This window comes from Hyla sarda, chromosome 9 (genome assembly GCF_029499605.1).
Source record: "Hyla sarda isolate aHylSar1 chromosome 9, aHylSar1.hap1, whole genome shotgun sequence".
In the NCBI taxonomy this organism is placed as follows: Eukaryota; Metazoa; Chordata; class Amphibia; order Anura; family Hylidae; genus Hyla; species Hyla sarda.
The window spans coordinates 165,806,029-165,950,207 of record NC_079197.1 but is presented as its reverse complement, the minus strand read 5'-3'; the positions used below and the strand labels follow the sequence as shown (position 1 = coordinate 165,950,207).

The window sequence follows — 144,179 nt, the reverse complement described above, 5'->3', positions numbered from 1 at the left end:
GTTCCGCCCCCTCAATGCAAGTCTATGGGTGGGGGTGTGACGGCTATCATGCTCCCTGCCATAGACTTGCATTGAGGGGGCGGGGCTGTGATGTCATGATAAGGGCAGAGTACCCTTTTAAGAACAAAATGGAGCACTAAGCCCAAAGCACATCATTTTTAGAGAATTTTATGTCATAAGAGGTAATAGCTTCATTGGTATTCTTACGTTGTATATTCTTTTTATCACATCCGGGGGACACGGGAACGTCCTTTACGTTTACTCCAGCTGGAAAAACAAAAACAGTAAAGTGGTAAATCTATGAATCTAAATACATTACCTTTTAAATGGGGTACTCCATTGTAAAACATATATTTTTTTAAATCAACTGTTGCCAGAAAGTTAAACAGATTTGTAAATGACTTCTATTAAAAAAAATCTTCACCCTTCCGGTACTTTTTAGCAGCTGTGTGCGCTACAGAGGAAATTTTTTTATTTCTTTTTTGTCTTGTCCACAGTGCTCTCTGCTGACACCTGATGCCCGTTTTCGGAACTGTCCAGAGCAGGAGAAAATCCCCATTGCAAACCTATGCTGCTCTGGACGGTTCCTGACACGGACAGAGGTGTCAGCAGAGAGCACTGTGGACAAGACAAAAAAGAAATTAAAAAAGAAAAGAATTTCCTCTGTAGCATACAGCTGCTAAAATGTACTGGAAGGGTAAAGATTTTTTTAATAGAAATAATTTACAAATCTGTTTAACTTTCTGACACCAGTTGATTTAAAGAAAAAAATGTTTTCCACCGGAGTACCCCTTTAATGTTTTAGAGTCTGGATTAAGGCCTTCATAGTCATGTCAGGAACTGTGCAGAGCAGAATAGGTTTGCTATGGGGATTTGTTACTGCTCTGGACAGTTCCTGACATGGACAGGGGTGTCAGCAGAGAGCACTGTGGTCAGACAAAAAGAACTACACAACTTCCTCTGTAGTATACAGCAGCTGATAAGTACTGGAAGGATTAAGATTTGTAAATAGAAGTCATTTACAAATCTGTTTTAACTTTTTGGCACCAGATAATTAAAGAAAAATAGTTTTCCACCGGAGTACTCCTTTAATACTAATGCTAAAATGTGGCAGAAAAAAAAAGACTGCTATGGTACCCTTGAAGAAAGAGGGCCTAGCCTTGGTTGTTTCTATTCTGTTTGCCACTGCATCTCGATAACCTATCCAGGGCTTCCCTCCCCAGAGGAACTACATTGTTAGCAAACAAGGATGGGGCATTGTCTTAAGGCTAGTGGAAAGAACACAGAGAGAAAAATAATAAATAAAAGTAAATCATAAATTATTTTGTATCTGTATTTACCTGGAAGCTTATATGAAATGGATGATGGTAAACCACCAGATGCAGTGCCAGATCCACCAGAGAATTGGCCTCCACTTCCCCCGGAGAATGAGCCTCCACTTCCACCAGAGAATTGGCCTCCACTTCCACCAGAGAATTGGCCTCCACTTCCACCAGAGAATGAGCCTCCACTTCCACCAGAGAATTGGCCTCCACTTCCACCGGAGAATTGGCCTCCACTTCCACCAGAGAATTGGCCTCCACTTCCACCAGAGAATTGGCCTCCACTTCCACCGGAGAATTGGCCTCCACTTCCACCGGAGAATTGGCCTCCACTTCCACCAGAGAATTGGCCTCCACTTCCTCCACTTCCACCGGAGAATTGGCCTCCACTTCCACCAGCGAATTGGCCTCCACTTCCACCAGAAAATGAACCTCCACTTCCACCAGAGAATTGGCCTCCACTTCCACCAGAGAATTGGCCTCCACTTCCACTAGAAAACTGGCCTCCACTGGATGAAAATGAACCGCCTCCTCCGGAACTCTGGCTAAATGAACCTCCACCAGTTCCTTGGCCCGGGACAATCTTCACTGTTTCGATAATGACTGAAGAACCGCTACCTCGACTTCCACCTGCTGATCCTGAGAATGAACCTCCACTACTGGAGCCAGAAGAAGAGGAGGAGCCACTCTGGAAGAATGAACCTCCACCTCCCCCACTACTGCTTCCTCCACGTGATGGGACAATAACACCTGATCCAACAATGACAGAGCTTTGATGGGAAGAGCTTCCCCCTGCTGCAATGATTTGGGAACTTCCTCCACCTCCTCCAGAACTGCTATGGATAGATGATCCTCCTCCGCCACCACCACCACCAGCTCCTCCTCCGCCACCACCACCACCTCCTCCTCCACCACCAGCTGCCCAGGTGCCGCCACTACTTTGCATGCTGCCTCCAGTATTGGATTGTTGGATGTTGGCTTGTCCAGACTGGGAGCTGCTTCCACCACTCATGGATCCTCCTAAGGATGCAGATAGACCTGCAAGATACAAAGTAATGGCCATGAAGTGATCCTTAATGACGCAACATTTACTCATGTTGGGGGAGATTTATCAAAACCTGTGCAGAGGAAGAGTGGTGCAGTTGCCCATAGCAACCAATCAGATTGCTTCTTTCATTTTCCACAGGCCTCTTTAGAGGCCTGTGGAAAATGAAAGAAGCAATCTGATTGGTTGCTATGGGCAACTGCACCTCTCTTCCTCTGCACAGGTTTTGATAAATCTCCCCCATTATCTCTCAAAACCTGTCAGGAACTTTGAAAATGTCTTACTTCTAACCTTTATACCGTATATACAATTGACATGGAGAGCTGAATTCTAAATTCGGTTTAGTTTGCTGATAGTTCCCAGGCTATAGTATTTGGCTTCATGTACATGAATTTTCTCTACTACTGGCAGCCAGTCAGAGCCGGCTCTGCCTATAGGCAAAATAGGCAGCTGCCTAGAGCGCCCTCTTGATGGGGGGCGCCGCTCTACCTGCCACAAATAAGTTAGACAACCAGCATCCAAGCTACCCGCTCAGCCAGCAGCATGAAGAGGAGGTTTGTTACAGTGTGTTAGTAAACTAATTACATGAGAAGGGGACTTGTTACAGTGTGTCACCCCAGTAGTAAGGTTGGGCGGGTCAAAGGGTGGGACAATGGGCGGAGTCAAGGGAGCGGCAAGATTAGCAATTGCCTAAGGTGACAAAAATCCTTGCACCAGCCCTACAGCCAGTAGGATTTTGGCTTGAACTATTGTGCCTGATATTCAGCAGAATTATGAATGCAGCTCTGGGTGTGACTGTAGTAAGATTTGTCTGGTATAACTAAGGTTCAGATTTACGCAGAATAAGATTCCATTGAACCTTGGGATCTTCATCCTCTCAGACTTTGAGAACCCTTTTTGTTTTAACAAATCTTTTTATTATTTAAAAAAAAAAATATTTATATATATATATATATATATATATATATATATATAACAACTGGCTCCAGAAAGTTAAACAGATTTGTAAATTACTTCTATTAAAAAAAATCTTATTCCTTTCAATACTTAGCTGCGGAAGTTGAGTTGTTCTTTTCTGTCTAAGTGCTCTCTGATGACACGTGTCTCGGGAACTGTCCAGAGTAGAAGCAAATCCCCATAGCAAACCTATTCTACTCTGTGCAGTTCCCGAGACAAGCAGAGATGTCAGCAGAGAGCACTGTTGCCAGACAGAAAAGAACAACTCAACTTCAGCAGCTGATAATTATTGGAAGGATTAAGATTTTTTTTTACAGAAGTAATTTACAAATCTATTTAAATTTCTGGAGCCAGTTGAGGTCAGCAGAGAGCACTGTGGTTGTGACAGAAGAGAAATCCAAAAAGAAAAGAATTTCCTCTGTAGTATACAGCCCCTAAAAAGTACTGGAAGGATTAAGATTTTTTTAATAGAAGTAATTTACAAATCTGTTTAACTTTCTGGCACCAGTTGATTTAAAAAAAATTTTTTTCCACAGGAGTACCCCTTTAAGATCACTTTTCGACTCCCTATACCAGTGTTTCCCAACTAGGGTGCCTCCAGCTGTGTCAAAACTACAACTCCCAGCATGCCCGGACAGCCAGAGGCTGTCCGGGCGTGCTGAGATTTGTAGTTTTGACACAGCTGGAGGCACCCTGGTTGGGAAACACTGCCATATACAATGCATTTGGTAAGTCTTCCGACCCTGTCCCTTTTTTCACATTTTGTTGCGGTCTTGTGCTAAAATAATAATAATAAAAAAATTCTTCTAACATTTAACCCTCAATACTCTTTATTTAAAAAGTGACAACAGAATGTTAGAAAATTTTTTGATATTTTATTGAAAATGAAAAACTATAATCTTGCAGTGACTTAAGTATTCAGACCCTTTACTCAGGACTTCGTTGAAGCCCCTTTGGTAGCCATTTTCAGGTCTCCCCAGAGATGTTCCATTGGATCTGTGACTCCAGGTGGCTTTTATGTGTCTTTTACTTAGGAGAGACGTCCAATCTGCCATAAAGCCCTGATTGGTGGAGACTAAATACCCTCAATGATCAAGAGTAACAGGAGGCCCCCAGAGCTAAATATTAAAGGGGTACTCCTGTGGAAAACAATTATTATTTTTTTTAATCAACTGGTGCCAGGAAGTTAAACAGATTCGTAAATTACTTCTATTTTAAAAATCTTAATACTTCCAGTACTTATCAGCTGCTCCAGAGGAAGTTGTGTAGTTCTTTCCAGTCCAACCACAGTGCTCTCTACTGACACCTCTGTCCATATCAGGCACTGTCCAGAGCAGGATAGGTTTGCTATGGGGCTTTGCTCCTGCTCTGAACAGTTCCTGACATGGACAGAGGTGTCTGAGAGCACTGTGGTCAGACAGAAAAGAAATTCAAGAAGAAAAGAACTTCCTGTGGAACATACAGCAGCTGATAAGTCCTGAAAGGATTCATATGATTAAATAGAAGTCATTTACAAATCTGTTTAACTTTCTGGCACCAGTTTATGTAAAAAAAAAAATTTCCACCGGAGTACCCCTTTAAGCGTCAGAGTTTGACTACGTATATCCATGCGAAATTAAAATGTTTCCTTTTTTTTTTTTTTTTTTTTATAAATTAGCAAAAAATGTCTAAAATTCCGTTTTCACATTCACTTCATGGAGTATTAAGTGCAGAATGAAGAGGGAAAACTTTATACTGTGCATCTACCATGGCTGGCCTAACATTTTGATAATAGAAATTGCCATGTAGTGCACTATAAACAAACAATATCACTAAAGTAACGTGTACAGCTCCACCAGAGATCACTAAAGTACTCACTAGAGGAGGCGCTGGAGACCTGGATGTAGCCTGGTTTCCCATCACACACTGGGAACTTGGCAATGGGATCTGGGGAAAATGAAGAAAAGGAGAAATCATACATCAACTTTTCTGTCATCTATCTATTTATTTATTTAATATCAAAATATCTATCTCATATCTATCTATCTATCTCATATCTATCTATCTATCTATCTATCTCATATCTATCTATCTCATATCTATCTATCTATCTCATATCTATCTATCTCATATCTATCTATCTCATATCTATCTATCTCATATCTATCTATCTCATATCTATCTATCTATCTCATATCTATCTATCTATCTCATATCTATCTATCTATCTAATATCTATCTATCTCATATCTATCTATCTATCTCATGTATATCTATCTATCTCATGTATATCTATCTATCTCATATCTATCTCTCTCTCTCTCATATCTATCTATCTCATATCTATCTCATATCTATCTATCTATATCATATCTATCTATATCATATCTATCTATCTCATATCTATATATCTATCTATATCATATCTATCTATCTCATATCTATCTATCTATCTATCTCATATCTATCTATCTCATATCTATCTATCTCATATCTATCTATCTATCTCATATCTATCTATCATCCTATTTATTTATTTATCTGTCATCAAATAAGAATATAGTCATACATATATAGTAGTATTGCTTCTATCACATAATCTTCCATTTGACAGTATCTCTAGTAACACATGTAACCTACCTGCGGGTCCAGTAGGTGTGTAGCTCGGGCTCCTACAATACAATTGTTGTGAAGCAACATCTGTAAATATAAAAGCGTCATGAAATATACGTCCCCTTACATAACAGAATTTCTGTAACCTCTCATCTCTGTAGAACTTGTTACATGAAATACACAATCTGGAGCGACGCCTCCGCAGGGCCTATAAAAATATAGAAGGTATTTGGGAAGCCTCCAGATTGTATTGCAAAACATAATTGTCGATTTTGGCTTCCTGACATCTTGTACTGAAAATATTGCATCAACTGCGGCAATAATTCTCTTAAATTCAGTCGTGCAGAAGGTTTTTCCCACTCGGGCCATAGTGGTGGGTTAGGATGGCTTGATATGTCTACAATAGAAATTATATTATAAACTACAATAATATTTTTACGTAGCTATAAAAATAAAAAAAAATCATAAAGCTACATAAATCAATCACAATTTTTAATTATTCAAAATAAAAAAATTCTAGGTATAATCAGAGACTGTACATTTTGGGTAATTTACAAAAAATTTTTTACCTAAAATATACTTAAAAAATTTGCCAGATTAAATTTTATTTTTTTTTAAATAATTTTGGGGGCTTGACACTTTTATACTGTTGTATTAATATTTGTATTTTTTATCATTATTTTAAACCTTGTTTTTAACTTTTTAATGCTACAGAAAAAACTTTGGGGAAAAAAACTAAAAGCTTTGAAAATCATGCAAAAATATTTGCCAAAAAAGAAAAAAAACTCAAGCTACATTAGTCACTGACAATGTATAATTTGTTAAATTACTGTTCAGCCATCTTTATTTTTATTTACCATTTTTTTTTCCATACATAGTCTCTAAAAGGAAGAACGAAACTTCCTACAGCTAGAGGCTATGTTCACAAATCTTTTTGAGCTTTAAAGAGCTGGTCAAAAAATGGACAAAAAGCAAAAAAAATTAAAAATGGCTGAAAAAAACTGTAAACATAGCAATTAAGCAGTTATATATGAGCGGCTGTAATCTACTCCCATCATCTTGGTGTTGTAGATATAAATGTACCCTCCCCCCCCCCCCATTTAAATACATGGCATCGATACTACCTCCTAACTCTCATAAGGCACCGCGTATGGAGATAATAATCGGCCTCCGGCTCATATCGCTTAGCTTATTAGGACTGTCCTACAGTGTAATCCATAACTTATCATAGATGCAGCTACACGCCCTATCACGCCCTTATATCAATAATTTGCCACCTAAGCACATATTAGGCAAACGCCCTTTATGGTCCCCGGCAACACAATGGCATGAATTGTTCTGACCATGATCCCTGCCCAAAATCTGTCAAATGCACCAAGGTGGGGACTCATGAGTAGGATGATACTCAACCAAGGGGGGCTTCAAATAATTCCATACCCTACTGGCCTTTTATTGGAGAAGTTGCGCCCATTGGGCCACTGTACCTCCCTGTATTTCTATGGGCCTAGTTGTTGTGCAATGACATGTTGTAGGGCTCGTCATATAACTAAGGCTACAGCCCAAAAACCATCAACTCAGCACCATGGACCACAGAGGACCAGACATTTTTCTTTCACCCATTAAAAATTTTTGAAGTTGGGTTCCTTACTTTCCCATTGCAAAAATGTGTAATTTGGAAACAAAACATAAAAAAAGTATATATGTTTGGACAACATCAAACTCATTGTCAAATGACGGATAAATCAATTTGAACTCTCCGTGTTATAAATATATACATAAACAAATGAAGTCATTCTATTATTGCTAAAATTACACATTATTGGAAAAATTTGAAAAACAATAGGTATACAGTCCAGATTTAAAAAACAAACAAAAAAAAGCCATAATGAAATAAATAACTAGGTTAAAAATAAAAAATAAAAATAAAAAAGATCACAGAGGTCCATTGAACTGACAAGGTTCAAAAAGCAACACAAAATACATTAACATTTTTTTTTATATGTTTAGTGTAATAAGAAAAATGAAAGCAAATATATAAAGTAAAAAAGGTTGTAAAAAATCTAGGCAAATCATTGCTGATTTTCTGTTATTTCTTTTTGTTTTTACAATAAGGGCAAAAAGATAAAATGAAGCTGAAATACTAGTATAGTAATAAAAAGGGTAGGAAATAAAATGTTACCAGATACGAATAGATGAGAAAGGTTGAATGATGTATAAATCAATTCCAACTCTCGGTGTTATAAATATATTCATAAACAAATGAAGTCATTCTATTCTTGCTAAAATTACCCATTATTGTAAAAATGTGAAATACAATAGGTATACAGTACAGATTTAAAAAACAAATAAAAAAAATAAAATAAAAAAAAGGCCATAATGAAATAAATAACTAGGTAAAAAAATAAAAATAAAATAAAAGATCACAGAGGTCCATTCAAAAAGAAATAGAAACACAAAATACATTTTAAACAATTGTTTTATATGTTTAGTGTAATAGGAAAAATCAAAGCAAAATATATAAAGTAAAAAAGGTTGTAAAAAAAAAATCTAGGCAAATCAAATCATTGCTGATTTTCTGTTATTTCCTTTTTCTTTTTACAATAAGGGCAAAATAGATAAAAAGAAACAGAACTAATATAAGTATTAATTAATTAAATAAATAAATATAAATAAATAAATAAAAAAACAAATGAATAAGTAAATAAATAAAATGAAGAACCAAAAAAAAAAAAAAATAATTAAAGAAATAAATTAAAAAGGGTAGGCATTAAAATTTTACCAGATACGAATCGATGAGAAAGGTTGAACTTGATGGATGTGTATATACTTTTTGGCACATGCTATGTATATGTGCCCCCTCACCTTATATACCAATGCCCCCTCTGTTATACTTACTGTGGGCACACAGCAGGGCGGTCCAGCACAGGAGGGCCCGGACTAGAGTAGACCGGCTCATCCTCGGAGGTCTTCTCTTTCTGAGCACAGGAACCCTTCCTCACCGAGCCAATGTCATATATATAGAGCTGGCTCAGTGGGAGGAGATGTTGTATCTGTTGGTTTGGCTTGTCTCCTGGGATGAGCCTGACAAAGCATGCCTCATGAGGGTGTGAGAGGCACACAGGGAGCTGACACCCATGGGTGCGTCTGTTTATGGCTCTGCTTTTATTCCGTCCCAAAACAAGTTACCCGGCAGTTATAGGGTGGAGATTCCTGTGATTCACTCATCGCACTGATGCGACTTTCTCCCTCTCCTTGTCCTCTTTCTACTGTTCTTCCTCCTCCATGTCTGTGTCCACGTCTCGCCTTATTCCCCTATATCAGTGATTCCCAACCAGTGAATCATTATATTACAAGTTCCTGAATCATCAAAACATTATTATTTTTTTATACACTTCTTCACATTTCTCTGCATAGGATTATTTCATTGCCAATGGGATACGGTCAGAGTTTCATTTAAACATTTCTTTAAATATTATTGTTAGTTGTGTAACTTATACTTCTTATATTATATAAAAACAATTCTACATTTATATGTTGTGTTTTATTTAGTTGATTTTTTAAAATAATTGTTTATTTTAAAGAAGTTTTTTTTTTATTTTTATATAACTTATGAGGTACAGAAAACAAAAAGTACTTCATGTAAGGAATTTAAAGAAAACAGAATTTATTTTCTTAAACCAAACCAAGGATGTTTTTCTTCCCAATACATTTCTATTATTCTCTTTTAGTCTTTTTTCATATTATACGTTCATTTTAGCCTCTTTCATCATTTATATATTGCTCAAGCATTGACTTGGCATCACAAATACATTAGCCGACTATTTACTTATGTAACCCTGTGTCCTCTAGTAAACCACATGTCCCATGCAGTATGCACCACACCTTTAAGCCCTCTAAGATAAATAGTTATCCAAATATATTAGATATATATATATATATATATATATATATATATATATATATATAAAAACACAGATCTGCCATAACATAAAAAATGAATAACATTGATTATATCATCACATTATTCATTACTCTGTTGAGGGCTGACATATATATCAGATCGCAAGTGAACAGTCAGTTCTTATAGGATTTGTTTTTCAAGTGGTGTTCTCCTGCCGGATGCTTCGCCACTGCTCTTCCTCCGGTAACAAGTTTCGGGGAACCAGTGCATCCTGGTCCATATCTTAATACATGGAAATGCCTGCCCAACCAATCAGTTGCTCAGACAAGTCACCACTGAGGCCATTGATAGGCTATTTGAGCATTTTTTGTTTGTTGAGATTTGGAAAGGGAAGCACTGGTTAGCAGGGACCCGTCCTCAGTGGGACACCAATGGCGGAGGATCAGGCAGGTAAGTATCTGTTATAGCAGACCAGCCAATCTTGTGGGATCTTTCCAGTAAGCAGTGTTTAGCGCATACCCAAAGTGGTCTAAAGAGGGACAACTGGTGAACCATTGACAAGAAAATAAGCCCAAGGGTGAAAGGGGTACTCTGCCCCTAGACATCCTATCCTTAGATAGGGGATAAGAAGTCTGATCGCGGGGGTCCCATTAGTTTAGAGCATCGGGTACAGAGCTGGAGGCTCGTGACGTCACGGCTACGCCCTTTTCATGACGGGAACGCCCACTCAATGCAAGTCTATGGGAGGCGAAGACTTGTGACGTCACAGCCATACCCCCTCAATGAAAGTCTATGGGAGGGTGTGTGACTACCGTCACGCCCCCTCCCATAGACTTTAATTAAGGGGGCATGGCTGTGACCTCACGGGCCTCCACCCGCATCGCCAGTCATCCGGCAGGGAGCGAATTTCACTCCATGCACTGGATGTTTGTGGTGCCGCAGCTGAGATCGCGGGGGTCCCGCCGCTGGGGACCACCCCTATCTCAGCTGTGGCACCACAGACATCCAGTGCACGGAGTGAAATTCGCTCCCTGCCGGTTGACTGGTGATGCGGGTGGAGGCTCGTGACGTCTCAGCCATGCCCCCTTAATGAAAGTCTATGGGAGGGTGGCGTGACAACAGTCACGAGCCTCCGCCTCCCATAGACTTGCATTGAGTGGGCGTTCCCGTCATGAGCAGGGCACGGCCATAACATCTTATCCTCTATCCTTTTTCTACAATTAAGCACATCTTATCTCATCCCCTTAGTCTACGATTAAGCACCTGTGAGTGCGAAACACGTCAGACGTTTCTTACCTGTACTGTGACTCCTGTCAAGCAAATAAAGCAAGTCTTTAAGCATTTCCAGCTTCGGACATCTTTTCTCTTTTGAATCCCTTTAATGATGGACTGAAAGCTATCCCATTTGGTCCAGTCCCACATAAGTGCTGCCTTAGAGAAAACGTTTCCTGCTAGACACCTACAGTGAGGTCTGTGGAGCCAATGCCTTGATGGTGAGAGATGTTCTGCTGGCAAGAGGGGATCTGATATATATATATATATATATATATATACACCGTATTTATCGGCGTATAACACGCACTTTTTAGGCTAAAGTCTGTGTGCGTGTTATACGCCGATACACCCCAGGAAAGGCAGGGGGAGAGAGGCCATCGCTGCCCGCTTCTCTCCCCCTGCCTTTCCTGGGGTCTAGAGCGCTGCTGTCGGCCCTTTTCACCCCCTGGTTATCGGCGCCGCTGCCCGTTCTGTCCCCCTGACTCCTGCCAGGGAGAGAGAAGCGGCGCCGACAGCCAGGGGGAGAGAAGGGGCAGCGGCACCCATTGCCGGCGCTGCTGCCCCGTTGCCTCCCCCCATCCCCGGTGGCATAATTACCTGAGTCCGGTCCGCGCTGCTCCGCTGCTCCAGGCCTCCGTCGTGCGTCCCCGGCGTCATTGCTATGCGCTGAACGGCGCGGCGCATGACGTCAGTGCACCGCGCCGCGCATAGCAACGACGCTGGGGACGCACGACGGAGGCCTGGAGCAGCGCGGACCGCGGCGCCGGCAATGGGTGTCGCTGCCCCTTCTCTCCCCCTGGCTGTCGGCGCCGCTTCTCTCCCCCTGGCTATCGGCGCCGGCACCGATAGTCAGGGGGACAGAACGGGCAGCGGCGCCGATAACCAGGGGGTGAGAAGGGCCGACAGCAGCGCTCTAGACCCCAGGAAAGGCAGGGGGAGAGAAGCGGGCAGCGACGGCCTCTCTCCCCCTGCCTTTCCTGGGGGTATATCGGGGTATACACGCGCACACACGCACCCTCATTTTTTCATGGATATTTGGGTAAAAAACTTTTTTTACCCAAATATCCGTGGTAAAATGAGGGTGCGTGTTATAGGCCGGTGCGTGGTATACCCCGATAAATACGGTATATATTAGACATCTGTCCAGGGACGTGCACACATAGACATAAAAGGGGGCTTAAATGGGTACTCCGGTGAAAAAAATGTTTTTATTTTTTTTTAAATCAACTGGTGCCGGAAAGTTCAACAGATTTTCAAATTACTTCTATTAAAAAATCTTTACCCTTCCAGTCCTTTTTAGCAGCTGTATGCTACAGAGGAAATTTTTTTCTTTTTGAATTTCTTTTTTGTCTTGTCCACAGTGCTCTCTGCTGACACCTCTGTCCGTGTCGGGAACTGTCCAGAGCAGCATAGGTATGCAATAAGGATTTTCTCCTTCTCTGGACAGTTCCTGATACGGACAGAGGTGTCAGCAGAGAACACTCTGGACAAGACAAAAAAGAAATTCAAAAAGAAATGAATTTCCTCTGTAGCAAACAGCTGCTAAAAAGTACTGGAAGGGTAAAGATTGTTTACTAGAAGTAATTTACAAATCTGTTTAGCATTCTGGCAACAGTTGATTTAAAAAAAAAAAAAAAATGTTTTCCACCGGAGTTCCCCTTTAAACCCCTGCCCCTTTTCTACACCTGCCTTTTAATGCCTTATGGACAGACACATTATTTCATTTTGCAGCGATTTGGACAAAATTGCTGTAAAATCTCGGTAAAAATGCAATCAGTGATTTCACAGTACAGGGATAATACACACAGTTAAAGGGGTTATCCGGGAAAAAACTTTTTTTTTTAAATATAAATCAACTGGCTCCAGAAAAGTTAAACAGATTTGTAAATTATTTCTATAAAAAAAAATCTTAATCCTTTCAGTACTTATGAGCTTCTGAAGTTAAGGTTGTTCTTTTCTGTCTAAGTGCTCTCTGATGACACGTGTCTCGGGAACCGCCCATTGTAGAAGCAAATCCCCATAGCAAACCTCTTCTAAACTGGGCGGTTCCCGAGACACGTGTTATCAGAGAGCACTTAGACAGAAAAGAACAACTCAACTTCAGAAGCTCATAAGTACTGCAAGGATTAAGATTTTTTTAATAGAAATAATTTACAAATCTGTTTAACTTTCTGGAGCCAGTTGATATATTAAAAAAAGTTTTTTCCTGGATTAAAGTGCCCTTTTTTATTTTTATTTTTTTTACTTGAAGCCCCTGCCCTCCAAAATGTCTGTGCTCGTCCCTGCATGTGCTTATCCAGTCATTACAGTCCCTATTATGGGTTCGGATATTATAGGCCTCAGGCTCTTCGGGATTCCTACATGACGAATCACCCTTAATTTTCCAACTAGTGTCTTTTTTTGTGAAATTAGTCAAAATAATGGCTGTAAAGTCCCATGAGTGGCGTCACGTGAATTCTTCTGTCCTGCCGATCCGGGTGATGAAGGCTCGTGGCCGCTATTACTGTGTGTGACACATGAAAGATGCGTCTCCGTACTGTAAATTATAGGCATTTTGCAGGTTATTATAAAACTCCTAAAGGCCGAAGAATGCGCAGCGTGTTCCTGGGGGAGAAGTCACTGGAAGGTTTTATTACTTCTCATCCTAAATCATCACCCGTGAATTATCCCATATACTGTGTGAGGTTATTATAGGAAGCCCAAATATACGGCTAAAGTGTCATATATGTAATTGTCCCCATGACTAAGGCGAGACACGAGTCACTGTTATGGTTCAGTCCTAGGATGGTGTATGGAGCCCAGTCTGTTTATACTAGTGTTTCCCAACCGGGGTGCCCCCAGCTGTTGCAAAGCTACAACTCCCAGCATGCCCGGACAGCCAAGGGCTGTCCGGGCATGCTGGGAGTTGTAGTTTTGCAACAGCTGGGGGCACCCTGGTTGGGAAACACTGCTTTAGGGTACGTTCAGACGTGCGGAAGGACCTCCTATATGCTACCTTTATATGTGCTGGCTTGGAGCAGCAATACGCCGCTATGAGCAGACACACTGCGATGTGCGAGTTGCCGCGCGCATGCTCTTTGAGCAGGGGAAGCAACCACGATGCGTGCAAGTACACCGCGCATGCGCGGCGACTCGCACATTTAAGGGCACCATACAGAGGTCCGGGCTGGATGTCAGCCGGTCTCATCGCCATTGCGAGAGTGAGCGCCACCGTTTGTACTTCCCGGAAGTCTTCTAATCGGTTGCCAGTCCGAGGCTAATAGTGGGACCCTCGCTGGCTTCATGTGACCCATACGGTCTTCTTAAGTATAAGAGCATATATGACAGTGTTGGATTACAGTTGATCTGCCCTTTTAACGTTACTCCTATAACTCTATAAAGCACCCCTGATGACTTCACTGAATAAGTGATAGAAACGCGTCGGGTGAGGGGGACTTGGTCGCCGGAAATAAGTGACCAAGGGAGTATTACCCATAAGAGTAATCCTACATAGGTGCTCTGAGGGGGTCTAGGAGTGCTTTTTGCTAAATATTATAGCACCCTTGACCACATTTATATCTTAAAGGGGTATTCCAGGCCAAAACTTTTTTTTATATATATCAACTGGCTCCGGAAAGGTAAACAGATTTGTAAATTACTTCTATTAAAAAATCTTCATCCTTCCAATAGTTATAAGCTTCTGAAGTTGAGTTGCTGTTTTCTGTCTAACTGCTCTCTGATGACTCACGTCCCGGAAGCTGTGCAGTTCCTATGGGGATATTCTCCCATCATGCACAGCTCCCGGGACGTGACATCATCATTGAGCAGTTAGACAGAAAACTTCAGAAGCTTATAACTATTGGAAGGATTAAGATTTTTTAATAGAAGTAATTTACAAATCTGTTTAACTTTCCGGAGCCAGTTGATATATAAAAAAAAAGGTTTTGCCTGGAATACCCCTTTAACAGCTCTATCATTTTGGAATCAATATAAAATTGCAAGCACATTATACATTTTAATTGCTTTTAAATGGACTAATAAAAGCTATATTTTAGGCACCTCTAACACCCAGTTTAATTTTGGTCAGCTGGTGATTAAGAGAACCATACAGAGGTCCTTCAGCGGCTGTTCTGCTCTGCAGACAACCCCTTTAAAGGGGTACTCCGGTGGAAAACTTTTTTTTTTTTTTCCAAATCAACTGGTGCCAGAAAGTTAAACAGATTTGTAAATCACTTCTATTAAAAAATCTTAACCCTTGCAGTACTTCTTAGCGGCTGTGTACTACAGAGGAAATTCTTTTCTTTTTGGATTTCTCTTCTGTCACGACCACAGTGCTCTCTGCTGACCTCTGCTGTCCATTTTAGGGACTGTCCAGAGCAGCATATGTTTGCTATGGGGATTTTCTCCTGCTCTGGACAGTTCCTAAAATGGACAGAGATGTCAGCAGAGAGCACTGTGGTCGTGACAGAAGAGAAATCCAAAAAGAAAAGCATTTCCTCTGTAGTATACCGCTAAAAAGTACTAGAAGGATTAAGATTTTTTTTAATAGAAGTTATTTACAAATCTGTTTAACTTTCTTACTGTTTACATATCAGCTGCTGTATGCTCCACAGGAAGTTGTGTAGGTCTTTCCAGTCTGACATAGTGCTCTCTGCTGACACCTGGGGACCCCCGCAATCTAGCATGCAGCACTCACCTGTAAGCACTAAAGGAAGCGCTGGAGGCTTTCAGTGTTATGCCTCCCGACCACGGGGACGGAGTATCATGATGTCACGGCTCCGCCCCCATGAGACGTCCCGCCCCGTCCCTCCCCTCAATGCAAGTCTATGGGCGGGGGCATGACGGGGGCAATAAAGACTCCGACACCAAGTTACGGACAATGGTAGCTTTACTGAGGGTAGACAGTTGGTAAAGTCTATACAGTTCAGCCAGGGCCCAAGGAGGTGACCAGTGAAGCAGAGACCTTAAGGGCTTGCTGGGACTTGTAGTAGGACTGGACAATTGAATGCAGACCACGCTGACTTGACAGATGACAGGGACTGACTTGACCCATAAAGCTGTGACTTTATCTTACATGACTTGATGGTGGCTGCAGGACTGGACTTTGAGGTCTCCAACACTCTGGACACACACACTAGGCGACTGCACTGGACCTCAGCAGAAGAGAGAGAAGCTCCACCCAGGGGTTATATGGGGGAGACTAGCAGGGAGCCCATAGGTCACCCCCGGGATCACCTGGTCACTGGTAACTCCTGGGTAACAATCACGTGACATAACTCTTAAAGATACAACACATTTTATAATACAATACACTGCAGAATATATGTACAGGGGGAAACACGTGCAAGGGGCCCTGGAGACACTGAAGGAGGCTGCCTGACAGGACAGCAAGGGTACGGAGCAACATCTCCCATACTGGGCCACCACACAACATTGCAAAATATAAATTAACAAAAGTGCAGGAGAATGGGGTTCCCATGGCTGTTCCCGTGCATTGTTTATACCAGATGTTGTCAAACTGGAAAAAGTTGTTGGATAGAATAAACGTCAGAGCATCTGTGACAAAATGCAATATTATTTCGGACTTTCCTTCTGCTTGTAAAAAGGACATAATAGCTGTTGCACCTAGGTCTTGGGGAATCCTAGTGTATAGTAATTCTACATCTATAGTACATAGGGCACAGGTATCCAGACCATGGTGTCTGGCAGCAACACTAGGAAGGAATCTGTGTCCTTTAAATAGGATGCGATGTCCACAAGAAGAGGTCTCAGTAGCCTGTCTGTGTACTGAGAAAGGTCCTCCGACTTTTTAGCCATTGGAGGGCTCATTTCTCTATTAGGGATGAATTAGAAGGAGGAGTTGGGTGGATGAGAGCTTTCATGTCTCTAATGACAGCATCCACGAATTTATCAGTGCTACCTCCTGTTTGCAGAGGAGGAGGAATGTAAATTTCCCCCCCCCCTTTGAAATTTTGGAAGGTCAGATCTTTATTGGCAAGAGTCAGTATATCTGGATCTTGTAGCTCTAATAAAAGTTCTAGGTCCCCTGTATCCTGCGGATCTTCTGCAAAGTGGACGCTGAATCCCAGTGGTCCTAGTACTGCAGGGATTCCTCCTTCACGTTGCATTGGTATATCTGTATTTTTGTCATGTAGTATTTTATGTAAATGTATTTTCCTGATGCTCCTATGTAGATCCACTTCAAATTCTGTCCAGTCAAAAGGTTCTGTGACACAATAGTTTAAGCCTTTCTCTAGTAAGGAAAGGCAGTCGTTATTAAGTGGTACATCTTATGGGCCCGATCCCGGACCCAGCCTAGGATCTTGTATTGCAGATCCCCGGCTCCAGCATGTGTGCGGCTCGTCATAACCATTACATCACCTTCCCCACCACATGTCCGGCTTCAATAACATACCTGTCCAGATAGCGGCGCACCCTTACCTGGTCATCAGGCACCACATTTATAAGTCAGTGCCTGGCCCACACAAGCAGTCCATACTGCGGAACGGACCATGGCTGCTCTTCCAGCTCTATCTTATCTGTGTTCCTCCCCTCCTCCATTTAAGATGTAACTGTGTTTTCTGCATTTAACGACACCAAGTGTTTTCACAGTTACCTGTGAGTGCGTTCTCATTTTTTCTATTCATGCATAATATAGTGTCTGTACCTGTGTTTCAAGGTGGTATCACAATTCTTTTGTGATTTTTGCCCCAAGGTTTATTTTTAACAGCATACAAAATGAGTGTGGTCTCAGGCCCGAGACATTACATCACTAGTCAGGTGATCAGAGGGAGCCTGTCTTTGCTTCAATGGGTGGAGCAACTGCTGGTTTGGAAGGAGATCATTCTGCAAGAATTGTAGTTTGGCACCCTGGTTAGAAAACACGGGTCTGTTGCATTGAAGGGAGCACAGGTGCGTTTCAATGGATGGGGTGGCTGATGTGTGGAAGGGAGAAAAGTGACTTTACACTTACAAACAAGGAATCATGGGATTTGTAGTTTGAGGGATTGAACTTCAATGGGAAATACTCAATTCACAAAAAGATATCCATGGTGTTATGGTAATCTCACAACATATCCATTCATTTAAGTTTATAACAGAAAGTTCTTTTTGAATTTACATAATATACAAAAAGGAATGCACAAACCTGGGTATCTTTCCTTCATGTAATTTTATTCCAAAGATGTGTGGTGGCCCAGTACAGGAGTTGCGCCCCTGTACCATTGCTGCCCTGTCAGGTGGACTCTATTCAGTGACCCCTGGGCCCCCCTTTTGTCTGTGTTCCCTAAGTAGTTAACTACCACCTGTGTTATCTATTGTAATGTATATAACTTGTCATATACAGTACCTTTAAGTAATGTTGGTGAGTGTTGTAACCAAGGAAGGTACCGGTGACCATGTGACCTACAGAGTGACCTATGGGACCCCTCCAGAGCCTCCCCCATATAAACCCTGGGAGGAGCTAGTTCAGTCTCTTTGAGTTCAGTACGGAGTGCAGAGAAGTCAAGTCCTGAGAGAGAGTGTCTGGTGTCCTGAGGAGGCCCAAGGTCTACCACGCAGCCACGCTTCCACGCTTCCACGAGTCCAGTACCCCACAGGTGAACGTCAAAACCTGGTAAGCTACATACGGGGTGATGTCAGTCTAGTCAAGTAAGTCAAGATCAGTCTGTATACAGTCAGCGTGGGCCTGCAGCAAATGGTCCAAATCCACTACAAGTCCCAGCGAACCCTAAGGTCTCTGAAGTCACTGGTCACCTCCGTGGGCCTGGCTAAGCTGTTAAGACTGCTATACCTGCCTACCTCAGTAAAGCTGCTGTTGTTCCGTAACTTGGTGTTTGAGTCATTATTTGTCCCCGTGCCTAGCCCAGGATCCAGCAGTATACCTTCAAGTGGTGAAGATGTTAAACCATGCCCTGGCGTCACGAACACAAGGGATTAATGTCATCTGCCCCTAGGGTAATAACATCTGCCCTCATCACACCCTCACCACGGAAGTATTTTAGGTACAAAATATATTAATTTTACACAGTACAGTGACCCCCCGACCTACGATGGCCCCGACATACGATCATTTCAGCATACGATCACTCTCAGAGGCCATCACATGTTGAAGGCAGCATCAACATACGATGCTTTTGTATGTCGGGGCCATCGCATAAACGGCTATCCGGCAGCGCAGACTTCTTCAGCTGCCCCCGGATAGCCGTTTACGGTGCCCTGTGTGGTCCGCTGACGATCACTTACCTGTCCTCGGGGCTCCGGCGCGTCCTCTTCGGGATCCCCTGCATCGTCGGCGCTCTCCATCGTCGTCATCACGTTGCTGCGCACGCCGTCCCGTCATCCAATAGGAGCGGCGTACGTAGCGAGGTGATGGTGGTGACGGAGAGCGAGGATGGTGGGGAAGCAGAGGCCTTGCCGGAGCGTCGGGGACACCCCGGGGACGCGGCGACAGCGATGGACGGCGACATCCAGGGCAGCGGTGACGAGCGGTGACGGTCCGGAGCAGCGGGGACAGGTGAGTATAACCTCCAATACCAGTGGTCTTCAATCTGCGGACCTCCAGATGTTGCAAAACTACAACTCCCAGCATGCTCGGACAGCCGTTGGCTGTCCGGGCATGCTGGGTGTTGTAGTTTTGCAACATCTGGAGGTCCGCAGTTTGTAGACCACTGTCCTATACTTTACATTGCACGGATCCCTCAACATACGATGGTTTCAACAAACGATGGTCCATTTGGAACGGAGTACCATCATATGTTGAGGGACCACTGTATATAAAAGTTTACAGAGAACGAGATCTATTCCATTGAAGCCATTACATCTCACAACATGGCCACTTAGCCCAAAGACAAGCGCAGATCCTTCCTAAAACCCCCTTATGGTGGAGAACCCCTTTAAGACTAATATTAGCACTACACAAGAGACAAATAATACAGTGCCACTTATTACAACCACATAGGGAATGGCTAATACGGTCAATGAATAAAATGGGACAAACCCCAATATTACCCATACAATGATCATATAAACCCAAATATTACCCATACAATGATCATATAAACCCCAATATTACCCATACAATGATCATATAAACCCAAATATTACCCATACAATGATCATATAAACCCCAATATTACCCATACAATGATCATATAAACCCCAATATTACCCATACAATGATCATATAAACCCCAATATTACCCAAACAATGATCATATAAACCCCAATATTACCCAAACAATGATCATATAAACCCCAATATTACCCATACAATGATCATATAAACCCCAATATTACCCATACAATGATCATATAAACCCCAATATTACCCATACAATGATCATATAAACCCCAATATTACCCATACAATGATCATATAAACCCCAATATTACCCATACAATGATCATATAAACCCCAATATTACCCATACAATGATCATATAAACCCCAATATTACCCATACAATGATCATATAAACCCCAATATTACCCATACAATGATCATATAAACCCCAATATTACCCATACAATGATCATATAGACTCCTCAACATTCAGCCTGCAACATCAAATGGAGGAAGAAGCAGATGTCACTAAGATCTACAAGTGATCACATTTTGGCAGAACATCCCCCTATTAATAACCTCATTAATAGATTGACAAGGTGTTTACAATCCCGTCAGGTGAATACTGAATACATTGAGGTGTTTTCCATATATTGTATCTCATTAAAGGACATCTGCAGCGTTACAAACACTTATCCCCTATCCACAAGATAGGGGATAAGTGTTTGATGGCGGGGGGTCCGACTGCTGGGACCCCCTGTGATCTCCTGTACGGGGTCGCGGCTCTCCCGTGCAGGGGGCGTGCCAGCCGCAGCATGACATTGCGGCCGGCACGCCTCCTCCATACATCTCTATGGGAGAGGCGGGGAGGCAGCATTCGTGCCTCCCCGCATCCCCCAAAGAACTGTATGGGGATGGGGAGGAGACGGGGCGTCACCGTCGACCTCTAGGTCAACGCTACGCGCCTTAGCGCTCACCACGAGCGCTTATGGCGGCGCCCCATTAGGGAGATCGGGGGGTCCCAGCGGTCGGACCCTCCGCGATCAAACACTTATCCCCTATCCTGTGGATAGGGGATAAGTGTAATGCCGCTGCAGTTGTCCTTTAACATGTCTATGGATCATTCCATTTCCATAATTCTGAGAATTTTCCTTCTTAATGTTACATAGTTTCATAGTTACATTGTATGGTAAAAAGACAAACGTCCATCAAGTTCAACCAAGGAATTGAAGGGAAGGGGTATGGGTGGGATGAAGGGGAAGGGATTTTATATTTCTGCATAAGCATTAATGTTATATTGTTCTAGGAATGTATCCACCCCTTTTTTGAAGCTTTTAAACTGTTCCTGCTGTGACCAGTTCCTGAGGTAGACTGTTCCATAAATTCACAGTTCTTATGGTAAAGAAGGCGTGTCGCCCCTTGAGACTAAACCTTTTCTTCTCCAGACAGAGGGAGTGCCCCCTTGTTGTTTTGAGGGAGTTTAAAGGGGTTATCCAGGAAAAAACTTTTATTTATATATCAACTGGCTCCATAAAGTTAAACAGATTTGTAAATTACTTCTATTAAAAACCTTAATCCTTTCAGTACCTATAAGCTTCTGAAGTTAAGGTTGTTCTTTTCTGTCTAAGTCCTCTCTGATGACACCTGTCTCGGGAACCGCCCAGTTTAGAATCAAATCCCCATAGTAAACCTCTTCTAAACTGGGCGTTTCCTGAGACAGGTGTCATCAGAGAGCACTTAGACAGAAAAGAACAACCTTAACTTCAGAAGCTCATAAGTACTGAAAGGATTAAGATTTTTTAATAGAAGTAATTTACAAATCTGTTTAACTTTCTGGAGCCAGTTGATATATATAAAAAAAGTTTTTTCCTGGATAACCCCTTTAACCTGGAACAGTTTTTCTCCATATTTTTTGTATGGGCCATTTATATACTTATATACGTTTATCATATCCCCCCTTAAACGTCTCTTCTCAAGACTAAACAATTGTAACTCCTTTAATCGCTCCTCATAGCTAAGATGTTCCATGCCCCAAATTAGTTTAGTCGCGCGTCTCTGCACCCTTTCCAACTCCGCAGTGTCCCTTTTATGGACTGGTGCCCAAAACTGAACAGCATATTCCAGGTGAGGCCGTACCAATGCTTTATAAAGGGGGAGTATTATGTCCCTGTCCCTTGAGTCCATGCCTCTTTTGATACATGACAATATCCTGCCGGCTTTGGAAGCAGCAGCCTGACATTGCATGCTATTCTGTAGTCTGTGATCTACAAGTCACCCAGATCCTTCTCTACCAGTGACTCTGCCAGTTTAATCCCCCCTAAGACATACGATGCATGCAGGTTATTAGTACCCAGATGCATAACTTTACATTTATCCACATTGAACCTCATTTGCCAAGTGGATGCCCAGACACTTAGTCTATCCAAGTCATCTTGTAACCTATACACATCCTCTATAGACTGTACTGTGCTACAAAGCTTGGTGTCATCTGCAAAGATAGAAACAGAGCTGTTAATACCATCCTCTATATCATTGATAAATAAATTATACAACAGCGGTCCCAGTACTGAACCTTGGGGTACACCACTAATAACCGGGGACCAATCAGAGTACGAATCATTGACCACCACTCTCTGGGTACGATCCATGAGCCAGTGTTCAATCCAGTTACAAACTAAAATTTCCAAACCCCTTAACGACCACGGACATATATTTACGTCCTTGGCCGGCTCCCGCGACATAACGCGGGGTCACACAGTGACCGCATGTCATATTGGGTCGGTCCCAGCATGTAACTGAAGTCGGGACCCAGGGCTAATAGCGCGTGGCAGCGATCGCGGTACCACGCACTATTAACCTTTAGACGCGGCGTTCAAAGTTGAAAACTAAAGTAAAAGCTTACCGGCTGCTCAGTGAGGCTGATGGGACCACCGTAGCAAAAATGCGGTGTCCCGATCAGCTAGGACAAGAGTGGAGGGTCACTTACCTTCCTCCAGCGCGTCTGATCAGCGATTGATTGCTCCAAGCCTGAGATCCAGGCTTGAGCAACCGACCACTGATAACACTGATCAATGCAAAGCTATGGCTTTGCAGTGAACAGTGCTGGCAATCAGTGTGTGCAGTGTTATAGCCCCTTGTGGGAGCTATAACACCGCAAAAAAAAAAAAAATTATAAAAAAAAATAAGTACGACAATATCAAACCTATATAAGTAGGGGATCATTTTAATCGTATGGACCTACAGAATAAGGAGAAGATGTCAATTTTACAAAAAAATGAACTGCGTAGAAACGGAAGCCCCCTTGGACCTGAGGAAGGAGGGAGTGCCTCCGAAACGCGTTGTCCCGTGAATGATTGCTTTTTATGAATTTAATAAAAAGTTGCACAACAAACTTCATCCGACTCCCGTGTCATCTCGCCTCCGGTGTAGCGCTCCAAATGCTGTAACTTTTGCCTGCTGGAAGAAAGAGGGAACCCCTGCCAGGATTCCCATCTCCCACATCTGTATTCGTGATACCACCACTTGTTCCCCATCAGACTGTATGTGTAATTGAATGATGGCGTCTCCTGGGTCCTATAGGATTTGGTGCAGTGAGGATTTAGGATTCTCCACACCGCTCCGTGTTCCCTCTTCATAGTCAGAGAACGTCACAGATCTGAGGGATAGTCTTTCCATTAGTCATAGAGACGTCTGGACGTCACCGGTGTCAGGGGTTCAGGTGGGTGGAGAACATGAAGGGATTGTCTGGGAAACCTTATTACTTAGGAATCCGCTGAACGTCACCAGGAGATTATTGGGAGCTGATATGTTATATAATACTCATCAGGGTTACATTGTCCTTCAGTCTTCTGCCAAGTGAGGAAATGAACGGGTTAATATTTATGTGAAACAACCCTGCTCCAATGATTCTCATGGGTGTTACCATTAATGAATATAATAAATGCCATAAATATTATAGGGTTTATTTTACAATTTTTTTACTGTGGATTTTATTTTCACTGCAGACAAAATTTTTTTTCTAAAAAGAAGTACCAAAAAGAAATATACCGTATTTTTCGCCGTATAAGACGCACTTTTTCTTCCCCAAAACTGGGAGGGAAAAGTTGGTGCGTTTTATCTGGCAAATACACGTCACATTGTGGCGGTCCCTGCGGCCATCAATGGCCGGGGACCGCGGCTAATACAGGAGATCACCGATCGTGGTGATGCCCTGTATTAACCCTTCAGACGCGGCAATCAAAGCTGACCGCCGCGTCTGAAGCGAAAGTGACACAAACCCGGCTGCTCAGTCGGGCTGTTTGGGACCTCCGCGGTGAAATCGCGGCGTCCCGAACAGCTTACAGGACACCGGGAGGGACCTTACCTGTCTCCTTGGTGTCTGCTCCGTGCCGGGATCCCCTGTATGGTCGGCGCTCTCCATCGTTGTCATCACGTCGTCGCGCACGCTGTCCCGTCATCCAATAGGAGCGGCGTGCGTAGCGACGTGATGGCGGCAACAGAGAGCGAGCAGAGACGTTCCGGAGCGATGGGGACACCCCGGGGACGCGGCAACAGCGATGGAGGGCGACATCCAGGGCAGCGTTGACGGGTCCGGAGCGGCTGGGACACGTGAGTATTACCTCCTATACCAGTGGTCTTCAACCTGCGGACCTCCAGATGTTGCAAAACTACAACTCCCAGCATGCCCGGACAGCCGTTGGCTGTCCGGGCATGCTGGGTGTTGTAGTTTTGCAACATCTGGAGGTCCGCAGGTTGTAGACCACTGTCCTATACTTTACATTTCACGGATCCCTCAACATACGATGATTTCAACAAACGATGGTCCATTTGGAACAGATTACCATCGTATGTTGAGGGACCACTGTTTTGTAGATGAAAACCTAAGTACATTATCAAGTGGCAGAAGCTTCACTTATAGTGAAAAGGAAAACGGTCCAGCGCTTGAGGTGCAATTAAAAATAGAAGAGGCTTTATTGAGGCACATACAGGAACAAACAGGATACACATGCCGACGCGTTTCGGATTAACTCAGATCCTTACTCATGGCTTAGCCATGAATAAGGATCTGAGTTGATCCAAAACGCGTTGGTTTGTATCCTGTTCGTTTGTTCCTGTATGTGCCTCAATAAAGCCTCTTCTATTTTTAATTGCACCTCAAGCGCTGGACCGTTTTCCTTTTCACTTTTACTGCTAAACTGGAGACGCTGCCGGCTGGATCGTGCGCAGAAGTGTGTGTGAGTGGAAGGTGTCAGATGTCCAGTTCCAGATTAAGCTTCACTTTTACGGCATGTAGTACCCCTTTAAGACTGATCAGTAGTACCTTTGCCCTTGACAAAACTGTCACAATGTGCGGAGGCTCATGGAGAGCCGCCCATGTGGCACCTGGTAACTGGGTTTCAACTCTGCTTACCAAAACCTGGGCTTGTAGTAGATACAAGATGGCCACCACCACCGATAGAAGGGAGTCCTGTACAGATCGTAAAGAATAACAAAATTATCACCACCAAAGCCGTACGGCCCTGTGTATGGAGTGGTGGCCAACATAGATGAGCCCTTCTGGGCAGATGTAGAGATGGATAGGATCCTCTACTATTATAGAGATGAACCACAACCCTCTGTATTACCTGCAGTAGAGAAAAGCAAACTTGTCATTCATGAGTCAAACCCATCACTATTAATCCTCTGCTCCTTATCTTCACCCCCGGGGGAAACTGCAGAAGTAAATCACTCCACAGTGATAGAGACATGTGAGGAGAGCGGAGAGTATACGGATTAACATGGTGTATAGTGTATTATCTGATGTCACACAACATGATGACAATTTGCTGTCTGTGTGTAGATTATTGGCGCCATACAGAGGAATTGGAGGATTATATAGTGTGATATAGATGGTGTCTAGAGAAAGGCAAAGCTATGGTCCAATCACTATTGCGCTACACTACTACCACTCACTAGTCTACTGCACTACACTACTACCACTCACTAGTCTAATGTACTATACTACTACCACTCACTAGTCTACTGCACTACACTACTACCACTCATTAATCTACTGCACTACACTACTACCACTCATTAATCTACTGCACTACACTACTACCACTCAATAGTCTACTGCACTACACTACTACCACTCATTAATCTACTGCACTACTACTACCACTCATTAATCTACTGCACTACTACTACCACTCATTAATCTACTGCACTACTACTACAACTCATTAATCTACTGCACTACACTACTACCACTCACTAGTCTACTGCACTACACTACTACCACTCATTAATCTACTGCACTACACTGCTACCACTCAATAGTCTACTGCACTACACTACTACCACTCACTAGTCTACTGTACTATACTACTGCCACTCACTAGTCTACTACACTACACTACTACCACTCAATAGTCTACTGCACTACACTACTACCGCTCACTAGTCTACTGCACTACACTGCTACCACTCATTAATCTACTGCACTACACTACTACCACTCATTAATCTACTGCACTACACTACTACCACTCATTAATCTACTGCACTACACTACTACCACTCATTAATCTACTGCACTACACTACTACCACTCACTAGTCTACTGTACTATACTACTACCACTCATTAATCTACTGCACTACACTAATACCACTCACTAGTCTACTGTACTATACTACTACCACTCACTAGTCTACTGTACTATACTACTACCACTCACTAGTCTACTGTACTATACTACTACCACTCACTAGTCTACTGCACTACACTACTACCACTCACTAGTCTGCTCCACTCCACTACTCCACTCACTATTCTACTGCACTACAATGCTACCACTCACTAGTCTACTGCACTACACTACTACCACTCACTAGTCTAATGTACTATACTACTACCACTCACTAGTCTACTGCACTACACTACTACCACTCATTAATCTACTGCACTACACTACTACCACTCATTAATCTACTGCACTACACTACTACCACTCAATAGTCTACTGCACTACACTACTACCACTCATTAATCTACTGCACTACTACTACCACTCATTAATCTACTGCACTACTACTACCACTCATTAATCTACTGCACTACTACTACAACTCATTAATCTACTGCACTACACTACTACCACTCACTAGTCTACTGCACTACACTACTACCACTCATTAATCTACTGCACTACACTGCTACCACTCAATAGTCTACTGCACTACACTACTACCACTCACTAGTCTACTGTACTATACTACTGCCACTCACTAGTCTACTGCACTACACTACTACCACTCAATAGTCTACTGCACTACACTACTACCACTCACTAGTCTACTGCACTACACTGCTACCACTCATTAATCTACTGCACTACACTACTACCACTCATTAATCTACTGCACTACACTACTACCACTCATTAATCTACTGCACTACACTACTACCACTCATTAATCTACTGCACTACACTACTACCACTCACTAGTCTACTGTACTATACTACTACCACTCATTAATCTACTGCACTACACTAATACCACTCACTAGTCTACTGTACTATACTACTACCACTCACTAGTCTACTGTACTATACTACTACCACTCACTAGTCTACTGCACTACACTACTACCACTCACTAGTCTGCTCCACTACACTACTCCACTCACTATTCTACTGCACTACAATGCTACCACTCACTAGTCTACTGCACTACACTACTACCACTCACTAGTCTACTGTACTATACTACTACCACTCACTAGTCTACTGTACTATACTACTACCACTCACTAGTCTACTGTACTATACTACTACCACTCACTAGTCTACTGCACTAAACTACTACCACTCACTAGTCTGCTCCACTACACTACTCCACTAACTATTCTACTGCACTACACTACCACCACTCACTAGTCTGCTCCACTACACTACTCCACTCATTAATCTACTGCACTACACTGCTACCACTCACTAGTCTAAGTCTACTGCACTACACTACTACCACTCATTAATCTACTGCACTACACTGCTACCACTCACTAGTCTACTGTACTATACTACTACCACTCACTAGTCTACTGTACTACACTACTACCACTCATTAATCTACTGCACTACACTACTACCACTCACTAGTCTACTGTAGTATACTACTACCACTCATTAATCTACTGCACTACACTACTACCACTCACTAGTCTACTGTACTATACTACTACCACTCACTAGTCTACTGCACTACACTACTACTACTCACTAGTCTACTGCACTACACTACTACCACTCACTAGTCTACTGCACTACACTACTACCACTCACTAGTCTACTGCACTACTCTACTACCACTCACTAGTCTACTTCACTACACTAATACCACTCACTAGTCTACTGCACTACACTACTACCTCACACTAGTCTACTGCACTACACTAATACCACTCACTAGTCTACTGCACTACACTACTACCACACGCTAGTCTACTGCACTACACTACTACCACCTACTAGTCTAATGCACTACACTACTACCACTCACTAGTCTACTTCACTACACTTATACCACTCACTAGTCTACTACACTACACTACTACCACACACTAGTCTACTGCACTACACTAATACCACACACTAGTCTACTGCACTACACTAATACCACTTTCTAATCTACTGCACCACACGACCACAATTCACTAGTCTACTATACTGCACTACTACTGCCCATTAGTCCACTACACTACACTACTACCACTCACTAGTCTACTGCACTACACTACTACCACTCATTAATCTATTACACTACACTACTACCACTCACTAGTCTACTGCACTACACTAATACCACTCACTAGTCTACTGCACTACACTAATACCACTCTCTAGGCTACTGTAATACACTAATACCACTCACTAGTCTACTGCACTACACTACTACCACTCACTAGTCTACTGCACTAAACTACTACCACTCATTAATCTACTACACTACACTGCTACCACTCAATAGTCTGCTGCACTACACTATTACCACTCACTAGTCTACGGCACTACACTACTACCACTCACTACTCTACTGCAATACACTACTACCACTCACTAGTCTACTGCACTACACTAATACCACTCACTAGTCTACTGCACTACACTACTACCACTCACTAGTCTACTGCACTACTACCACTCACTAGTCTACTGCACTACACTACTACCACTCACTAGTCTACTGCACTACACTACTACCACTCACTAGTCTACTGCACTACACTACTACCAGACACTAGTCTACTGCACTACACTACTACCACTCTATAGTCTACTGTACTACACTAATACCACTCACTAGTCTACTGCACTACACTACTACTACTCACTAGTCTACTGCACTACACTACTACCACTCACTAGTCTACTGCACTACTCTACTACCACTCACTAGTCTACTTCACTACACTAATACCACTCACTAGTCTACTGCACTACACTACTACCTCACACTAGTCTACTGCACTACACTAATACCACTCACTAGTCTACTGCACTACACTACTACCACACACTAGTCTACTGCACTACACTACTACCACTCACTAGTCTAATGCACTACACTACTACCACTCACTAGTCTACTTCACTACACTTATACCACTCACTAGTCTACTACACTACACTTCTACCACACACTAGTCTACTGCACTACACTAATACCACACACTAGTCTACTGCACTACTGTTACGCCGAGCGCTCCGGGTCCCCGCTCCTCCCCGGAGCGCTCGCTTCACTCTCCCCGCTGCAGCGCCCCGGTCACATCCTCTGACCCGGGGCGCTGCGATTCCGCTGCCAGCCGGGATGCGATTCGCGATGCGGGTGGCGCCCGCTCGCGATGCGCACCCCGGCTCCCGTACCTGACTCGCTCTCCGTCTGTTCTGTCCCGGCGCGCGCGGCCCCGCTCCCTAGGGCGCGCGCGCGCCGGGTCTCTGCGATTTAAAGGGCCACTGCGCCGCTGATTGGCGCAGTGGTTCCAATTAGTGTGTTCACCTGTGCACTTCCCTATATCACCTCACTTCCCCTGCACTCCCTTGCCGGATCTTGTTGCCATTGTGCCAGTGAAAGCGTTCCTTGTGTGTTCCTAGCCTGTGTTCCAGACCTTCTGCCGTTGCCCCTGACTACGATCCTTGCTGCCTGCCCCGACCTTCTGCTACGTCCGACCTTGCTTCTGCCTACTCCCTTGTACCGCGCCTATCTTCAGCAGCCAGAGAGGTGAGCCGTTGCTAGTGGCTACGACCTGGTCACTACCGCCGCAGCAAGACCATCCCGCTTTGCGGCGGGCTCTGGTGAAAACCAGTAGTGGCTTAGAACCGGTCCACTAGCACGGTCCACGCCAATCCCTCTCTGGCACAGAGGATCCACTACCTGCCAGCCGGCATCGTGACAACTACACTACTACCACTCACTAGTCTAATGCACTACACTACTACCACTCACTTGTCTACTTCACTACACTTATACCACTCACTAGTCCACTACACTACACTACTACCACTCACTAGTCTACTGCACTACACTAATACCACTCTCTAGGCTACAGTAATACACTAATACCACTCACTAGTCTACTGCACTACACTAATACCACTCACTAGTCTACTGCACTACACTACTACCACACACTAGTCTACTGCACTACACTAATACCACTCTCTAGGCTACTGCACTACACTAATACCACTTACTAGTCTACTGCACTACACTAATACCACTCACTAGTCTACTGCACTACACTACTACCACACACTAGTCTACTGCACTACACTAATACCACACTGTAGGCTACTGCACTACACTAATACCACTCACTAGTCTACTGCACTACACTACTACCACTCACTAGTCTACTGCACTACACTAATACCACTCACTAGTCTACTGCACTACACTAATACCACTCACTAGTCTACTGTACTACACTAATACCACTCACTAATCTACTGCACTACACTAATACCACTCACTAGTCTACTGCACTACACTACTACCACACACTAGTCTACTGCACTACACTAATACCACTCTCTAGGCTACTGCACTACACTAATACCATTCACTAGTCTACTGCACTACACTAATACTACTCACTGGTCTACTGCACTACACTACTACCACACACTAGTCTACTGCACTACACTAATACCACTCACTAGTCTACTGCACTACACTAATACCACTCACTAGTCTACTGCACTACACTACTACCACTCACTAGTCTACTGCACTACACTACTACCACTCACTAGTCTACTGCACTACACTAATACCACTCACTAGTCTACTGCACTTCACTACTACCACACACTAGTCTACTGCACTACACTAATACCACTCTCTAGGCTACTGCACTACGCTAATACCACTCACTAGTCTACTGCACTACACTAATACCACTCACTAGTCTACTGCACTACACTAATACCACTCACTAGTCTACTGCACTACACTAATACCACTCTCTAGGCTACTGCACTACACTAATACCACTCACTAGTCTACTGCACTACACTACTACCACACACTAGTCTACTGCACTACACTAATACCACACTGTAGGCTACTGCACTACACTAATACCACTCACTAGTCTACTGCACTACACTACTACCACTCACTAGTCTACTGCACTACACTAATACCACTCACTAGTCTACTGCACTTCACTACTACCACACACTAGTCTACTGCACTACACTAATACCACTCTCTAGGCTACTGCACTACGCTAATACCACTCACTAGTCTACTGCACTACACTAATACCACTCACTAGTCTACTGCACTACACTAATACCACTCACTAGTCTACTGCACTACACTAATACCACTCTCTAGGCTACTGCATTACACTAATACCACTCACTAGTCTACTGCACTACACTACTACCACACACTAGTCTACTGCACTACACTAATACCACTCTGTAGGCTACTGCATTACACTAATACCACTCACTAGTCTACTGCACTACACTACTACCACACACTAGTCTACTGCACTACACTAATACCACTCTCTAGGCTACTGCACTACACTAATACCACTCACTAGTCTACTGCACTACACTACTACCACTCACTAGTCTACTGCACTACACTAATACCACTCTCTAGGCTACTGCGCTACACTAATACCACTCACTAGTCTACTGCACTACACTACTACCACTCACTAGTCTACTGCACTACACTACTACCACTCACTAGTCTACTGCACTACACTACTACCACTCACTAGTCTACTGCACTACACTACTACCACACACTAGTCTACTGCACTACACTAATACCACTCACTAGTCTAATGCACTTAGGGTTGCCACCTTTCCCTCAGAAAAATACCGGTCATGGGTGTGGCTATGTGGGGGTGGAGCTACAAAAGGGGAGGGGCCAGATTGCACAGGGGCTGAGGGATCAGGGGTTTAAGAAATGGCATAGGGGATTGGAGGAATACAATATATATGCGGGGGGAATTTTCCTATATCGCACAAAAAAATTTACATTTAGAGAATACCTACCAAAACCTTATTTATGCCAGCGGCGGCGGTAGTGGTGGTGCGCGACAGCAACGCTGGCTCTCTCTGATGACGAGTGACGTCCCCCTGCGCAACGTCAGATAAACAGGCTAATCAGACAGTATCACACATGACAGATTTAGATACACAGGCTCAGCAGACAGTATCACACATAACAGGATTAGATACACAGGCTCAGCAGACAGTATCACACATAACAGGATTAGATACACAGGCTCAGCAGACAGTATCACACATAACAGGATTAGATACACAGGCTCAGCAGACAGTATCACACATAACAGGATTAGATACACAGGCTCAGCAGACAGTATCACACATAACAGGATTAGATACACAGGCTCAGCAGATAGTATCCCACATGACAGATGTGGATATACAGGCTCAGCAGACAGTATCACACATGACAGGATTAGATGCACAGGCTCAGCATACAGTATCGCACATGACAGGATTAGATACACAGGCTCAGCAGCCAGTATCGCACATGACAGGATTAGATACACAGGCTCATATCCCACATGACAGATTTGGATATACAGGCTCAGCAGACAGTATCACACATGACAGGATTAGATACAGAGCGCAGCAGATAGTTTCACACATTAAAACATTAAATCAGTGTTTCCCAACCAGGATGCCTCCAGCTATTGCAAAACTACAACTCCCAGCATGCCCGGACAGCCAAAGGCTGTTTGGGCATGCTGGGGGTAATAGTTTTGCAACAGCTGGAGGCATCCTGGTTGGGAAACACTGCATTAAATACACAATTTTGCAGAGAGGTCTCACCAGTCTCTTGTCTTCACTTTCTCCTTTCCCCGGGCGGCTCCAGGTTAAGGAATGTCCGGGGTTGAGGAGGAATGGGGGGGGGGCAATTATTTATCCCATGGGGCCACATGAGAAACTAAAAATATTGTGGAGGGTCGGGTAGTTTTTCCCCAGATTAGGCAGCATTGTTGTCCCCCAGATCAGGCAGCATAGTTGTCCCCCAGATTAGGCAGCATAGTTGTCCCCCAGATTGGGCAGCATAGATGTAACCCAGATTAGGCAGCATAGTTGTCCCCCAGATTAGGAGCATAGTTGTCCCCCAGATTAGGAGCATAGTTGTCCCCCAGATTGGGCAGCATAGATGTAACCCAGATTAGGCAGCATAGTTGTCCCCCAGATTAGGAGCATAGTTGTCCCCCAGATTAGGAGCATAGTTGTCCCCCAGATTAGGCAGTATAGTTGTCCCCCAGATTAGGAGCATAGTTGTCCCCCAGATTAGGCAGCATAGTTGTCCCCCAGATTAGGCAGTATAGTTGTCCCCCAGATTAGGAGCATAGTTGTCCCCCAGATTAGGAGCATAGTTGTCCCCCAAATTAGGCAGCATAGTTGTCCCCCAGATTAGGCAGCATAGTTGTCCCCCAGATTAGGAGCATAGTTGTCCCCAGATTAGGCATCATAGTTGTCCCCCAGATTAGGAGCATAGTTGTCCCCAGATTAGGAGCATAGTTGTCCCCCAGATTAGGAGCATAGTTGTCCCCCAGATTAGGAGCATAGTTGTCCCCCAGATTAGGAGCATAGTTGTCCCCCAGATTAGGCAGCATAGTTGTCCCCCAGATTAGGAGCATAGTTGTCCCCCAGATTAGGCAGCATAGTTGTCCCCCAGATTAGGAGCATAGATGTCCCCCAGATTAGGAGCATAGTTGTCCCCCAGATTAGGCAGCATAGTTGTCCCCCAGATTAGGAGCATAGTTGTCCCCCAGATTAGGAGCATAGATGTCCCCCAGATTAGGCAGCATAGTTGTCCCCCAGATTAGGAGCATAGATGTCCCCCAGATTAGGAGCATAGTTGTCCCCAGATTAGGAGCATAGTTGTCCCCAGATTAGGCAGCATAGTTGTCCCCCAGATTAGGAGCATAGATGTCCCCCAGATTAGGAGCATAGTTGTCCCCAGATTAGGAGCATAGTTGTCCCCCAGATTAGGAGCATAGTTGTCCCCAGATTAGGAGCATAGTTGTCCCCAGATTAGGAGCATAGTTGTCCCCCAGATTAGGAGCATAGTTGTCCCCCAGATTAGGAGCATAGTTGTCCCCCAGATTAGGAGCATAGATGTCCCCCAGATTAGGAGCATAGTTGTCCCCAGATTAGGAGCATAGATGTCCCCCAGATTAGGAGCATAGTTGTCCCCAGATTAGGAGCATAGTTGTCCCCAGATTAGGCAGCATAGTTGTCCCCCAGATTAGGAGCATAGTTGTCCCCAGATTAGGAGCATAGTTGTCCCCCAGATTAGGAGCATAGTTGTCCCCAGATTAGGCAGCATAGTTGTCCCCCAGATTAGGAGCATAGTTGTCCCCCAGATTAGGAGCATAGTTGTCCCCCAGATTAGGAGCATAGATGTCCCCCAGATTAGGAGCATAGATGTCCCCCAGATTAGGAGCATAGTTGTCCCCAGATTAGGCAGCATAGATGTCCCCCAGATTAGGAGCATAGTTGTCCCCAGATTAGGCAGCATAGTTGTCCCCCAGATTAGGCAGTTTACCCCCCCCCCCCCCCACACACACACACACACATATACACACATACAGAGACACATACACAGACACATATATAAACAGACACATATATACACACAGACACATATATACACACAGACACATATATACACACAGACACATACACATATATACAGACACATATATACACACAGACACATATATACACACAGACACATATATACACACAGACACATACACATATATACAGACACATATATACACACACACATATATACACACAGACACATATATACACACAGACACATATATACACACAGACACACACATATATACAGACACATATATACACACAGACACATATATACACACAGACACATATATACACACAGACACATATATACACACAGAGACAGACACATATATACACACACACATATATACACACACACATATATACACACAGACACATATATACACACAGACACATATATACACACAGACACATATATACACAGACACTCACCCGCCCTGCGCTGCAGATGGAGACAGAATACACGGCCTCTCCCCTCCCTGCTCTGCCTATGGAGGGTTGTAAGACTGCACGGGGCAGAGAGAAGGCGGGGGAGGGGGAGAGAGGAGACAGGAGGCCACGCCCCCTCCCCAGCACTGTACAATCTCTTCCTGTCATCGCACAGAGCTCTCCCTGTCACAGGCTGCTGGTGTCAGACCTGGGCATTGTACGGTCGGTCATGAAAGCAGTGCTGTTCTGGGGATGCTGCTCCGTCCGCCCCTGTCAGTGAATGAAAAATACCGGCCATTGCATGGCCGGTATTTTTCATCCAAACTTACCGGCACAGCCCGAAATATAGGTGAAAATACCGGCTGTGCCGGTAAAATACCGGCAGGGTGGCAACCCTAAATGCACTACACTACTACCACTCACTAGTCTACTGCACTACACTAATACCACTCTCTAGTCTACTATACTGCACTACACTGATACCACTCACTAGTCTACTGCACTACACTAATACCACTCTCTAGTCTACTATACTGCACTACACTGATACCACTCACTAGTCTACTGCACTACACTACTACCACACACTAGTCTACTATACTGCACTACACTACTACCACTCATTGTGTGTAAGTACTGGGTAGATGCTATTTTCATGCCGATGCTCTTTGGGTGTGCCAGCAACACCTCAATAATCCCGCAGACCTGGCATTGTAAAGCTGTCACCACCAGAAATAGGACCATGATTACACTTAATAACACTGCAGACTGTCTCACCAGATCAGTGGCGTTGCGACCCGGGTGCGGGGGGTGCGGCCCGCACCGGGTGACACCAACCTAATGGGGTGACACCAAGATGCTCCGCAGCACCCCCCCCATCTGTGCCCGACCGGCCTCCCATCCGTCAGGAACCCATACCCCCCCCCCCCCCCCGCGCTGTGTGTGCGGTGCGCCCGTCCGTCAGCAAACCCCCTCTTTCACCTTCACTGTGCGCCCGACCGTCATCACACCCCTCACCTTCACCAGTACTGTGCCCGGCCTCCGCTCCCACGTCTGCGCCGGCCTGACGTCACACCGCATGGCCGCGCAGGAGGACGTGAGTTACGTCACTCGCACGGCGCCCGGTGAGAAGGAGCGCTGCGCTGGATGGGTGAGTGTGTGTGTCTGTCTCTCTGTCTGTCTGTCTCTATCTATGTTTGTGTGTGACAGTGTGTATGTGACTGTGTGTGTTTGTGTGACTCTCTGAGTGTGTGTGTGACTCTGTGTTTGTGCGACGCTGTGTGTGTGTGACTGTGTGACTCTGTGTGTGTGCCTGTGTGTGTCTCTCTGACTGTGTGTGTGTGTGTGTGTGTGTGTGTGTTTGTCCCTCTGTGTTGTATGTGTTTTTTTTTTATTGTGTGTGTGTGTGTGTGTGGGGAGGGGGGGGGGGGGGGTATGACCAGTGATCTATTGTGGGGAGACTTTGACCCATTGTGGGGAACCTGGAAGGGAACCTGCGGCCTAATGTGGGGAAACTACTACCAAATGTGCGGTGTCTATGCTACCTAATGTGGGGAGTCTGTGCTACCTAATGTGGGGAATCTGTGCTACCAAATGTGGGAAGTCTATGCTACCTTATGTGGGGAATCTATGCTACCGAATGTGGGGAATCTGTGCTACCTAATGTGGGGAAATTGCTACCTAATGTGGGGAAATTGCTACCTAATGTGGGGAAATTGCTACCTAATCTGGGGAAATTGCTACCTAATGTGGGGTAACTGGTACCTACCTAATGTGGGGGAACTGGTACCAAATGTGGGGAATCTATGCTGCCTAATGTGGGGAATAGATGCTACCTAATGTGGGGAAACTGCGACCTACCTAATGTGGGGGCACTGCTGCCTACCTAATGCTCCCCCCCCTGGCAGTAGCACCCTCATCATCCATCATCCACCAGCAACACCCCCCCCCCCCAGCAGCACCTCCATCAACATATCCTGATGGTGGATGATGGAGGTGCTCCTGCCAGGAGGATGATCCTGCCGATGGATGATGGGGGTGATACTGCCAGGGGGGATGGCCAGTAGCACCCTCATCATCCTCCAGCAACACCCCCCCAGTAGTAGCACCCCCATCATCCACTAGCAACACCACCAATACCCCCCTCCCGTGGTAATAGCATCAGCTAACGGATGTTGAGGGGTGTTACTTTGGTTGTGGTATTATATTCAGAGGGGGCAGTGTATGGCAAAGTTAGATTCAGAGGGCGCAGTTTGTGGTAGTATTATATTCAGAGGGCGCAGTTTGTGGTAGTATTATTAGAGATGAGCGAACTTACAGTAAATTCGATTCGTCACAAACTTCTCGGCTTGGCAGTTGATGACTTATCCTGCGTAAATTAGTTCAGCCTTCAGGTACTCCGGTGGGCTGAAAAAGGTGGATACAGTCCTAGGAAAGAGTCTCCTAGGTCTGTATCCACCTTTTCCAGCCCACGGGAGCACCTGAAAGCTGAACTAATTTACGCAGGATAAGGCATCAACTGCCGAGCAGAGAAGTTTGTGACGAGTTGAATTTACTGTAGTTTGCTCATCTCTAAGTATTATATTCAGAGGGTGCAGTGGGTGGTAGTATTATATTCCGAAGGTACAGTATGTGGCGGTATTATATTCAGGTGTACAGTATGTGGCAGATTTATATTCAGGGGTACAGTATGTGGCAGATTTATATTCAGAGGGTACAGTATGTGGCAGATTTATTTTCAGAGGGCGCAGTTTGTGGTAGTATTATATTCAGAGGGCGCAGTTTGTGGTAGTATTATATTCAGAGGGTATAGTGTGTGGCGGTATTATATTCAGGGGTACAGTATGTGGCAGATTTATATTCAGAGGGTACAGTATGTGTTGGTATTATATTCAGAATGTACAATGTGTTGTAGTATTATATTCAGGGGTACAGTATGTGGCAGATTTATATTCAGAGTGTACAGTATGTGTTGGTATTATATTCAGAATGTACAGTGTGTGGTAGTATTATATTCAGTGGGTATGGTGTATGGAAGGTTTATAATCAAAGAGTATAGTGTATAGTAGTATTATATTTAGAGGATACAGTGTCTGGCAGGTTTATAATAATACTTGTTTTCATATAGAGGATGAGAATGCGCTGACATAGTGAGGAGACGTCTGAGGAGCGTCACATTCTGCAGAGAGAAGTTTTAGCTGGAACAAGTCCTGGCGGTATGTACCATCTGAATTAGATAAGTGAAGACTATAGAGAAGACGTCACCTGTATCATTGTCCTCACTATGTCCTATCAGAGCTGTAGTCACTTGTCAGTTCTACAGTTAGGTCAGTGAAACTACAACTCCCAGCATAACCTCACCACTGCTCAAAGGGGTACTCTACTGGAAAAAAATAATTTTAATCAGCTGGTGCTACAAAGTTAAACAGATTTGTAAATTACTTCTATATAAAAATCTTAATCCTTCCAGTACTTATTAGCTACTGTATAAGCGATTCACAGGAAGTTATTTTCTTTTTTAATTTCTTTTCTGTCTGACCACAGTGCTCTCTGCTGACACCTCTGTCCATGTCAAGAACTGTCCATAGTAGGAGCAAATCCCCATAGCAAACCTATCCTGCTCTGGACAGTTCCTGACATGGACAGAGGTGTCAGCAAATAGCACTGTGGTCAGACTGGAAAGAACTACACAACTTCCTGTGGAGCATACACCAGCTTATAAGTACTGTAAGTATTAAGATTTTAAATAGAAGTAATTTAAAAATCTGTTTAACTTTCTGGCACCAGTTGATATAAAAGTAAATGTTTTCCAGTGGAGTACCCCTTTAAGTAATTCTGGGAGCTGTATATTTCAATGGTGAAAACTTCTTTAACACTTTCCTATTCTGTGGCAACTGGTATATCTGATTATTATACTGTAATTTCTCACAATGCGCTACAACAGTGGTGTCTGTCACAACAGGCTAAAAACTTACTGGGGGGAGGGGGTAGGTATGGGGTGACACCATTTTCTACCGCACCGGGTGACACCAACCCTAGCAACGCCACTGCACCAGATCAGTGGGCGCTTACAGGTAAACATACTGGAGATATATATATATATATATATATATATATATATATATATATATATATAATAGCATACTGTGTACAGTAGTGGTCTACAACCTGTGTCTAACTGGCTGAAACTACAATTCCCAGCATGAATTGTCAACCACAGGCTGTCCGGGCATGCTGGGAGTTGTAGTTTTGCAACAGCTGGAGGGCCATAGGCTGGAGAGCGCTGTTTAATTACTGGCCAGCCAGCTTTCCCAGTGTCCTGAGTGGCATATATATGAAAAGGGGCTTAACTTGAGGGGACACAGGATGGGTTCCTACCTTTCTTTAAAAAAAACAAATAAATACCGACTATGCTAATTTGCATAATTAATTATATATGCGTGACATCACAGGATACACATATGCAAAGGGAAATTTTGTCCTATTCTGACCCCTATATCTTTATTATTTCTCCTTATACGGCCTGTATAAGGGACCATTTTTTTGTGCCCCGATCTGTAGTTTTTAACAGGACCATTTTTGTTTTGATGGGACTTTTTGATCGCTTTTTTTAAATTAAATTCGGGAGTTGCAGTTAGTTACTAACTACAACTCCCAGCACGCCCTGATACAGCCTGTGGCTCTGCAGCTGCCCCAAACGAGGACTACAACTCCCAGCATGTCCTGATACAGCCTGTGGCTCCGCAGCTGCCCCAAACGAAGACTACAACTCCCAGCATGTTGGACTATATAGTAGTATATAGTATAGGTCAGTGTTTCCCAACCAGGGGTGCCTCCAGCTGTTGCCACCTTTCTTGCAAAAAAAAAAAAAATACTGGCCATGCTAATTTCCATAATTCATTATATATGCGTGACATCACAGGATACACATATGCGGGGGAAATTTTGTCCTATTCTGACCCCTATAACTTTTTCATTTCTCCTAATATGCGGAATTACTAGGCTCATTTTTTGTGGCCCGATCTGTAGTTTATAACAGTACCATTTTTTGTTTTGATGGGACTTTTTGATACTAACTACAACTCCCAGTATGCCCTGATACAGCCTGTGCCTCAGCAGCTGCCCCAAACGAAAACTACAACTCCCAGCATGTTGGACTATATAGTAGTATATAGTATAGGTCAGTGTTTCCCAACCAGGGGTGCCTCCAGCTGTTGCAAAACTACAACTCCCAGCATGTTGGACGATATAGTAGTATATAGTATAGGTCAGTGTTTAACAACCAGGGGTGACTCCAGCTGTTGCAAAACTACAGCTCCCAGCGTGTTGGACTATATAGTAGCATATAGTATAGGTCAGTGTTTAACAACCAGGGGTGCCTCCAGCTATTGCAAAACTACAACTCCCAGCGTGTTGGACTATATAGTAGCATATAGTATAGGTCAGTGTTTCCCAACCAGGGCTGCCTCCAGCCCTTGGCTGTCCGGGCATGCTGGGAATTGTAGTTTTGCAACAGCTGGAGGTGCTTTGGTTGGGAAACACTGGTGTAGGTTTTGGTGCAACATCCTGGGAGTTGGAGGATTGGTTGGATAAATACCGGCCATTGAATTGCCGCTGTTTTTAATATAAAAATACCGGCAGGGTGGCCAAAATACGGGCCAAGTGGCCACCCTTGGGACAGTGGTAGCAGTCGCACCTGGACCCGGAAGCCTAAAAAGCCCCAAAGACACCACTGTCACATATGAAAACTATTGGAGCCTAAACTTATGCCTCTGTATATGAATATACAGGAATACACACACAGGGGGAGATTCATCAAAACCTGTGTAAAGGAAAAGTTGACCAGTTGCCCATAGCAACCAATCAGATCGCTTCTTTCATTTTTCAGAGACCTTTTCAAAATGAAAGAAGCATAGATTTCCACCAGGTCATTTCTTTGAGCCTTTAGGATAGTGTTTCCAAACCAGGGTGCCTCAAGCTGTTGCAAAACTACAATTCCCAGCATCCTGGGAGTTGTAGTTTTGCAACAGCTGGAGGCACACTAGTTGGAAACACTGTAGAAAGTAACCTCACTAACCTTTTCATTACTAACTAGCACTCACTAACTACAGTAGACCACAATAATGCCTATGTGAACCTAAAGTATGCACTCAGGAACTAATAACAGGAGCATAAACTATTTATAAGAGCCCTCCCAACGTGTTTCACCACACCAGGTAGCTTCCTCGGGGATAATTTGCTTTATTGTTGTCTACTATAGTTAGTGAGTGCCACACTGGTTGAGAGACACTAAGGGGGAGATTTATCAAAGCTCGTCCAGAGGAAAAGTTGCTGAGTTGCCCATAGCAACCAATCAGATCGCTTCTTTCATTTTTCAGAGACCTTTTCAAAAGTGAAAGAAGCGATCTGATTGGTTGCTCTGGGCAATTAGTTAACTTTTCCTCTGCAGAGGTTTAGAAAAATCTCCCCCATATGCTTTACATTGGGATCAGTTTTTGTGCCTCATCCGAGGAAACAAAAATACTTCAGTCGTCTGGCGTTTTACAACTGCGCCGGAGCGAAACTGAGTTGGACTGGGTGGAAACGATGACTAAGGACTCTACGATAACGGAGAACACGTATCTACCAGCACAGAGACAAGGATACGAGGTTTTATGCTGATATAATTTATTTACAAAAAAAAAAGGTGGAAGCCCCTGTTCCCAGGGATGAAGTCGCAAGGTCTACGTATAGAGGAGAGATCGTGGCGCCATTCGGGGTATGTTCCGTCTGCAGCCTGAAATACAAGGGAAAAAGGAAACCATTAGGGTCAGTGTATTATGTACGAGGCGAATGGAGATAGGATGTATTCACAGGTTATACTAGACCCTCAGTATGGCGCTCATGGTCATTACTAGTAAGGCTGGGTTCACACCACGTTTTTGCAATACAGTTCCCGTATCAGTTTTTTGATGAAAAACTGATTCCTCAAAACCTGACTAAACTGTATCAAAACGTGTGTACAAATTTGAATCCTTATACAGTTTGAGAAATGAAAAACGTTTTCAACTTTTCACTCCATTAGGAATAAAGTTTCACTTGTTTGATTGAAACTCCATGAAAAAAATTGTGCAAAGTCAAAAACCGTCTGGTGCAAACCGGATGGAACCGTACGCACATACAGTTCTGTACGGTTCTCATTGACTCCCATGTTTAAAAAAAAAAAAAAAAAAAGTACTGTATTTTTCACCGTATAAGACGCACTTTTTCTTCCACAAAACTGGGGGGGGGGGGGGGAAAGTTGGTGCGTCTTATACGGCGAATACACACCTATCGCAGCGGTCCCTGCGGCCATCAACGGCCGGGACCCGTGGCTAATACAGGACATCAGCGATCACGGTGATGCCCTGTATTAACCCTTCAGACGCGGGGTGACCGCCGCTTCTGAAGCGAAAGTGACACTAACCCGGCTGCTCAGTCGGGCTGTTTGGGACCGCCGCGGTGAAATCCGCATCCCGAACAGCTTACAGGACAAGGGGAGGGACCTTTCCTGCCTCCTCGGTGTCTGCTCCGGGCCGGGATCCCCTGCATGGCCGGCGCTCTCCTTTGATGTCATCACGTCGTCCCGTCATCCAATAGGAGCGGCGTGCGTAGCGACGTGATGACGGCGACGGAGAGCGTGGATCCCGGGGAAGAAGACGTCCGGAGCGTCGGGGACACCACGGGGACGCGGCGACAGTGATGGAGGGTGACATCCAGGGCAGCGGTGACGGGTCCGGAGTGGCGGGGACACGTGAGTACTACCTCCTATACCAGTGGTCTTCAACCTGCGGATCTCCAGATGTTGCAAAACTACAACTCCCAGCATGCCCGGACAGCCAACGGCTGTCCGGGCATGCTGGGAGTTGTAGTTTTGCAACATCTGGAGGTCCGCAGGTTGAAGATCACTGTTTGGTTCAGAATCTTTTTTTTCTAGATTTTGCACCTTTAAAATTGGGTGCGCCTTATATACCGGTGCGTCCTATAGGGCGAAAAATATGGTATACGTTTCAATGCGGACTAAAAACCATAGTACGCTACGGTTTTGGGTACGGGAAAAAAACTGACAAAACCGTACAGGATGCACAACCTGATGCATCTTTTGCCATACGGTTTTCAATGGAGAATCAATGCATTCGGTTTTCAATAAGGTTCCGTACGGTTTTCAAATTGAAAACGTATACGGGAACTGTATTGCAAAAACGTGGTGTGAACCCGGCCTTACTTGTAGCTTCTGGGCCCTGAGGCAAAATCTGCAACAGGGCCCCATGTGCCAATTATAATACTGGTCGCTCATGGGGCAGATGTACTTTGGGGCCCCCTTAGGCACAAGGGCCCTGGTGCGACTGCTACCTCTGCACCCTCTATAGTTCCGCCCCCGTTAATGGTGTTTTTCTATTAGTGCCTAACCATGCGTTCTATTCCCTACAGCCATTGGTCTGTCCAGGGATGCTGGAAGTAGTTTTGCAGTTTAGGTCCCAAGATGGCTGACATTGGCCGTAACTTCCTGCTCCCAGTATCTGCTGCTCTATCCAGTGACTATTGTAGAATAAGACCATGGGAGGTTTATGACATTATCGTTGGGGCAGAGAGCAATGGTTCTCCATCACATCCAGTGTCCCAGGAACAGGAATCTCTAGAGATCTGGAGATGGAGTGTCCCTCTAACCAGACCGGACCCTTATTGGTCTGCACAGTTGTCCTGTCTATAGTATTAATGGCCATGTTATATATATGATGTTTGCATTAATCGGATGTACTTTCCGTCTTGCATAGGTCACTTTTTTTTATACTTACTTTATACAAGTGGGACGGCACAAACACATGGGGGATTTCCACCAATACCTGTCGAACAAAATACGTTTATGTGTTAATTTCATGTATTTCTTCTGTTGTAGTTATATCCCCCTTCAAGAAAGCTGGATGATGGCCAATATGACCCCTCCACACATAGATAAAGCCTGTGAGTCCTTCTTCCCCCTCCACACATAGATAAAGCCTGTGAGTCCTGCTTCCCATCCACACATAGATAAAGCCTGTGAGTCCTGCTTCTCCTCCACACATAGATAAAGCCTGTGAGTCCTGCTTCTCCTCCACACATAGATAAAGCCTGTTGGTTCTGCTTCCCCTCCACACATAGATAAAGCCTGTGAGTCCTGCTTCCCATCCACACATAGATAAAGCCTGTTGGTTCTGCTTCCCCTCCACACATAGATAAAGCCTGTGAGTCCTGCTTCCCCCTCCACACATAGATAAAGCCTGTGAGTCCTGCTTCCCCTCAACACATAGATAAAGCCTGTGAGTCCTGCTTCCCCTCAACACATAGATAAAGCCTGTGAGTCCTGCTTCCCCTCCACACATAGATAAAGCCTGTGAGTCCTGCTTCCCCTCCACACATAGATAAAGCCTGTGAGTCCTGCTTCCCCCTCCACACATAGATAAAGCCTGTGAGTCCTGCTTCCCCTCAACACATAGATAAAGCCTGTGAGTCCTGCTTCCCCCTCCACACATAGATAAAGCATGTGAGTCCTGCTTCCCCTCCACACATAGATAAAGCATGTGAGTCCTTCTTCCCCCTCCCAACATAGATAAAGCCTGTGAGTCCTTCTTTCCCCTCACACATAGATAAAGCCTGTGAGTCCTTCTTTCCTCTCCACACATAGATAAAGCCTTTGAGTCCTTATTCCCCCTCCACACATAGATAAAGCCTGTGAGTCCTGCTTCACCTCCACACATACATAGTAATGTGTGGAGTGGAAATTCATAAGGTTGAAGAAAGACCAGAGTCCATCAAGTTCAACCTATATTCCTAATGAGTCCCTACTGAGTTGATCCAGAGGAAGGTAAAAAAAACCTCATACTAGAGGTAAAAATTCCTTCCTGACTCCAAATATGGCATCAGAATAAATCCCTGGATCAACGTTCTGTCCCTATAAATCTAATATACATAACCAGCAATGTTTTTATTCTCCAAAAATGCATCCATACCCCTTTTTGAACTCTATTACGGAGTTCACCATGACCACCTCCTCAGGCAGAGAATTCCACAGTCTCACTGCTTTTACAGTAAAGAACCCCCGTCTGTGCTGGTGTAGAAACCTTCTTTCCTCTAGATGTAGAGGATGTCCCCTTGTTATAGATACAGTCCTGGGTATAAATAGATCATGGAGAGATCTCTGTACTGTCCCCTGATATATTTATACATAGTTATTAGGTCTCCCCTTAGCCTTCTTTTTTCTAAACTAAATAACTATAATTCTGATAATCTTTTTGGTACTATAGTCTTCCCATTCCCTGTATTACTCTGGTTGCCGTCTTTGAACCCTCTCCAGCTCCACTATATCTTTCTTGTACACTGGTGACCAGTACTGTACACAGTATTCTATGTGTGGTCTGACCAGTACTGTACACAGTTTTCTATGTGTGGTCTGACCAGTACTGTACACAATATTCTATGTGTGGTCTGACCAGTACTGTACACAGTATTCTATGTGTGGTCTGACCAGTACTGTACACAGTATTCTATGTGTGGTCTGACCAGTACTGTACACAGTATTCTATGTGCGGTCTAACTAGTACTGTACACAGTATTCCATGTGTGGTCTGACCAGTACTGTACACAGTATTCCATGTGTCATCTGACTAGTACGGTACACAGTATTCTATGTGTGGTCTGACCAGTATTGTACACAGTATTCTATGTGTGGTCTGACCAGTACTGCACACAGTATTCTATGTGTGGTCTGACCAGTACTGTACACAGTATTCTATGTGTGGTCTGACCAGTACTGTACACAGTATTCCATGTGTGGTCTGACCAGTACTGTACACAGTATTCTATGTGTGGTCTGACCAGTACTGTACACAGTATTCTATGTGTGGTCTGACCAGTACTGTACACAGTATTCTATGTGTGGTCTGACCAGTACTGTACACAGTATTCTATGTGTGGTCTGACCAGTACTGTACACAGTATTCCATGTGTGGTCTGACCAGTACTGTACACAGCATTCTATGTGTGGTCTGACCAGTACTGTAAACAGTATTCTATGTGTGGTCTGACCAGTACTGTACACAGTATTCTATGTGTGGTCTGACCAGTACTGTACACAGTATTCTATGTGTGGTCTGACCAGTACTGTACACGGTATTCCATGTGTGGTCTGACCAGTACTGTACACAGTATTCTATGTGTGGTCTGACCAGTACTGTACACAGTATTCTATGTGTGATCTGCCCAGTATTGTAAACAGTATTCCATGTGTGGTCTGACCAGTACTGTACACAGTATTCTATGTGTGGTCTGACCAGTACTGTACACAGTATTCTATGTGTGGTCTGACCAGTACTGTACACAGTATTCCATGTGTGGTCTGACTAGTGATTTGTACAGCGGTAGAATTATTTCCTTGTCGTGGGCATCTATGCCCCTATTGATGCACCCCATGATTTTATTTGCCTTGGCAGCAGCTGCCCGACACTGGTCACTACAGCTAAATTTACTGTTAACTAAGACTCCTAAGTCCTTTTCCACATCAGTCGTCCCAAGTATTCTTCCAGTTAATACATAATCTCAGCTCAGATTTTTCTTCCCCATGTGCATTACCTTACATTTATCAGTGTTGAACCTCATCTGCCACTTCCCAGCCAAAACCTCCAACCTATCCAGATCCAGTTGTAACAGTGGCCTGTCCTCTATTGTGTTTACCGCTTTACAGAGTTTAGTATCATCTGCAATGATTGCTACTTTACTATTCAACCCCTCTACAAGGTCATTAATAAATATATTAAATAGAGGACTAAAGACTGACCCCTGAGGTACCCCACTAGTAACAGTCACCCAATCAGAATAAGTACCATTAATAACCACCCTCTGTTTCCTATCACTGAGCCAGTTACCCACTTACACACATTCTCCCCCACCCACCACCTAGATAAAGCCTATGAGTTCTGCTTTCCCTTTCACACATAGATAAAGCCTATGAGTCGTTCTTCCCCTCCACACATAGATAAAGCCTGTGAGTCCTGCTTCCCCCTCCACACATAAATAAAGCCTGTGAGTCCTTCTTCCCCCTCCACACATAAATAAAGCCTGTGAGTCCTTCTTCCCCTCCACACATAGATAAAGCCTGTGAGTCCTGCTTCCCCCTCCACACATAAATAAAGCCTGTGAGTCCTTCTTCCCCCTCCACACATAAATAAAGCCTGTGAGTCCTTCTTCCCCTCCACACATAGATAAAGCCTGTGAGTCCTTCTTCCCCCTCCACACATAAATAAAGCCTGTGAGTCCTTCTTCCCCCTCCACACATAAATAAAGCCTGTGAGTCCTTCTTCCCCCTCCACACATAAATAAAGCCTGTGAGTCCTTCTTCCCCCTCCACACAGAAATAAAGCCTGTGAGTCCTGCTTCCCCCTCCACATATAGATAAAGCCTGTGAGTCCTTCTTCCCCAGTCAGTTTCTCTACAATGGAAGCTATCAATCATTCTATGTCAGTGGAGGATATGGACTCACAGGCTTTTTATTTCTCACCTGTGAATTATTTAACAATTTTACAACTAAAATTTGAGAACATAATAATGCTGAGCAGGTGATGTGTAAGAGCTCAGGATCAGGGTGGATGTACGGCTCCTACTTCAGGCTCAGCCTGTTTTCGGCTTTTAGCTGAGTCATTTACTCTATAATTTCATTTAATTATCTGCCCTGCGGAGCATTTCATCCATGGGAAAAATCTTCACCCCCACGATATATATATATATATATATATATATATATATATATATATATTCCTGGCTGGTAGTTGTAGTTTTTGCCGCAGTCCAGGATTAGAATAACACTGCTGCTTGTTTGTATAAACAGTGCCACTCCTATCTAGTGGTTGTGGGTGGTACTGCAGCTCAGCCACCGTTTACATTCAGGGAACCAACACTTTGTTTCTGGAGGAACACATACAACGTACAACCACTTTAACAGGACAGCGCCGGCCTGTAAGGTGTCCTGGAAACGAACTTACCATTGGGGCACTGATTCGGGCAGGGGTTGACCAGGAGCCCGCTGACTACTGAAGGCCTATTTCCGGATGAGGCGTGAGGTTGGGAGTTTGAGGTGGCTAAAATATAATGTAAAAAAATAAAAAATAAACATAAAAAAAAGTTAACATTACATAAGTGCAGGTAAAACATATCATAAAATGAACAGCCATAGTGAGTCACTGACTATCACGGAAGACCACAATTGACCCCCCGGCGGTTCTGTATTTGGTTTCGCCCTATAATGATATTTTGATTTTTGCTTAGTGTTTTTATTGTAATTGGATAGGACTGTGCGGCATAGCTGAGCTGGATCTGTTTGTAGCAATACTGCCACCTAGTGGACATTGGATTTATTCAACTTTCTAATATACTGTATGTGTATATATATATATATATATATATATATATATATATATATATATATATATGAATATTGGGAGTTTTAGTTTTGCAACAGCTGGAGGCACACTGGGCTCCATGGAGACCTCGAGAATGAAATGCGTGGTAAAGATGGCCTTGCCGCACTTAAGGGATGTAATGTCAACAATTGGCTCATGTGTCTGTTTTTAGCAATATCGCCACCTGGTGGCCAGTCGTTTTATTCGACCTTTCATGTTACCGAATTTAAAGGGGTTTTCTAGTTTTAATTTAAAGGGGTACTCCAGTGGAAAACCTTTTTTTTTTTTTTTTTTTTTTTTTTATCAACTGTGCCAGAAAGTTAAACAGATTTGTAAATTACTTAATCCTTCCAGTACATTTTAGGGCCTGTATAATACATAAAATGCTTTTCCTTTTGAATTTATCTTCTGTCACAACCACACTGCTCTCTGCTGACATCTCTGTCCATTTTAGGAACTGTCCAGAGCAGCATATGTTTGCTATAGGGATTTTCTCCTGCTCTGGACAGTTCTTAAAATGGACAGCAGAGGTCAGCAGGAGCACTGTGGTCGTGACAGAAGAGAAATCCAAAAAGAAAAGCATTTCCTCTGTAGTATACAGCCGCTAATAAGTACTGGAAGGATTAAGATTTTTTAATAGAAGTAATTTACAAATCTGTTTAACTTTCTGGCACCAGTTGATTTAAAAAGTTTTCCATCGGAGTACACCTTTAAAAGTCAGTGTTTCCCAACCAGGGTGCCTCCAGCTGTTGCAAAACCACATCTCTCAGCATATCCAGACAGCCTTTGTAGCTTTGCAACAGCTGGAGGCACACTGGTTGGAAAACATTATTCTAAGTAATGACTTCTATTTAAAAATCTTAATCCTTCCAGTACTTATCCGCTGCTGTATGCACCACAGAAAGTTTTTTCTTCTTTTTGAATTTCCTTTCTGTCTGACCACAGTGCTCTCTACTGACACCTGTCCGTTTTAGGAACTTTCTGGAGCAGGATATGTTTGCTATGGGGATTCGCTACAACTCTGGACAGTTTCTAAAATTGACAGAGGTGTCAGCAGAGAGCACTGTGGTCAGACAGAAAAGAAGTTCAAAAAGAAAAGAACTTCCTGTGGAGCATACAACAGCTGATAAGTACTGGAACGATTAACATTTTTTTTAAAATAGAAGTAATTTACAAATCTGTATTCTATAACTTTCTGGTTCCAGTTGATTTAGAAAAAAATGTTTTCCAGTGGAGTACCCCTTTAAGTCGAATGTTAAAGGTGTTATCCAGGAATAAAAAAAAAAACAGAACTAATTTCTTCCAGTATCAGCACCACCCTCAGGTTGTGTGTGCAATTACAACTTGTCTCCATTCATTTCAGTGCAACTGAGCTGCAATACCACACACAGCCTGAGGAAAGGGATGGCGCTGTTTTAGGAAGAAACTAGCTCTAATTCAGTGTTTCCTAACTAGTGCGCCTCCAGCTGTTGCAAAACTACAACTCCCAGCATGCCCGGATTATTAGCCCTTTTTGGACTGTAAAAAAAGCTATAGCCGCTTAAAAAAGTCTCTTTGGGGGAGATTTATCAAAATCTGTCCAGAGGAAAAGCTGCCCAGTTGCCCATAGCAACCAATCAGATCACTTCTTTCATTTTACGGAGGCCTTGTTAAAAATGAAAGAAGCGATCTGATTGGTTTCTATGGGTAACTGGGCAATTTTTCCTTTGCACAAGTTATGCAAAATCTCCCCCTTTGTCATTGGAATGCGGGATATTTTTTGGCGCAAAATTACGGCTGAAAACAACCGTCATATTTTAGGCTGTGAATGGGCAAAATAAAAAAAATACAACAATTTATTTTTAAGGTCTTAAAAATTAAAAATAAATAAATACATCTGTGCACAGACAAGCCATTTTACTGTTGACTTAAAAGAGCGGTCGAATAGTGTTGCTCGCGAATATTCGCAATGCGAATTTTATTCCGAATATCGCATATTTGCGAATTTGCGAATATTCGCGAATATAGCACTATATATTCGCAATTACGAATATTCGTAAATTTTCATCCCTCTCTGCTTCCAGCTTGTGTGGTGTAAAGAAGGCTCTAATACTACTGTGTGAGACTGGCGTGCGAATTTTCGCATATGCAAATTTTCGAAAATAAAACGCGAATATTACGAATATGCGAATTTAGCGACTATATGACCAACATTCGTCCATATATTCGCGAAATATCGCGAATTCGAATATGGCCTGTGCCGCTCAACACTACGGGCGAACAGGAGACCGATGCGAGGTCTCTGACTAATATTCATACTGTACCTTCTGTCCGGCGCCCGGTCCCTCTGAAGATCACCTTCTATCTTCGCTGGTCACGTGAGCTGAGCGCTCACGTGACCAGCGAAGATAGAAGGTGATCTTCAGAGGGACCGGGCGCCGGACAGAAGGTACAGTATGTATATTAGTCAGAGACCTCGCATCGGTCTCCTGTAGGCACAAGCGCTGACATGACCGGCGTCCATGAATATTCAAATTCACCCGGCGGGCCCGCTTCCTGTGCGCAATTCAGCGAAGAAAGAAGGTGATATTCAGAGGGACCAGCACCGGACTGAAGGTATGTATTAGAGATGAGCGAACTTACAGTAAATTCGATTCGTCACAAACTTCTCGGCTCGGCAGTTGATGACTTTTCCTGCATAAATGAGTTCAGCTTTCAGGTGGTCCGATGGGCTGGAAAAGGTGGATACAGTCCTAGGAGACTCTTTCCTAGGACTGTATCCACCTTTTCCAGCCCACCGGAGCACCTGAAGGCTGAACTAATTTATGCAGGATAAGTCATCAACTGCCGAGCCGAGAAGTTCGTGACGAATCGAATTTACTGTAAGTTCGCTCATCTCTAGTATGTATCTTAGTCAGAGAACACGCATCGGTCTCCTGTTCACCCGCACTATAACCTGGTGTATTGGGTCTAGTGTGAGGGCACAGAACGGCCATTTTCCTTTAAATAGGATTCAATTGCTTTTTATTTTTTAATTATAAGGGCCCATTCACACTATAGAATATCATCGTAAATTAGTCGGCGCTAGGACCGCTCGGACACGCGCTGTCTCCATTGACTGCAATGCATTTCCGAGCGTATTCCCCAGAAAGGACGAACATGTTATGTCTGTCGGCATTTTGAGTCTGGCATTGAATTTCCGTGATATTCTGCAGTGGGAGGCTACCACACCGGAATGTTTGAGCGCAATTTCTCATCTCAAGAATATGGTAAAAAAAATGGGCCAAAATACTGAATGGGAACAAGGTTAAAGGGGTACTCCGCCCCTAGACATCTTATCCCCTATCCTAAGGATAGGGGATAAGATGTCAGATCGCCGGGGTCTCGCCGCTGGGGACCCCCAGGATCTCGGCTGCGGCACCGCGCTGAGCAGACTCGCTCCTTACGTAATGACGGGCGATGCAGGGGCCGGAGCATCATTACGTCACGGCCATCACGCCCCCTCCCATAGACTTGCATTAAGGGGGCGGGCTGTGATGTCACGAGGGGCGGAGCCGTGACGTCACGATGCTCCGGCCCCTGTATCGGCCGTCATTACGCACCGAGCGAGTCTGCTCTGTGCAGTAATGATAGCGGGGTGCCGCAGCCGAGATCCCGGGGGTCCAGCAGCAGGACCCCAGCGATCTGACATCTTATCCCCTATCCTTAGGATAGGGGATAAGATGTCTAGGGGCGGAGTACCCCTTTATAGGCTAAGAGGAAGATTTATCAAAACCTGTGCAGAGGTAAAGTTGCCCAGTTGCCCATAGCAACCAATCAGATCGCTTCTTTCGTTTTTCACAGGCCTTGTTAAAAATGAAAGAAGCGATCTGATTGGTTGCTATGGGCAACTGGTCCTCTTGCTGGGTTTAAGCACAAGCCCTGCACCAGGAACTCACAGGCTCAGAGGATCTTGGGAGGAGATTTATCAAAACCTGTGCAGAGGAAGAGTGGTGCAGTTGCCCATAGCAACCAATCAGATCGCTTCTTTCATTTTCCACAGGCCTCTTTAGAGGCCTGTGGAAAAGGAAAGAAGCAATCTGATTGGTTGCTATGGGCAACTGCACCACTCTTCCTCTGCACAGGTTTTGATAAATCTCCCCATTGGTGCTTAAAAAAAAGCTCTTTTTTATTTTTTATTTTTGCCAATAAAAATATAATGATACATTCTTACCAGGTTTGGAGGAAGTGTTGACTTTTCCGGTACTGGCACTGACATTTGCTGAAATATACAAAATATAATGTTTAGCGTCATCATAATAAAGTAATAAAATAATGTCAATAGTTCTGCAAATTTTCTACTTAAAGGGGGTCATTTTTGTTCTTAAAGGGGTAAATTACTTCTATTAAAAGACCTTTATCCTTCCAGTATTTATTAGCAGCTGTATACTACAGAGGAAATTCTTTTCTTTTTGAAATCTTTTTTGTGTCTTGTCCATAGTGCTCTCTGCTGACACCTGATGCCCGTATCAGGAACTTCCCAGAGCAGGAGAAAATCCCCATAGCGAACCTATGCTACACTCGACAGTTCCTGATACGGACAGAGGTGTCAGCAGAGAGCACTGTGGACAAGACCAAAAAGAAATTCAATTTCCTCTGTAGCATACAGCTGCTAATAAGTACTGGAAGGATTAAGATTTTTAAATAGAAGTCATTTACAAATCTGTTTAACTTTCTGGCACCAGCTCATTAAAAAAAAATAAAAAAAATAAAAGTTTTCCACCGGAGCACCCCTTTAACTTGATTTTCCATTCCACTTGCCGCCAGAAGATGGAGTCACTAAAGTAAAGCTAGAGCTACATCAGTGTTTCCAAACCAGGGTACCTCCAGCTGTTGCAAAACTACAACTCCCAGCATGCTGGGAGTTGTAGTTTTGCAACAGCTGGAGACACCCCGGTTGGGGAACATTGTGCTACATAGAGACCTCAAGAATTTGTCATGTGGCGAAGATCGCCAAGTGGCTTCGCTTCCAAATTTCACATGCACTGACACATTGTAACAAACAGCAGAGGAAATGATGCTGCTGATGGGTATTTTACAGAGCATTGTTTAGACTGGATACAATTGTAACAAGCTGTGAGACTTATTAGACCTATATAGGTTTCCACAATGACTGTTTCCATTCACCAACAGCAAGCAGAGATGCTGAAAATGGTAAGGAGCTGAAGCATAATTTATTCTTCTTATAATAATAATAAAGTTTCAGAACTTTCCATTACACTTTCATAATAAATGGGGTTTTCCAGGATTAGACCAACATAACTATTTTCTTCCGTACCTGTCCTCAGGTTCTGTGTGGTATTACAATTCTCCTCCATTCACTTTAATGGAACTGAGATGCAATACCACACACAACCTGAGGACAAGTGTGGCGCTGTTTCCAGAAGAAAGCAGTTATATTTTTCTAATTCTGGATCCTTTTCATCCAAACAAAAAATATTCCTGTTGGTTACTCACAGTGGCTTCCAGTGACGGCACTTGTTTGAGCGTTAGCTTTTGGGGTCACGGCTGGGGTTGCTCCGGAAACATGGCTTCCATTGACTGATCCTAGGTAGGGAGACAAAATTCACAACTTAGTTTGAGAGTAAATCTTCTTTATTGCATAAAATCCGGACAAGATGACAACGGGGAGACTAGTGGAGACGTGAAGGCAGCTTTGACCATGGCAATTCCAGACATAACCTATAGACGGATGTGGCACTGTTTCTGGAAAAAAGCAGTCATGTTGTTTTAGTCCTGTGCCAAAATTTTAAGGAAGAATTGATTATTATTTATAACAACCTCCCCCCCCCCCCCCCCAAAAAAAAAAAATGGATCCTGATGCAGAGGTTTTCTATTGATCAACCTCTTGTCCCTAGTTGCGTCTTTGCCCAGTGGATGATTCACCTTCTTTGTTTAGAAAGGTCACTAAAAGAGTGGGGTTGTTTGTCCATTGCTGAACCTCTTTGGCCTAGTTAAGTCTGGGTCCATTCGAGGACTCACCTCTTCGATTAGGAAATTTTACTAGAGGGGTAGGGTGGTCTTCTGCTGAACCTCTTACTCTAGTTGTGTCTCCTTTTTTGTTGGGACATTCACTAAACAGGTGGGGTTGTCCCCTGCTGAACCTCTTGGCCCTGGTTGAGTTTGGATCCATTTGAGGATCCACCTCCTCTGTTGGTAAATTTACTAGAAGGGTGAGGTGGTCCATGCTGAACCACTTGGGCCTTATTGCGTCTTTTCCCATTGAAGGATCCACCTTCTTAGTAAGGACATTTCACTAGACAGATGGGGTTCTCTATTGCTGAACCTCTTGGGCCTAGTTGAGTCTGGGCCAATTTGAGAATCCACCTCCTCTGTTAGGACATTTCACTGCACAGGTGGAGTGGTCCACTGCTGGACCTGCTTCTATTAGGGCCAAGGCCTACAAGAGGGTCTCCTACTTTTCTCGTAGGCCAACCCATGCCTGTCAACATGGGACGTTCTATGCAGAAGTGATGAAAAAAGGAAGGGTGCCCTCCAGGGATGAACATATACAGGTATCTTGGTGAAGTACCACTCAATGGAATGTAGAAAAATGGGGGAATATTTATCAAACTTTTTGGAAAGGATCAATGGAGCAGTTGCCCATAGCAACCATTTTTAAAAAGGCCTAAAAAACACGAAATCTGAAGGGCAACTGCTCCAATGTAGCTTTCCACAAGGTTTGATACTTCTCCTCCATTGTGTCCTGTGGAGCCCTGTAGACCCTTCTATGTATCATGGTGGTCTTGGTTTAAGAGGTTTTCACATATGTCTTAAACTATGGCCCTAAGGCCTCAAGCACTTGACCACATTGCCGCACCCATAGGAACCTATAGACCCGTACAGGATCTTCCATGTTATACTGAAGCATAAGTTCTCTCCCCTGGTGTATCTCAGAGGTAAACCGCAATATACAGAATGCCTACAGGTACACCACAATATACAGAGTGCCTGCAGGTACAGCACAACATACAGAGTGCCTACAGGTACACCGCAATATACAGAGTGCCTATAGGTACACCGCAATATACAGAATACCTACAGGTACACCACAACACAGAGTGCCTACAGGTACACCGCAGTATACAGAGTGTCTACAGGTACACCACAACACAGAGTGCCTACAGGTACACCACAATATACAGAATGCCTACAGTTACACCACAACATGCAGAGTGCTTACAGGTATACCACAATATACAGAATGCCTACAGGTACACCACAACACAGAGTGCCTACAGGTACACCGCAATATACAGAGTGTCTATAGGTACACCACAACACAGAGTGCCTACAGGTACACCGCAATATACAGAGTGTCTACAGGTACACCACAACACAGAGTGCCTACAGGTACACCGCAATATACAGAGTGCCTACAGTTACACCACAACATGCAGAGTGCTTACAGGTACACCACAATATACAGAATGCCTACAGGTACACCACAACACAGAGTGCCTACAGGTACACCGCAATATACAGAGTGTCTACAGGTACACCACAACACAGAGTGCCTACAGGTACACCGCAATATACAGAGTGCCTACAGTTACACCACAACATGCAGAGTGCCTACAGTTACACCACAACATACAGAGTGTCTACAGTTACACCACAACATGCAGAGTGCCTACAGGTACACCACAACATACAGAGTGCCTACAGGTACACCACAACATACAGAGTGCCTACAGGTACACCACAACATACAGAGTGCCTACAGGTACACCACAACATACAGAGTGCCTACAGGTACACCACAACATACAGGATGCCTACAGGTACACCACAACATACAGAGTGCCTACAGGTACACCGCAATATACAGAGTGTCTACAGGTACACCACAACATACAGAGTGCCTGCAGGTACACCGCAATATACAGAATGCCTACAGGTACACCGCAATATACAGAAGGTCTACAGGTACAGCACAACATACAGAATGCCTACAGGTACACCACAACACAGAGTGCTTACAGTGCCTACAGGTCCGTAATACAGACCCAGCTTAGTACACATGAATGTGGGTTAAATGGGTCATCCAGGAAAAATTTTTTTTTTTTATATATCAACTGGCTCCAGAACGTTAAACAGATTTGTAAATGACTTCTATTAAAACATCTTTTCAGTACTTATCAGCTGCTGAAGTTGAGTTATTTTCTGTCTAAGTGCTCTCTGATTACACCTGTCTTGGGAACTGTCCAGAGTAGACGCAAATCCCCATAGAAAACCTCTTCTACTCCTCTGTGCAGTTCCCGAGATAAGCAGAGATGTCAGCAGAGAGCACTGTTGCCAGACAGAAAAGAACAACTCAACTTCAGCAGCTGATAATTATTGGAAGGATTAGGACTTTTAATTTACAAATCTGTTTAACTTTCTGGAGCCATTTGAGGTATATATATATATATATATATATATATATATATATATATATAAAGTTTTTTCCTGGAATACCCCTTTAAGTTATCGGAGGATTGGCCTACCTGAGCTTGTGTTGGATGGGCGGACGGTGGTGTGGGCTGTTGCTCCACCTGCTGGAGTACAAAGGTATTGTTTAGGTTACACAATCAAAATAGTCACACTGGTGTCATGGCATATATTGTTTTAGCATTCGTGATGGATATGAGTGATCAGTTATGATCTGTCACGATCTATCCTTTTTCCATTCACAGAAAAGGCTTGAGATTTGATGAAGTTCCTCTATGGTGTCTTGTAGAACTCTGCAGCCCCTTTATAAGTCAATGGGGGGGGGGGGGGGGGGTCTTGGTTTTAGAGGATTTGAAAGGTGTATATATACCTCAAACTATGGCCCTCAGGCCTCATGCATATGGCCACATTAGATATGGCCCTCATTGGAATCTATAGACCCATACTGCACTGTTATACTGTGGCATAGGTTTCATCATCTGGTGTATCTCAGAGGTCCATCATAACTTACAGAGTTGCGATGCCTTAAAGGGGTTATCCAGGAATAGAAAAACACAGCAAATTTCCTTCAAAAACAGCTCCACATCCGTCTTCGGGTTGTGTTTGGTTTTACAACTTGGCTCCATTCACTTCAATGGGATGAGCTGCAGAACCACTCCCAACCTGGAGACAGACAGGGAGTGGTTTTTGAGAGAAAGTAGCTCTGTTTTTCTATTCCTGGATAACCCCTTTAATACAGACCAATGTGAAAGCTTAGTACATGTCCTACATGGCTTAGTACATGGTTAGGATTGGCCTACCTGAGCTGGTGTTGGATGGGCGGGCGGTGGTGTGGGCTGTTGCTCCACCTGCAGGAGTACAAAGGTATTGTTTAGGTAACACAATAGAAATAGTCATGGCTGCCATTGTTAAAGTGTTCAAGATAGATATGAGTGATATTCTGTGATCTATTCTTTTTACATAATCTGAAAGGTTGGGGTAGACAGGTAGAATATATCTAACACCTAAACCAGTGTTTCCCAATCAGGATGCCTCTAGCTGTGGCAAAACTGCAACTCCTGGCATGCCCGGACAGCCTTCGGCTGTCCGGGCAAGCCGGGAGTTGCAGTTTTGCAACTGTTGGAGGCATTCAAGTTGGGAAACACTGACCGTCAAGTACACGGTTGAAGAAGTAGAGGACCACCTAGTAGAATCGATTTTCATTGGGACAGGCTCTCACTAAGACCAATCTAAGGCTGGCTAAAAACTCCTAGTGTCAGGCGGCAGCATCTTAAGCCTTACTCTGCTCTTGTAGAGAAACGTGGACATGCCCTCAGACAACCCCATTAATACAACAGAGGATATTGGGAGAGAAAAGAAAAGACAGGGGGTGCTCCCTGGTATCGTATATCAAAAAGGTGTGCACCCTCCACCACACCGAAGTGATATCCTGACCTGTAAAAAAAGTTACACTTAACTGCAGCGGTAAGGAAAGTGTAGAAGATTTTGGCTGCCGCACTCTGACCGGTATCAGATTCCAGGAAGGAAACCGATTTGGACAAGCAAACATACAAGCAAAAATACGGTCTTGGGGGCGCTGCTCAAAACTTGAATGCAAATGAAGGACTCATACCAACACAGGACAACGTAGAATTTATTGATTACAGTAAGGCTGACGCGTTTCGGCACCAACTAGTGCTTTCCTCAGGTCCACCAAGTTTTCCCAGAGAGTTCTCAGGCTGTGTTGGGGTCCTCAGACCACGGAAGCACAGCTAACTCACAGGATCTCCAGACCAGTACCCTAACACAGCCTGAGAACTCTCTGGGGAAATCTTGGTGGACCTGAGGAAGGCACTAGTCGGTGCCGAAACGCATCGTCCTTACTGTAATCAATAAATTGTACGTTGTCCTGTGCTGGCATGAGTCCTTCATTTGCGTTCAAGTTTTGAGCAGCGCCTCCAAGACCGTTGCTTTTATGTTCGCTCATTAATATAACAGTAATTGTGCCCACCAGAGGACGAGCACTATGAACGTTGGGTGGTCCAGTCTGCAGGTTCCTACCAAAGCTGTATTATTCTCTGCGGACGATTTACATTTTTAATTTAGACAAATTAAAATGACTGACACCGACAACCGTGAGACAAGTGCTGACTGGAAAGCGTGTACTCTGAGAAACCTAGCAAAGCAAGCTCATTGCTGTTGTGCCAGGAGGCACATGGCGTGACTGAACTTGGCATTGGATGTCTGCCTATTGACTGTACAGACCACTCGCTGCATGTACAGTAGCACCTATTTACACTACTTACACTTATTCACTATCTATCTACCCACTTACTGGTGATGACTCGAGGTGAACCAGTGCTTTTCACTCCAGTTGCGGTACCTACAACATAAGCAAATACAATTGCTTGACTTACTCATAATCTATGCTATGGAAGAAGTAAAGCAGAGTTTCGAGATGACTTACCATGACCTAAGGTTGTAGAAGACACAGCGTGGCCACCAGTGTTGGTGGGGGCTTTGGCGGTGCTGGCTAAAACAATACAGAAATATTAATTTATTGTCAGCAGTAACCTCATAGAGAAGTCAATATGGGCCAACCATTATGGTGCCAGGTTTAGCAGATAGGACAGAAGGGTCTGATGTTCGTTTCCCACCATGTGCAGTTTCTCTATAGAGGGGTTATCCTAAACAGGTTCTTGCCACTCAGCAGAAGAGGTAATAAAACCAAGAAGGCTTCGGCTATCTCTCCCTGAGAGTCCCATACAAACAACATGGGTTGCCCTTGTAGGGCATTCCCTCGTAACACATAACAAATGCTCAATGAAGATCCCAGTAAAAGGCAGTGGCTCCTTAAAGGGGTAAAACAAAAAATGTTTTTAAATCAACTTGTGCCAGAAAGTTGTACAGATTTGTAAATGACTTCTATTTAGAAATGTTAATCCTTCCAGTATTTATCAGCTGCTGTATGCTCCAGTGGAAGTTGTGTAGTTCTTTGCAGTCTTACCACATTGCTCTCTGCTGCCACCTCTGTCCGTGTCAGGAACTGTACAGAACAGGAGCAAATCCTCATAGCAAACCTCTCCTTCTCCGAACAGTTCCTGGCACGGACAGAGGTAGCAGCAGAGAGCAGACTGGTCAGACTGGAAAGGACTACACAACTTCCTCTGGAGCATACAGCAGCTGAGAAGTACTGGAAGGATTAAGATTTTTAAATAGAAGTAATTGGCACCAGTTGACTTGCAAACATTTTTTCTCACCTATAAAGGGGTAGTGCAGTGCCGAAAAACGTATCCCCTATCCTAAGGATAGGGGATAAGTTTCAGATTGCGGGGGGTCCGACTGCTGGGACCCCCCGCAATCTCCTGTATGGGGCCCCGGCTCGCTTGCCAGATAGCAGGTGTTGACCACCCCACGAAGCTGCGGCCGACACCCCCCTCAATACTGCGCTTAAGCAGAGCAGGAGATTGCCAAAGGCAGCGCTCCGGCACTGCCATAGAGTTATATTGAGGGGGCGTGTCAGCCGCCGCTTCGTGGGGTGGTCAACACCTGTTATCTGGCCAGCGAGCCGGGCCCCATACAGGAGATCGCGGGGGGCCCCAGCAGTCGGACCCCCCTGCGATCTGAAACTTATCCCCTATTCTTAGGATGGGGATAAGTTTTTCAGCACTGGATATCTCCTTTAACCAGTGTCTTGGGAATCATCCTGAGGTCTGACCATACACACGGACAATTTACATTATTACAGGTATATCCTATTCAGTAAAAATGGCAACACTAATGGTATCATATTAAAAGCCAGATTTGGATCAGTAAATTTTTTTCAAATTCATAACTTTTTTTTTCTACATTACATTTTTATCTTCTCTATTTTTTTTTAGGTTTATGTGGCCTCGGAACATTAATTAAAGTTTAAAGACTATCACTTTGAAGAACTTTTTGTTTCTCACTTTCTATGAATTCATACAAGATTTAACTAGTGCTCCCGGGAAAGCCAAGTGCAACTGATCACAAATGAATGGGCATAGATCATCCGGGAGATCAGTGGACATGTCAGCACTCAGAAAACTCATGACCTATCCCTATGAGTCGTCAGAAGTTTGTATAAATGATAAGTATCCTTTACTTCACTGGTCCCCAACCCAGTCCTCAAGACCCACCAACATTCTTGGTTTTTCGGTTACTCTATTGGAATAGAACAGGGAACAGTCCTGGACTGATGGTGAGGACCAGGTTAGGGAACTCTGCTTCAACTGTTTATAGAAATGCCCAGCGGAGTTGCCTTCTAAGGTTATTATGAAGCTTGTAGGACCTTACCCAGAGTGGAGAACAAGGCACAAAGATGTACCAAAGCTACTCACCATGTGAAACTGCACTTGTGAGAGGAACTTTAGAAGGAGCTGGGGACGCAGTCGGTGCAGAGTCTGAAAAATTATTACAACATTAATGATAATAAGAAAAGTAGTAATAATAATTTTTATTATTATACAATTTGTGTTCCAAAAATTATACATAGTCCCCTCTACCACCTTCCTTTCCAAAATAAGATATTGCTGGGATAGATTGTATAACCCAAAATGTCACTCTTTTCTACTGGGGAGTGGTGCTGTCTGAGGCTTGTAGATGGTGCACCATTCTATGTATACATGCATCTCTATATTCAGTTGTGGTCTGGCTAGCACTGGCAAGTGCCCCAGATTTTGTCTCCCTCCTCAAGCACTAGCAACTACAATGTTCATCTGCATAGTATCTGCTTTCTGTCTTCTGCCAGAGAGCCAGAACCCACCAACACTCTTGATCCAGAGGCATGGATAACATGGATGACTACTATAGCCCCCTTGGAGGTTCCTGAGTTCCACCAGCCACTAGAATGGAGAAGCTCATTACAGTCCAACTGATTTCTGTAGAGGCTCCATCACCCTAACTTGGATATGGCAGCACAATGCTCAACAGAGCTCCATGACACCCTTCATTTTGGTAAATCCCATCTCATGGTCAGGACCAAATCCGATGACTTGTCAAAATATTGCTTGTGATGAAAGCTCCTTTAGTAAGTTTCAGCTTTGATGATGGCAAAAACTTGAGAAAGGAAACCAACAAACAAAACCTTGACCACATCAAGCCAAACCATCCACCCGAAGCACAAAAGACCATGGCTAAATCTAAGCATGTTATCCATGACAATGCACCAATGGTCTCCCGACCATGAATGTACTCACAAATCAGCTGAAGATGGAAAGAAGCCACCAGTAAAAGTGATAATGTTGTTTTGAGGGCAGCCATTGTTATCTTCGGAGTGTCTTCTAGGAAAGATGACTTGGTCTGGTACTTCTGGAGTGAGTATTTTTCTCCATCATGAGCCTGCACTTATATATAAGTGGATGCATTATGTAGACCCACCCCTAGCACCTTCCTTTGGGTCTCCTCCTAGGGTCAAGGAGCACTTACTGGAGGTGACAGGAAACACCACACCTTAAAATTACAGTCCTTTTTTTCTGTTTTTTATGGTTAAGATGTTAATCACTAATAAGACAGAAGGCCTGGGAGTCAGTGTTGACTGAGCATGCTCCTCCCTTGGTATAGACCGAATACAGACGAGTCTCCATCTCTCCTAATATCTCGCTAACCTTTCTTTTTTTATAGAGAATATGATCATAACCAGAGACGAGCCCTGCAAAGCTGCACAACTGGAAAAGCGAGACAATCTGCAGAAAGGAGAATGTGATCTATGAGATAATATGGAGGGAATTAAGAGGGATTTCCATAAAACCTAGGAAAATTAAGCCATTTTACACCTTTTATAGCTGCGCACGGCTCCTTCACTGTAAAGAGAAGTCAGGCTGTAGCCAATTATTTCTTCACTAATACCTACATAATGCAGAAGCGGAAGGGCCCTTTACTTAACCAGTTCCTTTTCTTAAGGATTTACAGTTTGAGGACCCAGTATATAGAGATAATGACATATTATAGCATAGTAAACCTTAGAATGGGCCTCATCTCCAAAATGAGAATTTTTGGGATTACTATAGACCTTCCGGGCTGTCTTTCTGATTCCCACTAGGTGTGTTCCCGTAGAGACTATTGGTCTGGTCATTATAGGGTGAGTCTGGGTTGGAAGGACTTATAAACTAAAACACTATAATTCTTTAGTTTCTAGGCACTGTCATTGGGAAAATTGCCTCCCTTTAGAATGATTACACTGAACAGGTAGAACATTAGACGGTTGTGCACCGTCAGTGTGTGTGGTAAGACAAATTACTCACTTAACTCCATACAGGTCATCACGGAGTCCATATAGCACAATAAGGTCATCAGCTTGTGTATACAGTGCAGTGAGGCCTACCCAAGACTCTTCTGCTGCTCCCATGTTACAATTCCCAGCATGCCCTGATAGCCTATGACTGTTAACACATGCTGGGAGCTGCTGCGTAGGGGGTCGGAGAACAAATTGACTGTAGTTACAGATAACTCTTTACTTGAAAAAAAACAGCAAACAACAGGAACAGTGGAATGAAAATGGCTGTCATACGGTTATCTTCAAATTGGATACAGAAACAGCAACATATTATAGCCCAGCTTATTGGAACAGTTCAGCTGTATGGCAAAAGTTTCTCCCTCTCTGCAAAGCAGCTCTATTGGCAGGCCATCTCCTTTTCTGCCTATCAGCTCTTGTAGCATAATTCATCTCTCTCTGCAATGCATCTCTGCAAATCTCCTGCCTTCTTCCTGCTTTAGAGATTAGAGCTTGGCATTGACTTTACAGGACCTGCCCACTTAGCCAATCACTGGCCGCAGTGGTCTTCAATATTGGCCGATGTTTGGCTGAGTGGGCAGGTCCTGCATTGAGCACTGAGTCTTGGAAGCAGAAAGAAGACAGAAGATTGTGGGACCAGAAGGAGCTGAATGGGAGCTGGGGTCAGACACCTCACTGTCCCTCCTTTCCCCCTCCTGTCAGATATCTCACATTTCCTAATTTCTCCCCTCCTGTCAGAGGCCTCGATGTCTCACTGTTCCTCCTGTCCTGGTACCCCTCCCGTCATATGCCTCACTATCCCTTCTGCCCCCCCCCCGTCATATGCCTCACTATCCCTTCTCCCCCCCGTCATGTGCCTTATTGTCCTTACTACCTCCTCCTGTCATATGCCTCACTGTCCCTACTGCCCCCCGTCAGGTGTCTTATTGTCCTTACTTCCTCCTCCTGTCATATGCCTCATTGTCCCTACTGCCCCCCGTCAGGTGCCTTATTGTCCTTACTACCTCCTCCTGTCAGATGCCTCACTGTCCCTACTGCCCCCCCTGTCATATGCCTCACTGTCCCTACTGCCCCCCCTGTCATATGCCTCACTGTCCCTACTGCCCCCCGTCAGGTGCCTTATTGTCCTTACTACATCCACCTGTCAGATGCCTCACTGTCCCTACTGCCCCCCCTGTCATATGCCTCACTGTCCCTACTGCCCCCCGTCAGGTGCCTTATTGTCCTTACTACCTCCTCCTGTCAGATGCCTCACTGTCCCTCTTGCCCACATTATGTCATATGCCTCAAGAGAATGACTCTGATCACAGAAGACGTCATTTGTGAGTCCTCGCCTCTCCCAATAAGGACTATATTATACGTAGCATCCTTGCATTGCAGGTGTAATTTGTGCCTTTTTGAAAACATGTATTTTCGAACATCAATAATTATTATCATTGAATCCTTGGGTGTATGTCAGGGGTCTGGCTGGGCCACACAAGGTCGTTTACAGGGTTGTCCCTAAGCTGCTCCTGTGTTGTCCTTGCTGTGTGCTTAGGGTCATTGAGATTGATCACAACTTGTGCGGAGGAAAAGTCGTCCAGTTGCCCATAGCAACCAATCAGATCGCTTCTTTAATTTTTGAAAAGGCCTCTGAAAAATGTAAGAAGCGATCTGATTGGTTGCTATGGGCAACTGGTCAACTTTTCCTCTGGACAGGTCTTGATGAATCTCCCCCATTGTTATGTAGGTGAATCTTTTGCCCATTCTGAGGTCCAGAGCACTCTGGATTAAGTTTCATGGAGAATATCTGTGTATTCTGCTTCACTAAAGGGAACCAATCAGCAGATTTTAGCATATATAATGCCTAACAACGCATTACATATGTTAAAATCGGAATCCTCACCATCCTCAAGGGACGTTTTTGCCCCCAGGGATGGTGAACATATTAAGTTATAAAGTCCCCCCTGACCGCTCCGCAAGTAGTCCCCTGGGCGGGGACTTATACTTACCAGCACCCATCGTTCCCCATTGCTCTGGGCGTGGCTTCGCCCCATCGGCTTTATTGACGGCTTGTGTCATTGCTCTGCTCCTTAAGCAGATGGAGCAGAGCGGTGACGTGAACCGTCAATCATGAAGGACCATGGCCGGAGCGATGGATGCTGGTAAGTATAAGTCCCCGTCCAGGGGACTACTTGCGGAGCGGTAGGGGGGGACTTTATAACTTAATATGTTCTCCATCCCTGGGGGCAAAAACGTCCCTGGAGGATGGTGAGGATTCCGATTTTAACATATATAATGCGTTGTTAGGCATTATATATGCTAAAATCTACTGATTGGTTTCCTTTAAGCTTTCCCTTAACTCTGACCAGTCTCCCTGTACCCCCACACATGATGCTGCCCCCACCATACTTGACTGTAGGGATGGTATTGGGCAGGTGATGGGCAGTGCCTGGTTTCCTCCAGACATGATGTTGCCCCCACCATGATCACTGTAGGGATGGTATTGGGTAGGTGATGGGCAGTGCCTGGTTTCCTCCAGACATGATGCTGCCCCCACCACGATCACTGTAGGGATGGTATTGGGCAGGTGATTGGCAGTTCTTGGCTTCCTCCAGACATGATGCTGCCCCCACCATGATCACTCTAGGGATGGTATTGGGCAGGTGATGGGCAGTGCCTGGTTTCCTACAGACATGATGCTGCCCCCACCATGATCACTGCAGGGATGGTATTGGGCAGGCGATGGGCAGTGCCTGGTTTCCTCCAGACATGATGCTGCCCCTATCATGCTTCACTGTAGGGATGGTATTGGAGTATTTTTGCAAACTGAAGACAAAGGTTTACTTTTGGCTCTTCTGCTATAAAGCCCAGATTGGGGGAGGCTGCAGTGATGGTTTTGGACCTTCTGTAAGTTTTTCCCATCTGAACACAATATCTTTGGAGCTCAGCCAGAGTGCCATTGGGTTCTTTGTCATCTTTATAACTAAGGTCTTTCTATCTCGATTACTCAGTTTGGTGTGTGGTGTCCCGGTACCGCATCTTATACGGTACCTATGTATGCGTGGGTCCCCATAGCCAGAGTCCCTAGGACGTAGGGATCCCTGTGATGTAGTTTACCCCTTGTCGCCTCTATTCCAGCTCATAGACCAGTAATTTATGTAAAGGTAATGTAAATATAATAATATATATGTAAATAAATGGTTAAATACCGGTTCCATAGCGTTGCAGGACCTGCGGGTCACATGACTAGGTAAACTCTATGGTATTCTGCTTAAGGACCTTTGGAGGCCCTGTGACGTAAGCAATCCCATTACTCTCTGTAATGTTGAGTGACAGACGTTCGGACCAATCGGATTCACCACGCCCCCTGCCCATATAAGGGAGCGGAGGCCATCTTCTCTCTCTCTTGCTCCTGTACTCCAGACGTGGAAAGACCTGTACAGCAACTAACGCAGTGAAATAGGCCCGGGCCTTGCGGCAATGGCTGAGTAATTCAGAATATAGAGTGTATCAATTCCCAGACACTCTGCAGCATCACCGGACCTAATATAACCCCTAAATCCGGACGGATCTGCAAATATCTACCCTAAATTCAGAGACTGTCTAAATAGCTCAAGGTCCGCAACAACTGTCAGTCACTAAGCAATATAAGGACTGTTTGTACGAGACTGTTACTGTGCCTTGGATGTATCCCAAGCACTTAAGTAAAGTTGTTCAAGTTCAATCTCTTTGTGGACCTTCAGTCATTTCATGCACCTATCGTTACTGGGAAGGGCGGAGATAGGCCGGAGCATTGCCTCATTATACCAGCCCTCAGCCTGGTGTCACAAACAATAGGGTTAACATTAACCCCTCATATACCGATACCATACCACCACTTCCATACACCCCCCAAGGGCTACCACAAAGCCTTTTTGGCCTTACACGAACAGGATTGGGGTGTGTGCCTACTATTGCCACTTGTGAAAGTGTACTCCCCCCCCAGAAAGCAAACTTTATTCATGTGTTGCTGTGTACAAGAACGGTGCTTGTGGTGCACCATACAAGGGGGCCAAGAGAAAAGTAAGGAGGGAGGCGAAGATTTGTCTACAGTTGAAATGTGTAAACTGCGCAATGAGTTCATGCTGCGATCCTCTGGTCCGGTCGTCACAGGCGGAGCCGAACTGCTGCCGGAAAAGCGTGCGAAGAAAGCCCGCGCTGCTCCACGCCCTGCCCCTGGGCGTGGACGCCAAGTAGTTGTATCCCAGCCGAAAGGGAACTCAGAGATGCAGGAGTCGTCTCTGGAGGCACCGGAAGTTGGGGCTGCACCGATAGCGTCCTTCCTGCCCAGCGCCATTTTGGAGAAGCCTACTATAAAAGACGCCACGCAGAGCAACCTCTTCAGTTTGCAGAGAGAGCCGGAGAGTACAGACATGGCTGAGAGCAGCATTCCACGTGGTCAAGTTGGCAAAATGGCACCGGAAACACAGAAAGTTGTGGCAGTCGCACCCCAACTTTTTCAAGAGCTTGCTGACCGTCTGCAGCGGTTGTCATTAGACAAAGAGGGGGCCTGCAATCTTCCCCCACTGCCTGATGATGACGATGATTGGCCAGAGACACCTCCAGCGAACAGTGCAGGGGCACCTGGAGGTGCGTCACCGGTGAGATTGTCCCCTCACCACAGAACCTGGGGCTCGTGGGCCAAGATCCCTTCGGAGGAGTCTGCTGTGAGTACCCCGCCAGAGGTGGCCTATTCTTCCTCCTCCAGCCCCCCTGAGGTCATTCCTCGATCAAGTTTGCCAAGTGCACGACCGTGATCACCAAAATTGCCGCAATGGGTGTTCGGAGATGATCCGGAGCTGATCGAGTACATGCACAGAGTACTTCAACCGTTACCTGGGAAGACACTCCCACCAATCCCAACTGCAGAAAGGGAAAGGGCCCGTCAAGAAGCCGAGCTGGCCGAATTGATGGAAAAGCTGAAGGCCCGATACAGAGAACTCTACGCTCCAAAGCACGTACATTTGCCTTATGAAGAAAGAGTGCGGTATCAAGAAAATACCAAAGAATTGGAGGCATTGTACATCCGTAAATGGGATCACCCCCGAGAAGTGGAGGAGCCATTAGAAAGGAGAAGAGCAACTGTGGCCAAGTTCGACAAGGTCAGAGATTATGGGACACTCCTTGACTGCCACACTGGGGAGACCATCCTCGTAGACTGGCGAGCAGTGCAAAGGCCATATCTCCATAAAAAGTTCTATACCTTGGAGGTGGGTGAAATTGTGGAGTACACCCCCGTCCAGAGCCTTCGTGGAGAATGGGCTTCAGCGGTCACCAGACCAACAGCCCCAGCACAGCTTCCTTTCAAATATTTCCCGTCAACAGATTGGGAGTCCGATCCCTTCAACTTGAGGCTGAAAAGGTCTGCTCCTAAAGCCTCCACCAGGGTACCCAAGGAGGAGGAGCCTAAAGAGTCAAGTTCATCATCTTCTATGTACAACAAAGAGTCAAGTTCATCATCTTCTATGTACAACGAAGAGTCAAGTTCATCATCTTCTATGTACAGTAAAGAGTCAAGTTCTTCATCTTCTTCATACTGTCGAGAGTCAAGTTCTGCACAGGGTGAAGAAAACAGGCCAAAGTTGCGGCCACCCAAGTCGGTACCTAGACCCTCTCGGAGCAGTGAGAGTTTGTCTAACCCTGGGGTACCCACAGATGTACCAAGGCCCTCTCGGAGCAGTGAGAGTTTGCCAGTTCCTAAGGTACCAACAAAAGGGTCATGGGATGCTCCTAATTTGGAGATGGTGCTCAAGCCCTATTGCCCCACTGTGGTCCCGGCTAGTAAGCCTATAACCCCTTCTCAAGCTGCCTTCCACCACTCCATCCTCACCAATGTGGTGTGGCAAAGCTATGTCAATTCTAATCCTGCCCCTGATGTTAGCAGATAGAGGGGAACCAAGAAAGGCACTACAAGAGTAAAGAAGAACATCTTCTAAAGTGACTCTAAAGTAATGTCATATTGTTTTTCTGTCTAACCATTTTTGTCTTACAGTAACCAAGTTCAAGAATTGTGCCTAGCAGGACTGTGCTAAGTTTGTTTCAGTTTAAAGTTCAGCAACGTAACCACTAAGCTTGTGCCTGACTATTAAGTCAAGAGACTCCTAGCCTGTAGGAGATTCATCAAGGACTGTACCCGGCTGAGTTGTGGTTAAGGCTGTGTTTACCTTTCCCTTCCTATGAACTCCTAGTGTAGGTGGACTGCTGATCCTGACACGCCTGCTTCATGTATATACCACCAGCTTCATAAGAACACTTTTGATAAATTTTGCACTTATTGGGTGAATGCACCTGAAACATGTTGGAGTGTTGATAAATGTATGGTAAATATGTATATGGTTCTGTACACAGAAAGCTATCCTTGTATCTGTGTACATAAATAGTAACAAAGGTTTGTACGTAAGAAAATAGTCTAGTGTCTATGTACATAAAAAGTAAGTTAGAGTTGTACACAGAAAACATTGACGTACTGCACGTGTACTCTCAACACTAAAAACCTAACTAATTCTTGTACATACAAATGTATAAAATGCTAAAGGTGTTTAGTAAGTAACTCAATAGGGGACACCTCGGCTCCTCCGAGGGTAGTATTATTGCTGTCACCCATCGCTAACACCTGTCTCAACTAAAAATAGTAGGGAGAATTCCCCTTAAAATAGTACTTGCACTTTTCAGTACCCTAGATTACTGTCTTAAATGTACTACCTCAAATTTCTCTAGTACATAAATCAAAATAAATATCTCACTTAAAGAAAACACTTAAGGAATTGTAGCATATTGATACCCAATTCCTGACACTGTTAGGTACACTTCTTCTTTTCTTTATTCATTGCGTGTGTGAGATGCTCTGCCTGGCCAGTAGGTGCTCTTGCAAATACAAAAAAATAAACACGTAATCCTAAGAATAACCTAATAGGTTGTTTTGAAAGTGCTCTAGGGAGAAGTAGCGTGTAGTCGATAGACCCTAGCAGCCACCCTCACTGTGACCTAGCTTCGGGCTAGCCAGTATACCTTTCATGTACTAACTAACAGGAAACTTATTGTTGGCAAATAAAATGTGTGAGATAATATAAATGCCTAGTCAGCTTGAAGCTAACTGTATAGAAAGCTGTACTAATGTCTAGTTAGCCTTATGTATAGAAGTATGTGCCAATGTTCAGTTTAGCCTCATAAAAATGTATAGAGAGCTAATAAAATGTCTTAGGAGCTAGCAACTACATGTTAGATAGCTGCTTAATTGTCTAGTAAGCTTCAAAATGTATAACAAGTTTAATAAAGTTGTATAGGAAGCTAGAAACTAAAGTATAGATAGCTTCTTTAAATGTCTAGATAGCTTTAAATGTGTAGATAGCTTTAAATGTCTAGATAGCATTATATGTCTAGATAGATTTCTAATAGCCTAATCCAGATACTAGGAAAGGTATCAAAAGAATGTAAATGTGTTTAAACTACTTAGGATGTATAGCAAAAGTACAGATCATCCTGTTCTACAGCATCCTGTTCTAGTCCTAGTACCTCTGTCTCAGGGGACAGACGTCGAGGCCGACTTATCTTAAGTAAGGGGGTTTGTGGTGTCCCGGTACCGCATCTTATATGGTACCTATGTATACGTGGGTCCCCATAGCCAGAGTCCCTAGGACACCTCGCTCCTAAACCCCTGCCATTGGTCATTAGGACTAGCGACCAATGGCAGGAGGGGGCGGGAGGTTAAAGGTGAAATCCCCGCTCTGCCCGCCCCTGGATGTCGGGGCAGAGCGGGGGTAAGATGGCGGAGGGTCCCGGGACCAGCGATCATGTCCCGGGACCAGGGATCATGTCCTGGGGCCAGCGATCGCAGCGGGACCCGCGGCGGTACCGGACAGACAGCGCGGGACCGGCGGAGGCAGCGGCGGACGGAGCTGTGAAGATCAGCGGTAAGTGATCTTCACTGCTGCGTTCCAGGAGTTGCCAAATTACAACTCCCAGCAAGCCAAAGGCTGTCTGGGCATGCTGGGAGTTGTTAGTTTGCAACATCTGGAGGCCCAAAGTTTGGAGACCACTGTGCAGTGGTCTCCAAACTGTGCTCTTACAGTTGTTGCAAAACTAAAACTCCCAGCTTGCCCAGACAGTCCAGGCATGCTGGGAGTTGTAGTTCTGTAACATGTGGCCCTTCAGATTTTGCAGCACTACAACTCCCAGCATTCCTGGACAGTCTGGGCATGCTTGGAGTTGAAGTTTTGCAACATTTGAAGGGCTACAGCTTGGACACCAGTGCACAGTGGTCACCAAACTGTGACCCTCCAGATGTTGCAAAACTAACTCCCAACATGTCTTTCCGCGGTCTGGGCATGCTGGGAGTTGTAGTTTTGAAACAGCTGGAGGCACCCTTTTTGGGAAACACTGAGTTAAGTAACAAACTCAGTGTTTTGCAACCAGTGTGCCTCCAGCTGTTGCATAACTACAACCCCAGCCAGAGGGCATGCTGGGAGTGTTAGTAGTATGCCTCCAGCTGTTGCATAACTACAAGTCCCAGCATGCCCTCAGTTGTCACTGCATGCTGAGAGTTGTAGTTTTTGCAACGGCTGAAGGATCACTGGTTGCGAAGTTTGTTACCTAACTCAGTGTTTCGCAACCAGTGTGTCTCCAGCTGTTTCAAACTACAACTCCCAGCAAGCACTGATAGACTGTACATGCAGGGAGTTGTAGTTCTGCAACAGCTGGAGGCACACTGGTTGCAAAACACTGAGTTAAGTAAAAAACTGTGTTTTGCAACCAGTGTGCCTTCAGCTGTTGCATAACTTCAACCCCCAGCATGCACGGACAGCCAAAGGGCATGCTGGTTGTGGTAGTTTTGCAACAGCTGGAGGTTTGACCCCCCCCCATGTGAATGTGCAGGGTACATTCACACGGCGGGGGTCTACAACGAACTTCATGATACAAGTTTGTGATGCAGCAAGTTTCCTGCCACAGCTCAAACTCTCAGCGGAAAGCTCGCTGTAGACCCCGGCGTGAGTGTACCCTAAAAACACTACACTATACTACATTACACAAAATAAAAAGTAAAACACTACATATACACATACCCCTACACGATACCCCTACACAGCCCCCCTTCACCCCCCCCCAAATAAGAATAAAACATTTCTCGTATGACACTGTTTCAAAAATGGAGAATCCAGCTGTTGCAAGACAACTCGCAGTATTGCCGGACAGCGATTGACTTTCCAGGCATGCTGGAAGTTTTGCAACAGCTGGAGGCACCCTGTTTGGGAAACCCTGCCATAGGGTATTTTTGGTATCGGAGGCAAGTGTAATTCTTGCATCCGGTTCCGTCCTCATGCAAATCCCTTATTTAGTCCTCAAATGTGCATGGCGCTCTCTCACTTCGGAGCCCTGTCGTATTTCAAGGAAACAGTTTAGTGCCACATATGGGGTATTTTCGTACTCAGGAGAAATTGCCTAACAAATTTTGGGGTCTTTTTCTCCTTTTACCCCTTATGAAAAGGTGAAGTTGGGGTCTATTCCAGCTGTCATTGTAAAAATGTTTTTACATTTTTTACACTAACATGCTGGGGTTGCCCCATACTTTTCATTTTCACAAGAGGTAAAAGGAAAAAAAGACCCCCAAAATTTGTAACGCAATTTCTCCATATGTGGGTGTGAAATGTTCTGCGGGCGCATAACAGGGCTCAGGAGTGAAAGCGCCATGTACATTTGAGGTGATTTCCACAGGGGTGGCTGATCGTTACAGCGGTTCTGACATAAACACAAAAAAAAACCACCCACATGTGACCCCATTTTGAAAACTACACCCCTCACGCAATGTAATAAGGGGTACATTGAGCATTTACGCCCCACAGGTGTCTGACGGATTTTTTGAACAGTGGTCCGCAAAAATGAAAAATCTAATTTTTCATTTGCACAGCCCACTGTTCCAAAGATCTGTAAAAGGCCAGAATTAGTGTAAATGCTCACTGCACCCCTTATTACATTTCTTGAAGGGTGTAGTTTCCGAAATAGGGTCACATGTGGAGGGGGGGGGGGGGGGGAGTTCACTGTTCTGGCACCACGGGGGGCTTTGTAAAGCACATGACCCCCGACCTTCATTCCAAACAAATTCTCTCTCCAAAATCCCAATGGCGCTCCTTCTCTTCTGAGCATTGTAGTTTGCCCACAGAGCACTTTATATCCACATATGGGGTATTTCCATACACAGAAGAAACAGGGTTACAAATTTTGGGGGGCATTGTCTCCTATTCCCTCTTGTAAAAGTGGTAAGTTTGGGAAAAAAAACAGCATTTCAGAGAAAAAACATTTTTTCATTTACACATACGACTTTAACGAAAAGTCGTCAAACACCTGTGTGGTGTTAAGGCTCACTGGACCCCTTGTTACGTTCCTTGAGGGGTGTAGTTTCCAAAATAGTATGCCATGTGAGTTTTTTTTTGCTGTTCTGGCATCATAGGGGCTTCCTAAATGTGACATGCCCCCCAAAAACCATTTCAGAAAAATTCACTCTCCAAAATCCCATAGTTGCTCCTTCCCTTCTGAGCCCTCTACTGCGCTCGCCGAACACTTGACAAACACATAAGAGGTATTTCCTTACTCGAGAGAAATTGGGTTACACATTTTTGGGGGATTTCTCTACTTTTACCCCTTATAAAGATTAAAAAACTGGGTCTACAAGAACATACGAGTGTAAAAAATGCAGATTTTGAATTTTCTCCTTCACTTTGCTGCTATTCCTGTGAAATACCTAAAGGGTTAACACACTTACTGAATGTCATTTTGAATACGTTGAGGGGTGCAGTTTTTATAATGGGGTAATTTATGGGGTATTTCTAATATGAAGGCCCTTCAAATCCACGTCAAAACTGAACTGGTCCCTGAAAAATTCAGGTTTAGAAAATGTTGTGAAAAATTTGAAAATTGCTGCTGAACTTTGAAGCCCTCTGATGTCTTCCAAAAGTAAAAACATGTCAATTTTATGATGCAAGCATAAAGTAGACATATTGTATATGTGAATCAAAATATAATTTATTTGGAATGCCTATTTTCCTTACAAGCAGAGAGCTTCAAAGTTCGAAAATTGCAAAATTGCAAAATTTGCATGAAATTTTGGAATTTTTCTCCAAGAAAGGATGCAAGTATCGACCAAATTTTACCGCTATGTTTAAGTAGAATATGTCACGAAAAAACAGCCTCGGAATCAAATTCATGAGTAAAAGCATCCCAGAGTTATTAATACTTAAAGTGACAGTGGTCAGATGTGCAAAAAAGGGCCGGGTCCTTAAGGCGAAAATGGGCTTGGTCCTTAAGGGGTTAAACAAATACATTTTCCTGCATGTAGTTTTGTAGATTTTTTCCAGAAGTACGACAAAATCAAACCTATATAAGTAGGGTATCATTTTAATCGTATGGACCTACAGAATAAATCCTTTGTTGCAGAATCATTTGTCGCACAATGATTTTTTGGGGGATTTCGCCATAGATTTTTGGGTAAAATGACTGATGTCATTACAAAGTAGAATTGGTGGTGCAAAAAATAAGCCTCATATGGATTTTTAGGTGGAAAATTGAAAGGGTTATGATTTTTAAAAGGTAAGGAAGAAAAAACGAAAATGCAAAAACTGAAAAATGCTGAGTCCTTAAGGGGTTAAAAAAGTATGTAAACAACAATAAACATAAATGTTCAAATTATAAAAATATAATGTTAATTAAACCGCAAGGTCACTGGTGTATACATAAAAATACCAAAGTCAAAGTGTAATTTCCTGTTGTATTATAATGAATTATGTTACTGTCTCTTTATGGAAACATTGCAGAGTGACTCTGACGCCCCAATGGCAGCCCCCCCAACTTTGGCCCTTATATGGAGTAGGGGGGAAGGAGACAGTCAGTCTATGTCTGAGGGCAGAGCTCAGTGTGAGCTGAGTAACAGTGTGAAGAAGTCAGAGGAGGCCTAAGGAGAAGAAACCTAAATTCTGCAGCCACGAAAAACTCCATCGCTCAGGTGAAGTTCAAGCCTGGCAGTAAGCACAAATAATGTTCAGTCAGTATAAAGTCTCCAATTGCAGCAACTACAAATCCCAGCAAGGCAACAGGCTTCCCGGGCTCACTCTGCACTTCCCTCTCCATAACTCTGTACTGTGAATAATTTAACAACATTCCTGCCTCAGTAAAGATAGTTTTCCGTAACCTTGCATCGTGGTCATTATTGTGCAGGTTAACATTGTCCTGGCGTCACGTACTGTGTATTATAACATCCACCCCCTAAACACCACAATTAGAAGATACCTTGTCCACCAGGTGAATGGAAAACACACGATTGTCCGCCGCTTCATTATTTCTGTGACTTATGAAAATAAGCTCTGAACTCATCAATACAGGGAAGTCCTATAGAGAATGAATGGAAAGGTGGGCGATCATATGCACTGCTGCTCCATTGTGATCTTTGGTGTCCTATTGATCGGACCCCATTAATCAGATACTCACAGTATCCCCGACCCGTGTATTCACATGGTGCGGGATCAATAACTGAGTGCTGTATATGCTGCAACACCGACAGATCCCATGAGAGGTAACCAAGAAAACTGTTCCCAATGGAAAGTTTAGGTAAAGGTTGCGGTCTGATGGGTTTCTAATCAGTCTTTGATATAAAGTATATAGCACTCAGGCTTACAACACTACACATATAAAGAAGTGTCAGGGGTTGGGTCAAAGATGGGCATTATGACAGTGTGAGGCATTAAGAGGAGAACCATGGCAGTGCCCACCTACTGTCCCCTAGCTGGAGAAGGCATGCGCTGAGTGGTCTTTATTAAGCTACCGCCAACTAAGCCTCGGTAGCTACATGACCTGGTTATAACCTCTAGCAACATGGCTACCATCTGAGGGAACATGTATTTCAGACAGAAGTTTCTTAATTCCTACAAAGATCTGGAAACTTTCACAACCTGCAAGATGCTTCCAAAATAATAAAATCACAATTTCATAAGGGAATAATAGCATACAAGGAGTAATACTACAAAGAGAAGTAACAATACCCCAAGAACATAGCCAAAGGGGATAGTATGGGAACCCCTATTGGTTACATCCTCATCCATTCCTTTACAAGTAGGTCTACAGAATAGGTTATACTTGTCTGTACTCCTGGTTTGGCCATACAACATTGAACAAATTTAATTCCTCACAATCCTGTGTGGTGGCCCAGTATGAGAGTTGTTACCCCGTACCCTTGCTGTCCTGTCAGGCAGCCTCCTTGCAGTGTCCCCTGCCCCCCCCCTGTATCTGTTCTACTGTAATTGTATATTATTCCCTATGTTATGTATATAAGAATGTTGTATCTTTAAGAAAGGTTAACATGTGATCACCAGTTGTCATGTGAGTTGTCATGTGATTGTTACCCAGGAGGTATCAGTGATCAGGTGATTTAAGGGTGACCAATGGGACCCCACCAGAGTCTCCCCCATAAAAGCCCTGGGAGGAGTCTCTTCTCTCTCTTAGTTTCTGAGTCTTTCCTGAGGTGCAATCGAGCCTAAGAGTCTGGAGTCATAGGAGCCTCAAGTCAAGTCTGCAGCCACAAGCTGCAAGTCTACAAGTAAGATAAAGTCACAGCTTAGTCTGTCTCCAGTCAAGTCAAGTCAGTCACTGCCATCTATTGTCAAGTCAACGTAGCCTGCACTAAATTGTCCAAAACCACTGCAAGTCCCAGCAAGCCCTTAAGGTCTCTGAAGTCACTGGTCACCTCTGTGAGCCTGGCTACACTGTATAGACTGTACCATCTGTCACTCAGTAAAGCTACCGTTGTCCATAACTTGGCATCAGAGTTATTATTGCCCCCTATTCCTTACCCAGGATCCAGCGGTATACCTTTGGATTGTATTGAGAATAAACCACACCCTGGCGTCACAAATACAAGGGTTTAATGCCATCTGCCCTGCATCTCACACCCTCTACCACACTTGCATGTAACATGTAGTAGTTGTAGGCAAAACTGATCCACTATTGTTAGGATTCGACAGGCTGGAGGTGGATCCTCTGTGTCAGAGAGGGATTGGCGTGGACCATACCGGTGGACCGGTTCTAAGTTGCTACTGGTATTCACCAGAGCCCGCCGCAAAGCGGGAAGGTCTTGCTGCGGCGGTAGCAACCAGGTCGTATCCACCGGTAACGGCTCAACCTCTTTGACTGTTGAGACAGGCGCGGTACAAAAGGACAAGGCAAGAGCAAGGTCGGACGTAGCAGAAGGTCAGGGCAGGCAGCAAGGGTCGTAGTCAGGGGCAACAGCAGAAGGTCTAGAACACAGGCTTTGGACATACACTAAATGCTTTCTCTGGCAAAAGGCAACAAGATCCGGCGAGGACAGGAAGGGGAAGTGAGGTTATATGAGCAGGGAGCAGGTGGAAGCTAATTAGACTGATTGGGCCAGGCACCAATCATTGGTGCACTGGCCCTTTAAATCTTAGAGAGCTGGCGCGCGCGTGCCCTAGAGAGCGGAGCCGCGCGTGCCAGAACGTGACAGCCGGGGACCGGGACAGGTAAGTGACTTGGGGTGCGATTCGCGAGCGGGCGCGTCCCGCTATGCGAATCGCATCCCCATCGTGAGTGTCAGTGCAGCGCTCCCGGTCAGCGGGTCTGACCGGGGCGCTGCAGAGAGGAGAACGCTGCGAGCGCTCCCGGAGAGGAGCAGGGACCCGGAGCGCTCTGCGTAACAGTACCCCCCCCTTAGGTCTCCCCCTCTTTTTGTATCCTTGTCCCTTCAAATGAGACGAGAACATAGGGGGCGACTCTTGAGTTTCCTTCCGTAAAAAAAAGAAATCCTGGGAAGCAACATCAGCGGCAGGCAATCCAGAAGAAGTGGGAATGGGGAGGGGGGGCAGAGGGTGAAGCTTGTCACGGGGCAGAGTGTTACCAGGAAGGGGGCTATGAGGAGCAGATGTGAGGCATCGTTTGTGACAAGCAGGACCCCAATTCTTGATCTCCCCGGTGGTCCAGTCAAGGGTGGGAGAATGAAGTTGGAGCCATGGCAGAGCAAGGAGGACTTCAGAGGTGCAGTTGGGCAGAACAAAAAATTAAATTTTCTCGTGATGCAGTCCAATGCTCATAAGCAGGGGTTCTGTGCGGTAACGCACAGTGCAGTCCAATTTTACTCCGTTGACCGAAGAAATGTAGAGCGGCTTGACGAGACGGGTCACCGGGATGCAGAACCTATTAACCAAAGAGGCCAGAATAAAATTTCCAGCAGAATCAGAGTCCAAGAAGGCCACAGCTGAGAAGGAGGAGTTGGCAGAAGGAGCAATCCGCACGGGCACAGTAAGACGTGGAGAAGCAGAATTCACACCAAGGGATGCCACTACCATTTGAACAGGGTGCGTGCGTGCGTTTCCCAGACGCGGAGGACGAATAGAGCAGTCCACCAAGAAATGTTCGGTACTAGCGCAGTACAGACATAAATTTTTATCTCTGCGGCGAGTCCTCTCTTCATGGGTCAGGCGAGACCGATCCACTTGCATAGCCTCCTCGGCGGGAGGCACAGGGGTAGATTGCAAAGGATACTGGGAGAGAGGTGCCCAGAGATCAAAGTCCTTTTCCTGGCGGAGCTCCTGGTGTCTTTCAGAAAAACGTTTGTCGATGCGGGTGGCCAAAAGGATAAGTTCAGACAGGTTAGCTGGAATTTATCGTGCGGCCAGTACATCTTTGATGTTGCTAGATAAGCCTTTCTTGAAGGTCGCGCAGAGGGCCTCATTGTTCCAGGCTAGCTCTGAGGCAAGGGTACGAAACTGGATGGCGTATTCGCCTACGGAAGAAGTTCCTTGGACTAGGTTCAGCAGGGCAGTCTCGGCAGAGGAGGCCCGGGCTGGCTCCTCGAAGACACTACGGAATTCAGCGAAGAAGGACTGGACTGTGGCTGAGGCAGGATCATTGCGGTCCCAGAGCGGTGTGGCCCAAGACAAGGCCTTTCCAGACAGAAGACTAACTACGAAAGCCACCTTAGACCGTTCTGTAGGAAATTGGTCCGACAACATCTCCATATGTAGGGAACATTGAGACAGGAAACCACGGCAGAGTCTAGAGTCCCCATCAAATTTGTCCGGCAGGGACAAGCGGAGGCTAGGAGCAGGCACTCGCTGCGGAGGATGTGCAGGAGCTGGCGGAGGAGAGGGTTGCTGCTGTAGCAGTGACAGAAGTTGCTGTAGCATGGCAGTCAACTGCGACAGCTGCTGTCCTTGTTGGGCGATTTGCTGAGATTGCTGGGCGACCACCGTGGGTAGGTCAGCGAGACTTGGCAGCGGCACCTCAGTGGGATCCATGGCCGGATCTACTGTTATGATTCGGCTGGCTGGAGGTGGATCCTCTGTGTCAGAGAGGGATTGGCGTGGACCGTACCGGTGGACCGGTTCTAAGTTGCTACTGGTATTTCACCAGAGCCTGCCGCAATGCGGGATGGTCTTGCTGCGGCGGTAGAAACCAGGTCGTATCCACCGGTAACTGCTCAACCTCTCTGACTGCTGAGACAGGCTCGGTACAAAAGGATAAGGCAGGAGCAAGGTCGGACGTAGCAGAAGGTCAGGGCAGGCAGCAAGGGTCGCAGTCCGGGGCAACAGCAGAAGGTCTAGAACACAGGCTTGGGACATACACTAAACGCTTTCTCTGGCACAAGGCAACAAGATCCGGCGAGGACAGGAAGGGGAAGTGAGGTTATATGAGCAGGGAGCAGGTGGAGGCTAATTAGACTGATTGGGCCAGGCACCAATCATTGGTGCACTGGCCCTTTAAATCTTAGAGAGCTGGCGCGCGCGCGCCCCAAAGAGAGCGGAGCTGCTCGCCAGAATGTGACAGCCGGGGACCGGGACAGGAAAGTGACTTGGGATGCGATTCACGAGCGGGCGCGTCCCGCTATGCGAATCGCATCCCCGTCGTGAGTGTCAGTGCAGTGCTCCCGGTCAGCGGGTCTGACCGGGGCGCTGTAGAGAGGAGAAAACCGCGAGCGCTCCGGGGAGGAGCAGGGACCCGGAGCGCTCGGCGTAACAACTGTGTTATGTCCAGTGCACAGAGCATGATACAGGGATCAAAAGTCCACCAAACACATGGATCAAAAGACCACCAAACACACATGGATCAAAGACCACCAAACACACATGGATCAAAAGACCACCAAACACACATGGATCAAAAGACCACCAAACACACATGGATCAAAAGGCCACCAAACAAACAGGTATCGAAAGACCACAAAACACACAGGGATAGACAGACCACCAAACACACAGGGATCAAATGACCACAAAACACACAGGGATAGACAGACCACCAAACACACAAAGATCGACAGACCACCAAACACACAGGGATCGACAGACCACCAAACACACAGGGATAGACAGACCACCAAACACACAGGGATAGACAGATCACCAAACACACAGGGATCGACAGACCACCAAACACACACGGATCGAAAGACCACCAAACACACAGGGATAGACAGACCACCAAACACACAGGGATCGAAAGACCACCAAACACACAGCGATCAAAAGACCACCAAACACACAGGGATAGACAGACCACCAAACACACAGGGATCAAAAGACCACAAAATACACAGGGATCGAAAGACCACCAAACACACAGGGATCGAAAGACCACCAAACACACAGCGATCGAAAGACCACCAAACACACAGGGATCGAAAGACCACCAAACACACAGGGATCAAAAAACCACAAAACACACAGAGATCGAAAGACCACCAAACACACAGGGATAGACAGACCACCAAACACACAGGGATCAAAAGACCACAAAACACACAGGGATCGAAAGACCACCAAACACACAGGGATCGAAAGACCACCAAACACACAGGCATCGAAAGACCACCAAGCACACAGGGATCGACAGACCACCAAACACACAGGGATCGAAAGACCACCAAACACACAGGGACCGAAAAACCACCAAACACACAGGGATAGACAGAGCACCAAACACACAGGGATAGACAGACCACCAAACACACAGGGACCGAAAGACCACCAAACACACAGGGATCGAAAGACCACCAAACACACAGGGATAGACAGACCACCGAACACACAGGGATAGACAGACCACCAAACACACAGGGACCGAAAAACCACCAAACACACAGGGATAGACAGACCACCAAACACACAGGGATAGACAGACCACCAAACACACAGGGATAGACAGATCACCAAACAGCAGAAGGCTGTAATGATGAAGTGCTTACTACGGGCTTCTTTGGGTTGCCTTTCTATTTCCCAATGTTCCCTTGGTTATCATAGGGTGAGTCTGAGATGGAAGAACATAAGAATAAAACACTATAATTCATTCATTCGTGGACACTATCATTGGAGAAATTGCTTTATCTTTATGATGATGACTCTCAGCAGGTACATTAGGTGGTTGTGCACTGTCAGTGTTTGTAGTAGGACAATATATACACTTCTCTCCTATATAGGTCACCACCTGGTCCAGCGAGACTCTTGGGTAACTTTTTTTTCTTTTTCAGAAGTTACTTCTACCCTCAGCTTTCGAGGCAGTGTATTTGGGGATATTCTACTTCCCGAGGAGCACCTGCTCAGCCTGCAGCAATGGTTGTACAGCGTTAGAATCAGGGCTCAAGTCCTGCAGGAACACGTGGGAACTGAGTTCCTGCACTTTTTCCACAGCAGGAACACCATTCCTATTAGCAGGACCAGCCCTTGAATGGAAATCTTGGGTGAGTTCCCACACTTTTTTTTCCCCAGGACTTGACCCCTGGTTAGAATAATGGACAATCTTAATCCTTGGATGGCTTTAAAGGGGCACTCTGGTACTTCATGTCCTGAACCTTTTGTTCAGAACGCTCTGAGCCAGAGGTTGTGATCGTGATGTCATGGCCACGCCCCCTCATGATATCGCACCACGCCCCCTCCATTCATGTTTATGGGAGGGGGGTGTAGACATGAAAGGAGGAGGTGTGACATCCCGATGGGGCGTGACCATGACATCACAACCACTGCCGCAGAAACCCGGCATTTGTTCCAAAGACCGGGTGTTGTGGGAGCCACAGCAGCGGGACCCCCGTGATCAGATATCTTATCCCCTATGCTTTGGATAGGGGATAAGATGTCTAGCAGTGGAATACCCCTTTAAGGGCGGCAACACTGTATGACACATAGGACTTTCTAGATTCTGGAGGGGGTCCTCTAACATTCCTGCTCTGCCAGTCTAGTAACATCCCCTGAATTCGGCATTGATTCAGGCTTTTTGATGGGCTGTATGTGGGGGTTTCTGGCTTCCAGTGTTTGGCCCCCAACTCATGGCCCATAAATCCATCTAATCCTCACATACATTTATCCTAAGGACCATTGGAACATTAGCCGCATGTCACCACCACTACATCTCTACTCTCATACACAAATGGATGGGACAATTGTTTACAACCTTGAGGTGCACCCAAGTCAAGCTTCCTTCACATGGAGGGAAAGTCAGTTTTAATGATGGATTTGGCCATAGCTGCCATTTGCAGGGGCGGCTCCACCTATAGGCTAAATAGTCAGCCGCCTAGAGCGCCCTCTTGATGGGGGCGCCGTTCTGCCTTCTGCAAGAGAGTTATTTCTCCAGGTCCTGACAGCCGCTAAGCTGCCTCCCCAGTAGTGATGACATGAGAAGTGGGTTTGTTACAGTGTGTCACCCCAGTAGTAAGGTAATTAAGTGAGGAGGAGGTTTGTTACAGTGTGTCACCCCAGTAGTAAGGAGATTACATGAGGAGTAGGTTTGTTACAGTGTGTCACCCCAGTAGTAAGGAGATTACATGAGGAGGTTTGTTACAGTGTGTCACCCCAGTAGTAAGGAGATTACATGAGGAGGAGGTTTGTTACAGTGTGTCACCCCAGTAGTAAGGAGATTACATGAGGAGGAGGTTTGTTACAGGGTGTCACCCCAGTAGTAAGGTGATTACATGAGGAGGGGATTTTTTACAGTGTATCACCCCAGTAGTAAGGAGATTACATTAGGAGGAGGTTTGTTACAGTGTATCACCCCAGTAGTAAGGAGATTACATGAGGAGGGGGTTTGTTACAGTGTGTCACCCCAGTAGTAAGGAGATTACATGAGGAGGAGGTTTGTTACAGTGTGTCACCCCAGTTGTAAGGTGATTACATGAGGAGGGGGTTTGTTACAGTGTATCACCCCAGTAGTAAGGAGATTACATGAAGAGGTTTGTTACAGTGTGTGACCCCAGTAGTAAGGAGATTACATTAGGAGGAGGTTTGTTACAGTGTGTCACCCCAGTAGTAATAAGATTACATGAGGAGGAAGATTGTTACAGTGTGTCACCCCAGTGGTAAGGTGATTACATGAGGAGGGGGTTTGTTACAGTGTATCACCCCAGTAGTAAGGAGATTACATGAGGAGGTTTGTTACAGTGTGTCACCCCAGTAGTAAGGAGATTATATTAGGAGGAGGTTTGTTACAGTGTGTCACCCCAGTAGTAAAGAGATTACATGAGGAGGAGGTTTGTTACAGTGTGTCACCCCAGTAGTAAGGTGATTACATGAGGAGGGGGTTTGTGACAGTGTGTCACCCCAGTAGTAAGGAGATTACATGAGGAGGTTTGTGACAGTGTGTCACCCCAGTAGTAAGGAGATTACATGAGGAGGAGGTTTGATACAGTGTGTCACCCCAGTAGTAAGGAGATTACATGAGGAGGTGGTTTGTTACAGTGTGTCACCCCAGTAGTAAGGAGATTACATGGGGAGGAGGTTTATTACAGTGTGTCACCCCAGTAGTAAGGAGATTACATGAGGAGGAGGTTTGTTACAGTGTGTCACCCCAATAGTAAGGAGATTACATGAGAAGGGGGTTTGTTACAGTGTGTCACCCCAATAGTAAGGAGATTACATGAGGAGGAGGTTTGTTACAGTGTGTCACCCCAGTAGTAAGGAAATTACATGAGGAGGGGGTTTGTTACAGTGGGTCATCCCAGTAGTAAGGAGATGACATGAGGAGGTTTGTTACAGTGTGTCACCCCAGTAGTAAGGAGATTAAATGAGGAGGTGGTTTGTTACAGTGTGTCCCCCCCAGTTGTAAGGAGATTACATGAGGAGGTGGTTTGTTACAGTGTGTCACCCCAGTAGTAAGGAGATTACATCAGGAGGAGGTTTGTTACAGTGTGTCATCACCGTAGTAAGGAGATTTCATGATGAGGAGGTTTGTTACAGTGTGTCATCCCCATAGTAAGAAGATTAAATAAGGAGGAGGTTTGTTACAGTGTGTCACCCCAGTAGTAAGGTGATTACATGAGAAAGAGGTTTGTTACAGTGTGTCACATCAGTAGTAAGGAGATTACATGAGGAGGAGGTTTGTTACAGTGTGTCACCCCAGTAGTAAGGTAATTACATGAGGAGGTTTGTAACAGTGTGTCACCCCAGTAGTAAGGTAATTACATGAGGAGGTTTGTTACAGTGTGTCACCCCAGTAGTAAGGTAATTACATGAGGAGGTTTGTTACAGTGTGTCACCCCAGTAGTAAGGAGATTACATGAGGAGGAGGTTTGTTACAGTGTGTCACCCCAGTAGTAAGGAGATTACATGAGGAGGGGGTTTGTAACAGTGTGTCACCCTAATAGTAAGGAGATTACATGAGGAGGAGGTTTGTTACAGTGTGTGTAAGTAAGGAGATTACATGAGGAGGTGGTTTGGTACAGTGTGTCACCCCAGTAGTAAAGAGATTAAATGAGGAGGTGGTTTGTTACAGTGTGTCACCCCAGTAGTAAGAAGATTACATTAGGAGGTTTGTTACAGTGTGTCACCCCAGTAGTAAGGAGATTACATGAGGAGGGGGTTTATTACAGTGTGTCACCCCAGTAGTAAGGAGATTACATGAGGAGGAGGTGTGTTACAGTGTGTCACCCCAGTAGTAAGGAGATTACATGAGGAGGGGGTTTGTTACAGTGTGTCACTCCAGTACTAAGGAGATTACATGAGGGGGTTTGTTACAGTGTGTCACCCTAATAGTAAGGAGATTACATGAGGAGGAGGTTTGTTACAGTGTGTCACCCCAGTAGTAAGGAGATTACATGAGGAGGTGGTTTGTTACAGTGTGTCACCCCAGTAGTAAGGAGATTAAATGAGGAGGTGGTTTGTTATAGTGTGTCACCCCAGTAGTAAGGAGATTACATGAGGAGGAGGTTTGTTACAGTGTGTCATCCCCGTAGTAAGGAGATTACATGATGTGATTTGTTACAGTGTGTCATCACCATAGTAAGGAGATTTTATGAGGAGGAGGTTTGTTACAGTGTGTCACCCCAGTAGTAAGGAGATTTTATGAGGAGGAGGTTCGTTACAGTGTGTCACCCCAGTAGTAAGGAGATTACATGAGGTGGTTTGTTACAGTGTGTCATCCCCGTAGTAAGGAGATTACATGAGGTGGTTTGTTACAGTGTGTCATCCCTGTAGTAAGGAGATTACATGAGGTGGTTTGTTACAGTGTGTCATGCCCATAGTAAGGTGGGGCGTATCAATGGGAGGAGTCAAAAGGGCAGTAAAAGTAACTTATGCCTATGGGGGGGAAAAACCTTGCACCAGTCCTGGCCATTTGGGACCCAGTGTCCACATGATAAGACATCCTTACTCCATAAAATGTGGTCACCACTACCGGGCATTTTGCCAACACGTCCTTTGCTTCTAACAGGAGACATAATTCAGCAGAGTCATATATTCTAACCTAGATGAATGTATTTTTGGCTATATTATATCCCTCCATCCTTTGAGGGCAGTAAAGAGTTAACAGATGTTTGATGATTTCACGTAAGGTCTCCAAAGCCTTCTCATAAAGGAAACCACAGAAAATGATATATAATCCCCGGGAATAATTAAGTCTTTACAGCAAGGTAAACATTCTGCCTCCCATATTTACAGACAATTGTCTCTGTCATCTTCTTGGGGCGCTGAATCAGGACACCTTTATTACCAGGTTATGTAAGAAGCGGATATTTTAGGTAACACAAAACAAAGATACAATAGAAGAAAATAGTGGCCCCTGTGAACTTTGGGATTCTGTGAAAATTCCAGGAATTTTTTTTGAAGCAAAATTAAGAAATTAAAAAAAAAAAAAAATTAGAAAGAACAAAAGTTGAAAAAAAGAAAACAAAACAAAAACAATTGAATAAATTGCAGAATTTGCCCTTTTTCAAAATGTTTCCAAAATATCCTCCACATTTAAGGAAGAGGCTACGTTCAGTCTGAAAAAGCATCATGACTGATGTTAGATCATATTAAAGCATTAAAAGAAATATATAAGATTGGCTACCAGTGGTTTGTGTTGTGGATCCAGGTCCTTTTATCTCTTTGTTGATACCTTAAAGGGGTTCTCCAGGAAAAACTTTTTTTTTAATGTTAAACAGATTTGTAAATTAGAAAAAGAGACAATAATACCCAGACCTCAAGGAAGGTAAACTATATGAATACAATTGAAGGAAACAAGGATCGTGCTTCAATTATAATGGGATATACAGATTTTATTAAAAAGTTAATATAAAATATAAAATATTCCACCTCACAAGGGGAGTAGACAATGACCTAAAATAGATATCACTGGTAACTAATTAATATCACAGAATTCACTATTATACTGGAACAGTTACAGACAAATTGCACTGAAATAGTGAAGGCAAAATATACTGATATGGACTGAAAGAGTTAAAGACCCTTGAATTGCCGGAAAGTCTCTTAGAAATCAGTCCTTTTCACTGGAGAGATGATAATGTAATATTGTGACAAGTTCCTCTTAATGGTTGACAATGAAACAATGTTTGGGGTGTTAAACTGAGAAAGTATTAAAGTTCACAGTTGCTGGTTTCACTGTATCACTGTGTCAGGACAGATAACAGGCAGCTTGGTGGTCCATTACCGGTCCTGAAAGCGGAGGACTCCCGTGAGGCTGGATTGGTGGTACATTACCGGTCCTAAGAGCGGAAGACTCCCGTGAGGCTGGATGGATCTAGCACTTGGATGGTCACTGCACGTGGGCTACCTCCGAGTCCCGGCGCTGGCAGGCGTGGGGGATGGACACTTTCAGAGGTGGCACTCACTGATGGAAAAGTCCTGCCGTGGAGACCAGGTCTGCAGCAGACCGGTAGTAGATGCCTTTGCCTCGTGAGGGTGGCGTGTGGTGTCAGTGCCAGCACCTGCAGGATGTGCTTTGATTCCACGGCTCGCTGGGGATCCACTCAAAACTAGATGTAAATTATGGACCGGAGCGGCAAGATCAACAGGGTCGTCTCCGGACCGGACCAGCAAGACCACAGAAGTAAGTCCAGATTGAATTTAAGTGCCAAGTGCGGTCAGTGATAGTCCACAAACTGACTAGACGCGTTTCAGGGTATATGAATGGACCCTTTCTTCAGTAGTCATGTAGTCTGACTACTGAAGAAAGGGTCCATTCATATACCCTGAAATGCGTCTAGACAGTTTGCGGACTATCACTGACTGCACTTTGCACTTAAATCTATCTGGACTTACTTCTGTGGTCTTGCTGGTCCGGTCCAGAGACGATCCTGTTGCTCTTGCCGCTCCGGTCCATTATATGCATCCAGTTCGGAGTGGATCCCCAGCGAGCCGTGGAATCAAAGCACATCCTGCAGGTGCTGGCACTGACATCACACTCCACTCTCACGAGGCAGAGGCATCTACTACCGGTCTGCTGCAGACCTGGTCTCCATGGCAGCACTTTTCCACCAGCGAGTGGACATCATTTAGGACCACCAGAGATACTAGGCTGGGTCCCCATTAGACATGGAAGGTTTGGCATACTGTAGAATGCATGTTGGTAGCTGTCAAAGTGAATGGGAATGGGATTTTGACATTTCTGGAAAAAAAAGTGTGTGTAGCCTGGGGGGATATTGCAGCCCTAAGCTTTACCCACACCACTGTCCCTACCTACTAAGACGGTCCGCCCTTGATAGCAGCCCCAACTGGGTAACAGTCCCTACGTTAAGAGCACAGGGCCTAGCTTAGGAGAAGGGGTGGTCAGACCAACAAAATGTTAGAGTTTGAAACCAGAGAATAATGATAAAACAGGCTGAAGTCAGAATTACAGGATGGGACAGAGACAAAACAGACAGGGTCAAACCAAGAGAGTCCGTCACAGGCAAAATCAGTGGTCAGAGGCGAGGTCAAAATAGGAAGGAAGTCATCAATACAGAAGTCCACTTCCCAAAGAGAAAATGCTTAGTGTGGCCAGACGTTGCCATTTTAAGGCAGTTTGAAACACCAGTGCTGCCTGTACGGCCAAAAAACCCTGCTTCCTGATTGGCCAACCAGACCACTGTAGGCAGGACAAATCACCCTAAAAACAAAGTGGTGCCATCGGCAGAGGAAAGAGGAGACTGGGACTGGCATAAACCTTAACAGTAAGTACAGTATTACCCTGAGCAGGGGCATTGCTAGGTCTTCAAAAGACCCAGGGCTAGAGTCCAAAGCCCAGCCACACCCCTAGCCCACCCTCAGACATGCCCCCGACAGAATGGCAACCTCCATCTTTACCACCACAAACCATATATATATATATATATATATATATATATATATATATATATATATAAATACAAAAATAGCTGCATCACTGCTCAGTTCAAATAATGAATATGGTGCCAGCGCCCCAAAACCTGATCAAGGTATCATTCAGATAAAAAATTCCAATGGCGCAGCACTCCCAAAAAAGGGGTGTATTTATTCACACATGTCTCAACACACCAACGTTTCTGCTCCTATGGAGCCATTTTCAAGCCTTTCAGGCTTGAAAATTGCTCCATAGGAGCAGAAACGTTGGTGTGTTCAGACATGTGTGAATAAATACACCCTTTTTTTTGGAGTGCTGCGCCCTGGGAATTTTTTATCTGGATGGTACCTTGATCAGGTTTTGGGGCGCTGGCACCATATTCATTATCACCACTTTTATTTTGGAGTGCTGCGCCATTAGAATTATATATATATATATATATATATATATATATATATATATATATATATATACACATATCTAGCCAGGATTTCTTCGAATTGCTGCATGTCACGCAAGTGGTATTATGTGATGTCATAGGCAGTGAGGAGACTATTACAAGCTCACTTACTTGCAGCTATTTCCGAAAATTAGAGGTGGACTTCGTATGAGAGCAGTCAGTGACCGGCCAGGTAGTGGCTGGCAGTGAAATATAAGAGAAAAACAATGTTCACCAATCCACGGCTCCGGTGATCTCTCCTCTGGTTCAGATGGTGCTGGACCGGGTCTTGACTGAGAGAGAATGAGGTAAGTATCTCTGGCACTCATCTATATAAAATCTAAAGCATTGTTTATGGTATTACAAACATGTAGGGCGGATTAAAATAAGAAGAAACAGAACTAATGTCCTGGTACAGGACAAAATGGCCTACTTCAGACCCTAAGTCTGAAACATGTTGGCCATTTTGTCCTCTACCATGGATATATATATATATATATATATATATATATATATAGAGATATATATATATATAGATATATATGTGTATATATATATATATATATATATATATATACACATATAAATATATCTAATTTTTTATATATTGCTCAGCCCTACGTGTTTTAATGGCAGAGATAGAGCTATGGAATTTATATAGACAAGTGGCCGAAATACTTACTCCATTCCCGGACCCAGTGTCTGGCACCCTTGGATGGATGGACCACCAGAACGTCATGTTTAGTGTTGAGCGGCATTGGCCATATTCGAATTCGCGATATTTCGCGAATATATGGACGAATATTCGTCATATATTCGTTAAATTCCCATATTCGTAATATTCCCGTTATATTTTCGCATATGCGAAAATTAGCATATGCAAAAATTCGCGTATGCGAAAATGATCATATCCAAAAATTTGCAGAAGCGAAAATTCGCACGCCAATCTCACACAGTAGTATTAGAACCTTCTTTACACCACACAAGCTGGAAGCAGAGAGGGATGATCACTGTGATGTGTACTGTGGAAAAAAAAATAAAATCCGAATATTCGTAATTACGAATATAAAGTGCTATATTCGCGAATATTCGCGAATTCGCGAATATGCGATATTCGCGAATAACATTTGCATTGCGAATATTCGCGAGCAACACTAGTCATGTTATGTAAATTAAGTGATTTGCACTTTATTATGGTCACACTGGCTATCATTTGAGGTAAAGGGGTTGTCTGATGAAAATAATCTTATCCCCTCTCCGACCGCTGGGACCCCTCGCAATCTCCAGAACGGGACCCCGTCTCTTAATGAGAGCGCGCGCTGTACACAGTATGCCTTCCATTCATTTGTATGGAAGCACCATACATGAGACCCGGACCCTGCCCGATCAGATACTTATTGCCTATCCTGTGGACAAACCCTTTAGTAGGAACCCATTTAATTTCTTCACCCACACGTTTCAAGTTTAAAGGGGTACTCCACTGGTGCCTTTCTCTCAACTGATGCCAGAAAGGTAAACAGATTTGTAAATTGCTTCTATTTAAAAATCTTAATCCTTACAGTACTTATCAGCTGCTGTATACTACAGAGGAAATTCTTTTATTTTTGAATTTCTTTTCTGACTGGCCACAGTGCTCTCTGCTGACACCTCTGTCCATTTTAGGAACTGTCCAGAGCAGGAGCAAATCCCCACAGCAAACCTATCCTGCTCCGGACAGTTCCTAAAATTGACAGAGGTGTCAGCAGAGAGCACTGTGGTCAGACAGAAAGGAAATTCAAAAAGAAAAGAACTTTCAGTGGAGCATACAATATTTGATAAGTACTGGAACGATTAAGATTTTTTAAATAGAAGCAATTTACAAATCTGTTTAACTTTCTGGTACCAAAAATGTTTTCCAGTGGAGTACCCCTTTAAAGCGTGTCCACACTTTCAGCTAACTTTTCAAAATAAAATTCCATGTGTGTACATGATGTATATTACTGTTTCTTATGCATATATAACTTGTATATGGCAATTGTGCACCAGAAGAGAGGATCCTTCTCCACCAAATCTCTATACAGCACCCTCAGAAGCAGCAAAATGAAGGACATTATACAGCAGTATTAAGCAGTGTAATCCCAGCACTATAGAAAAGAAAGAAGAAAAAAACAGGGATATGCGCCCCTAGTGAAGGATGTTTATAGGTGAGATGAAAACAGGTTAAGTTGTAACACTCACCTATTTTCGTTGTGCTGAGAGCACAACATCTATGATAGCCTTGGGTGATGTCTCAGGTCTGCAGCCACGGTCCTCTGGAGCAAAGGTGATGTCCCAGCAGTGTAAGTAACAAGAAAAAAGCAAAGTTGGGCCATTGGTGGCGCTGGTCCTGATATAAAGAAAGCTCTGTAGACCCTTCTCAGTGTCTAAACGTGGTTTTATTAGCACAGAAAGCAACGTGTTTCTGGTCCGAACTGGACCCTTCGTCTGGCAGACTGTGCACACTGCCAGACGAAGGGTCCAGTTCGGACCAGAAACACGTTGCTTTCTGTGCTAATAAAACCACGTTTAGACACTGAGAAGGGTCTACAGAGCTTTCTTTATATCAGGACCAGCGCCACCAACGGCCCAACTTTGCTTTTTTCTTGTTACTTAATCCCAGCACTAAGAAGAGATATAACACTCACTACGGGCTACAGACACTTTCTCTTCAGACACACCCCTCTTCACCCTCTTGTCTACATAGACCTCTATGAGCAGCTGTAACCTGATACTTCAGGGAGCTAATCAGTCTCCAAATGGAATTTATCATTGCAGAAAGAGGTGTTTTTTTTCTGATAAGATATACCACAACATTTTTACATGTGTCACACATCTATCAAGTACAAAGTGCTCCAAAAGCCAATCACGCTGCCCACAGGGCCAGACACCATTCACATCCATAACAAGTTACAGCCCCCCTAAAAGGCAGTTCCCCTGTATAGTCCTCCCCTGACATGCAATCGGCAGCCAAAGTCTTTCTGTGGCAGATTAGTTATTAAGCAGAGATAATCATTTCCTGTGTAGCGCCACCTATCTGTCTGTACTCATCATGTCATCATACATAGATAATACCGGTAATTTTTTTGTGTTATATAATACTGTCATAGAATAATACTACCATAGAATAGTTGGCTTTAAGAAAACCAGGGTTAAATGATTAGTTAGACATTATGTTATCCTCTAAAGCGTGTCTGGGATGGCTGCCATCTAGGATGTCCGCATGCTATTAAATATTTAGTTTACAATTGTACGTACAATAATAGCCGATGTGCGTCGTCATTTATTTTTTGGAAAATGTTCACAGACCTGAAGCAGTAGTGAGCGGTCCTGAGGATACAGTAGATACTGTTATTACTGAAACAATGTGCCTAGTAGTGATTTTATAGAAATTAATTTACTATGTATCACTGTGAAGTATTCAAATTGTATATTTAAAAGGGTACTTCGCCCCTAGACATCTTATCCCCTATCCAAAGGATAGGGGATAAGATGTCAGATCGCCGGGGTCCCGCCGCTGGGGACCCTGGCAATATAGCAAGCAGCCCCCACCTGTAACTGCTTCCGGAAGCACTGGAGGTTCTCTGGCTAATTCCTCCCGACCATGGAAGATCGCGATGAACCGACTCCGTCCCGGTGTGATGTCACACCCCGCCCCCTCAATGCAAGTCTATGGGAGGGGGCGTGACGGCCGTCACGCCCCCTCCCATAGACTTGCATTGAGGGGGCGGGGCGTGATGTCACACGGGGGCGGAGTTGTGACGTCACAATCTTCCTTCCCCGTGGTCGGGAGGAATTAGCCATAGAACCTCCAGTGCTTCCGGAAGCAGTTACAGGTGGGTGCTGCTTGCTATATTGCTGGGGGTCCCCAGCGGTGGGACCCCGGCAATCTGACATCTTATCCCCTATCCTTTGGATAGGGGATAAGATGTCTAGGGGCGGAGTGCCCCTTTCAAAGAGTACTCTACTTTAGATAAACCTATTCCTTATCCTTAGGATAGGGGATGTGCTTGATCAAGGGGGCTCCGACCTCTTGGACCCCACACAATCTCCTGAATGTAGTCCCTCCTCTCCCCTTTAGGCACTGCTTTCCCCAACACCAGCCCTAACCTTCAGAGATAGATGACCCCATTTTAGCCTGTGGCTGTTACTGTTCAACTCCAGAAGGCCATCTCTGAAGGTGAGGGCTGGTGTTGTGGAGAGCTCAGAAGGGGGAAGCAGCATCCAGAGGTGAGAGATGAGGCTCAATTCAGGAGATTGCGGGGGTAATTTATCTAAAGGGGAGACCCTTTAACCCCTTAGGCCTATTTTCACCTTAAGGACCCATTTTCGCTTTTTCCTCCTTCCTTTCTAAAAATCATAACGCGTTCAATTTTGCACCTACAGACCCATATAAGGGCTTGTTTTTTGCATCACCAATTGTACTTTGTAATTACATCACTTATTTTAGAATATAACCTGCGGAAAAAAAAAATATATATATTTGTGGGGTGAAATAAAAAAACAAAACACTATTTTGTAACTTTTGGGGGCTCCCGTTTCTACGCAGTGCAATATTTTTCTAAAAATGACACCTTATCTTTATTCGGGGTGGTATGAGGGCTCATTTTTTGCGCCGTCATCTGTAGTTTTTATAGGTACCATTTCTGTTTTGATGGGACTTTTTGATAGCTTTTTATTAATATTTTTATGGTATATGAAGTGACCAAAAATATCACATATGATTTTTTTTATTATTTATTACATTATTTTATTAAAAAATGGGAAAAGGGGGCTGATTTAAAATTTTAATAGGTTAATGAACTTTTATAAAAAAACATTTTTTACACTTTTTTTTTTTTTAATCCCCCATAGGTGTCTCCCTAACTTGTCCAGAGCACATTGGGAGACACCTGTGAATCTGACTGAGCAGAAAATACAGAGGAATATCAAGGTATAAAAGTAACAAATAATAAAAATAAAGGCAGGGGGTGGTTTATCATGATGGGGGCAGTGAATTGGGAGGATTATAACATTTAACAAGATCATGAGAGGTACTCTTTAAAGGAGTTTTCTGGGACTGGAATATTCTCAAGACTACCCATTAATATCTGATTAGTGAGGGTCTGACACTTGGCACTTCCACCAATCAGCTTTTGGACAGAGCTTTGGTGCCTGCATTACACAGTGAATGTAGAGTCATACCAATTTCCACCATATAATGCTCCATTTCATCTGCAAAGGCCACATGCAGGGCCGGACTGGCCTAACGGGATACCGGGAAGATTCCCCGTGGGCCGACCGCACAGTGGGCCGGTTTTCTGCACTACACCGGCCGGCCCGTGTGCAGCCACACAGTGGCTTCTCACTCACACAAGGTGCTGACACTAAGTCAGGACCTTGTGTGAAGCGGCCACAGAGAGGCGGAGCTATGAGTTCTAGGCTCCCAGCCCCACCACTCACCCCAGCAGTACCTGCGCATCCAGAGCGCAGTGATTTCCAACCCGGCGCCGCAGGACCTGCGATGATGTCACCGTCAGCAGCCCCTGATCATGTGACTCCGACTCCTCCATGTGACTGATCACATGATGGTCCGTCATGTGATCAGTCACATGGAGGAGTCGGAGTCACATGATCAGGGGCTGCTGTTATAGGCCTCAGCAAACCCCTATGCCTCCCAGCGTCCCTTAGCTTCTCCCTCCCGCTGCAGCCCAGAGAGGGTGAAGTATGCGGAAGCTGCGTCGGGCCAGTGTAGTGACCCGTGCCCCAGCATTCCCCTTCGGCGCCGTGAATGATTGCCCTGCCGGAGCCCTGAGTCGGTGCCCTGGGGAAGAACGGAGAAGAAAAATGGCGTTCTTAAAGGTACTGTACCATATCCATCCCCCCCTCCCTCCCCCACCCATATCCATCCCCCCCTCCCTCACCCATGTCCCTCCCTCTTTCACCCATGTACACCCCTCTGTCACCCCCATATACTCCCACACACCTGTCTCCCATGTACACCCCTCTGTCACCCATGTACACCCCTACACCCCTCTGTCACCCATGTACACTCCTCTACACCCCTCTGTCTCCCCCGTATACTCCTCTACACACCTGTCTCCCATGTACACCCCTCTGTCACCCATATACACTCCTCTACACCCCTGTCACCCATGTACACCCCTTTGTCACCCATGTACACCCCTACACCCCTCTGTCACCCATGTACACTCCTCTACAACCCTCTGTCTCCCCCGTATACTCCTCTACACACCTGTCTCCCATGTACACCGCCTCTGTTACCCCTTTACACCTATACGCCCCTGTTTTCCTCTTCACTTTTAAAAGGGGAATCTGGAGGCTAATGCTAAGTGCGGAGCCTAATAGATTTGTTTTGCAGGTTTAACGGTGAAGAGTTGTGGCTGGAATAAATGGTCAGGACGGTCCGGACCAGATGAACGACGCTGATCAGAGAAGATGTCACATGTGAGTTGCTGTCTAAAGCAGCACTTTAAACTACATACCCACTGATAAATAGATAATGGAATTTGTGTGCATTGCAGCTTTTTTTTTTAAACATTATTATTTTTTTTTTTTGCTCGTCAACTTCGGTCAGGGTGCCCCGTGCAAATATATATATATTTTTTGGAGGGGTGCCCCGAGCTGAAAAAGGTTGGGAAACACTGGCATGCAGGATTTAGTCAGTAACAGTATGATGGTAATATGTATGGTGATAATATTCCTCCTTTTATGGTGCCATTATTGTTAATATCAGTCTAAGTATAGAGGACTTGGTCAGTTACAGTGTGATGGTAATATTTCCTTTCCTCCCATACTATTGTTACTTGGTAAATGTATGACTTATATAGACATATTCAGTATTATAATGCATGGAAAATTGACACATATATAAATTGCTTCCCCATAGTGAAATACAGTAGCAATTTATTTCTTCGAAATATATATCGAGGAAATAAAAAAATAAAATAATATATATATATATAATTAGTGTACTATAAAGGGATAAATCTAGGCGTGGCTGACGTGGGGCTGGTCTGCAGTTATTTCCAGGGCTGGTTTTAATCCCCAGGCCGGCCCTGGCCACATACACATATCAGTAATCATTCCTTGGACATGTAGTCCAGCCACACTCCATGCAGTGAGCTCCTTCTAGAGGAGATAGCAGGTAAGCACTATGACAGTTTGTAAGTAAGCATGGGAGGTAATTAGACTTCAGGACCCCTCCCACCAAGAGCCCTATATTAGCAGCCGGAAAGCTTTCTTAATTTGAATGATTTATTTATGTAGTGAATACGTCTGGAATTAAAATCAATTAATAAAACAAGGACAAAAATACGAAATTTCAATCTTAAATGTAATTCACAATCTAAATTTTACAAAAATATAGATATCAGAGCATAATGTTATTACTAGTAATTTATACAACAATATCATGCAGACAACATGGCTATGAAAGGGTATCTGTCCTTGGTTTGGCAGTCAATGTATTCAGAGTGTGAACTTGTCTCTGGGGTGTGTTGGGTGAACCTTGTATAACCTTGCTGCTATCATGGCTACTGACCACATTGCATACTGACAACATGGCTTTCTCAATATGTGATCATCAGGACCAGTGATTGATTCAGGCCTAATAGTCCTGACAGATGAAGCTTGTAGACTTACTCAGAAATGGTTCTGACCAATCATATTCTTGGTTGCTCAGCAGTGCAAGGGAGGTCTCATGATTGGCCAATCATGTGAAGGTGGTTGATAAGTCCTGTATTCTAAGGTCTCATGTGCACCACTGTTATGTTTTGTAAGCAGTTGTATGGGGGCTCCCATAGTGGTATTAACCCCTTAAGGACTCAGCTCATTTTGGCCTTAAGGACTCAGACAATTTAATTTTTACGTTTTCGTTTTTTCCTCCTCGCCTTCTAAAAATCATAACTCTTTTATATTTTCATCGCCAGACTAGTATGAGGGCTTGTTTTTTGCGCGACCAGTTGTCCTTTGTAATGACATCACTCATTATATCATAAAATGTACAGTGCAACCAAAAAACACTATTTTTGTGGGGAAATTAAAAAGAAAAAAGCAATTTTGCAAATTTTGGAAGGTTTCGTTTTCACGCTGTACAATTTACGGTAAAAATGACGTGTGTTATTTATTCTGAGGGTCAATACGATCAAAATGATACCCATTATTACATACTTTTCTATTATTGTTGTGCTTAAAAAAAATCACAAACTTTTTAACCAAATTAGTACGTTTATTATCCCTTTATTTTGATGACTTTTTTTGATACCACATTTGCTTATAAAAAACTTTTAATACATTTTTTATAATTTTTTGTAATAAAATGTATTAAAAAAGTAGCAATTTTGGACTTTTTTTGGACGTTCACCGTACGGGATCATTAACATTTTATTTTAATAGTTCGGACATTTACGCACGCGGCGATACCAAATACGTCTATTAAATTTATTTTTTACGCTTTTTGGGGGTAATATAGGAAAAAACGGACGTTTTACTTTTTTATTGGGGGAGGGGATTTTTCACTTTTTTTTTTACTTTTAATTTTAAATTTTTCAAAATTTTTTTTTACACTTGAATAGTCCCCGTAGGGGACTATTCATAGCAATGCCATAATTGCTAATACTGATCTGTTCTATGTATAGGACATAGAACAGATCAGTGTTATCGGTTATCTTCTGCTCTGGTCTGCTCGATCTCAAACCAGAGCAGAAGATGCCGGGAGTCGGACAGAGGCAGGTGATGGGACCTCCGTGCGGCGTTCTGAATGATCGGATCCCCGCAGCAGTGCTGCGGGCGATCAGATCATTCATTGAAATCGCGTACTGCCGCAGATGCTGGGATCTGTATTGATCCCGGCATCTGAGGGGTTAATGGCGGACGCCCGCGAGATCGCGGGCGTCGGCCATTGCCGGCGGGTCCCTGGCTGCTATCAGCAGCTGGGATCAGCCGCACATGACACGGGCATTGCTCCGATGCCCGCGGTTATGTGCAGGACGTAAATGTACGTTCTGGTGCGTTAAGTACCACCGCACCAGGACGTACATTTACGAAAGCAATTTTTTTTTAAATCAACTGGTACCAGAAAGTTAAACAGATTTTTAAATTACTTCTATTAAAATAATATTCTTTCTAGTACTTATCAGCTGCTGTATACTACAGAGGAAGTTCTTTTCTTTTTGAATTTCTTTTCTGTCTGATCACAGCGCTCTCTGCTGACACCTCTGTCCATGTCAGGAACGGTCCAGAGCGGGAGAGGTTTGCTATGGGGATTTGCTCCTACTCTGGACAGTCCCTGACATGGACAGAGGTGTCAGCAGAGAGTGGTTGACCACGGTTTTGACTCCGGTTTAAAAACCGTACTGCAACCGCATACGTTTTTTTTTTTAACATGGATGTCAATGGGAAACGCACATGTATACAGTTCCATACGGGAAACCGTATATGGTTTTTACTTTGCACATGCACATTTGCATCCTAAAATCCCCACGCAACACCCCTCCCATTAAAAATGGACAAAATTATCAAAAACGTATGTTTTTTTTAAATAAAAACGGACAGAACTGTATGTACTTTTAAAAACAGTATACAGTTTAAAAACGCATACGGTTTACTTTTTCCCATACTGTTCCATCTGTTTTTTTGCCATACGGTTTTCTTTAGAAAAACGGATTGAAAACAGTATGGCAAAAACGTGATGTGAACCCAGCCTAATACATTATCTTACAAAATAGCCTTTACATAGTACAAGATAACTTTATTAGTTTTATTCATCTAAGAGTATTTTAGGAAAACCGTATAGCTTTGTTAGACAGGTGCTCATTAGTAATCATAACTTCTTCTAATATGTGAGCATCATTGAGAAAGAGGCCCCAGAGCAGGGTCAAATGTCTCCAGGCTTAGTCAGTCCATTGGTTGCACCAAGTCTTTTGAACAATGTGCACTGCCTATATCATTCCTTTCCCCACGCAAGGTTTAGATATCATCATCTGGGTAAATTAAAGTCACTTTGGAACCTCTTTTGTAGTCATGGTGTAACTCCGTGGTCGGTGTGCCATGGTGTTGGGTGGTTTTCCCACCTCTGAAAAATTTGATTCTGTTTGAGTATTTTGAGCTTATTCCCCATGATAACATCACAGTAAAGTTCAGACATCCTTTGGTATTTATAAATGCTTCCTTGGCTTCAAGTATTTTGAGTCACATTTGTCCCTCTAGATTTTCTTGCCTTCCTCATCGATCTGGAAATCTACATGTAAGAAAAGAAAATTGTTAATAAAAACAAATTATTCCAACATATATCATTTTTAATAACATACTAGTATACCCCAAATGTACCAAAGACAAAGTTAACCTGTATTCACGCTGGCTCTGGGTTCTGCTCGGTCAGGGTTCAGCTGTTTTGTAAAGAAAAAATGCCTCCTATTGGAAACTTGATGGACTCGTAGGAGTGGGAGCCAAGAATGGAAGCTATGACCAGGAGGCGGAAAATGAAATGGAGATGGGAAAAGCCTGCATATCTACAAATATTGTTGCCCCCTGTAGACCTTGCCCCTTGGCCTCGGTCATGACAGTAGTGTGACCAGGGCGTAACTCTTTTATTGTATCTCCTATGGTGAATCAAACATGGTCAAATAAATACATAATAAATAAACAAATACTCTACGTCCAGACAAAATATTTATGGTAGCAATGCAACTTTCAAGTAGAAGTGAAAGCACGAATCACTCACCGGTTCTAGCCTGTCAAGCATGATTTTCATTATCTTAGGTACTGCATAGTGGTACACAAATACGGGGCGGGTAGGGAGGGTTCTTGAGTGAGACGCAGGAGGGACGAGGCAACACCTTTTCGTTCCAGCAAGGAACTTCTTCCGACCTCCTTTGTGTACCACTATGCAGTACCTGAAATAAAGAAAATCCTGCTTGACACACTAGAACCGGAGAGTGATCCGTTCTTTCACTTCTACTTGAATGTTAAATATATAAATTGACTCATTAGATTTGACAAGCTTACCGTAAGGAAAAGCATAAACAGGAGACTGGTGATCAGGGCCGTAAGGGCAGCCACTAATATGATGATCCAAATCTCGATATTATTGCTCGGTTGTGATTGGGTGGTACCAGGGCTGCTGGGAGCTGTAGTTAGTGAACATACTGGAACCAATGTAGCATTTGGTGAAGATGGACTGGTAGTTGTTACTGTAGTAGAAGGTGGAGAAGTAGTAGTAGTTGTAGTTGACTGCGTACTCAAGATTGTTGACGTTCCAAAGCTTGTGCTGGATGTTGTTGTTGGTAGAATAGTTGTTGTTGGCTGTGAAATCTTTGTTAAAGTAATGGCTGTAGAGCTTACTGTTGTTGGAGCTGAATTTGTAGTGGTTGAAGGAATAGTTGAAGTGCTGGTTGTTGTTGGTTCTGTACTTGAGAAAGTTGAAGGACTACTTGTTGTAATGGTAGTTGTTGTTGTTGAAGGGCTATGTGTAATAATTGTTGTTGTAGGGCTATATGTAGTCCTGGTTATTGTTGAAGGGCTATGTGTATTAATGGTTATTGTAGGGCTATATGTAGTACCGGTTGTTGTTGAAGGGCTATGTGTAGTAATGGTTGTTGTAGGTGTAGGGCTATCTGTAGTACTGGTTGTTGTTGAAGGGCTGTGAGTAGTAATGGTTGTTGTAGGGCTATATGTAGTACCGGTTGTTGTTGAAGGGCTATGTGTAGTAATGGTTGTTGTTGTTGTTAAGGGAGTACTAGTAGTGATTGTTGTTGTTGGTTCTGTGCTTGACGTAGTTGAAGAACTATGCGTGGTTATTGCTGTTGTTGGTTCTGTGCTGGACGTAGTTGAAGAACTATGAGTGGTTATGGCTGTTGTTGGTTCTGTGCTTGACGTAGTTGAAGAACTATGCGTGGTTGTTGCTGTTGTTTGTTCTGTGCTTGACGTAGTTGAAGAACTATGAGTGATTATGGCTGTTGTTGGTTCTGTGCTCGACGTAGTTGAAGAACTATGAGTGGTTATGGCTGTTGTTGGTTCTGAGCTTGACGTAGTTAAAGAACTATGAGTGGTTATGGCTGTTGTTGGTTCTGTGCTTGACGTAGTTGAAGAACTATGAGTGGTTATGGCTGTTGTTGGTTCTGTGCTTGACGTAGTTGAAGAACTATGAGTGGTTATTGCTGTTGTTGGTTCTGTGCTCGACGTAGTTGAAGAACTATGAGTGGTTATGGCTGTTGTTGGTTCTCTTGTAGTAATAAATGTTGTGGATGGTGTACTGCTAAGGGTTGATGGAACAGTTGTTGTACTTGTTGGTTGTGTACTTGTTAATTCAGTAGTTGTGGGAGCAGTTGTAGAGCTGAATGTTGTAGTAGTATATGTAGTGGTTAAGGGGGTAGTGGCAGAACTGGTTGTTTCTTCTGTACTTGATGTTGTTAATGGTGTGCTGGTAACAGTAGTTGGGGTGGTGGTAGTAGTAGCAGTAGTAGTGGTGAGTATAGTGAATTTAGGATTCAATGTAATTGATCTTCTTTTAGGGTTGGGGGCCCCAAAAAATAATGATGAAATAATAGTAGTTTTGCTGTCAACAGCTATAATTTCAATATTAGCACTCGCTTTGTTTAAAGAGCTAGCAACAATGTTGCTTGTTGAAGTAGTCATAGCAGCACCTAAGCTGATTTTCATTAAAAGGTTTTCAAAACCTAGCTCAAAGTAACATGTAAAATTATTTGTGCTATTACTAAAAGTGATGTTTACAACCAGTAGAGTATCATTGGTTGTGGCATTACATGGTCTCTTAGAAGTTGAAGTTCCGTAAGTGGTGACAACAGGGTCAGGGCCACTGGGGCTTGAGTTGAAAATCGCTGTGGTTTTGCTGGTATCATTGCTAGAAGAACTATTTGTACATTGAGATTTTGTCCCATTGGCTGACACGTAAAATACACTGGACTCTGTATACACTGTAGATGTATCTTCCAGCGCAGCTTCAGTAATTTGTGCATTATTGAAATTACTGTTTTGAGGTATGAAAGCATCAATAGTGATTGATTTGAGCTCCACTACATTAATCACATTGTTGCCTATGTTCCTTGTCTCTGCTGTTTGGGGAAAAAAAAAGTATAAACATTTATTACATGTAAAGGGAGATGACAAAAATTTTTGTGTAAGCAACAGATATAGAAGTGCTTTCTTGATTAGAAAACACTTTAATAAAAACTATATAAAAGAAAATAATAAGGGCTTAAAATTTCCTGAGGTTATACTCTAGGGAAATGAACACTTACTGCCAGTTTTTAAAGATTATAGCTGATTCATGAAGTTCATGGTTAAAGGGGTACTCTGTCCTAGACATCTTATCCCCTATCCAAAGGATTTTTCTGCCCTATAAGACTTCTAACTTGTTGTAAACAAATCATTATCCAAAGTGAAGATTAAAGGTGCTCATACACATTGTTAATTTTTGACAAACCCACCTGCCGACTACTGATGGTGTCGGCTAACCATCTAGTGAGTATGGGGGAGGGCAGAGATGGCACTGTCTAGCTATCTGTAACAGCTGTGTCTGAAGGAGGAATATATATTGGCTTATAACCATTTTAGGAGTATGAAGACTAGAGATGAGCAAAGTTTTGAAAAATTCGATTCGACCGATACGCCAAATTTTCCCAAAAAATTTGGTTCGGTCAGAATTAATTTGCGGCAAATCTCTATTAAAAATGGCTATTTCTGGCCTAAAGAGAGCCTCCATAGGGGTGTAGAACACTTTGCCTTGCTGTAACACGCATAGGGTGTGTGCTGGGGTAGTGAAATATTACTGTTATTCAGTATGACATGCAGATTACAGGCGTCGCTATTAGAATCACTGCCACAGGGCGGCACAATGACAGAGGCTGGAGGTGGCATCAGTATGAAGAGACCATATAGTGGCTGAATGACATAGCGTGGAGGTGGCGGAAGCATGAGTAGACCATATAGTGGCTGAATGGCACAGCCTGGAGTTGGCGGCCGCAAGAGGAGACCATATAATGGCTGAATGACACAGCCTGGAGGTGGCGGAAGCATGAGTAGAGCATATAGTGGCTGAATGGCACAGCCTGGAGTGGGCAGCAGCAAGAGGAGACCATATAGTGGCTAAATGACACAGCCTGGAGGTGGCAGAAGCATGAGGAGACCATATAGTGGCAGAATGAGACAGCTTGGAGGTGGCAGCAGCATAAGGAGAACTTATGGCAGCAGTATGAGACAGCCTGGAGCTGGCATCAGCATGAGGAGAACATATGATGGCAGAATAAGACAGTCTGGAGGTGGCATCAGAATGAGAAAAACATATGGTGGCAGTATGAGGCAGCATGGAGGTGGTATCGGCATGAGGAGAACATATGGTAGCAGAATAAGACAGCCTGGAGCTGGCATCAGCATGAGGAGAACATATGGTGGCAGTATGAGGCAGCATGGAGGTGGCATCAGCAAGAGGAGAACATATGGTAGTAGAATGAGACAGCTTGGAGCTGGCATCAGCATGAGGAGAACATATGGTGGCAGAATGAGACAGCCTGGAGGTGGCATTAGCAGCATCAGGAGTCCTGAAAGTGAAAGGTCAGTCTCTCCCCATTTTTCGTAGACAGACGAGTTCTCCTTGGGGTTAGACAGACGAGTTCTCCTTGGGGTTACTATATGAGACAGCCTGGAAGTGGCATCAGCAGCATCAGGAGTCCTGAAAGTGACCCGGTGACATAGTGGGGCAGTGGGTGGCAATACCAGTACCCGGTGATGAAGGTGGGTGAAAAAAGGAAAACTTGGCATCAGATGTGTGGCATCAGGCGGATGGCAGGATCAGAATAGTAGCTGAGGCAGGTAGGCAGAAGAAAACGGTCTCTTTTGTAAAAGTGTTAGTGTGCACAAGTAAGTATTGAGGATATGCATTACGTAAAAGGTAACTTTTAAGGGTGTGTTGGCACGGTCTTCAGGGTGTGTTTGCATGGTCATGTCAAGGTATGCCACCACCTGCTGGTTCAGGTCATGCTCCAGGTCTACCTGATGCTGATGAGTTGCTTCACTATGTGGGGGAGAAAGCTACTCATCAGCGACTGTAGACTCAGGCTGCTGCTGATGGAGCTGGTATTGCTCCTGCCACCCCACCCTACCCCTCCGTAGCTGCCATGGCAGTGGAAGGTGAGCGCAGAGGGCCCCCCGAGTCAGACCTGCGAGAGGATGGACGATGGCGCAGATAGGCATCGGCCAACTGACTAGGATGTCTCTGTAGTAGGTCAGTTTGTCCTTCCTCTCAGTGGGTGTACAAAAGGACCCCTTTTTGTGCTGGTAGTGAGGGTCCAATAAGGTGGAGAGCCAGAAGTCATCCAGCTGCCGAATGGTGATAATTCGGCGGTCACTACGCAAGCAAGTGAGCATGCATCGTGCCATTTGTGCAAGTGACTTGGAGGGACTACCTGCCTCCATCTCCACTGCATACTGCCACAGTGTGTCTGGGTCCTCTGTCTCGCTTTCCTCATAACCCTCTTGCTCCCCTGGCTGCTACTGCTCCTCTTCTCCTGTCAGATGATTAGAAAAACCGCCCATCTCGCGAAATCTAAACTGTGCTCCACTGTGCCCCTCCCCTATCTCCTCCTCCTCCAGTTCAGCCCCCACAGGGCTCATGTGGCCGTGACATGTACGTGCCACATCTCCAGTGCCCTGACCAGCCATTGTTTCCAACACGTGTGGCTTCCTCAAAGGGCCTGAGCAAACGACCGGTATGAGCTGCCACTGGTTGACATTGAAATTACATTGGGGAGTCCCCTATCTGCTTGGATCATCAAGAAATAGGTGATGGCTTTTCTCTGTTTGTATAGTCTGTCCAACATATGGAGGGTGGAATACCAACGTGTGGACGCTGCAGCTCAAGGAGGGTGTGCTTTGCGATGTACGAGTTGCTGAAGTGCATGCAAAGTTTCCTCCCCATTGTTAGGATGGGGGGAACACTTCAGGAACAGCTTGACAACCAGGTTGAACATGTGTGCCATGCAGGGCGCATGGTTCAGGCTTCCTTGTCGCAGCGCAAACAAGATGTTCTTCCTGTTGTCGGTCAGCATGGTTACCATTTCCAGTTTTCATGGAGTAAGCCATGCTCCGATTTCTTGATGAATGACTTTTAGCAGTTCCTCCCCTGTGTGACTCCGTTCGCCAAGGCAAACCATGTGAAGAACAGCGTAACACCACCGTGCCCTGCACACATAGTAACATAGTTCATAGGGTTGAAAAGAGACCAGAGTCCACCTAAAGTTCAACCTATATTCCTAATGAAAAAATGAAAGAGATTGGATCCAGCTCAATGCAGACAAAATCGGGTTTAATCCATAGGACAAGGAAGGAACAAGTTACGCGTTTCAAGCGCTGCAAGCGCTCTTAGTCATACAACAAATGCATGTTACAAGTCGGCTTAAATAAGCAGTGGGGCAATTACAGCCGGTCACAGGTCATGTGACCGGCAGGAATTAACCCCTTACAGGTAAATAGAGGCATACAAAATATACTTCAAGTATCAAAAGCGATGGATAAATACAGATATAATTAGTGACTACATAAAAGGAAAATGTCTAGGAACAACAAATGACCAATATGTAGAGAGATGGGAGAAAAAAAATATAATCAATGAGTAAAAAGACATAAGATATTATGTTTCATATTAAGAGGATATATGCCAATCATGTACATAGGCTGTAAGGAAGCTACATGTAAATTAACATCTTAAGTGTGTATCACCAGATAGGTCCTATGTGAAAATAACATGAATATACGAATAAATCAGTATATATTAATGGACGTCTGGGGAACATGTGAGGATGTCAAGAAGTACATAAACGGTAACATAAATGAAATAATACTTAATAATGTAGAATGACATCCTGTCGTTTGTTCATACCAAGGGGAACTCGTGTTGATAATTTAAGAATCCAAAAGACTTCTCGATTGAGATGCTTTTGTTTCAGGTCACCTCCTCTCTTGGATGGGTTGACACGTTCAATGGCAGTACACTGTAAGGAAGAAAAGCTACCATGATGTGCTTCAGCACAGTGTCTGGACACTGCAGAGGTGTTTCTAGAATTGAAATGGGGAATATCGGATAGATGTTTTCTCAACCGGACTTTTAATGGATTTGTGGTACAGCCGACGTATTGTAGACGGCAAATCATGCACGACACGAGATACACCACATACGTGGTATTACAATTAATGTACTGTTTAATTGTATAAGTGACATTAGTGACAAATGAGGTAAAGGACCTGGTGACGTGCATCACCGAACAACAGGTGCAACGGCTGTGCCCACATCTAAATGAACCAGGGTAGGATAGCCAAGTGGGTGGAGTAGGCCTGGAGGTGGAGAAAAGACTCGGGGAGACTCTTTGGCCGATTGTGGGAGCCTTTTTGGGAACACATTTGTAACCGGTTGCTTTGATACATGCATGCTGAGGATCAGTCAAAATCATAGGCATATATGTGTGTATGATCTTACAAATAGTAGAAAAGTCAGTACTGTAAGGAGTAGTGAAAGTCCGCGGAGTTGGATTGTCATGTTTCATTTTAGGTTTACGGGAACTGTTAAGTAGTTCCTGTCTGTTTCGACTAAAGGCAATCTTTTTAGCTCTTTTAAGTGACCAATCAGGGTAGCCACAGGCTTTTAGACGTGTCTGGATAGACTCTGCCTCAGTAAAAAAATCCTTATCTGTAGAACAATTTCTGCGTGCCCGAATCATCTCACCCACCGGCAGGTTTTTGATAACGTGGGGTGGGTGACATGAGTGGGCACACAGAATGGAATACCTTAGAGATGTTCAAGATTATCGGTCTAATAGTGTTTTTCCCTGGCCACAGATAACCACTCGGGCGAATACACCTCGTTCTATCCTAAAAAAACACTCTGCTAAGAGACGCTCTAATAAACAAAACAAGAAACGAGGCACCACCAGGGTTAACTTCAGTTCAACAGAACCAGATACCTCTGACTCTACCTCCGACCCCGGTGAATTAGCCATTAATGAGAATACGCCCAACCAGGACCTCAAATCTGGTTCACACCCTGCGACTTCTACTTCAAAAAACGACGGGCGGGTCGGAAACACAGAGCCAGAAAGACGCAGTCTGCGCAATCACCGGGACAGAAAGAAATGAACACTATCCCTATCTACAATATTTCAGCCAAGATTCTTACCACTTCTCAGATCTCGGTTTTGTCACGGGGACTGTCTTTCTCTCCAACCACTAGATTTGATTTATTCAGAACTTTGATTGATATCAACAGATTTGTGAGGGGTATTACCATTCGTCGTCATTTTTCTAATATGCCTAAAACAGATAACTCTACTGTACCTGATTGTGACGATATGATTAATTATGACCTCGTACCATCCCCTTCACCTAATCCTGTTGTTCCAGAACATGGATTAGCCACTAATTTTTCTTTTCAGGATATGATGTCTATCTCCACACTGGACCAATTGTGTGATCACAGCTCCACCGCCTTGGACACAGTTCCCAAGATCACCACACATAACTCTAATTTCTATCCTGTCATGTCCAGAACACCTGTTCTGGACATGTTCCAGGAGGCAGTCGAGCGTGATCTCACAACTTTGGCCCACATTAGGAGCTATCATGCCAACAATCTTACTCGCTCAGAAAAAGCTGCTCTTGACAGCCTGTCCACGGCAGATGATTTTGTTGTCAGACAGGCTGACAAGGGGGGCGCCGTTGTCATACTAGACAAGGGACTCTATCGTCAAATCAATTTGGACATGTTATCTGATCCAAACACATACCGTGTTCTCAGATCAGACCCTACTAGCATTTTTAAACAACGGCTGGTGGAGCTTGTGGATCTTGGGAAGGAAAAGGGTTTTTTCACTTCGCGTGAAGCAGATTTTCTTATTGTTGAATACCCAATAATCCCCATTTTTCATTCTCTTCCCAAGATCCACAAACTTTGTTTCCCCCCACCTTGTAGACCTATTGTCGCCGGCATCGGCTCTTTAAATGAAAATCTTTGTGCCTGGATAGACTCGCTCCTCCAACCACTCATCCCTCAGATTCCGGCATACATACAGGACACTAAACATTTACTTCTCAATCTGAATCACACACCCTGGCATTCATCCTTCTCCTGGGTCTCAGCGGATGTCACATCCCTGTACTCAGTTATTCCACATCATCTTGCACTCACTGCACTCCAATGGTTCCTTTCCACTTATTCCACTTACACTCTTGATCTTTGCGAATTTCTGGGTACATGCGTTTCTTTTCTTCTTGAACACAACTTTTTCATGTTTGATGGGTGTTTCTTTCTCCAAATCACTGGCGCTTCTATGGGGGCTAAATTCTCCCCCTCTATTGCTAATATCTACATGTGTTGGTGGGAATCTATCTATCTTTTTTCTCCTTCCAATCCTTTTGCTAAACACCTCATCTGGTACGGTCGCTACATAGACGACCTCATATTTATATGGGGCCCCGGTGTGGCGACCGTGCCAGACTTCTCTCTCTACCTCAACACCAACACTCTCAACTTGCAGTTCACTGTGTCAGAACACACACACACTATTTCTTTTCTTGATGTCAATCTGAGGGGTGACAGTGCCACTGGCCAAATACAGTCATCTACATTTCGCAAAAGCACAGCCGTCAATTCCATTCTGTGTGCCCACTCATGTCACCCACCCCACGTTATCAAAAACCTGCCGGTGGGTGAGATGATTCGGGCACGCAGAAATTGTTCTACAGATAAGGATTTTTTTACTGAGGCAGAGTCTATCCAGACACGTCTAAAAGCCCGTGGCTACCCTGATTGGTCACTTAAAAGAGCTAAAAAGATTGCCTTTAGTCGAAACAGACAGGAGCTACTTAACAGTTCCCGTAAACCTAAAATGAAACATGACAATCCAACTCCGGTGACTTTCACTACTCCTTACAGTACTGACTTTTCTACTATTTGTAAGATCATACACACATATATGCCTATGATTTTGACTGATCCTCAGTATGCATGTATCAAAGCAACCGGTTACAAATGTGTTCCCAAAAAGGCTCCCACAATCGGCCAAAGAGTCTCCCCGAGTCTTTTCTCCACCTCCAGGCCTACTCCACCCACTTGGCTATCCTACCCTGGTTCATTTAGATGTGGGCACAGCCGTTGCACCTGTTGTTCGGTGATGCACGTCACCAGGTCCTTTACCTCATTTGTCACTAATGTCACTTATACAATTAAACAGTACATTAATTGTAATACCATGTATGTGGTGTATCTCGTGTCGTGCATGATTTGCCGTCTACAATACGTCGGCTGTACCACAAATCCATTAAAAGTCCGGTTGAGAAAACATCTATCCGATATTCCCCATTTCAATTCTAGAAACACCTCTGCAGTGTCCAGACACTGTGCTGAAGCACATCATGGTAGCTTTTCTTCCTTACAGTGTACTGCCATTGAACGTGTCAACCCATCCAAGAGAGGAGGTGACCTGAAACAAAAGCTTCTCAATCGAGAAGTCTTTTGGATTCTTAAATTATCAACACGAGTTCCCCTTGGTATGAACAAACGACAGGATGTCATTCTACATTATTAAGTATTATTTCATTTATGTTACCGTTTATGTACTTCTTGACATCCTCACATGTTCCCCAGACGTCCATTAATATATACTGATTTATTCGTATATTCATGTTATTTTCACATAGGACCTATCTGGTGATACACACTTAAGATGTTAATTTACATGTAGCTTCCTTACAGCCTATGTACATGATTGGCATATATCCTCTTAATATGAAACATAATATCTTATGTCTTTTTACTCATTGATTATATTTTTTTTTCTCCCATCTCTCTACATATTGGTCATTTGTTGTTCCTAGACATTTTCCTTTTATGTAGTCACTAATTATATCTGTATTTATCCATCGCTTTTGATACTTGAAGTATATTTTGTATGCCTCTATTTACCTGTAAGGGGTTAATTCCTGCCGGTCACATGACCTGTGACCGGCTCTAATTGCCCCACTGCTTATTTAAGCCGACTTGTAACATGCATTTGTTGTACGACTAAGAGCGCTTGCAGCACTTGAAACGCGTAACTTGTTCCTTCCTTGTCCTATGGATTAAACCCGATTTTGTCTGCATTGAGCTGGATCCAATCTCTTTCATTTTTCCACTGGCTGGTGCCGTCCAGCGCCCGGATCCGTGCTCTACTGTTTGGGGCGGGGTGAGTTGGCTCTTACCTTGTCTGCCTTTATATTCCTAATGAGTACCCGCTGAGTTGATCCAGATGAAGGCAAAAATCCCTCATACTAGAGGTAAAAATTCCTTCCCGACTCCAAAATGGCATCAGAATAAATCCCTGGATCAACGTTCTGTCCCTATAAATCTAGTATACATAACCAGCAATGTTCTTACTCTCCAAATATGCATCCAGACCCCTTTTGAACTCTTTTACAGAGTTTACCATGACCACCTCCTCCGGGAGAGAATTCCACAGTCTCACTGCTTTTACAGTAAAGAACCCCTGTCTGTGCTGGTGTAGAAACCTTCTTTCCTCTAGACGTAGAGGATGCCCCCTTGTTATAGATACAGTCCTGGGTATAAATAGATCATGGGAGAGATCTCTGTATGGCCCCCTGATATATTTATACATAGTTATTAGGTCGCCCCTAAGCCTTCTTTTTTCTAAACTAAATAACCCTAATTCTGATAATCTTTCTGGGTACTGTAGTCCTCCCATTCCCCGTATTACTCTGGTTGCCTGTCTTTGAACCCTCTCCAGTAGTGATGAGCGGCAGAGGCCATATTCAAATTTGCGATATTTTGCGAATCTATTGACGATTATTTGTCCTATGTTTGTAAAATTCGCATATTCGCTATGTTCATGCATTTTTTTTCCAAGAGAAAATTTGCATAAAATTTGCATGGGAAAAACAAACAAAATATAGCACTATATTCTAAATATTTGCAAAATCGTGAAGTGCCGATATTCGTGATAAATATTTGCATTATGAATATTTGTGCTCAACAGTACTCTCCAGCTCCACTATATCTTTCTTGTACACTGGTGCCCAGTACTGTACACAGTATTCTATGTGTGGTCTGACTAGTGATCTATGCCCCTATTGATGCACCCCATGATTTTATTTGCCTTGGCAGCAGCTGCCCAACACTGGTCACTACAGCTAAATTTACTGTTAACTAAGACTCCCAAGTCCTTTTCCATGTCAGTCGTCCCAAGTGTTCTCCCATTTACTTCATAATCCCAGCCTGTATTTTACCTCCCCATGTGCATTATCTTACATTCATCAGTGTTAAACCTCATCTGCCACTTCCCAGCCCAAACCTCCAACCTATCCAGATCCATTTGCACTGTCCTCTATAGTGTTTACTGCTTTGCAGAGTTTAGTATCATCTGCAAAGATTGCTACTTTACTATCCAGCCCCTCTACAAGGTCATTAATGAATATATTAAATAGAACAGGACCCAAGACGGACCCCTGTGGTACCCCACTAGTAACAGTCACCCAATCCGAATAAGTAACATTAATAATCACCCTCTGTTTCCTATGACTGAGCCAGTTACTTACCCACTTACACACATTCTCCCCCAGCCTAATCCTTCTCATTTTATGAACCAACCTTTTATGTGGATCCTTATCAAATGCTTTGAAAATATCCAGATATACGACATCCCGCGATTCCCCTCGGTCCAGTCTGGAGCTCACCTCCTCATAATAGCTGATCAGGTTAGTTTGACAGGACCGATCCCTCATAAATCCATGCTGATATGGAGTCATACATTTATTTTTATCAAGATATTCCAAAATAGCATCTCCTAGAAAACCCTCAAACAATTTACATACAACGGAGGTTAAACTAACAGGTCTATAATTCCCGGGGTCACCTTTTGACCCCTTTGTAAATATTGGTACCACATTTGCCATGTGCCAGTCTTGGGGAACGGTCCCTGTCACTATATAGTGCATGAAAATTAAAAATAGGGGTCTGTCTTTTACATTATTTAATTCCTATAGAACACGGGGGTGAATGCCATCTGGACATGTGGATTTGTCCATTTTGATTTTTTGTAGGCGGCACTGTACTTCTTCCTGGGTTAGACAGGTGACCTGTACTGGGGAGTTTACCTTATCACACTGTATTTCACCTGGCATTTCATTTTCCTCGGTGAATACAGTGGAGAAGAATTTGTTTAATATATTTGATTTTTCCTGATCCCCGTCTATAATTTCTTCCTCATCATTTTTTAAAGGGCCAACACTTTTTGCTATTTATATAGTTAAAGTACATTTTGGGGTTAGTTTTACTCTCTTTGGCAATGAAAAGAACAACTCAACTTCAGAAGCTCATAAGTACTTAAAGGATTAAGATTTTTTAATAGAAGTAATTTACAAATCTGTTTAACTTTCTGGAGCCAGTTGATATATATATATATATATATATATATATAGAGAGAGAGAGAGAGAGAGAGAGAGAGAGAGAGAGAGAGAGAGCAAAAAGCGGTTGCAGCACACAAAATAGGTGAAAAAATAGTAGTAGCTTTAAACCATTATAAATACAGATGCAACGTTTCAAGCAAACATACTTGATAAAGGCTGCACTGGCAGCTGAAACGTTGCATCTGTATTTATAATGGATTAAAGCCACTACCATTTTTTCACCTATTTTGTGTGCTGCAACCGCTTTTTGCTCTTTACATTGGGGACCAGGGACCGGGGTCCATTTGGCTGCCTGCACCTGAGATTTTTTACAAGGTGTGCTACTCTTCGCTATTTCTTCTTCTATTTTTATATATATATATATATATATATATATATATATATATATAAGTTTTTTTTCCTGGATAACCCCTTTAAATGCTTTATTTTTGTCATTTATTGCCCCCCTTAACATTTTTATTCCTCCATATTGGTTTTCTTTTATTTATCTTTATCTTTTTATTTATTTATCTTACAGTGAGAATTTAAAATATTCTTAAAAGTTTCCCATTTAGTGTCAGTATTCTTGTTTTTGAGGACATTATCCCATTTTATATTGTTATGGGCTTCTCTGAGTTGATCAAACTTTGCCTTCCTAAAGTTAATTATTTTTGTGGCCCCTCGAGAGATTCCCTTATTGAAGAACAAGTTATAATGTATTATATTATGATCGCTATTTCCTAGGTGTCCTTCTACCTGCACATTAGTTACTCTGTCAGGTCTGTTGGTTAATGTCATGTCTAGTAGGGCGCCCCTCTGGGACAGATAATTGTCTTTAGCTATAGTCAGAAACCTGTTTCCTTTATGAGATTCACAAGTCTCAGTCTCCCAGTATATATCAGGATAGTTAAAGTCCCCCATTATTATCACCTCATTCTGATTTGCTGCCTTGTTTATTTGCCTCAGTAATTGATCTTCCTCACCCACCCACTCACCCACCCACACTTCACTACACTTAAAACAGTATTTGTCTACAACACCAGCAGGTGTGTACTTTTGGCTGGCCTTTCATAGTAACTAGGCCCTTAGGACTATAAAAGGAACAAAATGGTACACCACTTAGATGTATGTACGTGGTATGCACGGGAGTACAATGCGCTCCACTATGCTTAAAACAGTATTTGTCTACAACACCAGCAGGTGTGTACTTTTGGCGGGCCTTTCACAGTAACTAGACCCTTAAGACTTTAACAGGAACAAAATGGTACACCACGTAGATGTACATACACGGTATGCACTTATTAGAGGAGTACAACGCGCTCCACTACGCTTAAAACAGTATAGGGACCGGCACCATGGTTGTCGATCCGCCATTTAGGGCAGATGGGCAAGTAGGCAGGGAGAGTGGTTATTAGGGAAAGCTTAGGGCTCACTCTCCCTGTCCCTCCAGTCGTATATGAATGATGGCAATGCACACTACTAGAGTACAATACAAATATACTTCCCTCAGGTGAAGGAAGCCAGGCCTTTGTGGTGAAACACATGGGGACTACAGTGGGCCTGACCCCAAAGATTACCTCTTTATGGGTGATATTCTATCTCTAGATATATCTCTATATCCAGGACCAGATCCTTGGGTATATATATATATATATATATATATATATAGTATATTTTGGTACTGAGGATATTTTTTTTACTTTAGTAAATTAGTCTATGGAAATTCTGCTACGAATAATTCCAAGTGGAATTCTGCTTGCACAGTTGCAGAATCGGTGCTGCCAGAAATAAGTACAGAATTTTACAGTGAAAAAAGCCTCCTGAACAAATGGGAATTTACTGAAGAATTGGTAGAGTTATGATTCTTGGGGGTTTTGTCCTAATTGTAAACCAATAAAGTATGTTTGGATTGTACCCTAGTGGTGTGACTCTCCATCATTTGGCTACTCATATTATATTATGTTTGTGTTGTTATTATGTGTGGTTAGCTGGTGATATTGCACCTCAATTATTAGTGTTACTAGAAGTAAGGCTTGATTCACACTATGGAATTTCTGAACGAAATTCTACTTGGAAATTCCTCTCAGAAATTCCAGTACAGCAGAATCCCATTGCTATCAATGAGATTCTGCTGCCCCAGGCACTAAAATTCATCGATCGAAAGAATAAACCTGTCGATGCTTATAGAATGCATTGCCGTCTTTGGGGACCAGCAATGACTGTGCGGTCCTAGCAGTTGGGTCTGGCCGCCCTCGGAATCTCTGACATGTGAACCCATCCTAATAACTGCTTGTGTTTTGTCTTATGACTTTATAATTTACTTTAAATAAAAAAAAGTCATTTAATTACACAACACTGCAGCACATGGCTGTCTGACATGCCCAAAATACAAAGAAAATTTAATAAGGGAATATCTTTATAGAGGTAGCATTGGACCCCTAACCCCGCGGTCTGAGGAGGCTTTACAAAAACCATCAACCCATAAAAATAAATAAATTAATTAATTAATATATAAATAAATAAATTAAATGTAAAAGAGGTCAGACACTGCAAACAAAACCATCCAAAATAATCAAAAATGTCAGAAAAGCGAGGTTATCATAAATGCATTTTATGATAACTTAGCTTTTCTGACATTATTGATCTTGACTTAAAATACACCACATAAATAAAGAAAATCCCTAGAAGAAAAGTGGTAACACCATATACAAATTATATGAGGTTATACAAAACCTCACAATATTAAGTAACAAAAAACAATGCAAAAGGACAGTAGAGGAAAAAGTTAATTTAAACAGTCTTACTGCATCCATCGTGTCTCTCGTGTAGACATTAGGGGAAACTTCCAGATTGAAGAAATCCATCCTGACAAGAGTGACTTGCTCAGATCCTCATCCTTATGCCACTTTATGGCATAATAGGACATACTTCAGATGGGTTGCTATCCCATAGATAGACTTTATGGGTTATAGTAGGTCCTCTTATTTTTTAATAGGAACAGATACCATCCTAACCACCATCGATGCATCCACGATCTTGATACCTCCATCAACATGATGAACACACTGGATACCGTCTGGTTTCCAATTTACTTTTGCCACTATTGTCCGAATGTATATAATTTCTTTCACATCATATTGAGAGGTTTTATATTACTTCACCAAGATGTTTACATTTCTTTATATATCCTTGAGTTTATGATATCTTACTCTTTCTGCCATTTTTCAAAAACTGTCAGTAAGCACCCCAAAAAGTTCATAAATAGAAATACATGCTCCAAGTCTACAAATGCCATCAAAAATAGCCAAGTTGTGGTTTCAGCCACTTCATCTTCTTTGTAGACCATAGTAGACATGATGATATTTCTGTCGACCCTAAATGTTACAATGTATCTCTCAGGGATATAATATAAAGCTCTGGGACCCAAATACATAACAAGGTCACAGTGGAAGTAGATTGCTTTAAAATTCCCATATTGCAGTAGGTTGAAACCAAAGTTATGAATGAATTGTCTTGACCTCTACCAAGAAGATTTTTAATCCACACAGGTCAGATGATAAATTCCAAGAAAACCAACATAGATCAAACGTAAGTCAGAAGACAAATAGTAAGAAGGTTATGAAGACCAATAAATAGAAAAATACACCATCAATTCACCATCAATTGTTCTAGTTGGTGTACCAACTAGAATAATTGACCTTCAACAAGATGATTTTCCATTCATACACGTTAGATAAAAATTCTAAGAAAGCCAACATAGATCAAATGTTAGTCAGCAGACAACATGTAAGAAGGTTATAAAGACCAGTAGATAGAAAATCACACCATTAATGGACAAGTTAGAACAATTTACCTCCAACAAGATGAGCCACACAGGTTAGGTAATAAATTCCAAGAAAGACAACAAAGATGAAACGGAAGTCAGTAGACAAAATGTAAAAAGGTTATGAAGAACAGTAGATAGAAAAATACAACATCAATGGACCAACTAGACCAATTGACCTCCAACAAGATGATTTTCAAGCCGTACAGGTAAGGTAATAAATTCCAAGAAAACCAACATAGATCAATTGTAAGTCAGTAGAGAAATGGTAAGAAGGGTATGAAGACCCATAGATAGAAAAATGCACCACCAATAGACCAACTAGAACAATTGGCCGACCATCGATGAAGTTGTATGACAATATCATTTCACTATGACTAGAGTAGACTTTCTCCTTCACTCCATGTCCTACAGTAAAGAAAATATTAAGATTTGCTCTCTTACCGATCACACACAAGCCCAATACGGTGAATATCCAGGGCCCTCGTCCCATCTCTCAGCTCTTTCCCCAACCGAGCAGAAAGCCACTTTGCTATATAGGGCAGTTTGTAATATACAGCGAAGGACGATGGGTGGGTCCTTTATCAAATGTCTTTTGTGAGACGCTATTAGAAGGAGCATGTCTATGGGAGAACTTTTCATGCACTGTTGATAATCCCCGACCTCTGCCTGTGTGCTTAGCAATTATTAACACCACTATGTGCATAACTTATCTTCTGCTACCGCTGGGAATCAAAAAAAATATTATTATAATTTAATATAATTATGAACAAAACTCCTGTTCTAATAATTCATTGATTCCTAGAGGTTAATCGGTTTATGGGATATTAGCATTTTTTTTTACATGGAATAGATGTAAAAGTTAAAGGAAATATATCATGCCCAAAAAAATTATCCCCTGTCCGCAGGATAGGAGATAAGATTTCAGGGACGTAGCTAGAAACCAAAGGGCCCTGGTGCAAAATTTTGCCCAGGGCCCCCCTACCACCTGACAACCCGCTTACCCAATCCCGGACAACCCCTTACTCGGCCGCTCAAAGATATCAGTGACTACAGCACTGATGGGACACAGTCAGGAGAATACACCGTGATATAAGTGAGTAACAGGCAAGGCCAGACAGACAAAACATAAGCCCAGGCATTTAAGAATAAGCAGCCCATTTTTCTAGTGGGGGTCCAACTGCTGGGATCCCCACCTATCACCTTGGTTCCAATTGCTCTCCAGTTGTTGTAAAGCTATAACTCCCATCATGTCTGGAGAGCCTCAGGCATTATGGGAGTTGTAGTTTTTCAACAGCTGGAGAGCCACAGATTAGGGTACATTGTTACCTATCATCACTGCAGAACTAACAAGTGATTACAGCTGATGGGATAGTCAGGAGAATACACAATATCAGTGACCTGAGTGACGTCTTCTCTGTTGTCTTTTCTTCTCCATCTGGTCCAGACGTCAGGACTTCTTGCAGCTCCATCTTCTCTGCAGAGTCTGGCATCCAGGCATCACAAGTTCTCACATTGTCAGTAGATCCTCATCCTCTGCATGAAGACAATAATCATTATTATTCTGCTAAATACTGTATCCCCTGAACATAAAACTACCATCCACTGTACCCCTTGAATATAATACTGCCACCCACTGCACCCCCTGAATATAATACTGCCACCTACTGTACCCCCTGAATATAATACTGCCACCTACTGTACCCCCTGAATATAATACTGCCACCTACTGTATCCCCTGAATATAAAACTAACATACACTGTACCTCCTGCATATAATACTGCCACCCACTGTACCCCTTGAATATAATACTGCCACCTACTGTATCCCTGAATATAATGCTGCCACCTACTGTACCCCTGAATATAATATTGCCACCTACTGTACCCCCTGAATATAATACTGCCACACACTGTATCCCCTAAATATAATACTGCTACCTACTGTACCCCTTGAATATACTGCCACCTACTGTTCCCCCTGAATGTAATACTGCCACCTACTGTTCCCCCTGAATATAATATTGCCAACTTCTGTTCCCCCTGAATATAATCCTGCCACACACTGTACCCCTGAATATAATACTGCCCCCACTGTGCTCTCTGAATATAATACTGCCACATGCTGTACCCTTTGAATACAATCCTGCCACACACTATACTCCCTGAATATAATCCTGCCACATACTGTACCCTCTGAATATAATACTGCCACATGGTGCCCATGAACGTAATACTGCCACCCACTGTACCCCTGAATATAATACTTCCACACACTGTGCCCCTGAACATAATACTGCCACCTACTGTACCCCTGAATATAATACTTCCACACACTGTGCCCCTGAATATAAACCCTCAAAAATAACCATGCTATACGCTGTACCCTCTGAATATAACCCTGCCCCACAACACTGTACCTTCCAAATATAATAATCCCTCCATTATAATAATACTAATACTGTCACACACTGTTTCTTCTCAGTTTTGCTGATTCACACCTGTCCTCCTCCATACCCCTCTGTCCTCCTCCTGGCTCCTCTGTTCCAACCCCCCTTTCCCCAGAGACCCATAAGTCCTCCTACGTGCTCCTCTTCCCCCCCTCCCTAGACCACTAAGTCCTTTCCAGGCTCCTCTGCCCCCTCCCCAGACCCCAGAATTCCGCTCTGGGCTCCCCTGCCCAACTCTCCAGACCCCAAAGTCTGATCCATACCCAATCACCTCCTGTCCCCAAACATTGATGAACAGTATATGTATTTATGTATGATAGATGTGTATGAGACTGGTGTATGTATGGTAGATGTATGATTATGATATGTGCGTGTATGATAGATGTATGTATGGTAGATGTATGATACATATACACATCATACACCCATCTATCATACATACACACACCTATCATGCATACATACATCTATCATACACACATCCATCATACATACACATACATCATACATCCACACATCATAGATACATCCATCTAGCTTACACACATCTATCATACATACATAACATACATACACACATCACAAATACATACACATACACATCTAGCTTACACACATCTATCAAACATACACACATCATACAAACACATGCCCGTCACCTACGCCCCCCCCCCGCCCCTCCCACACACACACATGCATAATACATACATATACACGCACATCATACACATCATACATTCCCATACATTATACATAAACACATATCATACATACACCTGCTGCCTCCAGATCTCCCCGCATAATACATCTCCACACATCATACATACATCTTGCTTACACACATCTATCATTCATACACACACCATTCATACACACACATCATTCATACATCATACATACAGTACATACACACACATCATTCATACATCATACATACAGTACATACACACATCATTCATACATCATACATACAGTACATACACACATCATTCATAGATCAAACATACAGTATATACACACACATCATACATACACACGCCACCTCTGCCCACCCACATACACAGACATCATACATAAACACATCATATACACACCCACCGCCTCCAGATCCTTCCCCATAATATAATACATCTCCACACATCATACATACATCGTTCTAGCTTACACACATCTCCACACATCATACATACATACATGTTGCTTACACACTGCTAGGCCATTGCTGCAGGCATTAGGAGCGTGCCTGCAATGCCTACGCTGCATACGGTGAGGGGAGGAGGGGGGGCAAAGTTACGGTGTGCTTAGGGGTTGTGAAGCCTCCCCTTCAGGACCGGGACCTTAGGCTGTGCCTGAGGGCCCGACCTGCAGCCATAGTATAGTATAGTGGCAGGGGGCAATGGCGACCTTTGCGATCTCTATAGGTAGGCCACTGTAAGCTTTAGATCGTGGGGGGTCCAACCGCTGGGACCCCCATGATTTCCTGTACAGGGCCCCGGGAACGGGGCATGTCAACCCCGATGGCTGATATGCCCCCTCCATATATCTTTATGGGAGAGCAGTTCGGCTGTCTTTGGCTCTCCCATAGAGATATATGGAGGGGGAATGTCAGCTGCCAGTTCATGCTGGGGTCATGACGCTGCATTTCTGGGGAGAGCTGGGCCCTTGTACAGGAGATTGCAAGGGGTCCCAGTGGTTGGACCCCTCGTGATCTAAAACCTACCCCTATTCTGCCGATAAGTTTTTGGGCATGATACTTCACCTTTAAATAGGGGCCCTGCTGCTGACTCTAACCCCTTCTGCTGCACTATCTGGGGATCCAGACGGTTCAGCAGTATGGGGCCCCAAAATTTCGGATTATAGTCCTGTACAGCTGAGCAGTTGGAAATCCATTAAGAGGTGATAGTAGAAAAATGATTGCTCATACAAAAATGATTGCTCATACAAGACCCCTAGGGGGACTAAAAAAGTATATAAAATAACTAAATTTGAATATAAATAAATCCCTCACATAGTAAAAAGTTAAAATCAAGCCCTTTTTCACATTTTCCAAAAAATAAATAAATAAATAAATTTGAACCAAATAAAAATAAAACAAATTTGATATCCCTGCATAATGCCTCAACTAATAAAATATGGCTATTAAAAGCCATACAAACAATAGCATTTTTTGGGTTGTAAAGGGGTTAACCATTTTGCATACATTTTTATTTTGTATAAGTGAAAAAAGGGGTACTGCTAAAAAATTAGCAAAGAAAACCCTTAGCTACAAGATAGGGGATAAGTGTCTGATTGTGGTGGTGGTGGGTCCAACCTTTCGGACCCCTGTGGTCTCCAGAATGTGGCCTCAAATCTCCTTACTCCATGGAGCAGGGGGTCTGCATGCACTTGATGCATTCTTTGTGGAGCGCCGGAGATACAAAAACATTGTGCTTAAAGGGGTACTCCAGTTATATATATATATATATATATATATATATATATATATATTTATTTTTTATCAACTGTGCCAGAACGTTAAACAGATTTGTAAATTTATTTGAAAATCTTAATCCTCTCAGCACTGTGTGATGTTACTTTTTAAAGAGCTACAATGAAGACTAAATCGTTTTACCAAGAGTGGCAACAATTCTGCATTGCCTGCTATTACATGCTTTGTACCCAGGGGCGGACTGACACCACCCGGGGCCCCCGGACCAAATAAAGCAAGGGCCCCCAGCAAGACTCCACCCCTGGCTCCACCTCTGCCCCGCCCCTATCCCCGCCCAGTGTGCATATGAATATCTGCCATAGAAAGGAATAGGGGGTGCAGTGCGCTTGAGGCTATGGGGTACTTTGAGGGATGGCAATGCCAATCACCTTAACTACACCGAGGGGGAGATTCATCAAAACTTGTGCAGATGAAAAGTTGTCCAGTTGCCCATAGCAACCAGTCAAATTGCTTCTCTAATTTTTCTGAGGCTTTTTCAAAAATGAAATAAATGATCTGATTGGTTGCTATGGGCAACTCAGCAACTTTTCTTCTGGACAGGTTTTGATGAATCTCCCCCCCCAAGTGCCTTAAAACACTGAACTCCTCCTTTTTGTGCCAACTTGGGATCTCTGTCTGTGATACCCAGTCCAACTTGGCTCCAGCCTCCACTCACCTTTAACGGGGTACTCCGGTGGAAAACTTTTTTTTAATCAACTGGTGCCAGAAAGTTAAACATATTTGTAAATTACTTCTATTAAAAATTCTTAATCCTTCCAGTACCTATTAGCTGCTGTATACTACAGAGGAAATTCTCTTCTATTTGGGATTTCTTTTCTGTCACGAGCACAGTGCTCTCTGCTGACATCTCTGTCCATTTTGGGAAATGTCCAGAGCAGCATATGTTTGCTATGGGGATTTTCTTCTGCTCTGGACAGTTCCTAAAATGGACAGAGGTGTCAGTAGAGAGCACTGTGGTCGTGACAGAAAAGAAATCCCTTAAATAGAAAATAAATTGTTCTTTAGTATACAGCTGCTAATAAGTCATGAAAGGATTATAAAATTTTAATAGATATAATTTAAATATCTGTTTAACTTTCTGGTACCAGTTGATTTAAAAAATAAAAAAAAAGTTTTCCACCTGAGCACCTGTCTTTCACCGCTCACTACATGATGGCACAGTCCGATATATAACTCATCTCTGACATCATATAGTGAGCGCTGAAAGGCAGGTAGAAAATAGCAACTAGTCCATAAGCCATAAGTCATAAGCCACACACTTTACCTTTTTTGCCTCCTGCTTGGGTGAGCCTCTTAGATTTATTACAGAAATAGCACAGCAGCACAGAGTATTTCTGGAGGGAACTGTAGTGAGGCAGACTGTCTGAAATACTCTGTGCTGCTGGGAAGCCTACACCATCTTCTACCTGCCTTTTACCGCCCCCTACATGATGGCACAGTCAGAGATATAAGCTATATTTCACATATAACTAAGTCAGACTGTTCCACCATGTAGGGGGCGGTGAAAGGCAGGTAGAAGATATATACAATTATACAATTCATAAGTCACCCACCTGGACAAGCGGGGCCCTGTACACTGAGGACAAGCGGGGCCCTGTACACTGAAGACAAGCGGGGCCTTGTACAGTGAAGACAAGCGGGGCCCTGTACACTGAGGACAAGCGGGGCTCTGTACACTGAGGACAAACGGGGCTCTGTACACTGAGGACAAGTGGGGCTCCGTACACTGAGGACAAGCAGGGCTCCGTACCTGAGGAAAAGCGGGGCTCTGTACACTGAGGACAAGCAGGGCCCTGTACATTGAGGACAAGCAGGGCTCCATACCTGAGGAAAAGCAGGGCTCTGTACACTGAGGACAAGCGGGGCCCTGTACACTGAGGACAAGCGGGGCCCTGTACACTGAGGACAAGCGGGGCCCTGTACACTGAGGACAAGCGGGGCCCTGTACATTGAGGACAAGCGGGGCCCTGTACACTGAGGACAAGCGGGGCCCTGTACACTGAAGACAAGCGGGGCCCTGTACATTGAAGACAAGCGGGGCCCTGTACACTGAGGACAAGCTGGGCTCTGTACACTGAGGTCAAGCAGGGCCCTGTACACTGAGGACAAGCGGGGCCCTGTACACTGAGGACAAGCGGGGCCCTGTACACTGAGGACAAGCGGGGCCCTGTACACTGAAGACAATCAGGGCCCTGTACACTGAAGACAAGCGGGGCCCTGTACACTGAGGACAAGCGGGGCTCTGTACACTGAGGACAAGCGGGGCCCTGTACACTTAGGATAAGCGGGGCCCTGTACACTGAAGACAAGCGGGACCCTGTACACTGAAGACAAGCAGGGCCCTGTACACTGAGGACAAGCGGGGCTCTGTACACTGAGGACAAGCAGGGCTCTGCACACTGAGGACAAGCGGGGCCCTGTACAGTGAGGACAAGCGGGGCCCTGTACACTGAAGACAAGCGAGGCCCTGTACAGTGAGGACAAGCGGGGCCCTGTACACTGAAGACAAGCGAGGCCCTGTACACTGAAGACAAGCGGGGCCTTGTACACTGAGGACAAGCAGGGCTCCATACCTGAGGAAAAGCGGGGCTCTGTACACTGAGGACAAGCGGGGCCCTGTACACTGAGGACAAGCGGGGCCCTGTACACTGAGTACAAGCAGGGCGCCGTACCTGAGGAAAAGCAGGGCTCTGTACACTGAGGACAAGCGGGGCCCTGTACACTGAGGACAAGGCGGGGCCCTGTACACTGAAGACAAGCGGGGCCTTGTACAGTGAAGACAAGCGGGGCCCTGTACACTGAGGACAAGCGGGGCTCTGTACACTGAGGACAAACGGGGCTCTGTACACTGAGGACAAGTGGGGCTCCGTACACTGAGGACAAGCAGGGCTCCGTACCTGAGGAAAAGCAGGGCTCTGTACACTGAGGACAAGCGGGGCTCTGTATATTGAGGACAAGCGGGGCCCTGTATACTGAGGACAAGCGGGGACCTGTACACTGAGGACAAGCGGGGCCCTGTACACTGAGGACAAGCGGGGCCCTGTACACTGAGGACAAGCGGGGCCCTGTACACTGAAGACAATCGGGGCCCTGTATACTGAAGACAAGCGGGGCCCTGTACACTGAGGACAAGCGGGGCTCTGTACACTGAGGACAAGCGGGGCCCTGTACACTTAGGATAAGCGGGGCCCTGTACACTGAAGACAAGCGAGGCCCTGTACACTGAAGACAAGCGAGACCCTGTACACTGAAGACAAGCAGGGCCCTGTACACTGAGGACAAGCGGGGCTCTGTACAGGGAGGACAAGCAGGGCTCCGTACCTGAGGAAAAGCGGGGCTCTGTACACTGAGGACAAGCGGGGCCCTGTACACTGAGGACAAGCGGGGCCCTGTACACTGAGTACAAGCAGGGCTCCATACCTGAGGAAAAGCAGGTCTCTGTACACTGAGGACAAGCAGGACTCTGTACACTGAGGACAAGCGGGGCCCTGTACACTGAGGACAAGCGGGCCCTGTACACTGAAGACAAGCGGGGCCCTGTACACTGAAGACAAGCGGGGCCCTGTACACTGAGGACAAGCAGGGCTCTGTACACTGAGGTCAAGAAGGGCTCTGTACACTGAGGACAAGCAGGGCTCTGTACACTGAGGACAAGCAGGGCTCTGTACACTGAGGACAAGCGGGGCCCTGTACACTGAGGACAAGCGGGGCCCTGTACACTGAGGACAAGCGGGGCCCTGTACACTGAGAACAAGCAGGGCTCTGTACACTGAGGACAAGCGGGGCTCTGTACACTGAGGACAAGCAGGGCTCTGTACCTGAGGAAAAGCGGGGTTCCGTACCTGAGGACAAGTGGGCCCTGTACGAGAGAGCGAGCGAGCAGGGCGGCGGGCGCACAGTGAGCTCCGACGCGGCGTAGTGGCGCTTAGACGTGAGGTCACGTCACCCCCCCACGGTGACGTGACCTCACGCGCCGCGCCAAGATTTCAAGGCGCATCTCCCAGGCAGCCACTGCGGTTCTCTTACAGGGCTGCCGTGGCTGTTTGGGAGATGCCAAACAGCAGCTAGCAGCACCGTTCTCCGGGTCCGGGTGTGTGCCAGGCAAGTAGATAACATTTTTATTTTATTTAATGTGGCAGGCAGCGGACAGTAGGCCCTTTCCCCGAATGGACCGGCCTGTCAGTCTGCCCCTGTTTGTACCTTAATAAAGTCGTGGGTTGACAAAACATGCGTTGGGGCAGGCAATGTGACTTATCAATATGGGCGAGTTGCTATGATCTAACACCCTATGTATTCATTGCATAGTTAGGCACTTTAGTTTAGAGACAACTTGTCCAGATTACTCAGTGCACTTTGCTTCTATGTTAGTTGTCCCGTACCTGGATGTAGGCTGTCACGAAGCTGGAAGTGGATCCTTCTCCTGTGTAGCTGATGACTCGGATCGTATCGGGAGCCGCTGGTCTTCCCCAGAGCCTGCCGCAAGGCAGGATGGGCTTGTTGTGGCAGGCGACACCCAGGTCGCTACCCCCCGACACAGCTTGACCACACAGGTAACTGGGCAAGGCGAGGTACCGTAGAATGAGGCTGTAGCATAGTCAAACGTAGCAGAAGGTCCAGGCAGGCGGCAATGGTTCGTAGTCAAAAAACGTAGTAGGAAGGTCTGGATACACGGGAATGGCAAAACAGGCAATGGGAACGCTTTCTCTCAGGCAAATGGCACTGAAGATCCGGCAGGGGTATGTGGGAGGTGCAACAACTTATAATGTGCTGTCAGGTGCGTTTACTAATTATGGGCGTACTGGCCCTTTAAATTTCAAAGCTCCGGCGTGCGTGCCCTAAGGGACGGGGACACACGCACCGGAGCTGAGAGAGTGAGGAAGCTGCAGGAGCGGGACTAGGTGAGTGACGGGCTGGGGTTCGCATGCGGGCACGTCCCATGATGTGAATCCCGGCCCCGCCAGCGGTCGGGGACACAGGGACACTGTGCTCTCGGCCAGTGCATGCGGCCGGGGCGCAGTGTGTAACATTAGTTTGTTGGAAGCCTTACAAAATATTTTTTTAGTATCTCTCCCATGTTTAAAAATTCTGTAATTTATATTATATTGCTTATACTAAAGCCACACTGCTTGTTGTTTTTAAAGTTTTCTATTTTCCCTGTATTTAAGGTATTTAATAAAGGTATATTTTTTTCAGTAGCTATGGCTCCTTTTTTCATTGTATCATGCAGTTTTTTGGAGCTATACTGTACATGTTAATAATATGTTTAGGTTATAACCAACATGGGTACTTCTATTTGGGGTGTATGCTTTTGTCTATTAATGCTTTGTACCTGGCTGGTGTGGATCTGTGTGACTTTGTGACCCGCTTCCACTGGATTCTTGACCATTACCACCCTGCACTTCTGCAATGTGTGTGTTCCACTCCTGCCTGTTCCCGCACATGCGCCTCTAACCCCGCCTGCTCCCGTACATGCACCACTAACCCCGCCTGCTCCCGCACATGCGCCTCTAACCTCGCCTGCTCCCGCACATGCGCCTCTAACCCCGCCTGCTCCCGCAACATGTGTGTCCAATCCCGTCCACTCCCACTAACATGCGTGTCCAATTCGGCCCTGCCCTGTGTCATTTTAATTTCCCCACCTTCCTGTGCCATTTTAACTCCCCCAATATGATTTTTAATTCCCCCACCCCATGCCATTTTCTCCTACCCCCTTTGCCATTTTTACACCCCCTCCCCTCCCTCTGATCCCCTTGCTATTTATTACCTGTCCGGCGTCCACCGATGGGCTACCGCAATCTCAGGTGCAGGGTTTCAGTGGGTCCAACATCCTATAAGCTGCACTGATGAGTGACGTCCTCATGCTCTGTGGCGGGATGTAAGGGGCAGCTCACTGATGTAAGTGACCACGGCCCGTGCTGCAGATCCTGAACATACTGCTGGCGCTGCGGCCACGTGAAATCAATGGCGGCACCAAATTTTGCAGTGCTATACATACAGGTGTAGTGTCCCGTAGTATGATTATTGTGTATGTATTAAGATTTCCTGATTTTATATCTCTTTTGTCTGCAAGTGACAATGATATTTCATATTTACATATACAGCAGGTGAAGTAAGTATTGAACATGTCACCATTTTTCTTGCTAAATATGTTTCTTTGAGACAATAGTAGCTGTTAATTCCAGGTCTTTTTGAAGTTCTCCACAATTGTCCTCGGGCTCTTGGACAACTCTTCTGATTATTCTTCTCGTTCCTCTGTATCTTGTGAGGAGCACCTGGTCAAGGCAAATTTATTGTGAAATGGTTGTCTCTCCACTTCTGTATTATGACCCCTACAGTGCCAGTGGAACATTCAGAAGCTTAGAAATGCACCTGCAACCAACACTATTGTTATGTTTTACAACAATTTAGTTGTGACGTTCTGAAGACGGCTCTTTACTTTTACCCATCATTAGATGTGTCTTGTGTGACACCTTGGCAATGAGACTTTTTGTAACCAACAGTTGGGACTGAACCACTTGATATTAGTTTGGAAGGGGCTGGATTGTTTTTAATTACTGGTAGATTTCAGCCGTTGTCTTGGCTTTGCATGCTTTTTTGCACCTCCCTTTCTTCATGAGTTAAATACTTTTTTCCCTGTGTCATTTCACATTATTACACATAACTAAATTTCTGATCTTATTTGTTTTGGTTTCTTTGTATGTATTGATCACTTGGGTTGTTACCAACATATAGTGAACATTTCATGTCAATAGCACTTTTGGAAATATATTTAGTGAGAAAAATGGTGACGTGTGTAATAATTACATGTATTTCACTTACTGTAGTTACATTGTTCATAAGGTAGAAAAAAAAGATTAAAAAAAGAGTCCATTAAGTTTAACCTATATCCCTATTGATCCCTATTGTGCCCCCACTGTGTTGATCCAGAGAAAGACAGAAAACCATTATGAGGCTGATGCCAATTGCCCCTTACCAGAGGGAGAAATTCCTTCCCGACTCATATAAAAGGAGTTGCAGCTGACCTCTACCTGTACTACGTGCGTTTACCATGGTTGCACCTGAAGTATAGCACCACCCTAGGTGAGCTCATACAAAGATACAAAAAATACAGCACTACAAACCCTCAGACATGTAAACACTAAATACGTAGATTACCGTGAACTGCTTTCCTGCTATATTTACTATACATATACTGAGGTTCTTAGTGCACAATTTGATCAAAATATTCATATAGATATAGTAAATAAAGCACTAAAGCAGTTCAAAATCTTACATATATTTGATGTCCATATCTCAGTCCAGTGACCCACCCAGGGAGAGGGTAAGTTGGTGGAATTAACTGGGTTACTGTTATATGTCGCGCCGCAGCTGGTCTTGCTGGCCGTGGGCGCACTCTCAACCTGTCTCCCTGTCCTGTTTCAGGGATGGGCAGCGCCACGGCTCACAAGTCAGGCTGCGGGCACACTGTTTCACCCGGCAGTTACTTACCTCTCTGCGCTCCTGGCTCCTCTGCTTCCTCTGACAGCTGGCGTGTGCATACCCATCTCCTAGGGCCAGCGCACCGGTAGTTGATCCTTGCTGGATGCTGACCCTATATAGTGTCTGCACTTCCTCTTGATCTCTATCAGATCTTTGTGTCTAGTAGCCACTGAGAAAGCATTCCTTGCTGTGTCCAGTCTATACCGTGTCCAGTTCCATTTTTCTACATTTCCTGACCACGTACCTATCAGCCTGCCTTGACCTTCCTGCCTCACCCTGACTCTGAGTTTTCTTATTAAATTGTATCACGTCTCACCTCGGCCGCCACTGTGGGTTAATGGTACCAGGGGTAGCGACCTGGGAGTTCGCCTGCCGCAGTGAGTCCATCCCTTTTTGCGGCGGGCTCTGGTGAAAACCAGCGGCTCCTTAGACTCCGCTCCCTGGTGCGTCTTTCTCCAGTGGTACAGCGGATCCACTACTCTGACCATTACAGGTACACTAGGTCCTTTGGTGTGCCACTACCTTGTTACAGTAATAAATTGCACGAGCTTGTGGGAGGACAACATCCATACTCCCATGACGAGAAGGCCACTGTGTCTGCCCAAAGAGTGTGGGAGAATCCATTGGTAGCCCTCACATCTACCTGACCTTAACCATGACAGGCTGTGTGCCGGGCCATCCCACTGGATCTGTCTACTGCAATACTTCCTCTGGCTACCACAATAGTATAAAAGGATCCTACCTGTCCTGAGTTACAAAATAATTCATAAACACAATGTTCACATAGTGCTTGCAGTGGGTTGCTGTGTTTTTGTATTGCAGCCATAGCACATGTGCCTTTGTTTTTGAAGATACTAATCATTTTAGTTTTTTCCTAATATCAAACTTTCTACCCAATTTGCCCCTTGGCTCAGGGGCATCTGTATGATAAGGTGCCATTCGCTTTTCAATTCAAGCAGCTTCAGGTAAATAGGGATGGCCTGGCAAAGGCACCATATGGTTTCATGCCGAAAGAAACAAAGAAAGGACTGCACTGACGGCCTGCACTGCTGGTGTCTGAGCTGTCTATACGTTTTTAGATGGTGTCACATGTCAAGTAGGGACAGGATGGTTCAGCCCTAAGCTTACCCCAATCAGCCTTCCCTACCTACTTGGATGGTCCTCCCTATATGGCAGCCCCCAACTAGGCGACAGTCCCTATACTTACTGTGCACATAGGCCGGATATAGACCAAGAGTAGTCAACAGGATGGGTCAGAAGCAAACTACTGCCCTATCTCACTGCCCAGCAAACAGTACAAACACCAGAGACAAACCAGGGATGAAAACCAAAGGGCAGCATCAGAACCAAGTCATAAAACAAAAAAATGGTACCAGAAAGCAAGTCAGGTAAGAACAGGATGCCTCATCAGAATGGTCAGAAGGTCAGGTAAAAGTGGGAATGTTGGAGATCACACAGTAGAGCTAAAGCTAAGGAACACGAGTGATGGCTCAGAACTCCAATCTCGGTTCCACTCTGAGAGGGCATGGGATGCTGGCACCAGGAATGATTGGGCCGGCATCCTTGCTCTTTATAGGTCGACAAGCCCTATCGTCATCAGGGTTGGTCAATAGAGGAACAGAATGATGCACCCCTGTGGCACCACAGTGAAGCCAGGAATGCTGCGGGAGGGAGGACAGGTAAGACTATGACAGGTGGATTTTCTCTTTAAGCAGTGACTAAATCTTTATGTGATAAGCATCTGGGGGCCACATCATCCATATCCATGTTCTAAAGAAACCAAGAAACCAAGGAAGGAGGTCCAGCCCGTGAAATCTTGTGGAACGGCAAATGCTTTATTTCTTCACGTTTAAAGGAAATCTGTCATCAGTATCACCAGCACTAACCTGACATACAGGCTTGTAGTGTGGATGATACTGATCAAAATGATACTTACGGTGTCCTGAACCATCACGTCGTTCCACCGCTATTTCTCTTTTTTTGGATATGCAAATGAGGTCCTTGGGGCATGGGCAGAGTTCCGACCCGAGCTCCAGGCACTCTGAAGTAATCTTTGGCAGGGTGGGAGCTCTGCTCGGCTCATCCATATGCATAACCCCTGTTAGCGCGGCCGTGCTACTGTACGGCGCATGCGCCACTTCCAGGGTACACCCAAAAGCGGCATGTGCCGTACAGTAGCACGGCCGCACGAGCAGGGAGGAGGTTATGCATATAGATGAGCCGCCCCCCTAGCTGAATATTACATCAGAATGTGTCGGAGCTCCGTCCATGCCCCAAGGACCTAATTTGCATATCCCAAAAACAAGCAATAACGGCGGAACAGCGTGACGCTTCCGGATGCCACAGGTATCATTTTGATCAGTATCACCTCCACTACAAGCCTGTATGACAGGTTAGTGCGGGTGATACTGATGACAGATTTCCTTTAAAATAATTACATGGAGAACATCCAGCTGGCTGATGATAGCCTGACGGGTTTTGGCTTTCCTTACAGCTTAGTCATAGGCAGCCATTATCAAAATGACATGCTGACATATCCACGCTTGTATAGGCCCGGGCCCCATTCATTTTAATGGCCCAATCATAGCCAGGTGGTGACTTTTTTCGGGTGTATCTGAGTTTCGGCTCTCACTGAGAGGCTTAGTTTGCAGCACTATTCTGTCTGAGACAAAATTCAGATATGTTTACTAAATGACTTGAATGTAGTCACTAGACCAGTGTTTCCCAACCAGAGTGCCTCCAACGGTTGCAAAACTACAACTCCCAGCATGCCCGGACAGCCGAAGGCTGTCCGGGCATGCTGGGAGTTGTAGTTTTGCAACCGCTGGAGGCACCCTGGTTGGGAAACAATGCACTAGACAAATGGGGACAGTGCCTGACAGTTTTCCAACATACTTATGCTTTTTCAGTAACTTGCCCATACACCACCCGGCGCGTTCCGTTTCTCAGAATTTGGTAAACGTGAGTCTTACAGTAGGTATAGGACAAGGTTTCCAATCTCAATGCATGACAGACTGTCTAAATAGAAGATAAGCAATGTCTAAAGAGATTAGGGAGCGGGAAATATTCTATATATGCAAATTCTCCTGCGTTATGCAGCAGAGATCTTTACATTGGGCAGCATTATCAGCTCTGCCGTATTTACATTACCGCTATATACTGTGACAATGTCAGCTGAAGGGCACCGTTATGTATTATAACATGTAATGTCACATGATTTATCCTGGTCGGGGAGAAATATTCATTTCACAATGACACATTGTCACATAGATGTAATCTGGCCACATTTTTCCTATATGAGGCCTAGGCATGGCATTATAGGGCACATCACTGCCAGGCATATGGGCTGCAGATAGTGACTTCCATGCCCAATATGGTGGAGAGATGTTGGGTTACTCCCGGTTTTGTCATCATGGCATAATGTGGCATATCTTGTATAACCTTGGCACTGTTGCCCTCTAAGACAGTGTTTCCCAATTGGGACACACCTCGGAAATTTTTTTTTTTTTTACAGTGGGGCACACCTATCCAACCTCCCCTCCCATGTGCACTTTGACCCCTGTAGGTAGTTTGCCCCCTGGGACCCAATCTGTAGTCAACTTGCCCCCTGTAGGAAGCTTTCCTCCTGTGTATAGCCCCCCCCCCTTGTATTTAGCTTGCACCCATAGGTAGCTTTCGCCCTATGGATATGGCTCCTTTGGGGTTAGCTTGTCCCCTTTAGGTTGCTTTTTCCCTGTGTATAGGGGCCCTTGTAGTTAGCTTGCCCCTGTAGGTAGGTTTCTCCCTATATACAGTGGTCCCTCAACATACGATGGTAATTCGTTCCAAATGACCCATTGTTTGTCGAATCCATCGTATGTTGAGGGATCCGTGCAATGTAAAGTATAGGAAGCTGTACTCACCTGTCCCTGTCGCTCCGGACCAGGTCCTCACTGCTCATGATGCTGTCCCAGGGGCTCCCGATGCTGTCCCGCTGCTCCGGTGTCTTCTTCGCGATCCTCCGGTGTCTTGCACATCTTCTGCAGGGTCCGGGCCTCGCTTTCTGGTGACGTTATTAAGCTGCTGCGCCGTCGCGGCGTGCGTAGTGACGTAATAACGACGCCGGAAAGCGAGGCCCGGACCCTGGAGAAGATGCGCAAGACACCGGAGGATCGCGAAGTGGACCCGGAGCAGCGGGAATAGGTAAGTGAACCTGCCAGGGATGCTTAAACTGCTATCCGACAGCAGCTTAAGCATTTTGCGCTGTCGGATAGCAGTTAATGCGATGGCCCCGACATATAAAAGCATCGTATGTCGATGCTGACATCGACATGCAATGGCCTCTGAGAGGCCATCGTATGTCGATTTTATCATATGTCGGGGCCATCGTAGGTCGGGGGGTTACTGTATATGGTCTCCTTGTGGTTAGCTTGCCCCCTGTAGGTTGCTTGCCACCTATATTAAGGGCCCCCTGTTATATTCTTGCTACCTGCAGGTAGCTTTCCCTGTATATAGCCCCCACTGTAATTACCTTGCCTCTGTAGGTACCTAGCCTGTAGGTGGCTCCTCCCACCCCCCCCCTCCAGGAGAAAAAACTGAAACAAAAAGAAAATCCACATACCTCAGTCCCACAGTCGCCGGTGTCTTCTCCTGCTTCTTCCTATGGCCATTAGAGGCCGGAAGCTTCTCTATCTATGGGACTTCATCGTGTGTGTTCCAGAAGAAGTGAGGTTCCCTGCCTCTAGTGGCTGCTGGTAGTATCAGTAGAGGATGAAAGCCCCTGGAGGCCTCAAAGCTATGACTCTGTAGAACCCATGTGATGGTCATGTAGAGTATACAGATAAAGCTGGGAGGGGTATAACTACTATATATATCCTGATCCAATAGAGATAGCAGCAGCAGTATACAGATAGAGCTGGAGGAGCGGTGTATAACTACTATATATCCTGATCCAATAGGGATAGCAGCAGTATACAGATAGAGCTGGTAGGAGAGCTGTATAACTACTAAATATCTTGATCCCATAGAGATAGCAGCAGTAGTATACAGATAGATATGGAGGGGAGGTGTATAACTACTATATATCCTGATCCCATAGAGATAGAAGCAGTAGTATACAGATAGAGCTGGAGGGGAGGTGTATAACTACTATATATCCTGATCCCATAGAGATAGAAGCAGTAGTATACAGATAGAGCTGGAGGGGAGGTGTATAACTACAATGTATCCTGATCCCATAGAGATAGCAGCAGTATACAGATAGAGCTGGGGGGGGGGTGTATAATTACTTTATATCCTGATCCTATAGAGATAGCAGCAATATACAGAGAGAGCTGGGAGGGAGTGTATAATTACTTTATATCCTGATCCCATAGAGATAGCAGCAGTATACAGATAGAGCTGGAGGGGAGGTGTATAACTACTATGTTTCCTGATTCCATAGAGATAGCAGCAACAGTATACAGATAGAGCTGGGAAAGGAGGTGTATAACTACTAAATATCTTGATCCCATAGCGATAGCAGCAGCAGCAGTATACAGATAGAGCTGGAGGGGAGTTGTATAACTACTATACATCCTGATCCCATAGAGATAGCAGCAGTATACAGATAGAGCTGGAGGGGAGGTGTATAACTACTATGTATCCTGATCCCATAGAGATAGCAGCAGTATACAGATAGAGCTTAAAGGGGAGATGTATAACTACTATATATCTTGATCTCATAGAGATAGCAGCAGCAGTATATATAGAGCTGGAGGGGAGGTGTATAACTACTATATATCATAATCCCATAGAGATAGCATCAGCAGTATACAGTACAGATAGTGCTGGGAGGGGGTGTATAATTATTTTATATCCTTATCCCATAGAGACAGCATTAGCAGTATACAGATAGAGCTGGAGGGGGGGGGGTGTATAATTACTTAATATCCTGATCCCATAGAGATAGCAGCAGTATACAGAGAGAGCTGGTAGGGGGTGATTCCATAGAGATAGCATCAGCAGTATAAAGAGAGCTGGAGGGGAGGTGCATGAGATCTAGCAGGGGCGTTCTGGTAGGTGATGATGTCATCCTCTCATTTTGTAGTCCTCAGGTAGTCAAGAGCCAGCACTGACATCCTGTCCTGGCCCATTAGGCACTAGAAGATTTGGAGAAACAGACTTGTGATCACAAGACCAAGTTACTGGATGAAACGGATGGAAGCAGCTGTGCTGGAATATAACAGATGGCGCTGTAGGACAAGTGATAGTGAGTGTGTATGATTTTGAGTAAGATATAAGGCTTAAAAGTGTCTAAAAAGTCTCTAGAATGATAAATGTTATAGAAGGCATTTATATTGGCAAAAATGTTGTGCGGAACAAACCCAATAACACGAGGCGATGACTGGTGTTTAGCAGCATCAACATTCATACTTTATTGTAAACATCTCATATAAAGTCATAGGTTATTATCAGAGCCGGGACTCTTCATGCTTCTTAGAACAAATAAATACTGTAATGAATTCAGATAATAGGTAAGGACACCCTCTTCATGTCTGCGGGGCGGGAGAACACCTGGGGTCATCACTGTTGGCAGCCTTGGTTCTGTAGGTAGATCCCACTAGCGCAGCTCTGCTTGCACCCTTTTTTCATTCCGCAGACAATCTGATATAGAAGAATGGAAGACAAACATGGCGATCATTAGGTCACATGACTTACACCAGAATACATGGCATCAGGAGTGGTCACATGGTATATTAAAGGGGCTCCCCACCTTCACAGCCACAAGGGATTTGTGAGGAGAAGGGATTCAAGTGATAAAAGACAAGGATGTGGGTTTAGACAACTGGTGGCCCTCCAGATGGTGCAAAACTACAACACATCAAGGTAAAATGTCGGATTGATACAAAATTCAGGAAGCAGTTATGTGTTTTATATATATATATATATATATATATATATATATATATATATATATATACACACACACACACGTATAGATATGTATAAAGCCTGCAGGGCTGTATTTGTGTGATGGGCAGAAGTAATTAATCTCTCCCTGCACTTCCAGGTGGGGCTTATTGGGAACAGGTGGGGGCGTGTGTATATAACTCCCCCCTCTCCTACAGGGGCGGAGCACGTGTCATTTGTGGAACCCTCCCTTATTTTATTCCTTCACTATAGGGCATGCCCTCTATAGGCGTGCCCTCATTGCGCGGTTATGGAACAACTCAGACCGCTATGCTAGGGTATATATATATATATATATATCTTGTATAGGTATATAGGCAATCTTTCCTGTCAATAGTACACGTATGGAGCCTGAGCACAAGTAAATGTCTTAGTAAATGCTGTCTTATTATAAAAGCTCTCAGAGGCTACTTTGAGGTAGTGTACCTCTTGGTGAGAGATCGTTGACAGCTAGACATGCTACCCCATCTCTTCATTACACACCCCCATCTTTTCATTACACACCTGTGTTTTCATTACACCTCTTTCTCTTTGTTACACACCCCCTTGTGTCTTCATTACACCCTTTGTCTCTTCATTACACACCCCAATCTCTTCATTACACCCCTATCTCTTCATTACACACCCCCTGTCTCTTCAGTACACACCTATGTCTCTTCAATATGCAATCCCCTGTCTCTTTATTAGACACCTCTGTCTCTTTATTACACGCCTCCTGTCTCTTCATTACACCCCCTGTATCTTCATTACATTCCCTGGCTCTTCATTTCACCCCTGGCTCTTAATGACACCCCCTGTCTTTTAATTACATCCCTGGCTCTTCATTACACCCTCTGGCTCTTCATTACACCCCCTATATCTTCATTACACCCCTTGGCTCTTCATTACAACCTCTGGCTCTTCATTACACCCCGGCTCTTCATTACACCCCCGGCTCTTCATTACACCCTATGGCTCTTCATTACACCCTATGGCTCTTCATTACACACCTATGGATCTTCATTTCATCCCCTGGCTCTTCATTACACTCCCCTGGCTCTTCATTACACCCCGGCACTTCATTACACCTCCTGGCTCTTCATTACACCCCTGGCTCTTCATTACACCTCCTGGCTCTTCATTTCACCCCTGGCTCTTCATTACACCCTATGGCTCTTCATTTCACCCCATGGCTCTTCATTACACCCCCAGCTCTTCATTACACCTCCTGGCTCTTCATTACACCCCCGGCTCTTCATTACACCTCCTGGCTCTTCATTTCACCCCCTGGCTCTTCATTTCCCCCTCTGGCTCTTCATTTCACCCTCTGGCTCTTCATTTCACCCTCTGGCTCTTCATTACACCTCCTGGCACTTCATTACACCCCCGGCTCTTCATTTCACCTCCTGGCTCTTCATTACACTCCCCTGGCTCTTCATTACACCCCCGGCTCATCATTACACCCCCGGCTCTTCATTAAACTCCCCAGGCTCTTCATTACACCCCCGGCTTTTCATTACACCCCCGGCTCTTCATTACACCTCCTGGCTCTTCATTTCACCCCCTGGCTCTTCATTTCACCCCCTGGCTCTTCATTAAACTCCCCTGGCTCTTCATTACACCCATGGCTCTTCATTACACCCATGGCTCTTCATTACACCCCCTGGCTCTTCATTTCCCCCCCTGGCTCTTCATTTCCCCCCTGGCTCTTCATTTCCCCCCCCCCCCCTGGCTCTTCATTACACCCCCTGGCTCTTCATTTCACCACTGGCTCTTCATTCCCCCCCCCCCCCTGGCTCTTCATTACACCTCCTGGCTCTTCATTACACCCCCTGGCTCTTCATTACATCCCCTGGCTCTTCATTACACATCCCTTGTTTGGGTCCAAAGTGCAGAAGAGGGAAACCAACAGCAGGGTCTTACTGTATATCCTGGGTGGCAAAACCCTGCACCATGATTGAGATGTTTGCTTTGAAGCCCCTTCCCTTCCATGTCCACCTCTGCCTTATGGTAAAGGTGGCTGTAACTAACCATGGATTACCCACTGTGTAGATAGTTCACACAATACTTGTATAGATTCATTGTATGTGTGTTACTCACCATGGTGACATAGCCTAACAGAATGAAGAACAGAGTAATACTGAGCAAGACTATGACAGCGATCTGCCAGGGACAAATTTTACTGCGATCTGAGAAAGAGAAAAACACACATTAATAGTAAAAATGATCTATCTCATATCTATCTATCTATCTATCTATCTATCTCATATCTATCTATCTCATATCTATCTATCTATCTCATATCTATCTATCTCATATCTATCTATCTATCTATCTATCTCATATCTATCTATCTCATATCTATCTATCTGTCTATCTATCTCATATCTATCTATCTCATATCTATCTATCTCATATCTATCTATCTATCTATCTATCTATCTATCTATCTCATATCTATCTATCTCATATCTATCTCATATATATCTATCTCATATCTATCTATCTCATATCTATCTATCTCATATCTATCTCATATCTATCTATCTCATATCTATCTATCTATCTATCTCATATCTATCTATATAACTATCTAGAAGAAAAAATTTTGGCTGCAGCACACAGGAGTAAAGTGTCAAGTAGTTTATTCCATTCCAAAGCTACATTTCAGCTGCCCATGCAGGCTGCATGGGCAGCTGAAACATAGCTTTGGAATTTATTTATTTTATTTTATTTATTTATTTATATAGTGCCTACAGATTCCGCAGCGCTTACAATTATGGGGTACACACAAAGACAAGTATCAGACATAAAATTACACAATAACTATTCAAACAAGAGGTGTGAGGATATGTTGGGGATAGGTTGGGGATATAGGTTGGGGATATAGGTTGGGGATATAGGTTGGGGATATGTTGGGGATATGTTGGGGATATGTTGAGGCCAATTAAAGAATGTTATAGGCCTGTTTGAAGAGATGTGTTTTTAGGCCACGTTTGAAACTATGGCTGTTGTTGTTGAGTCTGAGGGATTGAGGGATAGCATTCCAGAGAACCGGTGCAGCACGAGTGAAGTCTTGGAGACGGGAGTGAGAAGTTCGGATTATAGAAGATGTTAGTGTGAGATCATTAGCAGATTGGAGAGAACGTGTAGGATGGTAGACGGAGATGAGAGAGGAGATGTAGGGAGGTGCAGCATTGTGGAGAGCTTTGTGTGTGAGACTGAGGATTTTGTACTGTATTCTGGACTGAATTGGTAACCAGTGTAGTGACTGGCACAGGGAGGAGGCATCGGTGTAGTGACTGGCACAGGGAGGAGGCGTCTGTGTAGTGACTGGCACAGGGAGGAGGCGTCGGTGTAGCGGCTGGAGAGGAAGATGAGTCTGGCTGCGGCATTAAGGATGGACTGGAGAGGAGAGAGTTTGGAGAAAGGAAGGCCTATTAGTAAAGAGTTACAGTAGTGGAGGCGGGAGGGAATCAAAGCAATAATGAGAGTTTTAGCAGATTCAGTAGTGAGAAATGGGCGGATTCTGGAAATGTTTTTGAGATGCAGGTGACAAGAACGTGAAAGAGACTGAATATGGGGAGTGAAAGACGGATCAGAGTCAAGTATAACTCCAAGACAGCGAACCTGCTGCCCGGGAGTTATGATAGTACCACATACCGAGATGGAAATGTCAGGGTTAGGTACAGTATCAGTTGATGGAGAAAAGACAAGAAGTTCTGTTTCAGAAAGATTTAGTTTCAGATATAAAGAGGACAAGATGTCTGAGACAGCAGAGAGACAGTCACTGGTATTGTGTAGGAGTGCAGGGGTGATGTCTGAGACAGCAGAGAGACAGTCACTGGTATTCTGTAGGAGTGCAGGGGTGATGTCTGAGACGGCAGAGAGACAGTCACTGGTATTGTGTAGGAGTGCAGGGGTGATGTCTGAGACAGCAGAGAGACAGTCACTGGTATTCTGTAGGAGTGCAGGGGTGATGTCTGAGACGGCAGAGAGACAGTCACTGGTATTGTGTAGGAGTGCAGGGGTGATGTTGGAGGAGGAGGTATAGAGTTGGGTGTCATCAGCGTAGAGGTGGTACTGGAAACCAAATCTACTGATTGTTTTTCCAATGGGGGATGTGTAGAGTGAAAAGAGTAGAGGACCCAGGACCGATCCCTGGGGAACCCCGACAGCAAGGGGAAGAGGAGAAGAAGTAGAGCCAGAAAACGAGACGCTAAAGGAGCGGCCAGAGAGATAGGAGGAAAACCAGGCGAGAGCAGAGTCCTTGAGACCAATGGAGCGGAGACTACTGAGGAGGAGTTGGGGATCCACAGTGTCAAAAGCCGCAGAGAAGTCCAAGAGAATCAGTAAAGAGAAATTGCCATTTGATTTGGCCGTCAGAAGATCGTTAGTGACTTTGGTTAGGGCCGTTTCTGTGGAGTGAAGGGAGCGGAAACCAGACTGTAAGGGGTCAAGGAGAGAGTTCTCAGAGAGATAGCGGATAAGGCGGGAGTAGACCAAGCGTTCCAGGAGTTTGGAGATAAAGGGAAGATTTGAGACGGGTCGATAGTTGGCTGCACAGGATGGGTCCAGAGATGGTTTTTTCAATAGTGGGGTTATGATAGAGTGTTTGAAAGAGGAGGGAAAGACCCCAGAAGAGAGGGAGAGGTTAAAGATTTTAGTTAGGTGACAGCTGATAGCAGGAGAGAGAGACTGGATGAGGTGTGAAGGCATGGGGTCACTAGAGCAGGTAGTGGGGCGGGCGGAGGAGAGGAGCCTGGAAACCTCATCCTCCATTACAGGCTCAAAAACTGAGAGTGATGAAGAGGAGACGTGGCTGGGATGGAAGAAACTACTTGTCACTTTACTCCTGTGTGCTGCAGCCAACATGTTTTCTTCTGGATGACTGTGGACCTCTGACCTGGGTCTTTTCTGCTGTTTTGCACCAAGTGTGATTTTTTGCATTGAGGTGCTGCTTAACCATAGACTTCTCTATCTATTTATCTATCTAAAAAAAATCCAAATAGAAGCAGCACATCAAGCAATAGAAAATATAGATAGATTCGGGGTGCTCGCATAGTTGGAGCCTGGGTCCACCGGTTCCTTAATCCAGATACAAAAAATATATAGGATGCAGCACACCACAAGTTGCAATCAGGAGTGTAGGTTTATTCCATAACGTGCAGAGGACAACGTTTCACCAGCCTCACACTGGCTTTCTCAAGTGGGAAAGCCAGCGTGAGGCTGGTGAAACGTTGTCCTCTGCATGTTATGGAATAAACCTACACTCCTGATTGCAACTTGTGGTGTGCTGCATCCTATATATTTTTTGTATCTATCTATCTATCTATCTATCTAACAAAAACCAGATTGGAGCAGCACGCCCTATTGTACCATAGTGCTGGTGCAAGCGGCGAAAAGAGCTTTGGTCAAAGCAAGTCAGACATCTAGGAAGGATGCCGCAGCACACAAAAATAGTTCAAGTGTAAAAAACAGTGGTTTATTCCATGGAAATACAAGCTTGCTTGTATTTCCATGGAAGAAACCACTGTTTTTTACACTTGAACTATTTTTGTGTGCTGCGGCATCCTTCCTAGATATCTATCTATCTATCTATCTATCTATCTCATATCTATCTATCTATCTCATATCTATCTATCTCATATCTATCTATCTATCTCTCATATCTATCTATCTATCTATCTCATATCTATCTATCTATCTATCTCATATCTATCTATCTATCTCATGTCTATCTATCTATCTCATATCTATCTATCTATCTATCTATCTCATATCTATCTATCTATCTATCTATCTCATATCTATCTATCTATCTATCTCATATCTATCTATCTATCTATCTATCTATCTCATATCTATCTATCTATCTATCTCATATCTATCTATCTCATGTCTATCTATCTATCTCACATCTATCTATCTATATATCTATCTCATATCTATCTATCTATCTCATATCTATCTATCTATCTATCTATCTCATATCTATCTATCTATCTATCTATCTCATATCTATCTATCTATCTCATGTCTATCTATCTATCTCATATCTATCTATCTATCTATCTATCTCATATCTATCTATCTATCTATCTATCTATCTATCTCATATCTATCTATCTATCTATCTATCTATCTATCTCATATCTATCTATCTATCTATCTCATATCTATCTATCTATCTATCTATCTCATGTCTATCTATCTATCTCATATCTGTCTATCTATCTATCTCGTATCTATCTATTTATCTCATATCTATCTATCTATCTATCTCATATCTATCTATCTATCTATCTATCTATCTATCTCATATCTATTTATCTCATATCTATCTCATATCTATCTATCTATCTATCTATCTATCTATCTATCTATCTATCTATCTTACAGTCTATCAAGTTGCAATGTTTGTTTCATATAAATAGAATGAATTGTACCATAGTGGGGGCCGCCTGATATAAGTCACACAATGTTTACACATAAAGCTCTACTCACCACTAGAACACTGGCACAGGCCTCCTGCAAATAATGAAATAGAAAAGAGATCATTAGAAAATATTTTACATTAATATATCAAAAATCACATGGACACATATAGAGAATACAATACTATGAGCACCGGGTCTGGAAGCTCTTAATGTAACTCCCTCCGTCTGGAGAAGAAAAAGTTTAGTCTCAAGGAGCGACACGCCTTCTTTACCATGAGAACTCTGAACTTATGGAACAGTCTACCTCAGGAACTGGTCACAGCAGGAAAAATTAACAGCTTTAAAACAGGATTAGATACATTCCTGGAACAAAATAACATTAATGCTTTTAATTGATGGACATATGTCTTTTTTCGACCGTACTAACTATGTAACTATGTAACTTAGAAAACTAGGATTTTGCTAATTGTATTTGAAAGGGTAGAATGAGATTAGAGAACATAAACAGCACCACTGTTGTCTATGTGGCTGTTTCCGGTATTGCAGTTTACAAACCTTATATCACACACAGTCCTTGGACAAGAATGCAAACAAATGTGGGTTTATGGTGGATTCTAGATATAATCTATCTTTATCCATCTCATATCTATCTATCTCATATCCATTGTTACGCCTAGCGCTCCGGGTCCCCGCTCCTCCCCGGAGCGCTCACGGCGTCTTTCTCCCTGCAGCGCCCCGGTCAGTCCCGCTGACCGGGAGCGCTGCACTGTTTTGGCCGTTGGGGATGCGATTCGCACAGCGGGACGCACCCGCTCGCGAGTCGCATCCCAGGTCACTTACCCGTCCCGGTCCCCTGCTGTCATGTGCTGGCGCGCGCGGCTCCGCTCTCTAGGGCGCGCGCGCGCCAGCTCTCTGAGACTTAAAGGGCCAGTGCACCAATGATTGGTGCCTGGCCCAATTAGCTTAATTGGCTTCCATCTGCTCCCTGCCTTTATCTGACCTCCTCCCATGCACTTCCTTGCCGGATCTTGTTGCCTTGTGCCAGTGAAAGCGTTTAGTGTGTCCAAAGCCTGTGTACCTGAACTTCTGCTACCCATCCTGACTACGAACCTTGCCGCCTGCCCCCGACCTTCTGCTACGTCTGACCTTGCTTCTGCCTACTCCCTTGTACCGCGCCCATCTTCAGCAGCCAGAGAGGTGAGCCGTTGCTAGTGGATACGACCTGGTCACTACCGCCGCAGCAAGACCAT

At 44.4% G+C, this 144,179-nt stretch overlaps 2 protein-coding genes across 6 annotated transcripts in view; both read right to left on the bottom strand.

Moving 5' to 3' along the window:
- LOC130291998 (uncharacterized) overlaps positions 1-8,872 on the bottom strand; it is a 10,856-nt gene extending 1,984 nt beyond the window's left edge. The window contains exons 1-5 of the mRNA XM_056541428.1: positions 8,812-8,872; positions 5,944-6,003; positions 5,182-5,250; positions 1,341-2,360; positions 208-267 (exon numbers count right to left, since the gene is read on the bottom strand). Of these exons, the coding sequence (XP_056397403.1) occupies positions 208-267; positions 1,341-2,360; positions 5,182-5,250; positions 5,944-6,003; positions 8,812-8,872 (1,270 nt within the window). The remainder of the gene's footprint in view (positions 1-207; positions 268-1,340; positions 2,361-5,181; positions 5,251-5,943; positions 6,004-8,811) is intronic.
- Positions 8,873-42,368: 33,496 nt separating this feature from the next.
- Positions 42,369-95,394, bottom strand: LOC130290873 (uncharacterized). Of its 5 annotated transcripts, none has more exons than XM_056539044.1 (11): positions 95,341-95,394; positions 61,981-62,043; positions 60,087-60,152; positions 59,955-60,002; positions 58,441-58,488; positions 57,697-57,747; positions 54,665-54,754; positions 53,382-53,429; positions 48,773-48,868; positions 44,558-44,605; positions 42,369-42,519 (listed from the first exon to the last, which is right to left on the bottom strand). In XM_056539044.1, the coding sequence occupies exons 1-10, from the start codon at positions 95,357-95,359 to the stop codon at positions 44,559-44,561; spliced, it is 576 nt and encodes a 191-aa protein (XP_056395019.1). In that variant the 5' UTR covers positions 95,360-95,394; the 3' UTR covers positions 42,369-42,519; position 44,558. The 5 variants fall into 5 exon arrangements, with proteins under 5 accessions (XP_056395019.1, XP_056395018.1, XP_056395016.1 ...); XM_056539043.1 differs by lacking the exon at positions 95,341-95,394 and adding an exon at positions 63,883-64,644; XM_056539041.1 differs by lacking the exon at positions 95,341-95,394 and adding an exon at positions 62,839-62,940.
- Positions 95,395-144,179: the final 48,785 nt, after the last annotated feature.

Bases quoted from the DNA above. Each gene is read 5' to 3' on its own strand.
- LOC130290873 (XM_056539041.1), bottom strand. From the start codon at position 62,902: ATGGCTGCCCTCAAAACAACATTATCACTTTTACTGGTGGCTTCTTTC. The intron at 60,153-61,980 runs GTGAGTAGCTTT...GTATTGTTTTAG, and splicing joins CACAAGTGCAGTTTCACATG to CCAGCACCGCCAAAGCCCCC. The intron at 60,003-60,086 runs GTAAGTCATCTC...CTTATGTTGTAG, and splicing joins TTCTACAACCTTAGGTCATG to GTACCGCAACTGGAGTGAAA.